Source organism: Silene latifolia, chromosome 6, assembly GCF_048544455.1.
Source record: "Silene latifolia isolate original U9 population chromosome 6, ASM4854445v1, whole genome shotgun sequence".
Taxonomy (NCBI): domain Eukaryota; kingdom Viridiplantae; phylum Streptophyta; class Magnoliopsida; order Caryophyllales; family Caryophyllaceae; genus Silene; species Silene latifolia.
The window spans coordinates 123,729,145-123,873,323 of record NC_133531.1 but is presented as its reverse complement, the minus strand read 5'-3'; the positions used below and the strand labels follow the sequence as shown (position 1 = coordinate 123,873,323).

General features: G+C 37.8%; 5 protein-coding genes across 8 annotated transcripts; 1 reads left to right on the top strand and 4 right to left on the bottom strand.

Annotated features, from left to right (window-relative positions):
- The first annotated feature begins 57,540 nt into the window (after positions 1 to 57,540).
- Positions 57,541 to 67,212, top strand: LOC141658952 (ent-kaurenoic acid oxidase-like). 3 transcript variants are annotated; one of them, XM_074465669.1, is made up of 9 exons: positions 57,541 to 57,805; positions 59,508 to 59,835; positions 60,140 to 60,289; positions 60,431 to 60,688; positions 61,471 to 61,554; positions 63,115 to 63,193; positions 64,334 to 64,440; positions 65,109 to 65,227; positions 66,759 to 67,212. In XM_074465669.1, exons 1-9 carry the CDS (start codon positions 57,567 to 57,569, stop codon positions 66,847 to 66,849), a joined length of 1,455 nt encoding a protein of 484 aa, XP_074321770.1. In that variant the 5' UTR covers positions 57,541 to 57,566; the 3' UTR covers positions 66,850 to 67,212. The 3 variants fall into 3 exon arrangements, with proteins under 3 accessions (XP_074321770.1, XP_074321771.1, XP_074321772.1); XM_074465670.1 differs by lacking the exon at positions 61,471 to 61,554; XM_074465671.1 differs by lacking the exons at positions 64,334 to 64,440; positions 65,109 to 65,227 and having other exon boundaries at positions 66,759 to 66,851.
- A 19,261-nt stretch (positions 67,213 to 86,473) lies between these two features.
- Positions 86,474 to 92,586, bottom strand: LOC141587209 (uncharacterized). Of its 2 annotated transcripts, XM_074408658.1 has the most exons (12): positions 92,306 to 92,586; positions 90,884 to 90,968; positions 90,033 to 90,084; positions 89,910 to 89,930; positions 89,769 to 89,822; positions 89,551 to 89,601; positions 88,917 to 88,979; positions 88,679 to 88,744; positions 88,519 to 88,557; positions 87,878 to 88,000; positions 87,707 to 87,799; positions 86,474 to 87,060 (listed from the first exon to the last, which is right to left on the bottom strand). In XM_074408658.1, the coding sequence occupies exons 1-12, from the start codon at positions 92,391 to 92,393 to the stop codon at positions 86,761 to 86,763; spliced, it is 1,035 nt and encodes a 344-aa protein (XP_074264759.1). In that variant the 5' UTR covers positions 92,394 to 92,586; the 3' UTR covers positions 86,474 to 86,760. The 2 variants fall into 2 exon arrangements, with proteins under 2 accessions (XP_074264759.1, XP_074264760.1); XM_074408659.1 differs by lacking the exon at positions 90,884 to 90,968 and having other exon boundaries at positions 92,306 to 92,425.
- Positions 92,587 to 105,926: 13,340 nt separating this feature from the next.
- On the bottom strand, positions 105,927 to 109,402 carry LOC141658951 (oligopeptide transporter 1-like). The gene is made up of 6 exons (XM_074465668.1): positions 109,218 to 109,402; positions 108,308 to 108,750; positions 107,546 to 108,216; positions 107,160 to 107,427; positions 106,895 to 107,077; positions 105,927 to 106,794 (listed from the first exon to the last, which is right to left on the bottom strand). The coding sequence occupies exons 1-6, from the start codon at positions 109,288 to 109,290 to the stop codon at positions 106,177 to 106,179; spliced, it is 2,256 nt and encodes a 751-aa protein (XP_074321769.1). The 5' UTR covers positions 109,291 to 109,402; the 3' UTR covers positions 105,927 to 106,176.
- A 1,349-nt stretch (positions 109,403 to 110,751) lies between these two features.
- LOC141588602 (uncharacterized) lies at positions 110,752 to 111,934 on the bottom strand. The gene is made up of 4 exons (XM_074410035.1): positions 111,706 to 111,934; positions 111,280 to 111,593; positions 111,120 to 111,192; positions 110,752 to 111,017 (listed from the first exon to the last, which is right to left on the bottom strand). Exons 1-4 carry the CDS (start codon positions 111,932 to 111,934, stop codon positions 110,752 to 110,754), a joined length of 882 nt encoding a protein of 293 aa, XP_074266136.1.
- A 722-nt stretch (positions 111,935 to 112,656) lies between these two features.
- Positions 112,657 to 114,093, bottom strand: LOC141587208 (ethylene-responsive transcription factor ERF105-like). Its single transcript, XM_074408657.1, has one exon. The coding sequence runs from the start codon at positions 113,921 to 113,923 to the stop codon at positions 112,922 to 112,924; it is 1,002 nt and encodes a 333-aa protein (XP_074264758.1). The 5' UTR covers positions 113,924 to 114,093; the 3' UTR covers positions 112,657 to 112,921.
- Positions 114,094 to 144,179: the final 30,086 nt, after the last annotated feature.

The window sequence follows — 144,179 nt, the reverse complement described above, 5'->3', positions numbered from 1 at the left end:
TTTACGTGTGAAATAGTTTTTAAATCACACTAACCCGTATCGGAATCGTACAAAATTTTCTGTTGATAGCCTCCCACATGGACTGACAAACGTAAAAGGCGCATTATTTGTCGTCTGGTGCTTTAGGAAACTATTATATAAATCACACACAGATTAGCTGAATTAGATAATTAACCTCTCGCAAAAACATAAATTAAATTATACGAGTAATTATTAAGAATACACTTACTAATGGCGTGATAAAATTGGGAACAGCGTTGCTTTCATATTTCCCAAGTGGACATAATCTATTTTTTTCTTCAAAAACACTAATTCATAAATATACACACATGCCATTATTAATTGCATATATATGGCTCAAGTCATACAATAACAAATGACATTATTGAAGGTTGTAAACTTACTCAGTTATCATCCTTACACAACTGTCAGAGGGTTTGCCTTCGCGAGAGTCAATCTAGTACACTGTTTTTGTTTCTACTTGGATTGCCAGTAACACCCAATGCTTCTTATTTAATTTGGGACATTGAACTGTTAGTTCATTTACACGCATTTAAGCATGTTAATAATAAATTTATAGAACCATGATTCATTACAATAATCACGTACTATACATACATATTCTCATGGTGTAACACCCCAAGTTATTGAGAGTAAGGTTGTCCCACATCGGGGAATTGAGGAGTTTGTGATATGTTTATAAGGGATTCCACCCACCACTTAGTAACAACGCTTTGTGCTTTTGGGCTTAAGTGAGGACAAGTAATGGGCCCAAAGGTACGTATCCCATCTTATTGGGTTGTGTTACGACCGTGGTGGGTCGGGTTGTTATAAATGGTATCAGAGCGACCCTGCGACCGTGTGGCGAGCCCGTGGTCGGGAGTACCCGAGTCACACACCTAGCGGAGGAGGATTCTGGGCTTGGTTGCGGTCAAGTTGGAGGCACAACGAGGACGTTGTGTTCTTTAAGTGGGGGAGATTGTAACACCCCAAGTTATTGAGTGTAAGGTTGTCCCACATCGGGGAATTGAGGAGGTTGTGATATGTTTATAAGGGATTCCACCCACCACTTAGTAACAAGGCCTTGTGCTTTTGGGCTTAAGTGAGGACAAGTAATGGGCCCAAAGGTACGTATCCCATCTTATTGGGTTGTGTTACGACCGTGGTGGGTCGGGTTGTTATACATGGTAGGGGGCAAGCCATAGTTTTTTGGTCGACATCAACCGACGAGCGATACTATTGATGTGTTCTTCGTATAAATTCTGTGCACAGAGAACGCCTTAGGACTCAAGAATCCGTAGGCGTGAATTGGGACCTTCCACTCAGCGAACTGATTATTGAGGTACGTATTACGCCACATGGAACGAAGAATGTTATTGTAATTGATAATTTAAACAAAAATCATTATTCTAAAATGGAAATGACTAAATAGCTTTATTAATAAAACTTACTTCATCCAAATCAAAATGTGAACAACATCTAAATTGTCAAGGTCGACAAATTCCATCAGTTGTTTTCGGTCCAAAGATCGGCTATATCGATTTAACGCCCATAATTTCCTCTTCAATGTTAATCATGACTACATCCCCTCTAGGTGACTTTTTCTGACCAGGTTGTGCAAAGCCTTCAAATGATTTTCATCTTTTTCATTTTTTTCTTATATTCACACGATTCATAATAAGAATCATAAGCAGGCTTGACTGCAACAACTTCCGTTGACGTAGTAGTAATTTCTTTAGCTGCCGCCATGGCTTTCCTTAACTTCTGCAAATGTAAAGATTAAAGTACTTAAGATGTGTTAATATTCGTACCCTAATATATTTAAAGAACAAGTAATAATTAACGTCTGCGTATAGGTACCTCGGGTATGATAACATTGATGAGGTTGTTAGGCCATTGCACATAAGAGCTTAGTGCTTCTTTCAAATAAGTGTTCTCCTCATTAGGAAATGGTACTTTTACTTCCCCATACTCGTCTTTATATAATTGGGACACTTCCACTTTCCTGCAATTGTGATGAAGGGGTATAGCATGAACCTTAACTTGTTGAAGTCGGTCGTAAGCGAACACGTATCCCCTGGCAATAGCAACTTTCTATTTTTCCTGTAAATAGAACAGACGACAAGCCACCTTGCAATCGCCCTTCACAACAGCTTTAATCAATTAGTACACATACATTCACTACCTTTAATAAATTTCATAAGAAAAAAATGTGTACTGAGATGAATAATTATACATTAGCAGCTAATATCTTTTTCGGTGTAGAGAAGAACGTCTCATCATCAACTACCTCAATCTCATCCTGTATCACGGCCTTCCTGGCTTCCTCTTCCTCTTCAACTGCTTGATATCGATCCTCGGCTTCCACCTCAGTCTCCTTTGCCATTTCCTTCTCCCTTGCCATGTCCTCCCCGGCTTCCTTCTGTACATTAACACTTGTACATATAACACGAACTGATTTTCCAAATCATATAACACATTGTATATATATATAAGACATAAATATTATTACCTCTTTTTCCTCCTCCTCCTCCTCCTCCTCCTCCTCCTTCTCTGCTTCCTTTATGACTTCTTGAACCATATCCAACTCTTTTTCTGATGGCTTTTCCCCAGTTTCCAACATTCTCACCATCAACCTGGCTATTTTCTGTAGCTGTGTAGTAGAAATTAATGTCAGCATATATAGTTATAAATTAGGTTGGTTCAAATACAGTATTTATAGATTACCTTCTTGGAATCATCACCACTTCGAGTTGTTTTCCCAAAATACTTAGTGATACCAACATGAGTCGATACCCCTCTCACACGACCTGGATGCTCTGCTTTGCCGATTGCCCTAGCAAGAATGTTATCACGTCCTTCAGGCATCCATTTTCCTTCCTGTACCTCCTTCTCACAGTTCCTCTATATACACATAAAATCATTAAGCAACTCACAATTATATAACTCCGACCACCAGTGGTGGAGTGACATATTTATTCAAACTTACAATTTTCTCTTTGATGTCCTTATCATATTTAATTTCCGTCTTTTCATTCTTAGGAGTGTGACCTTCCACCCAAGCGTCGTGACGACTGAATTTTCCAAGCTTTGCCTACAACTCATTCATCACATTGATATCCTCTCAAAATATGTATGATTATTATGAACATATATAACATTCATCACCTAATAGTCTCATACTATAAGAATTATGTACTTAAAAGTGTCTTCTTAATCAATCTATAACCACCCTGGGAGCCGTAAAAGACGGTCTTTTTCTTTGAAATGTTCGCCTTGTTTCTCTCACTCATAGCCTTCATCAAATAAATTGTATCAAGAAACGTAAGCATGACCAAACACTAAACTAAGTATACTTCTTTACTTATTATTATTAAGTTATCTTAAACTTGTCAGATTGTCTATAAGCGATATAGCTATCCCTATGGTCTTGACTGACATACGGATACTTCTTTGTTGGTGGTTTCTTGTTCATCTCCCCGATTTCCTTGGTAAACAAGTGGTTCTTGTCAATCTTTAACTTCCAAGAACTGAGGGCTTCCCCTGTCTTTTTTTTAGATACTTATCATACTTTTCGGAGACAACCTAAGCAAACTGCATATATGATGAGCATAATTGGTACAAGTGTTTCGGCTAATACACATATCAAGTAGTAACTTAATTTCAGCTAAAACATTTATTGTTGCATATACATACCTTTATTCTGTTTATTAGCGTGGTGTTCTGTATTATACTCAGTTCACTGATACGCGTCGTACCGAGAGGCACATACTGTCTTACACAACAAGCAATCCAACTCGCAAAATACCCGGCATTCTTACCATATGGCAGCCCCGTATCTTTATCCCACTATAAATGATAGGTATCTTTGAATTTATTGCTTCTAGGGAAACCCTGTGTCGCATCTGACCCGCAGTGTATTGCAAATTATTCTCATCACCTGAGTCGTCGCCTGACGAATTTCCATCGTTTCTTTTCCGCTTTTCGACCATATCTAGAGCAGAAATTAATAAACAAATAATAACAATGCATACTTATAATAACAAACAAATCTCTAGAGAGGAGGGTTTACTACTTCTTTAAAGAGGAGAATCTGGATTGATCTAGCGGCGCAATGGCGGCGCAATGGCGATGATGACGATGACTGCGATGGCGATGGGGTAGGCTGGTGGTTGTGGGGAAGCTCAATGTTTGAGGATATTATGTGGGGGAGGGGAAGCTCAGAGTATATATGTGAATAATACAACACTTGCAAGACCTTATTTATTGGAAAGTAACAAACACGGTATAATAAAAACCGTTGTATTTTGTTTCCAAACAGACAACGGTTTTGTTTGAAACCGTAATTGATTAGTACTATCTACAACGGGTTAGAAATAATCGTTGTCTGTAATATTTTCATTTTGTTTGATTTTCCCGCCAAGAAATAATGCATCATTTTTATATACATAACAACGGCCTGAACCGTTATAATTGTATACGTCTTGAACAACGGTTTGGGTATAACCGTTTTATTTTTTATTTCATTGTGTTTTATTTTATCGCCAAGAAATAAAGCATCATTTGGTATATGCCAGCTAATTACAATATGCTTCTCAGAAAATCTTGCTTATTTCCATTAATTTAAAGGATTACAAGTTTACACATAAAGAGTAAAAACTACCACCATACATAATAAACTAGGTAAATAACAATTAGAAGAAGAAATTTGACGATTAACTTAAGCCATGCCTCATTATTTTTGAGTTCTACGATATCCATGGTTAACTTCTTGCATTCTTCTTTTGCCTTCAATATTTCACTGTCATTTCCCCGCTTCGATTCTTCAAGTTGATTTAGTATACTTCTCACTTGAGTAATCTCGATATCCATGGTCTTTTTCTCATTCTCTAACCTGTTAATAACCTTCCTCTGCCACTCAGTCATTGGTTCATCAACCCACTTGAAGTAATTGCATCCACGCATTTTAGTCTCGGGATTATAGAATTTGCAAGTAAGAAACTTTCTTCCCGGATTTTGCAAAGTCCAAGAAGTCCGCAATGCTGCCGGAACTAAGCAATTACATGTCCCTGTTGAAATAGAGGAAGAAGAAGAGCTACCACTTGATATAATTTGAGCAATAAGAGAGAGAGAGAGAGAGAGAGAGAGAGAGAGAGAGAGAGAGAGAAGGTTATTTAAAATATGTTATTCAGTAACTGCATAATTTAACACGGTTCTTATAAGAACCGTTGTAATTATATTATTAATATCTTCCCATTTCCATTTATTTTTAGAGGTGTTTATATTCTAACACGGTTCTTATACACTACCGTTGTCATTATATTATATGTTATTGTTTCATTCATTTGTCTGTTCGCAAGTTATTTAAAATCTATGTTAATAAGCATTTGCATGAAATAAAGAGTAGAACTATATATTAAAATGGGCATATTATACAATGGCGAAAAAAAAAACCGTACCACAAGGGAAAAAAAAGGAAATACAATTAAAAATAAAAAACCACAAAAACAAACAGCTAACTAATTAGTAAATTAATTAAACACCCTAACAGGAGTTTGACTAGGAGGTGAGTACTGAGGTAAATTTGATTATAAATCAGGCTTACTACATCGGCATCAAGACGGTGATCAAAATGAGGCACTTCTTCGTCTTCCCATGATTTCGGTACATTAATAAACCTGTACAATATAAACCTTCTCATCAGATGAGCGTCCTCAGCGCTGGCAACCCATAAGTAAGGCCTATCGTGTACATAACGATCCTTAGGGTCGTCGCCATAAAAGTCACTTTTGCCCCTTTGATGGTCACGTGATACATACCTTGCAACGAGTTGTTTTGCTTGGCGAAAATCGTCAAGACCATCCCCTCAAAACACGATCAGAGCATATCCAAGAAACCCAGGACCAGAAATCCAAGCCGGGTGGATTGCCTTAACATTTGAAAACCCATTCTCAATAAGGATGTCCCTCAATGGGTTAAGAGACTTAGAAGCTGCCTTCCCAGCAGCATCGCGTATGACTGGGAGATTGTGAATTTTGCACGTAATCAGGTTGATATAGTGGGTTACCGATTGCTAAGGAGGTGCGACTGTGGATGATGAAGACGACGACATTCTTTTATTTATCATATGTATCTATATATATATTATTCAAAAAGTGAAGTAGAAAGGTTAGTAATAATAAAGTGATTCTTATTGTTACTGCAAATGTGATGCTATTTATAGTATAATTGTGACACTCTCATACTCCAAGTGCCTCACCAGGACCACTTAAGGTATGGAAACGTCACCATCTCGGTTACCCGAGGCAATGATAATCATAAGACAATAAAGAAACACACTTTAAAAGTAAATACGGTTTAAGGGATTACATGTACAAACCAAAACTGTTAAACTGAAATACAAAGTGCTCCAAAAAAATGTCTACTAGCCAAAACTGTCACAACTATAAAACATCGTCTGACACAGCGGAAGCCTCTTCTAACAGCCACGTGACGACTCATCCCAGCTATCCCATATGCGTCACATCATACCTGCTCAATAACTGCTCACCACCCCCGAATGGATCACCACAGTTTTTAAAACATTAAACGGGGTCAGTACTAATTACACAACACAAAGCCACAACGAAACAAGTACACAACAGCTCAACAACACAACAATCCTCCAAACTCAATAATCAATCTCCACACAATTGACTACACATTAAAAGTGTGTAGTCCTTCCAGAGTACCCATCGCAACAGATACTCCACACCGCCAGTGGGGGACCGCAACCGTTCCCACCTAAGCCCCGCTCATCTCCATCGAGCGATAAACCCATGTTCATTAATGTGCACATCCCCTCCTGTGGCGGGTTCAACAGAGGGCGAATCAAGGGCGTGAAGCCACTTCCGCAAGTTACTCCACTCAGCCAGGGACGCACCCCAAAGATCAAAGACAGATAAACAGTAATCACAACACAAAACCAACAACCGTCTGAATCAATCAATAATACGAAATCACAACCGTCTGAATCAATCAACAATCACTAACTACAGCACAATCACCACACATTATGTAATTAATACTTAGTAGGGAAACCCTACCTGGAACAGCAATCACCAAGATCATCACAATCAGCTAATCAACATCGTCCTTCATTGAAATTACTTCCTATCAAGCATACAATCATACAATCATACAATCATACAATCACAATCTAACATCAACAATACTCCTCAAAACCCCCAAATCACCCAATTAGGGTTTAACCAACTTTAACAAAATAGTATAAAAATTATATGTAAAGCTTACCCTTGACACAAATATCACAACGGTGTAAAGAACGATAAAATCCGACACCTCTAGCTCCGGGATTTGCTAATAATGCGGCGAGAATGATTCAACGTAACTCCCAATTTTCTCTTGAAGGTTTTTAGGTTGTAAAAGTGTTTTGAGAAAAGTGACGAAAGCCTTATATATCATTCCCGCATTATTAAAAAAACCCGTCAAATATCACCCGTAAAACCACTTACTCGATCGAGTGCCCCCTACTCGATCGAGTACCCAACTTACTCATTTGAGTACCTACAGGCAGACTAATGTTTTCCGTCAAAAACTACTTACTCGACAGAATAAGCCCCACTCGATAGAGTACCCAAAGACTCATAAAACCGTAGTATTACAGTCTTCCCTCCTTGAAAAGAACTTCGTCCCCGGAGTTCAACCCATACCCAAAACAAACATACTAACTCGGCCAAGACACAACAACGCAACTAAGAACTCAAAACGAAACCCCAACCTATAGAACGTCAGCTCTTAACATCAACCCCACCAACTATGTCTACTTCCACAACAGGACTCACTATATCGTATCCACCACATTATAGCCTCTCTCGACACTAACTCCATACACTACCAACTATCATCTACAAACGCCGCTAGCTCCGTTTCACTAACATATTATCCACTAGAAAAATCCAATATCAGGACGCTCATAAACATCAAACGGAATGTTACATTCTACCACCCTTAAAAGGAACTTCTTCCTCGAAGTTTACTCACACTCATAACAGCATCATCCAACTGTCAACACTATCGAACTCATAACCATCATCATCCAACTGTCAACACTATCGAAATATTCTCACACTCCTAAACATCACACTACCACAAGCACGGCCATGGCCTTTTAACAAAATCAACCACAATACAAATCTGTCCTTTATTCTCCACTAAGACTCAAACTTCCAATTCTACTATAACATCTACAACCATCAAACTCTCTTTGCCGCATCCTACTCCTCTTAAGATAAATGTTACGTCCTCGTAACTCACTAATACTATATCCTTAGCTATATCTTCTCATTATCTTCATCACCACCACACGTCAAAGACCTCAACACCTATAACCATTCCTATTTCTAAGGCTCTCTTACTTAAACAGTTCTGACACCTCAATTCATTCTGCACTTCATCTAACCAATACCACAAAATCCTTATCATAACCAACACTCCAACTCTTCCACATTACCGCAACACGACATACCTCTCTATATAAACTATATAAAAACACCTATCGCCAAAAGCATAACTCACGATCCACACTTGTTACGTACACTCACACTAGATCCTCAAGTTCTTTTCTTTCATTACCGCAAAACTCATACATAACTTTACATGAAACTAATTCCCAACTCCCTACACTCACTGTCTCAACAAAAGATTATGAATCACCTGTAGCTTTCAGATCAGTACAACACATGTTCCACAAATCGCTTACCATGACTATGTCTATCGATGCCTCATCTTAAAACAAGATCAAAATTACTGTAATAACCACTCACAACTGTTTCCCATCAACAGAATATCGTTATACCAAGCCGGCCATAGAAACATACACAACTCCCTTCCATATCATATTCTACCCTCACACCCCAGGCTAAAACGGGTAAGAAACATCAATAAACAAAACAACCGTCTATCTGTCCAAACTGAAACTCACATGAAACAGCAACAGACAAAACAACAATTATGTATAACAGGTATACACTTTCGAAACTCGAATCGTAATCATCCCGCCTACTCCACCACAACCGGTGACGGCATCGCAACACCGCCACCAACAACCGCACCGCAGCGCGAAAATACCCGCATCACAACACGAAATACCATGCCCAGATCACCACCCGAGGCACAACAACCACATCGATAAACATCACCACTTATACTATTCTCATGCACACTGCCTCGGGACAACTTCCTGGACAAGAAAACTTACTCAAAACCATTTTACTAGATCACAACACAACATATTGTATGGAATAAACAGATAAGAACCTCATGAATACCATCCATACCTTTTCACGAAATAAACATATATCATGAATACACATACAAGTATAACTAGCCATGCCAGATCATTCAAATTATTACCTTTTTAAACATCATTCCACTAGGTTACCGTATCCAACATATATTACAGAACATTCAGATAACAGCTTTATAACTATCACACCATACCACTTCTCGTGAGGTCAGAACCCCACATAAACAATTATATACATATTAGACCCGTAATGACATCCAACCAGTCAATCCTGATCACGTAAGTTACCATCTGATAAAGGTTACCTCTCGCCCGAGCTTAACTCGTATGCCCCTCATACACATTCTTCCATTCGCATAACCAGCACCTTCTACCATATATAACCATACCATTACTACCCAACTACTAGCAACCGCCTCCTATAGCCACATCTTATACTTCTTCACAACCATACCTATCAATCTGGTCTTTACAAAATCAACCTCTTTATAATGGCTATCTTTCCTGCTCAACATCGCCCTTAACCACTAGTGACAACACCTCAACACCACCATTGTTCGGACATCAAGCCTCCTACACTCATCTCTAAACATCACGGTTTCTTTCCTATCTTTGGTTAACATCCCAAATAACGAACATCAAATCCATCAACCAAAATTACCTCAACATTATTCCCAATACTATCCTTAATTCTATCAGCATCTAACTCTCCACCAAAAATCTCGTATCGTGCAAATACTCCACCAACTTCATACTCCCTTAATTCCTTGAAACTCATGATTAATCATGTTGTCCTGAAACTTCTGTATAACCATTAACTCACTTACTCTTGATAATATCATATATCTAGACGATTCCTTACTTTTATATCACATAACTCCGGTGAACCTTTTTCTCAGCTTACTTTTATCCTTCTTTTCTCTTTGTACTCAACAATACCATTTAATAGCTCAACTCCGTATTACTTCTACCCAACCCTTTAGTGCTCCAATTACCTTCTTATCGCTCCAAAACCCAAATCCCATTATTTCATATCGATATCATCTCACTCTTTCTTACCATGGATCTTCTCTTATTATGCTATCACTCACACTTGTCACTAATCTATCCATAAAATCAACGTTCACTGTTCTAACAATTGCATCTCCCTTGTACATCTCTAGAAATCAAAATTCATTTCATACCGTTAATTACCCAAGGAAATCACACAGTAGTTTCATCTATTAATAAACCAAATCTCCCAAACTCACTCACTGCCTACAAATCCACCTCACGACATGTCTCCATCTAAGTTCAATATAGACCACTCTTCTCCATCCCTCTACAACGACCTTTTATTACATATATTCTTAACCAACACAATCTAACCATCTCCCTCCATAATTCTTACACATCTCAAGTTGCTACTATCCACATCCTTTCTTTCACCCTTTTATTCTCACGTTCCTTACACTTACATCACTCCTTGCTCATATACACTTGCCTTTACATCACTCAAATTCGCAAATATATCACTCACCACGTCTCACAAAACTTGCACCATGCCTCAATCAGCTCATCAACGTTCCCTTCCTTTTTCCACTATCCATCACAACCACATATAACTCATGTCCTCCCACCGAACTTCTACCCACCATGAGGTGCCACTCACCACCATAAGATTTGGTAACTTACGCATCAAGACCAATATACATGTAAAACAATGCATAAAGAAGCAAAATAACACCTTTGAATTAAACATAATATGCAACGAAGTCAAAAGATAATCATATGACCCAAAACAGGGGTCACTAGATCGAGTACAGGCAGCTCAATCGAGTAAGTTACTTACGCGATCGAGTAGGTAAAGGTCAGAGGCACGTAAAAAAAAATTATCAGGGCTACTCGATCGAGTAAGGTTTACTCGATCGAGTAACAAGAGGTGAACTCGATCGAGTGACGGCCACTCGATCGAGTACCTTACGCATTTCTCAGCACTGTCCAATTTTTTTTAAAACGGTCATATCTCACTCGTTTCTTGGTCGTTTTGGGCGTGTGACCTATCGTTAGAATCGTAAAGGAACAAGCTATCACCTCCAATTAGAATCACATTAAAATCATATATACATCTCAAGTTATAACAGTTTAAAGACAACCTAGCTATAATCGGAAAAACACAACTACTTGATTTCTACTTCCAAACAACTTAAACGACAACAAGGTAAACAAAAACAAGTCCATACTCATAAAACCAGTATTCCTAATCACATGTTACTACCTTCAAAAGCCAGGCAACAACATTCATCATGCACATAGATTATTTAACTTGTCAATCATGATTTACCCAGATGCTTTTATTCTATAACTTTACGTACAACAAAACATAATCATACGTTACAAATCCTATTTTCATGTTACTAATGCAACAATATTATAAATCCACTTCGTCACCTAAACATATTCATAATCACAAAATTCATATTCTCATGCAATTGTCACTCCATCCTTTCCAATCAATTAATCCATTTCAACCACATTCTTCATACAACATATACATATGAACAATAGTGGACAAGTATATAAGCTTATTATACAACTTTACGCGAACAAAATATACGTATACGACACAACATTCCTATTCACATGTTACTATTATGCCACATTATAAATCATACATCCTGCAACATCGTTATTTATCACATATTCTCATATATGAACTACTCCCCTTTTTGCACCACATCATTCATCATTCTCATATACCTTTCCAACAATTCCAAACAACATTGTAAACCAACTATCATGCAACATGCCTATTCACAACACTTTATCATTTACCACATTCCTCATTCCACCACAATCATTTTGCAACATTTCTATACAACACATCATTCAACATACGCAGTAGAACATTAGCAAACACATAGCGGTCCCATGACACCTCATAGTGACCGGTTCAAAATTGTAGGGCGAGTTCGCGACTTTAGGACGTCTCCCAAGTCTTTGTATTAGCTCCTACAACTTCTACCCGGGTTCATTTTAGTTTGACTCCCTATGTCCATTAGGTTCATTGGTTATAGGTTTCAAGATCGTCGCTCTGATACCACTTTGTGACACCCCCACACTCCAAGTGCCTTATCAGGACCACTTAAGGTATGGAAACGTCACCATCTTGGTTACCCGAGGCAATGATAATCATAAGACAATAAAGAAACATACTTTAAAAGTAAATACGGTTTAAGTGATTACATGTCCAAACCAAAATTGTTAAACTGAAATACAAAGTGCTGCAAAAAAATGTCTACTAGCCAAAACTGTCACAACTATAAAACATCGTCTGACACAGCGGAAGACTCTTCTAACAGCCACGTGACGACTCATCCCAGCTATCCCATATGCGTCACATCATACCTGCTCAATAACTGCTCACCACCCCCGAATGGATCACCACAGTTTTTAAAACATTAAACGGGGTCAGTACTAATTACACAACACAAAGCCACAACGAAACAAGTACACAACAACTCAACAACATAACAATCCTCCAAACTCAATAATCAATCTCCACACAACTGATTACACACTAAAAGTGTGTAGTCCTGCCAGAGTACTCATCGCAACCGATACTCCACACCGCCAGTGGGGGGACCGCAGCCGTTCCCACTTAAGCCCCGCTCATCTCCATCGAGCGATAAACCCATGTTCATTAATGTGCACATCCCCTCCTGTGGAGGGTTCCACAGAGGGTGAATCAAGAACGTGAAGCCACTCCCGCAAGTGACTCCACTCAGCCAGGGACGCACCCCAAAGATCACAGAGAGTTAAACAGTAATCACAACACAAAACCAACAACCGTCTGAATCAATCAATAATACGAAATCACAACCGTCTGAATCAATCAACAATCACTAACTACAGCACAATAACCACACATTATGTAATTAATACTGAGTAGGGAAACCCTACCTGGAACAACAATCACCAAGATCGTCACAATTAGCTAATCAACATCGTCCTTCACTGAAATTACTTCCTATCAAGCATACAATCACAATCTAACATCAACAATACTCCCCAAAACCCCCAAATCACCCAATTAAGGTTTAACCAACTTTAACAAAACAGTATAAAAATCATATGTAAAGCTTACCCTTGACACAAAGATCACAACGGTGTAAAGAACGATGAAATTCGACACCTCTAGCTCCGGGATTTGCTAATAATGCGGCGAGGATGATTCAACGTAAATCCCAATCTTCTCTTGAAGGTTTTTAGGTTGTAAAAGTATTTTGAGAAAAGTGACGAAAGCCTTATATACCATTCCCGCATTATTAACAAAACCCGTTAAATATCACTCGTAAAACCACTTACTTGATCGAGTAAGGCACTTACTCGAACTAGTGCCCCCTACTCGATCGAGTACCCAACTTACTCGATCGATGGGTACTCGATTGAGAACCCTACAGGCAGACTATTGTTTTGCGTCAAAAACTACTTACTCGACAGAGTAAGCCCCACTCGATAGAGTACCCAAAGACTCACAAAACCGTAGTATTACAATAATAAAGCTATAATTAATTAGATTAATTTCATCCATACGTTACATTCAAACTTGTATTAATTGTGCATGCATACATGAGGTGAATAATGGTCAAACAACCAATAATAATAGGGCATGCATTGGTAAAACCACAAACTTTCAAGTTTTCACAGTGGATCTGTATTTACAACGGTTATAAGAAAAACCGTTGTTTATTGGTGTGTAATATGAAAACGGATTTACAATAACCGTTGTTGATATATGAAATATGATAACGGCTTAACAAAGAACCGTTATCATTTTGTGTTATACATACGGTCAAACAATCAATACTGCAACTTTGAATCAGAAAAAGTAAAAAATTACAGGGCATGCATTATTAGTCAAATCACAAACACTAGAAAATCACAGATAATTAAACAATTTTTTTTAAAACGGGTTCTGTCCAACCGTTGTTGATATATGTAATATGATAACGGCTTAACAAAGAACCGTTATCATTTTGTGTTATACATATGGTCAAACACGCAATAATGCAACTTTGAATCAGAAAAAGTAAAAATTACAAGGCATGCATTAGGCAAATCAATACCGTTGTGTTTTTAGTCATTGTACAACGGTTTTTTATAACCGTTTTGTTGTTACTAATTGGACAACGGTTTTTTGATAACCGTTGTTTTTTTAATAATTGGACAACGGTTTTTTTATAACCGTTGTTTTTTTAGTAATTGGACAATGGTTTTTTGATAACCGTTGTAAGCTAATATGTTTAACACGGTAGAGTTGACCGATTCTTATTTAACTTATACCATTTTCACTTTCCAATTCTTAACTTGTTAAGTTTCCAATTCTTATCTTATTATTATACCGGTTCCAATTCTTACTATCTTGTTATACCATTTCCACTACAACCCAAACTATTATAAATAGAATTATAATTTTCACAATCTTAACTTGTACCGTTTGCACTTTTCAATTCTTAACTTATTAAGTCCTACATTAATTTTCCACATCGATTATGTCGTGAAGTTCATCAACTTATAGTGGTTCATATTATTCATCCGCTGATGATCTTGCAGGACCCCCAAGTATATTTATGTACGCTAAACCCTTTACATGCATCATTCACAATCTCCCGTATACAGAGGACGGGCATAGAAAGACTATACTCTCGTATAGCCTTGACTGGTTAATAGGTTTGATTCGGATAGCCGCATTGAATTTGGTTCAAACTATCTACCCGGACAATGATGCACATGATGGCTTCGGGCGGTGCGCCCTCATCGAGTTTGGCGGGGGTGAGGAGCGGGAATGCTTTCGTCAGGCTCGCAAAATTGAGCGGGCATTCTATAACAATGACTCTTCGAGACTCTGGTTTGATCACGATGATCAGCGGGTAGGCCCATATTTATGGATTGCGAATGAATCTGACAGTCTCCTACTACTTATGATTCTGCACCGCCAAGGTCGCATTGCCGAGCAGGGGACAGTCCCAATGCAATGGGAAAACGACTGTGTGGATTGGGCTAAAGGTGAAAGAGACATATATGGTGATATTGTCTCTGAATTCTAGAGGATGGGGTAACAAAAAACATACTCCCTCCATTCAACTCCACACTACACATTTGCTTTTTAACGTTTGTCAACGCTTGTTTTACGCGATTTTTTTCGTTAACTTGATATTTTAATGTACTCCGAAAACCTAAGTCATTATAATAAAAGTTTGATATTTTTCTGGTGATATTGTCTCTGAATTCCAGAGAATGGGGTAACAAAAAACGTAACAAAAAACATAAATAATTAAAATTTAATTCAAACCACCACCATAATCCAAATACATTAGAATCTGATGAAGTATTAGGATACTCATCATGAATTTCGGTATAGAGAAAGTCGTAGATGGACCCTTCATCATCACCGGGAAGAGCAACTGGAATGGCCTTTTTCTCCCATGACATAGGCGCGGTGGCAAGAATGTGATGCTTCCTGTAATGTTTCAGTAGATGATGATCACGATGGGTCGCAACCCATAGATAAGGGCCTTGTTATTTATCATCCGAATAGAAGTCCTCTTTCCCCGCATCTTCCCCCGCAAATCTAGCCCCTAATTTTCTTGCCTGGCGAAAACTATCATGGCAGTTGGCTTCGTCAAACACGATAAAAGCGAAGCCTACAAAACCTTGCTTGTTTGTAGACACAGGGTACACTTTTTTAACCGCGATGAAACCGGAGTCATGAAACATTTGCGTCAACCACCAAAAATTAGGGTTTAAACCCTTTTCATTCACACTATAATGAACCGGGAGATTATGGAGAATGCAAGTAAAAGGCTGTGCGTAACGAGAATGTGATTGTAGCTCCGATACAGCAACCAAATTTTTTTTAGAGAGAAATTAAAGAATAAATGCTTGACAATTTAGAATTTGACCTAAAACATTATGAAGACATATTTATAAAATTATTATTTTGGTCAAACTGAATATTATTGGTCAAATTGAATATTTATTAAAGTTCTGATAAAGTTTTGAATGCAGTAGTCAAACTGAAAAATCTAATCAAATACTGACAACGGTTGAATTAAAAAACCGTTATTTCATAATAGAAAATAATAACGGTTACGAAAAATCCGTAGCTATAACATAGCAACGGGTAACAAAAACCGTTGCTGGTGTAAATTTAGTAACGGTTTTCGAAATACCGATATCTTAAACTGGTAACGGTTTTCTAACAACTGTTGATAAGAGTGATTTTATAACGAGTTTTTGGAAACTGTTAAACGTTTTTTACAACGGTTTGTTAAGCAGCCGTTGTCAAATTATAATAACAACGGTTTTCGAGGGAAACCGTTATTCCTATTAGCGCGGTTTAAGTTTCCACCAATATTTGGAAAACGGTAATCTAAGTGTCGTTATTAAATGCATTAAACCGTTGTGATACGCTCCTTATTGATTGCCAGATTTGGCGTAGTGGCATGCTGCAGCTTTTAGAAAATAGAGAGAGGATACGCCGTCTAGTTTTCTAGCGGCTTTACTATATCAGTACAAAAACGTTGCAAACACACATTACACCAACTTGAAAGTGATACATATATAAGCCGCTAAGGAGCTCAGCGGCTTCAGCTAAAAACTGGAAAAAAAAAAATCAATGACATGGATCCATTCACTCCAAAAAGTTTAAAATCAGCCCTAAAAATTTAATTAATTTGCTAAATAACCCTATTTAGCCAAAAAGTTTTGATATTTGACCCAAGCTTAAGACGAATACCTCTGTATTAAGCAAGACTAGCTGATCAACATATCATCGATTTCTCTTTTCCTCCATCTTCAATCTTGTGCCTCCGTGTACCTATGTTGTTTAGTTCGACACGTCAAATTTTGATTAGCTCACGCAAGTACGATAAAGGACTCTGTTGGACCTTTAGTCCTAATTAGTTGTTTTGATAATGACAGTAATGATTTGTATGTGGACTTAATATTATAAACATATGCATGTAATTGTGTGCTTAAGTCTTAATATAGAAAGGAACAATTACAATGACGCAAGCTTGAAGTTTGGACCAAGGAGGTACAACTTCAAATACACTTGATCGTTGTATTCAAGCAAGATCAAGATCAAAAATCAACCACGAGACTCAAGATGAGAGACTTGTGAAGAGACGATTTGTTTACTGAAAATCTACTGAAGATTAGATAGTATAGGTTGTCATCTGGTAATGGTTTTACTTTGTTTGATTTAAAGGTTAGTGAAGTTATGACCTCTTAGCCATAACTTTATTTCTAGACAAAAATGATGCGTTAATTTTTGGAAAATATATTTTTAATGTTTTATAAGAATAAGAGAGTATTTATATAATTGGAATTATTTAATTAGAATTTAAGTTGAATAAACTATTGGTTTGTAACACGATATTTATGTCGTCATGCAACCTAGGGTTTCAACTAAATTCTATCCCGATTTGTTGTGGGTTATGGAGGCCGAATGGACCGAAACCCTAGGGGCCGAAACCCTAGAGGCCGAATTCTCCACACCCTTGCCTCCTACTTGTTCATTAAGTCATTTAGGGTTTTGCTCCTTCCAGAATATTCTAAAACCCTAATTCCCTACAACTATAAATACCTCTCTTCATTCAACATTTATTTGTGACACACATCTACACTTTCAAGAGAAAAATATTTAAGCAAAAATTATTTGAGCTTTAATTTTTATTTTACAAATTGCTTATACAAAAGTTGCGCATCATATTTGTCAATCACTCAAAGAGAAATCGTTATAGGATACTAAGTACACAAAGATATTATACTCACTCGCATAACGTGAGATTAGTATTTATCGTTGTACTTTTCTTATTAATGTAAGAGCAATCTAGAGTATTTAGCGATACTCAATCTGAGTTATAATTATAGTGTTGATTATACGAGTGGATTGATAATTTTTGTAATCCGTAGAAAGGTACTAAAAATTATTAATCGAGAATAGTGGATGTAGGTTTCGACTTGTGAAACTGAACCACTTCAAAAATCCTGTGTGTCTCTCTTTCTCTCTTTCTTTATTTTTGTTATTTCGATTTTGCGCTTATTAGTAAATTAATTAGTTGATTTTAATCAATAAAATCAAATAATTAATTTTACATCATATATTTCGAAAAAGTGGGCATTGTTTTTAATACTCAATTCATCCCCCACCCCTTCTTTCGTATTCGATCAATAGACTCCTCAATTGATATCAGAGCCTCGTGCTCTTGATAGCCTAACAGCTAGAGTCTGATCTTCTTTTTTAGTCTATTTATCATTTTTCTGCTGCAGTTATTTTTTATCAAATGGATTCCAAACACCTTAAGTGTCCTATATTCAATGGGAAGAACTATGGTTTATGGAAGAATATGATGACCTATTTCATTAAGGGTAACGATTGGGAGTGCTGGTTGATTATCAAGAATGGTCCGAATAAGATCTTACTTGCAACCACTAATGGCACTACCGTCGAAAAGAAGGAAGAGGACTATATTGAGGCGGATTATAAAAAGGTTGAGAAGAATTCAAAAGCAATAAGCTTATTGCAAAACGGTATGATTGCAACTGAATTCGATCGTTTCTCAACCAGTTCATCTGCCAAGGAAATATGGGATGGTCTAGAATTAGCCTATGAGGGAACCACTGTTGTCAAAAAGCAACGTATGGCATTACTAATGCGAAAATACGAGTTATTTGCCGTGGAACAAAACGAGTCAGTTGACAGCATGTCCTCTCACTTTTCTAGTATCATTAATGAGCTAAAGAATTTAGGAAGAACATTCGACTCCGAGGAAATTGCTAGAAAAATTCTTAGAAGTATGTCTCGCAGATGGAGACATAAAGTGTCTGTCATAGAGGAATGTAAGGACCTAACTTTGTTATCCTATCAGGAGCTACTCGGAACCTTAATGGCTCACGAGATTACTCTGAATCAGGATGAGGAGGAAGCTGGTACAAGCAAGAAGATGGCCTTACAAGCTGAGTCTAGCAAGATTAATGATTCTTCAGATATTGAAGATGAAACTGCGTTGCTTGTTAAACGTCTTAGGAAAAGGTCTTTCTTTCAAAATCAAAATAAGACAAATAACAAATCAAAGGGAACTCCCAAGAAAACTGTTAAGTCAAAAGGGTCTTTCTCTAAACCTGGATGCTGCAAGGTTACTTTTGGAGACAACAAGAAGGGTAGGATTATTGGAGTAGGAAAAATTGGAATTTCAACCTCCCATTCAATCGATAACGTATATCTGGTAAGTGGTCTTAAACATAACTTACTTAGTATTTCTCAATTATGTGACAAAGGTAACAAAGTTGTTTTTCATGCCGATGCTTGTCGTATCATAATTGAAGGTACTAGTAATGTTTTACTTGAGGGTCATTGTAGGAGGAATGTGTATATGATTGACTTAAATGTTGTCAATACAAATTCCTTCTCGTGTATGAAAGCAACCTCAGATGATTCCAGCTTGTGGCACAAGAGGTTTGCACACATTAGTCCAACTATTTTAAAGAAACTTAAGTCTATGGATTTAGTTGAAGGCTTGCCCTCAATTAAATTCGAGCAAGAGAAAATGTGTGATTCATGTACCCGTTGCAAACATGTTAGATCCTCATTTAAACCTAAAACAGTAGTTAGCACTAAACGATCACTTGAGTTGGTACACATGGATTTATGTGGACCTATGAAAGTTAGAAGCCGTGGTGGATCAAAGTATATATTTGTTCTAGTCGACGATTACTCAAGGTATGTCTGGCCAATCTTTCTTTCCTCTAAAGATAAAACTTTCGATGAATTTGTGGCATTAATGAAGCTTGCCCAAAATAAATATGATAAAAAGCTTATTTCGATTCGAATGGATCACGGCACGAAATTTGATAATCAATTGTTTATAGAATTTTGTAGGGAAAATGGTGTAGGACATAACTTCTCCGCACCACGAACCCCACAACAAAATGGTGTCGTGGAACGTATGAATCGAACCCTAGAGGATATGGCCCGTACTATGTTGTTGTGTAGTGGCCTCCCTAGAAGTTTTTGGGCAGAAGCTATTAGTACCGCATGCTCTGTGCATAATAGAGCTATGATCCGACCTATTTTGAAAAAGACTCCCTATGAACTTTTAAGAGGGAGAAAACCCAATATATCACATCTCCGTTGCTTCGGGAGCAAATGCTTTGTTCACAATAATGGAAAACACAATTTAGGAAAATTTGACCCCCGAAGTGACGAAGCTGTTTTTCTGGGATATTCGGATCATAGTAAAGCTTACAAAGTGTTCAATAAAAGAACCTTGCGTATAGAAGAAAGTGTTCATATTCGCTTTGACGAAGATAATGTGTTTGATAAAGTTGAACAGGAAGAAGAGGATCCAGATGAGCCCGATTTCTTTTTAGCAAGAAATGATCCTTTAAATGAAGATGAAGATATTCAAGGTATCAATGATGAACTAGATAACTCTGCAAACGATCCTAAAGGAAGTGATGAGTCCATAGTTAATGATACTATTGACCCTTCCTTAAATAAGGAAAAAGATCTTGAAGTTATACCTAATGATGTTGTAACTTTCGATCCAAATCATGATATTTCTAATGAAGTTAGTGATACTTCGGAAGAAAATCCCGAGTCCAACTCAGGGGGAACAAGTCATGATTCTTCGTCTGCAGATGATGCTAGTCCATTAAATGATAATGAGCCTAGAGTTTTCAAAAAGTGGAAACATCAAAGCTCCCACCCTTTGGACAAAATCCTAGGGGATCTAGAACAAGGCATTAAAACTAGAAGGTCCTTGAATAATTTCTGCTCGTTCTTTTCTTTTATATCAACCATTGAACCTACCAATATCAAAGAAGCTCTTGCTGAACCTGATTGGATAACTGCTATGCAAGATGAGCTTCAACAATTCGAACGCAATAAGGTATGGCACTTAGTGCCACGACCTAATGATCGAACTGTTATTGGTACAAGATGGGTGTTCAGAAATAAACTGGACGATGCAGGACTTATTACAAGAAACAAGGCACGACTAGTTGTCCAAGGCTACAATCAATAAGAAGGGATCGATTATGACGAGACCTTTGCACCCGTAGCAAGACTTGAGGCTATTCGTCTCATTATTGCCTTTGCTGCCCATAAAGGAATGAAATTATTCCAAATGGACGTTAAGACTGCATTTCTTAATGGCTATTTGGAAGAAGAAGTCTATGTAGAACAACCTCCCGGATTTTTAGATAGTAAGTTTCAAAACCACGTTTATAAATTAGACAAAGCATTATATGGTTTGAAACAAGCTCCAAGGGCATGGTATGACAGATTATCCAAGTTTTTATTACAAAATAATTTTATAAAAGGATCTGTCGATAAAACCTTGTTCCTAAAATCCGAGGGTTCTAATTTACTTGTTGTGCAAATTTATGTAGACGATATTATATTCGGTTCTACTAATGAAAAATTGTTCAAGTATTTTTCAGATCTAATGATTTCTGATTTTGAAATGAGCATGATGGGAGAATTGAAGTACTTTCTAGGTTTACAAATTCAACAAACAAAGGATGGTATAAAGATTCACCAACAGAAATATATCAAGGAACTTGTAGATACCCGTATCCGTCGATATTGGAATTTACAGAGAACCCGACAAACACCCGATGATGATAGGACACATGTATTCTTTAGTTGTCATTGTCATTATTTGGAGCTCGTTTACGAGGTAGAATGGGCGTCGTCGATGAAGTATTTTATTAATTTAAATGATATTTAAATTATGGTTTTTTAGGTAAATTCAATTTATTTTATTTTATTTTGAATTTATTTTCCCAAGTTTATTTTATTGAAAATAAAATAAATAATTGATTTGAAAAATCATTTTATGAGTATATTTGATTTGAAAAGTCATTTATTTTAATGGGTTAATTGATTTGAAAAATCGATTTGAAAATCGAAAAGAACTCGTTTTGAACACTTGTTTTTGAGCTCGATTTTAGCTCGGTTTTTGAGCCCGTTTTCTTTACGAATTGGCACGAATCTCGAGTACACTAACCAACCCAAGCCTCTACCCATCCACCCTTGTTCGAACCCCCTAACCACGGCCCAAATTCTCGTCCAAAACAGGCCCCAAACAGCCCGCACTAAACCGAGCAGCCCCCTGTTTTGGCAGCTCAATCCCGAGCCCAAAACCCGCTCCAAACACTACCAAGACCCGCACCCATTAACCCTAACCCATACCCTAGTATCCTACCCATATTATCCTAGCTTAATCACCAAGAAAACTTCCCTCAAACCCTCACAAAAGCTGCTGGACAGCAGCCATACGGGATGAAGCCCGATTGCCCCTCCCTCTCTTTTAACCTATTTTAACTCCTTATAAATACCACCCCTTCACCATACATTCATTCCTCTAAGTTCTCCATACATCCTACCTTCACTCACAAGCTTTAAACCTCAGAAACGAACCCTAATTGCCTCTCAAAAACCTTCCACAAAACCGACATCCAAACTGAAACAGTTTGTGTGTCCTCTTCGAAAAACAATTCGTTCCTCCTTCAAACCTCCATCAAAACTCGAGTTTCTTGTTCCTAATTAACCATATAACATCCATCTACATATTAGACAAAGATTTACGAGCCAAATTGCCCTTGAGAGTACACGAAATCCCTCGAAAAACAGTGTTATACACTCTTTTTGCGATTTGTTCTGTCTGTCCAGTTCTGTTTGTGCTCGTTTTTCGTGCCCAATAACTCAAAACGAGCAGGGGTTGCTTTAAGATCTCTGTTCTCCTCTCTTTCTAGTTTTCAAAACATCTTTTAAATCGAATTTTCATCGTGAAACGAGGGAGAAATCGCTGTTTGAAAGTTGCTGTCCAGATTCGATAAAAACGCGTGTTTGCTTTGTTTCTTCGTCGACGACGGCCTCTCGAGATAAAATCTACCATCGATTACGACCCAAGACGGTGTCAACGATACATGTAGGTTGAGGGTGCATCAAATCCTCCTCTTTCTCCTTTTTTATTCCGTTTTTATGTTTGTTCTTCTTATAGTTTGTTTTGTTTGTTTATCGCTTTTTATTTATCGTTTAAATTAACTATGAAACTAGTTTAGTCCGAGTATGAGTTAAAGTACCACCATGAACACCCGCGTTGACTTGAGATGGGAAAGAAACCGCTACATCTGTCGGTCGTACACCCCGTCTCATTTACATATCCTCGTGTTCAAGGTAGGGCATTAATAAAACAAATTCTAACTTCGTTCTTCGCTTTTGACCTCTCTTCTGTTTCGTGTGATTCGACCTACCCCTGGACCATTTACATGTTAGTATGACCTCTGATTGTTAACATATAACTCATTTAGATGACATTAGATCGATTTGATAACCTAATTAGACACATTAGGGTACATCGACATAGCTTTAAAAACCGATTAACAATTCTGTAACTTAATTGAATTCATCTTCCCTTTCACTAATTTTCTCGCTAGCATGGAAGTGCGTGCTTAACACCTTTCCATTTGCACTCGTTGACGATTTAGAATTGTACCTAACCTAGTTCGTATTTATTTAATTCAATTTGTAATTAATTAACCTTTAATTTGTTTTATTTATTTCTAATTTTTTAAAAGTCGTTTTAATTATCTTTTATGGTTCAAAATCTGTAAATTTAATTTAATGAATTTTTTCGTAATTTATTTTACTGATTTCGTAATTAAAACATAGTTAACTTTGCTTTTCTCCAAAAACCGTGCCTTGCACGGGTCTGTCTGACTTCTGATCCGTGCACTGCACGGGTCTGCCAGTTTTAGTTTCTTTTCTTCTTTTGTTTCTTTAATTGTTTACTAATCCTATTTTAATAAATATGGATTGGTAAATAATTTTAATAAGTTGGGTTCAATTTAATTAATAAGTTGTACCTAATTTATTTCAAGCCTTTGTACTTATTTGTTTTAATTTAATTAGTTTAATTCTAATCTAATTTGTTTATTAACTAATAATTCGGCTAATATCTTTAATTAGTCTAACTTAGCTTTAGCTTTTTTGTTTACATTTGTTTCGTTTATTAAGACTTAATAGTTTAAGTTGTATTTTGTTAGTTTGTATTGTAATCTGAGTCAAAGTAATTACGATAGTTGTTGTAATTAGATTGAGTTGTAATTTATTTCTCGTTGTGTCGGCATGAAATGCCTGGGTTGTAATAGGATAGATCCCAATGGCTCCCCCATTCCTCCTAAGCCGTGTTTGCGCATCTTTTATTTCAAATCAAGCAACATGCTAAAACAACTTTGACAAAGTTAGTATTCATGCATTAAACGACATAGAAATTGTTGTCACATGTTAGGGTTTTAAAACGATTTTTGCATATCATATATCGTAGTAGCTATGACCTTGTTTGAAATCCATACTTGACTTAGTAGAGGCCGTTATTATTGAACGGGCGGGGTTGGGTGTCCTTATGGGCTTCCCAAAGACGTACCCTCACCCCTTACTCAAGATCTATGGTTTGTGGATCCGTCTAAATACCATTGGATTACGAGAGTCATTCAAATCGAGTGATATAGGGTACAAGTCTTTATCTTTAATCACTCGTAGTCGATTGGCTTTATGCTTTTCGATGAAAGGTGTAAAGTTGACTTGAACGGTTCCAAGTTCCCAAAAAACTTGGTGGCGACTCTAATATGTCTTAATTCGATTCGAAAGAACCTCGAGTCGATTATGCCTAGTGTGGATCCCGCGGACGCAGTTCCCGAGGGCCTTGTCCACAGTTTGGCGACTCCGCTGGGGAAAAGAGGACTAGTTACACTTTGTTTCTAGGGTCTTTTCCTCCGAGGTGAAACTTGAAAAGAAAGTGTTGGAAAGTAAAACATTACTCATAGTGCTACGATTCATGCATAAACCCTTAAGGACTTCCCGGGCCGTCCCAGCGTTTCTTTGTGATGCGTGGGGGGCGACGTCCCACTATGCTAGGAAGCTGCACATTGCTCGCTTCCACTTCACCTCGCGTGGTTCTTGATGGTGGGGACGATCTTCTAGGTACTCTACCTTAAGACACCTTGCTCTATAAGACCGCAAAAGGATGGAGGGTATAGACCTTCTTGTAGAAGACTTGCCGAGACTTAGAGATGTCTAGGAGCATACATCCTTGTAACATGAGAATGACAATGTGCAAATTGTTTTCCCGAGTCTTTTCGAAATTTCCCATGTCCTTTTCAAAACCGAACTTTTGAACAACTTACTTTCAAAATAGCATGGTTTTAAAAACGCGGAATGCTGCCCAAATAGGACTAGAATTTTCGGCCCAAAATGAGCTTTTATAGCCGGCATGCTGCCCATTTCAAATCTCATTTTCGAATCAATCTTTCGTTTTTCAAAATCAATCCAAAGTGCCTCTCGAACCTCAACCAAGCATGAAATGCATCGAGTCGTGTCCGGGTCATGGCCGTGTTAGGCCGGGTGTGTTTCGTTCTAAGAGTCTAGAACATGACCCTGTTGGGTCACCCAAGCTCACCTCTTGGGCTTTGAGTCATGTCGGTCGACCATTTGGTCTAGGATAGTCCACAGACACGTCCAAGCTAGGCCCTTTAGGACGTTTCACCCGAACCTATGGGCTATGTTAGTCCAATCACGGGTTTGGCCACACCGAGTCCGGTTTATAACCGATTTATGACAGTTTGAGTCATGTCGTTTTGTCGAGTCTAAAATGAACCAAGGTCTAGATCCAACCGTGAGTCGAACCTCTGGTTAGTCAATCTCAAGTCGAGTCTTTGTTTGAGTCAAGTTGGGGTCGTGTCCTTAAGTGTGCAGGGGCTCTTACTTTAAATATTGACTCAGTACGGTGTTTTCTTGTAGAAAGGCCGCCAAAAACCCAACGTCAAGCAATGGAAGATGCTGTTAACAAGCTCACTGAGGCCGTGAACCTCATGATGACCAGAATGGATGCAATCGAATCTAAGCTGGGTGAAGATTCCTCTTCATCTACCCCACCTCGATCGATCCGGAGAAACGGTTCAAATTCATTGAAGACCGTCTGAAGCTCTCCCAGGGGAAGAACATCCACTACGAAAATGCTAGGGCCTATGCCCCAGTTCAGGATAAGTTGCCTACAAACATGGTACTCACTGATATCCCAAAGTTTAAGGGCACAGAAGATCCAGTCCACCATGTTAAGGCCTATAAGGGGTACTTAGCACTGAAGGGAGTACCTACTGACATGCTCTCTGAAATTTTCGCTCAATCTCTGGGTGAACACCCGAAGGCGTGGTTCTATAATCTGGACCTTAAGAACTTCCCTACTTTCGAAGATATTACGGTGGAATTCTGTAAGCACTATGCTGATAATGTCAAGATTCAAACCAACATAAGAACATTGGAGGTGATGACACAGAAAGAAAAAGAAGGCTTTACTGAATTCCTTGCAAGATGGCGCGCTGAAAGCGTGAAACTAGCTAAGAAGCCTGATGAAGTGGAAATGGTAGATAAGTTCGTGAAGAATTTACGGCCTGTTTACCGTAATGCTCTGAAATACCAGAATTTTGGTTCTTTCAAAGAATTGATAAGAATCGGGATAAAGGTAGAAGATGACGTCATAAGGGCAGAGGCTGAAAAGCCGAAAGGGTATCAAGGGGCCTCATCGTCTAAGGCCAAGGCCCCAACAACGACCCATTTAGATGAAGGCATCAATCTCTTAGAAGGGCAATCGAAGAAGCCGCAGCGCCAAACACCTAGGGCATTCACCGATATCGGATGCACTTATACATACGCTCTCCAAAGGCTCATAGCCCAAGGAAAGCTGAAGCCTATTGGTCCAACTCCGGACCCTCCCGCTGATCAACAAGGTAAATGGTATAAACCAAATGCCTACTGTGCCTTTCATCAAGGGAAAGGCCATGATACTGAAAGGTGCTATCGACTGAAGCACGAAATCCAAGACATGATTGAGAATGGAACACTCCCGATCCCAACTGTTAAACCCAATAACATCACCAATCCATTTGGCGATCACGCCAACTTTGTTTCTGTCGAAGACAATGTCGATTATTCCCATCTTATCCGCCCATGTCACTTGAAAGGGGTGTTTATCGGGAAGATATTTGTGGATTTCTTTGAATTCTTGCCAAACCCGAAGAATGAAATTCAAGTCGGGAGTCTTGCTCTAGAATGTACTCCTCTCGTTAACAAAGTTAATAAAAGACAATTCGATTCACCAACCTTCATCATTGGCGTAGATCCTCAGAGGACTACCTCGGGATGGAGGCAAACCATCACAAGGATCAAGGACAAGAGCCGAGCATCTAAGTTGACAACTGAACAAGGGAAAGCTCAAAACTAGATTTGAAAATTATGAGTCGGGATCTGTTTTCTTATCTTAATCGAGTCGAGTCTAGGACTTTCTTTTCTTGAAGTTGAGTCGTTTGTTCCACGATGACCTAGGGTGTGTCCTAGGAATCGTTCCTTTGAGTCTGTTAAGCAATTGCCTTTCCAATAAAAAGTTGCAGTTTGTTTCCAGATATGTCTTGTTTTCAATCCTCAATCATTCTGAAAGCATGATAAAATGCACAACACACTCAAAGGAATCCCTGGGGTAGAAGTATGTCCTGTTTCAAAATATAAGGTACACTAGGATCCCGTGCTTGATTCCTTTACCTGTTCCATGTCTGGTGGTAGAAAACCTCCATCTGAACCAATGTTTGTGACAAGCTTTTAGATGATTCTATGACAAACCCGGACTAGCTCCTTGTTTCCCCTGTCGATGATGGAAGGCAAGCCTTTTCCCCAACAAAATCATCCCATCTCGAAGAGAGAAGATATCAACCCGTTCTAACAAGGAATTGTTAGTTCCTACCCAAATTAGTTGGCGAAACCCAGTTTTCAAGGTGTATCCATTTATGACTAAGAGAATGAATAGAAGATCATTTTCAAAGAGAGAAAAAAGATGAAAAAGAATGAAAAGATGAGAAAAAGAGAAAAATTGGAAAAATGAAAAAAAATGAAAAAAAGAAAAAGAAAAATGATGAAAAAAAAAAAGATGAAAGAAAAAAAAGATGTTGAAGTTATTGCGGAATGCTTTTTTGGTTGAATGTCGAAGTTACGGAAGCCAGAATTCAAGTCAAGTACCCGTAGTTGAAGTTCAATGGGCGAAGCCCAAAAGCGCAAGTAGTAACCTCTTTACCCTCTAAGTCCTTCCTGAGACAGTTACAAGGGATAGTCGGGAATTTTGAGAATCATTCCGCTTGTGTTGTTACACCCAGCCTTTAGGGTCCAGACATGGAAATTTGAACCCACGTCATTTTTCAACCCATTTGCACTTGTGGTTCATCAAACCCGAGACACCCATTCCAACCACATCAACAGCCATAGCCCTTGGCCTTAGCACCACAAAACAAACCTTCAGAATGATGGTTAACCATTCCAACTTTTTATTACCAAGCTCCACATCCCAAAAGATCCAAGCCTTTTGTACCAACCCTAGACACGGGATACAACGGTACCTTACAGGCTAGAATGGGATACGACATGATACCTTAGGTGAAACCTTTGAGTGTGTACACACAATAAAAATGCCATGTTTATGCACCTTGATCGAACTACGTCGGATTTGATTTCGCTCCACGCGAATACGTAGGCAGTCCTTCAGAATAAGGGATTCAATCCACTCATCAACCAAGTTGTCATCTTGTCGGTTTCTTACGGGTCCTAACCAAGTCCAAATGAAGCCACCTTTGTTTGAGTCGGTCTTAGCACTCGATGTAGGCTAGGATGAGGATATAGGTTCAGATGAATAGTATCGAGTCTCAGAATGAGCTTTATCTAATGGTTTAGGCAAAGATGCTGAGTCACATAGATGTGGGTTTGTGTTGGGAACAGAAAATATGAAAAACCCGCTGAAAAGAAAGAAGGCGTGGAAGAAAAATAGTAAAAGCCCGCTGAAAAGAAAGAAGGCGGTGGCAAGAAATGATGAAACTCGCTGAAAAGAAAGGAGGCGAGGAGAAGAGTGACAGAATGTTCCCAACAAAAGTCATGTGTGATGTCTAAGTGTTCTCATAAAATCAATCTGTGTTTAGTGTCTGGGCGAAGCCAACGTTGTTGCTCCGTGAGTTTAATCCACCTTGTCAATGCCAAGTGATCTTGATTCCCATGTGCCCTCGGGAGCACGCCCATGCCATACGATGTCTCCATCCTAAGTCCGACGACCTTGTGATTCCCATTTGCTATCTTTTGGCGCCAGAATGGCCAATTTACATTTCTACCCCCAACAAGTCAATAATTGAATTAAAACCCGTGCACACTTGCGGTTTTATTTTCCTTTTTGTTTTTCGGTAGCGGGCTACGCCCACGTTGTTTACGGGTCATACGGAGTGTCTCAGTCGTATTTCATGCTCACCCATCAAGGTTCGATTTCAAAAAATTTCAAAATTTCAAAAACTTTTTGCGAATTATGGGATAGATGATCCAAGTAGTGGTACATTTCAAGTCAAGTTTCAAATCTCAAAGTTCAAAATCAAATTTTGGGTCGACGACCCAACACCCAAATGATTCGTTTCAAATTCAAATTTCGGGTCGATGGCCCAACATCATAAATGATGTCAAAATCAAAAATTCGGGTCGTTGGCCCAATTATTCAAAATTTTCAACTTGTTCAAATTTCGGGTCGATGACCCAGTCATTCAAATTTAATTTTAGGTCGACGACCCAGCATTCCAACACTTCAACTTCAAACCTCGGGTCGATGGGCCAATATTCCAAGTGATTCAAAATTCGGGTCGATCGCCCAATTATTCAAGATTTTCAACGTGTTCAATTTTCGGGTCGATGACCCAATCTTTCAGATAATCCAATTTCAAGATCGATGATCCAAATGTGCTTATTTGATGATTATTGCTTGTACGTTTTGTGTTTCAAATATAGCAGGATATGCTTCAACTGGGGGCTCTAAAGTCTTCGACTTTAAAGCCATTGCAAACTAGGGGCTCTGAAGCTGTTGGCTTCAGAGACCATTACCAAGATGTAAAGGATGATATCCACCAAGAATTCAATTCAATACAAGAGTATGAAATGGAAGAATTCCGTAGCTGAAAGCAAATGATGAGAGTGGCGGCAACCTCCTCGGAAAGCCCCATCCCATTCGGACAAGCGCCAGCAGATGATAAATTTTGGGCAAATGTCAACAGATGATGAATTTTGGACAAACGCCAGCAGATGATAAACTTTGGGCAAGTGTCAGCAGTGGCCGAACTACGACGCGGGTTTGATTCCGTCAGAAACGGATACGTAGGCGCCTAAGGATAAGGCTCAACCCACCATTTATGCAATTTATGGGTCGATGACCAACGATGATATTTCGACGCAACAGAAGCAAGAGTCAATCTCCAACGAAGTTTCGGTATGGTCTCTTCTTATGGTCAAGGCGAGCTTATGTACGCAAGTCTAATGGACTATAAACGACCCGAAGAATCCTCAGGTCGAAAGGGACCTGGGGTATACTTTGACTTTCGCCTTGTCCAAGCCTCAGTCAAAGTGGGGGCTTTGTAGATACCCGTATCCGTCGATATTGGAATTTACAGAGAACCCGACAAACACCCGATGATGATAGGACACATGTATTCTTTAGTTGTCATTGTCATTATTTGGAGCTCGTTTACGAGGTAGAATGGGCGTCGTCGATGAAGTATTTTATTAATTTAAATGATATTTAAATTATGGTTTTTTAGGTAAATTCAATTTATTTTATTTTATTTTGAATTTATTTTCCCAAGTTTATTTTATTGAAAATAAAATAAATAATTGATTTGAAAAATCATTTTATGAGTATATTTGATTTGAAAAGTCATTTATTTTAATGGGTTAATTGATTTGAAAAATCGATTTGAAAATCGAAAAGAACTCGTTTTGAACACTTGTTTTTGAGCTCGATTTTAGCTCGGTTTTTGAGCCCGTTTTCTTTACGAATTGGCACGAATCTCGAGTACACTAACCAACCCAAGCCTCTACCCATCCACCCTTGTTCGAACCCCCTAACCACGGCCCAAATTCTCGTCCAAAACAGGCCCCAAACAGCCCGCACTAAACCGAGCAGCCCCCTGTTTTGGCAGCTCAATCCCGAGCCCAAAACCCGCTCCAAACACTACCAAGACCCGCACCCATTAACCCTAACCCATACCCTAGTATCCTACCCATATTATCCTAGCTTAATCACCAAGAAAACTTCCCTCAAACCCTCACAAAAGCTGCTGGACAGCAGCCATACGGGATGAAGCCCGATTGCCCCTCCCTCTCTTTTAACCTATTTTAACTCCTTATAAATACCACCCCTTCACCATACATTCATTCCTCTAAGTTCTCCATACATCCTACCTTCACTCACAAGCTTTAAACCTCAGAAACGAACCCTAATTGCCTCTCAAAAACCTTCCACAAAACCGACATCCAAACTGAAACAGTTTGTGTGTCCTCTTCGAAAAACAATTCGTTCCTCCTTCAAACCTCCATCAAAACTCGAGTTTCTTGTTCCTAATTAACCATATAACATCCATCTACATATTAGACAAAGATTTACGAGCCAAATTGCCCTTGAGAGTACACGAAATCCCTCGAAAAACAGAGTGTTATACACTCTGTTTTCGCGGTTTGTTCCTGTCTGTCCAGTTCTGTTTGTGCTCGTTTTTCGTGCCCAATAACTCAAAACGAGCAGGGGTTGCTTTAAGATCTCTGTTCTCCTCTCTTTCTAGTTTTCAAAACATCTTTTAAATCGAATTTTCATCGTGAAACGAGGGAGAAATCGCTGTTTGAAAGTTGCTGTCCAGATTCGATAAAAACGCGTGTTTGCTTTGTTTCTTCGTCGACGACGGCCTCTCGAGATAAAATCTACCATCGATTACGACCCAAGACGGTGTCAACGATACATGTAGGTTGAGGGTGCATCAAATCCTCCTCTTTCTCCTTTTTTATTCCGTTTTTATGTTTGTTCTTCTTATAGTTTGTTTTGTTTGTTTATCGCTTTTTATTTATCGTTTAAATTAACTATGAAACTAGTTTAGTCCGAGTATGAGTTAAAGTACCACCATGAACACCCGCGTTGACTTGAGATGGGAAAGAAACCGCTACATCAGTCGGTCGTACACCCCCGTCTCATTTACATATCCTCGTGTTCAAGGTAGGGCATTAATAAAACAAATTCTAACTTCGTTCTTCGCTTTTGACCTCTCTTACTTTTCGTGTGATTCGACCTACCCCTGGACCATTTACATGTTAGTATGACCTCTGATTGTTAACATATAACTCATTTAGATGACATTAGATCGATTTGATAACCTAATTAGACACATTAGGGTACATCGACATAGCTTTAAAAACCGATTAACAATTTCAGAACTTAATTGAATTCATCTTCCCTTTCACTAATTTTCTCGCTAGCATGGAAGTGCGTGCTTAACACCTTTCCATTTGCACTCGTTGACGATTTAGAATTGTGCCTAACCTAGTTCGTATTTATTTAATTCAATTTGTAATTAATTAACCTTTAATTTGTTTTATTTATTTCTAATTTTTTAAAAGTCGTTTTAATTATCTTTTATGGTTCAAAATCTGTAAATTTAATTTAATGAATTTTTTCGTAATTTATTTTACTGATTTCGTAATTAAAACATAGTTAACTTTGCTTTTCTCCAAAAACCGTGCCTTGCACGGGTCTGTCTGACTTCTGATCCGTGCACTGCACGGGTCTGCCAGTTTTAGTTTCTTTTCTTCTTTTGTTTCTTTAATTGTTTACTAATCCTATTTTAATAAATATGGATTGGTAAATAATTTTAATAAGTTGGGTTCAATTTAATTAATAAGTTGTACCTAATTTATTTCAAGCCTTTGTACTTATTTGTTTTAATTTAATTAGTTTAATTCTAATCTAATTTGTTTATTAACTAATAATTCGGCTAACATCTTTAATTAGTCTAACTTAGCTTTAGCTTTTTTGTTTACATTTGTTTCGTTTATTAAGACTTAATAGTTTAAGTTGTATTTTGTTAGTTTGTATTGTAATCTGAGTCAAAGTAATTACGATAGTTGTTGTAATTAGATTGAGTTGTAATTTATTTCTCGTTGTGTCGGCATGAAATGCCTGGGTTGTAATAGGATAGATCCCAATGGCTCCCCCATTCCTCCTAAGCCGTGTTTGCGCATCTTTTATTTCAAATCAAGCAACATGCTAAAACAACTTTGACAAAGTTAGTATTCATGCATTAAACGACATAGAAATTGTTGTCACATGTTAGGGTTTTAAAACGATTTTTGCATATCATATATCGTAGTAGCTATGACCTTGTTTGAAATCCATACTTGACTTAGTAGAGGCCGTTATTGACGGGCGGGGTTGGGTGTCCTTATGGGCTTCCCAGCACGTACCCTCACCCCTTACTCAAGATCTATGGTTTGTGGATCCGTCTAAATACCATTGGATTACGAGAGTCATTCAAATCGAGTGATATAGGGTACAAGTCTTTATCTTTAATCACTCGTAGTCGATTGGCTTTATGCTTTTCGATGAAAGGTGTAAAGTTGACTTGAACGGTTCCAAGTTCCCAAAAAACTTGGTGGCGACTCTAATATGTCTTAATTCGATTCGAAAGAACCTCGAGTCGATTATGCCTAGTGTGGATCCCGCGGACGCAGTTCCCGAGGGCCTTGTCCACAGAACTAATTCGAAAATTCAGTATGGAAAATGCAAAATCTTACGATACACCTATGATACCTGATAAGAAGATAACTATAGATGAACATGGTAAATGTGTCGATAAGACTACATATCGAGGTATGATTGGTTCACTTTTATATTTAACTGTAAGTTGTACTGATATAATGTATAGTGTATGTGTCTGTGCGCGATATCAATCATGTCCTAAAGAGTCACATATGATTGCAACTAAACGTATCTTGAGATATTTAATTGGTACATCAAATTTGTACTTATGGTATCCACTTGAGTGTAATTTCGATCTAGTAGGGTATTCTGATGCAGATTATGCAGGATGCTCTTTAGATAGGAAAAGCACTTCTGGGTATGCAACGTTTGTTGGACCTTGTATCATCACATGGGGATCAAAGAAACAAAATTCATTGCAATGTCTCTCATTTGGCCGAATATGTATCTGATGGACTGGTATGTTCTCAATTACTTTGGTTAAAGCAACAACTATGTAATTATGGTATAAATGTAGGTCGTATGCCTATTATGTGTGACAATACGAGTGCTATAGTAATTTCTAAGAGCCCTGCTCAGCACTCGAGGACCAAACATATAGATATTAGACACCATTTTCTACGAGATCATGTAGAGAAGGGCAACATTTCACTTGAATTTTGTAGTACCGAAAGGCAATGGGCTGATATCTTGACTAAGCCGTTAGCTAGAAAATGCTTTGAGTTATTGAGACTAGAGATTGGTTTAATTAGCCATAATTAAATCCGTCATAATTATGTTTGGGAACCTGAATGACTGGCTAGGAAGATGAGATTGTACGATTGTATCCGTATATTTTTGTTGCAAGTTTAATTATGTTAAATAATGTTTATTTTACGTGTTATATCTTGCTTATGTGTATGGTAATATTTAATATTCTGTATAATCACATATTCTTACAAAAATTCGACAAAATCTACAATAAAATGCCTAAATATAATAATGATATTTCTATCTTATTATATTCCTACACAAATCTTTATCCTTGTCATATTCTTGTAACCACCTCTTCACAATCCTACCTAAACACCAACACAAAAGATTCTTTCCTTATCTCACAACAAATAGGATTCTTTTCTTATTCTTATCATATAAAAAAAAAGAATATAATACCAAAAAAAAATTGTGCCCAAAAAAAAGGGAAAGTGCGAAAAAAAAGTGCAAAAAAAAAGGAAAAGTTGCTGGAAAAAAAGGAAGGCACCGAAAAAAAAAATTTCCCTTATAGAAATTGGTATTATTTTCTTTCCTTAGAATTCTATGGTTACCAAAATACAAACAAAAGGAGAAAAAGGAGAAAAAGGAGGAAAAAGCAATGTGAGTCTTGAGATGTTGGATTCTAAGCTAGAAACTAATTTTACTTCTATTCTTGGAAGGATTAATGAGCAAGACAAGAAATTATGTGAGTTGTTTGATCTTATTACAAAGGAAAAGAGAGTTGATACTAGTGGACCAAGTAGTATTAGCCCGGCTCGTCTAAACACCGTGTTGTCACGGTTTGACACGAAAGTCGACAATGCTCTTAAGGCCGCCGTGCGAACACACTCCGAGTCTACTCTTATGAGGGAAGGTTTGGATAGTTTGGTTAAGTTTGGTGATGAGCTATTACAATCTGGAAAGGAGATGAGGTCTGAGATGCATACGATATATGAAGCAGTTAAAGCTATGACTTTGAGGATTGGTAACTTCGATACTCGATTGACTGCTCAAGCTGCACTCCTAGACCATTGCCACGCGCGACTCGAGGACTTGGAATTTCGGACCCGTCCTAGGTCACGACCACCGAGCCCCCACTACCCGTGAACATCTCGCCCTAGCCCATCCAAATTTCCAAATTTAGCCTTATCTTTTTAATTCCTTTGCTCACAATAAAAGTCCATTCTTATGGATATTAGCTTTTTCTATTCCGCAATTTATTCCTTGTGTGATTGCAGGTTTATAATATTATTATGCTAATTAAGAACTAGATTGCGTTTAATATAATATGTTTTTCATGATTAATTCTTGTCTCATAATATATTATTCTAGTTGTTTTATGTTTGTTCTCGTCTTTTCAATGATGCCAAGAGGGGGAATTGTTTTTATGATTTGCGACCATCTCAAGTTAATTCTCTCAAGGCGTTCTATAGCTATTATAACTTTGAAAAGATTATTAGTTTCTGCGCTCAACTGTTCTATAATTTGGGAAGTATTATGTTGAGGGGGAACTAGACTTAGACACAAATCATAGGAGACTTGTCATCATCAAAAAGGGGGAATTTGTTGGACTTAATATTATAAACATATGCGTGTAATTGTGTGCTTAAGTCTTAATATAGAAAGGAACAAGTACAATGACGCAAGCTTGAAGTTTGGACCAAGGAGGTACAACTTCAAATACACTTGATCGTTGTATTCAAGCAAAATCAAGATCAAAAATCAACCACGAGACACAAGATGAGCGACTTGTGAAGAGACGATTCGTTTACTGAAGATCTACTGAAGATTAGATAGTATAGGTCGTCATCCGGTAATGGTTTTACTTTGTTTGATTTAAAGGTTAGTGAAGTTATGACCTCTTAGCCATAACTTCATTGCTAGACAAAAATGATGCGTTAATTTTTGGAAAATATATTTTTAATGTTTTATAAGAATAAAAGAGTATTTATATAATTGGAATTATTTAATTAGAATCTAAGTTGAATAAACTATTGGTTTGTAACACGATATTTATGTCGTCATGCAACCTAGGGTTTCAACTAAATTCTATCTCGATTTGTTGTGGGCTATGGAGGCCGAATGGACCGAAACCCTAGGGGCCAAAACCCTAGAGGCCGAATTCTCCACACCCTTGCCTCCTACTTGTTCGTCAAGTCAATTAGAGTTTTGCTCCTTCCAGAATATTCTAAAACCCTAATTCCCTACAACTATAATTTAAATACCTCTCTTCATTCAACATTTATTTGTGACACACATCTAGACTTTCAAGAGAAAAATATTTAAACAAAACCTATTTGAGCTTTAATTCTTATTTTACAAATTGCTTATACAAAAGTTGCGCATCATATTTGTCAATCACTCAAAGAGAAATCGTTATAGGATACTAAGTACACAAAGATATTATACTCACTCGCATAACGTGAGATTAGTATTTATCGTTGTACTTTTCTTATTAACGTAAGAGCAATCTAGAGTATTTAGCGATATTCAATCTGAGTTATAATCATAGTGTTGATTATACGAGTGGATTGATAATTTTTGTAATCCGTAGAAAGGTACTAAAACTTATTAATCGAGAATAGTGGACGTAGGTTTCGACTTGTGAAATTGAACCACTTCAAAAATCCTGTGTGTCTCTCTTTCTCTCTTTCTTTATTTTTGTTATTTTGATTTTGCGCTTATTAGTAAATTAATTAGTTGATTTTAATCAATAAAATCAAATAATTAATTTTACATCTGTGGACAGCGGGGGTGCCCACGGGGGCGCTTGGGAGGAAAGAGGAACAAGCGTTTGCATTTTTGTTGGAGTCGCCACCAATTTTTATGGGAAATTGGAACCGTTCGAATACCTCGTGTCATGTATAGACACAAAGTAAAGACATGAACACTAAGCAATCGTTACCCTTAGCATTCTATGTCTAGAATGACTCTCGTGGATGCCAATGAACACGGGTGCTCACGGAGATCTGGAGTAAGGGGTGAGGGTACGTATTAGGAAGCTCTTTTGATCGAACACCTAATCCCGCCCGCCTCGATAGCGGCCTCTACTAATGATTAGGGAAAATCGTCTATACTCGATATATTGTCGATTATATGCATGCAATGCAAGATCCAAGTTTTAATCCTAACATGTGAGAATTAACTAAGTCGGTTGACAATTAGTTTAACATACAATTGGGTCGAAGTAGGATTTAATGTTCAATTACATGTGAAAACATACAAATGATACAAGAAATATGATAAATACAATGAAAGAAAATTACAATAGTTACAACGGAATAGGCGATTTATGTCAAAAATACCTTTAAAACGGATAATTTGAGAAAACGAATAAAGGAATAAATTAACGAACACATCAGAAGGTGATAATACGAATAATAGTTAATTATACGTAAGCTAAATAACTAAGTCAAGGCAAAAACGGAGTTCAGGGACAGAATTCAACCCGGAACAGGCGCAGCAGAGCTGAATTCTTGATGTGAAGCCGGAATTGCGTGTTGTTAATACTCGTTGGTAAATTCAATGATTAATTAAATTATTTACTCGGATGAAAGTGGTTAATAGGTTATTGACATGTGATTGATGGGTCATAAAACAATAAAACACGGACGACACGGGATATAAACGAATTAATTACAAGAACAAACGATTGATTAGTGACATGGGTGAATGAAATAAACTAAACAAGATGAATTAATGACAAATTAATGACGAACACGACGATAGACAGATGAGAATATATCAAAGGTCGAATTCCAGAAACTCAATATGAACAAATTGAATTTCTACAACCCGGATTGAATTTAATGACGAAAACCCGCAAATATGAGATTATTAGGGATTTAAGTCGGATTTATGACGAATTAAACATATTAAAGATGATAATTAATATACATGTGAGGTTATTATGCTATTGTATCAAAGAATTGACGAAAACAAACGAAAACAAAACAAATAAACGAATTACAGAGGACGGAGGAAGAAGAAAAGAAGCAGGAACTGCGGCAGCCTCACGAAGAGGCGCAGCAGGTACTGCGCTCCTTCGAAGAGGCGCGGCGATTCTTTGCGTCTTTTCTCGACGTCGTATATCTGGAAATCCGTAAAAAGAGGTTTTAAACAAGGCTTTAGAAATCGGTTTTAATTGGTATTTTCGACATAAACCTTACATTAGTGATACAAAAAAGTAAATACAATAATAAAAGAGAGAATTTACACCCTCAGACTTACATGTTGACGAAACGAGAAGGACTAAGATATCGATTAGTGATGCTCGACGCGAATGTAACGAAAGTGCCCTCGTAAGAGGAAAACGATTAGATTAATTAAGTTGATTATGGTGGAGTTGGTCAAATTGGTCGGTCATGCAAACGAGGCTGGTACTCAGAAGGATCCGAGCTTACGTGGTCGAATGTTCAAGCACGTAGACGCCAAAAAGTAAGAACAAAGGTCTAGAATGCAAAGGGAGAAGAGAAGGGCGGACACTCGCATGAGAAATATGAGGAGCGAAGGCTCCTATTTATACTAATCACGTGAAGGAATTAGGGTTTCGGAGACTCTTTGGAAGCGAATCTCGGAAAGATATGAAAAAGATACGAGAATTACGCAGAAAAGGACCTGGGAAGAGGCGCATCAGCCACTGCGTCTCTTGGAAGAGGCGCAGCACCTGCTGCGTCTGTTCCTAAGTGGTTTCCTCCTGCGGAAGAAAGATTTTCGTGTTTAAGTTATGGTAGGACGGAATAATTTGGTTTTCCTTAATACCTTATGTGAATATTACGGGAAATTGTTTACCAAAGGATGAAAATTATGAAATATGGAATAGAAATATCCGGAACATTCAAGAACATTCTGACTCAGGATTTAACGGTTATCAGAAAATGATGACGGTTTTAGGCCCGGACTCCAAATGTACTCTAATTACTGTCAAAACGACCGTATCGGCACGTAGATGACAACTAAGAGGTAGACATTAATATTTGAGCAATCACTTGACGATAATCTTACGAATTGTCACAAATCGTTCCGCGTACCAAACATGCGGCCCAATCATCACCGGGTGGTTTGCGAGAGGTGCAGAAATGATGTATCTATAGAGCCCCCACTTTGAATGAGGCTTGGACAAGGCGAAAGTCAAAGTATAGCCATCAGGTCAATCGAAGATTACAACCTGACGACTATGGCGACGCGAGGCGGCTCAAGGGGTCTGAGCCAAGGACCTGTCGTCGGGAACATTTTAGAGTCTGTCGACTATCGTGGAGGGTCGTTTAAAGTCCATTAGACTACGTAAGGAAGCTCGCCAGCCATAAGAAGAGACCATACCTGAGACTTCTTCTCGAAATGCTTCCGGAGGTACATGGGAGCTAAGGAGCGAAGATCAAGCGTAAGGACTAAATAAGGTGAGTAGCAGGACACAGACGGGAACTGCTGAAAGAAGACTGCTTGGGTAGTCTTCGAGAAATAATCGCGAATAGGAGGACACAGGCGGGAACTGCTGAGGAGAAGACTGCTTGGGTAGTCTTCGAGAAGCATTATAAGTAGCAGCACACAGGCGGGAACTGCTGAGGAGAAATCTGCTTAGGTAGATGTTAATCTTCATGTCTTGAGAGGGACAGTATGTCCGCTTACTCTCGCCGGGGACATGATTGGGAATTAATCTCCATGTCGTGAGAGGGAAAGTGTATTCGCTTACTCTCGTTGGGGAGCATAATAAAGGTGTGTCGAATTCTGTGAAGAAATAAATGCACGTTGCGACAAGCAAAGGTCTTGAAAGAGATAAATAATATGCAGCAGTCTGCTGCTGGCTTGAGAAAATGCGGGTCAGAATGAATGAAAATCGTCAAACGGACCAAAAGGATAAAATAGCATCGGGGAAGAGGCGCACCAAAGATGGGCCCACAAATAACGAACTCATAACGAATTTTTGAAAATCCGTATGGAGGGAACACAAGGAAGAGGCGCAGCAAGAGCTGCGTCTCTTGGAAGAGGCGCAGCGCCTGCTGCGTCTATTCCCCAAAGTGTTTTTTTCTGCGTAAAAACGCGATAATCAGGAGGCTTATGTTCATTTGTTCGAAACACAATTTCACATATTCTCTCTCAAATCTTCACCATTTCCGCCAAGGTTTGCTTCAAAATCTTGCATTAATCATGACTAATCGAGGTATGTGTCTCATTCTTGCATTAATCTTCCGTATTTGCTCAATTTTGAGTCGAAAAAATTAGGGTTTATGACCCATTTGATCGAAAATTTGGGGCTTTTCCCCCAAATGCATTTGCCTTGTGAAATTGACATTAGAAATGGATAATTGGTAATATTAGGAACATAACCATGTATTTGTCTCGGATTTTCGTCGAGTTTTGAGCCTTTGAATGAAATTTGAGACGGTTTCACAGCTAAACCTTAAATCGCTTCGAAAATAGCTTTAGGATTGCCCATTTGCGATGAAACTTGATATTTGGGATCCTTGGATGATGGGTAAACTTTTCTACCATCTCGGAATTTTGGTTTGTGACAGCTTTTTCAGGACACTTTTCTAGGGCATAACCACTGTTATAGCGAAATGCTGCCGAAATTTCGACTTGAGCCCGGAACTAGGCTTCGAATTAGGCTTGACTTTACCCAAATTACCACATGAGTGATCGGGTTGGTGAGAATATGGCCAAAGATGGCGAGAAAAGAGCGATTTCAGGGCTTCCGAAGGCTCGAAAATCCCCTAACGAAGGCTTGTCGTCACGTGACGCGGCCTAAATTTGTTTTAATGTTGCAGGTGATGTGGCTTCTACTTCTGGGAGGACTCCCATGGAGATAGACGTTGCTACTGTCGAGGAGGCTTTAGAGCAGGCCTTCACCGCCGCGGTGATGGCTGCTGGGGACGAGGTCCATGAGGAGGAAGCTGTTGAGGAGGAGGAGGCCCCGAGACGGGCCAACGTTGGACGAGGAGGTCGTTAGCTGAGAGGAGCTCCTGCGTGGGCTGAGACTTGGGAGAGTAGGCATCTGCTGTGGGCTGCATAGGGTCACCTGTCCTACGGGACGGTAAAGAGCTTGGTAAATAGGAATTCACTACTCATTACTCATCCTCGTTCATTCATTTGCTCATATCTCTTTCAATTTTCATTCAAAACTAAAGATAGCTTTTGTTTCAAATCACAATAGGAGGCCGGGAACATCAGGTCGTTCTCGGGCTACATGACAGCGATGGAGCACTATGAGCGGCTGTCGGCGGAGGAGCGGGCAATGATTGAGCGTGGAGCGTTCGGTCCTTTGGTGCAGGCCTGGAGGGATATCGCGAAGAGGAAGCTGCGGGCTAACCTTAGCCTGGTCCGTGCTTTCTTGGACCGATTTTGGGATACGACTTCCACGTTTCACATGCCTTTTGGTGAGGTGGGAGTCACTTTGGAGGATTACGGCATGATTTCTGGTATGCCGTGCGGGACCGAGGAGGTGGAGTGGCCGGAGACTGCCATGAGGGTGGACTCGGCCGAGGCGAGGAGATTGATCGGCTGGAACCTGTCGCCGAAGGCCGTCATAGTGCCGGGCTTGGTGCCCAGTTCCTACGTTCGAGACTACTTTGCGGGAAAGATCCCGGTGCTGGTGACGATTGACGGGAGGGAGACGGCTCCTCCTCCCTGTACAGCTGAGCAGAGGGCTCGTTTGTGGCTCTGGTGATTTCTGTCTTCGATTTACCTCGGAGACAAGGGTGAGAGGCTGTCGACGAAGCTTCTTCCCTTCCTTTCTTGACCTGAGCTTCCTAGGGCGTTGGGACTGGGTCACTGCTGGCTTTTTGCGGTCCTCATCCGCTTCATGAGGGCCATGGTTCGTCCGGAGTTGATGGAGAAGGGGACTTCTCCTGGCGCTGTCGGACCTGGACTACTGCTGGAGGTATGAACCTTCCTTTAGACCAAAGTTAATTCCTTTCTTTATCAAATCCTGAAAGATCATTATTGATTATCTTGCTTTATAGGCGTGGGTGTACTCCTACTTCCCGAGCCTCGCGCCCAAGAGGACGGAGCCGCTGGAGAAGGCCTATCCCGTGGTAAGGGATTGGGTGATGTGCAGGACGAAGAGAAAGCGTTCTTCTCACGGTGTCTACCGGCGGGATGTGAACGCTCTTCAGCTAGACAGTGTAAGTATCTTGCTTATATTCATTTGCTTCTATATTGCTTTTAAATTGATCATAAGAATGATTCCTTTGTTTATCTTATCACAGTGGGTGCCCAGGCCTTGGGCGGAGTACTCTGGAGCGCCTCCTTTTGTGGCTGAGATCCTTCGACCTAGGAGCTCGAGTCGGCTGCTGTTGAGGACGTCGATGGGTCCGGTGTGGTACTTGGGCGAGCGCTTGGCTCGTCAGTGCTCTCGGGATGTGTTGACGGTTCCCATCGATCCTCCTAGGATGATGTTCAGGGACCCTTCTGAGGCAGAGAGGGAGGCGGACTTGGCTGCGCTAGTGGCGACGCCCTCCTTCTTCCTGGCGAGGACTACTCGGCGTTCCTCTACGGGAGGTTGGCGTACTGGTCGGTAGTGGTGAGCATCTTTTACTCTTCCTCTTGATTTGATTTCCTTTTGAGAATTATGATGAAAGATCACCAATTAACGAGAAATATTTGGTTTTGCAGGAGGTTGAGGCGGCGGGCATCGAGCCCCCAGAGTACCCTGAGACCCTCGAGTACACTGACGCAACCGGGAGGACGACGATCTCCGAGCTGCGTGACTTTGACGTAGCTGTGACGGATGCTGGCCTGGACGACTGGCAGCATCTGATTCGGAGGGTAAATCCTCTAACTTTGCATAACTTTTTGTATAAGAACACTTTTGATTGAGTTTATTCAATTATTGAGACTTCTTTTTGAAAATGCAGGTTGCGCCGTCTCGGTTCGTGGCGTTGTGGAGGGTGGCCAACCGGCTGCGAGCTACTGCCGTCGAGGCACTTGTCGGCGGTCGAGGCCGTCAGGTATGAACCTTGTGCTTGTTTCATTTTTGAATTTTGATTTCCCAACTTTTCTTGAAACGATTGACATGAGCCATTTTGTTTTTTACAGGGGGACCGCGAGCTGGAACGAGAGTTAACCCAGTCTCGGGAGGAGACAGCTCGCTTGTTGAGGGAGCTCGAGGTTCGGGACGCCGAGATTGCCGCTCTTGCGGCAAGAGTTGCAGAGCTAGAGGGCGACCAGCAGTAGTTTTGTGTAGCTTTTTTGTTTGCTTGTTGGCTGTATTTTGCACAGTTGTACATTTGGACCTTCATTTGGAACATTCTAGACTTTGTTTGGGGCTCGACCCCCAGTTTGTTGTACATTTCCCTTTTTTGTGTATATAAGATGGCCTGAGTGCCTTTGCTGTTGGGTTGTGTTGCTTGTACCTGCAGGTTAGCTTTGAACAGGTTTGGTGGATGACGTTTACGCCGTCATGCCGCCGAAATTTATATAGAAAATTACGCAAAACATACATTTATATATACATATGGCCTTAATTAGCGCAACACGAGTGACTCAAAAGAATGCAAAAAATGCAAAAAATCTGCCGGAAAATGACCGGACGGTAGGGAGGGTTACCCCCTAAAAAAAGAAAAAAAATAGAAATCTATAAGTTAGAGGTGAGATGATGAAATAAATGAAATTAAATCGAAATGAGATTTATTTCCTAAAATGAATTAATAAAATGAAAACCGAAATTATTAAAAATGAAAATTATTTCCTAAAATGAAAACGGAAATTATTAAAAATGAAAATGAAAATGTGCAAGTGCGGTAAAATGGCGAAAGTGTCGGTGTCGCCTCGAAATACGTGCTCGTGGAATTAGGAAACCTGAAACATGGTAATCTACGCGTATTTACCAAAATAACAACCCGTAGGAATAGGAAATTATTCGTCATGGAATTAGGAAAGATCCAACGCGGAAAATCACAGAAGTGAAGCTGAGGAAGAGGCGCAGCATGAGCTGCGTCCCTTTGAAGATGCGCAGCAGGTGCTGCGCCTGTTCCCAAGTTGCTCTATTCTGGCAGATTTTTGGAAACAGAAATTAGTATAAATAGAAACGTCGATGGAGCTTTTATTCACACAATTCTTCCGTCTTTGCTTCGTCTAATTACATAAAATTCTCAAAATAACCTTTTTATCATGAATACTTTGGAGATTCGTTTGAAGGAATGGACCAACGAATTTTCGAACATGGAGAAACATGATATGGGTGCTTATAATTTTGGGTCTTTGTTGAGTTTAAAACTCATCAAGATTGTTAAACCGTTCTTGGATGCTTGTCTTGACTATTGGGACCCGAATTACCATGTTTTTGCGTTCCCTGGAGGTGATATTTGCCCATTTCCCGAAGAAATTGCTGCTATTGGTGGGTGGGATCCCGAACACTTGCCTGCCATTCCTTCTACTTCGCAAGGGTACAAGAGCAAATTTAGAGACTTGCTTGGGTTGACTAGACTCGAGGTGGACCGTCTAGTGACTTCGAAGGGAGTGCGAATGTTGGACTTCATAGATCGATTCATTAACAGGGCCAACCCCACCGTTTCTCATGTTGCTAGGCGGAGGGCATTTGGCTTTTGCTTGTTACATGTGTATGTTTTCCAAGGGCATGTTGATGAAGACTTGAGAGGTGATCCCCGTCTTCTGGGCCTTGTTGAGCAAATGGAGTTGCGCAGGAGCCCAGCTTGTTTATGCTTAGGAGAGATTCTTTTGGGCTTGGATAATAGGAAAGCCAACCGTGACCTACCGTATTTGGGAAGTCCCGTCATTCTTCAGGTAAAAGACACATTTTTTCTTTTTTCTTTTTTCCTTTTTGTTTCGTTTTTTTTTTTTTTTTTGTTTTTTTTTTGTTTCGTTTTTTTTTTGTTTTTCGCTTTTTTTTTTGATGTCTAATACCCGCTTTTGGTAGGTTTGTCTTATGGAACGGCTCCGATGGATCGAGCCCCCAGTTCATGTTCCTTCCTATCATGCTCGTTCAATTGCGATGAGGACTAGGCTTTACATGGTGGATTTCACCCGAGTCTGCAATTATTGGGAGAACAAACTGAAGAGCGATGATGGTCCCTTGATTAGGTGGATTGTTCCGTGGTGGCACCTCAAATCACACCGGAGTGTCTTCTTTGGATCCTACTCGATCCAGTGCGCATTCATGGATTGGAGTTTATGGTGTGCATCTTCCCGGAAAGGCTGATGAGACAAGTTGGGACGAAACAGACGATCCCGAAGCTTGATACCGTCCCGTAGACTGCTATGGCTCTTACTACAGAGAGCTGAAGGGAGTGGGCCATTAAATGGGCTCAATGAAATGTATGGTTCTTGAACTCTTCTGCAAATGCCTTGTGGGTGTCGAATTCTTATCTGCGATGGAGAAAGGCTACTACTCCGGAAGAGCGCGAGAGATTGAGGAAGCGCGAGCCCGTTGACTACAAGGTGCGCGAGGTAGAGAAAGAGAAAGAGAAGCATCTGACAGAAGGAGAAGAAGAAGCCGGGCTTCGAGTTATTCATCCTTCGAAGAAACCGAAGATCTCTCCTGTCGTGGAAATGATGATTGGCAAGAATGGAAAGTCTAGGCCTCGAGAAAGACCTTTGGTGATTAGGTCTGAAGTGGCACAAGAGCGTCCGGCTCGAGGTCGTGACAAGAAATATGACAAGAATGACAAGGGCAAGGGAAAAATGGAAGAATAGACTGAGTCTTTATTTATTATTTGATTATTATTATTATTTATTGTTGTAATAAAAAATGTAGGATTTTTAGAATCCTAGCCTCTTCTATTTTTATTATGTAGCGTACTATTATTATTAGAATGAATGAAATAAAAAGGTTAAATGGTTATGAAACCGTTGTGATTTTCTATTTATTATTCTTGTCGAATTCCAAATGCAATGCAAATGTCCTTCTATTTACATTTTAAAATATAATGGGTTGTATCCTGTGAAGGATTGCCTACGTATTCACTTAAAAAAATGAAATCAAACCCTTGCGCGTAGTTCGAGTAAATGTAAAAGAATAATTGTTCTAAGCAAGAGCTTGTAATGAACTTAGAAAATAAGCATGAGCTTTTTGCTTACTCTGGAGGTGCAAATTTAGTTTATTTGATGATACGAGGATGACAAATTTGTCAAAATACAAGAGTACAGTGACATTAGCTTATTTCAGCTTGGCCAGGGGCCGTTTATTTAGTGTCACAAGAACGACACGTGGGGTTACGCGAGGCGCGTTTTTGTCCTTATCCTAGGCATAGTACCATTTTAGTTGGTCAAGGTTTGTTGGGTTTGAAAACTCATTCCCATCTAGGTCAGTGATTCTAACTGCACCCCCTGGGAGTATGGATTTGACTAGAAATGGTCCGGCCCAATTAGGTTTGAATTTTCCCCGTGGGTCAACAGGTAAAAGAGCTCTAACCGATTTGAGTACTAAGTCTCCTTCCTTGATGTTCCTTGGCCTAACCCTTTTGTTGAATGCTCGTTTGATACGTGCTTGATATGTTTGGACATTATGCAAGGAGCGTAGCCTACGTTCATCCAGGAGGATGAGTTCTTCATATCTATCCCTCTTCCAATCGGCTTCCGGGATTTGACTTTCGAGTAAAATACGCAAGGATGGTATCTCTAGCTCGACTGGTTGTACAGCTTCCATGCCGTAAGTCAAATAGAAAGGAGTAGCCCCAGTGGGCGTCCTAACAGATGTACGATACCCCCACAACGCAAAGGGTATCTTGCTTGGCCAATCTCTATAGTTGTCAATCATTTTCTTGAGAATCGTGACAACATTCTTGTTTGCTGCCTCTATGGCGCCGTTAGTCTGTGGTCTATAGGGCGAAGAGTGGTGATGTCTAATCTTGTATTTGGCTAGCAATTGCTCGGTCTCAGCCTGGAAATGTGATCCATTATCACTAATGATCTCATGTGGGCAACCGTATCGACAGATGATGTTGTTTTGTATGAACTTTGCCACATTTTTAGCCGTGAGACTGGTGTAGGAAGCCGCTTCTACCCATTTGGTGAAATAGTCAATTGCCACTAGGATGAAACAGTGGCATCCTGTTCCGGCTGGGGTTATCTTCCCGATTATGTCAATTCCCCATGCAGAAAATGGCCAGGGAGACGTCATTGTATAGAGCAATGAAAGAGGGACATGTTGTACATTCCCGAAGATTTGGCAATTATGGCAATGTCTTACATATTTGATGCAATCGGATTCCATTGTAGTCCAATAATATCCCAAACGTGTGATTTTTTTTGCCATCATGGGCCCACTCATGTGAGGACCGCATTCTCCGTCGTGGACTTCTTCCATCACCTTTCGTGCCTGTGAATGATCGAGGCAGTGTAGGATTACACCAAGAGGTGTCCTTTTGTATAACTCTCCTTGCATGAGAACATATTGGGAAGCTAGTAGGCGTATAGCACGTTGTCCCCTCTTATCCATATCGGGTGGATAGGTACCATTGAGCTTAAAATTCAGGATTGCTTGGAACCAGGGTTCATGTGCGATCTCCTCTTCATCGGTGATTTGGTGGACATAAGCCGGCTCTGACCATCGTTCGATGCACAAAGGCATTTCCACCATGTGATCTGGCATATTAATCAAAGATGAAAGTTTCGCAAGAGCGTCTGCGAATTGATTTTCCTCCCGAGGTAGGTGTAGGTATGTCACGTGATCAAAGAATTGGGCAACTTGGTCTATTCTGGCTTGATAAGGTGTGAGGCTTTCGCTTCGAATTTTCCAAGATCTTGTAACTTGGTTGATGATCAAGGATGAATCTCCATGTACTCGGAGGTTTTTAATGCCTAAGCTTACTGCCGCTTGTAGTCCAATTAGACAAGCTTCGTATTCTGCAGCATTGTTTGTCACCTCGAAGTCGAGTTTGACAGCAATTGGTGTATGCTCGCCTTCAGGAGAAATGAGCAACACTCCTATTCCAAATCCTCTTAAGTTTGATGCTCCATCAAAGTAAAGGTCCCAGGAATCTACATCAGTTTGGAGTATATCCTCGTCTGGAAATGACCAAGTGTCTATTGTTTGTGCGTCATTGATGGGATTTTCTGCGAAGAATTCGGCGACGGCGCGACCTTTTATAACTTTCAGCGGCACGTATTTGAGGTCAAATTCTGAGAGCATCAGAGTCCATCTTGCTAGGCGTCCGTTGAGGACTGGTTTCTTGAAGAGGTATTTGAATGGATCCATTTTGGAGTATATTTTGACGGAGTAGCTAAGCATGTAATGGCGTAGCTTCTTCGTTGTCCACACAAGAGCGAGGCATGTCTTTTCGAGTTGTGAGTATTTGCACTCGTATTCCAATAACTTCTTACTAAGGTAGTAGATAGCTCTTTCTTCATTTCCTACAGTTTGAGCCAGCATGGCACCCATGGTCGTGTTTGCGATTCTTGTGAGATATAAACCAAGAGGTTGATCTCGTTGTGGTGGCATGAGCACTGGTGGTTTAGCCAATATCTCTTTGATTCGGTCAAATGCCTTTTGACAATCATCATCCCACATGGTGTGGTCCGTTTTCTTGAGTTTCTTGAAGATAGGCTCACAAATCATTGTAAGTTTCGATATGAATCGACTTATATACTGCACTTTTCCCAGGAATCCTCTGACTTCTTTTTCTGTTTGAGGTTGTGGCATTTCGATCAGGGCTTTGATCTTTGAAGGGTCTATTTCTATAGCTCGTTGGCTAACGACATATCCTAGGAGTTTGCCAGATGTCACTCCGAATGTGCATTTCTGAGGATTGAGTCTCATGTTGTACTTTCGTAGCCTTGTGAAAAATTTGCGAAGGTTCGCAATATGCCCCTCTCTATCCTTGGACTTGACAATCTACGTATACCTCAACTTCTTTGTGCATCATGTCATGTAAGAGTGTAGTTGCGGTGCATTGATATGTAGCTCCGGCGTTGATCAATCCAAATGGCATGACCGTATAGCAATAGGTTCTCCATTGAGTGACGAAGGCGGTCTTATGCATGTCTTCTATGGCCATCTTGATTTGGTTATAACCCGCATATCCATCCATGAAGGATAGTAACGCGTGGTCTGCAGTATTGTCCACCAATATGTCGATGTGAGGTAGAGGGAAGTCATCCTTAGGGCTTGCTTTGTTTAAGTCCCTAAAATCAACACAAACACGGATTCTCCCATCCTTTTTGGGTACAGGTACTATGTTGGCTACCCAGTCAGAATACTCGGAAACTTTGATGAACCCGGCTTTGAATTGCTTGTCAACTTCTTCCTTAATCTTTAGAGCCCATTCTGTCCTCATTCGTCGAAGCTTCATTTCTGAGTTTGAAACCTGGCTTAATCGGAATCCTATGTTCAGCGATATCCATGTCGATCCCTGGCATGTCTTTGTAGGACCAAGAGAAAACGTCTTTGAATTCATTTAGGAGGTCTATGAAATTGGCCCTTTCGGTAGAGCTCAAGGTAGTCCTTATCCTAAGTTCTTGGGGTTCTAGTTCGGTTTCTACATTGATGGGTTCGGTGTCCTCTATTACTGGTCCCCCTTCCCCTTCCTGCAGTATTTCTTTGGCTATGTAGGGAGGTATTTCGATCGAGTCTGGGTCTTGGTCATCCTCAGTATCATTGTAAACAGAATTGCACTCAAGATAACACAAAGAGTAAGCAGAACCTGATTCATTCATATTAAAATTTGAGTAGAGTTGAAACAAAGAAGCCAACTGATCCATGGTCAGTGGCGGCAAAGGGACAGTGGTTGGGACATTTCCCGAACTACTGTGACTACTCGAGGCTAATCTAGGAGAAACAAAGGGAGTGGGGATGACGACAGGAGGAGACTCTCTAATGACTTCTCTAGACTCCGACTCTGACTCCGACTCCAACTCGAACTCATCGTCTTCTGGTTCTCCTTTGAACATCTCTCCTTCTCCAATGGTGAGCTTGAAGAGTCTTCCTTGATTGTTTGTCCATTTGATTGATTTTCTCCATCCTTTCTGTTGACTTGTGCTTGTTTCTGCAGTCCCAAGCGTGGCAATGATCTCATCTATGATGCTTTCGGCGCTTTTGATTAAGGGAAGATCTTGGAGATAGACATCTTCCTCGCTATCTGCCCATATCCCATTGATCACTAGAACTCCAAGAGGATTCTGAGTGTTGTTGGGTTTACCTCCCAGCGGTATTGGCAATCGACCATCTTCAATCATGTCTTGAAGCACATTTTTCAACTTGTAGCATTTTTCTGTGTCGTGCCCCTTGCCCCTATGGTATTCACAGTACGAGTTCTCGTCCCAGAATTTGGATTTCCTTTCGGGTTCGGGAGCAGGCCCAATGGGTTGGAGTTTACCTTGCTTCATTAACCTTTTTAGGGCGTTGGAGTAAGTGTCCCCAAGATTTGTATATTTCCTTGGTGGGGTAGTTTTCTTGGATGGCTCGAGAAGGTTAACTTCATCTGTCTTGCTAGTGGAGCCGTATGAACGACTTGTTGAACCTTGATATCCTCGACCTACCGTTTTGGACAAGAGTCCTTTACGAATGTCATCTTCAATCCTTGTCCCTAGTACGGTTAAGTCCTTGAAAGTTTTGATATTTTGGTATCTCAAATGATTGGCATAGATGGGTTTGAGATTGTCCACGAACTTCTCCACAAGGGTAGCCTCATCCGGGCGTTCAACTAGTTGGGTACTAGTCTTCCTCCACCTACTTAGGAAGTCGGTGAATCCTTCTTTGTCATTTTGGGTAAGAACCTCTAGAGTGCGCATGTTAACTTGGATTTCGGCATTATCCGCATATTGTTTAGAGAACTCGATTGCGGCATCTTCCCAAGTAGCGACCTTCTTGTGATCTAAGGAGTAGAACCATTTCTTCGGAATGGTGTCAAGAGATGAAGGAAAGATCCTTAAGAATATCTCGGGTTTGATGCCTTTGATAGACATATAATCCTTGAAGGCACGGATGTGGTTCAAAGGGTTCTCGTGCCCCTTGAATTTAGGGATATCCATCATATTGAAGTTGGTTGGCAATTTGGAATTGACGGCCTCATACTTGCGGTTATTCTCTCTATAAATGTCATCCCCCTTAAGGTACATCAATTGCTCCTCTAAGTATTGGAGTCTTTTCTCAGCTACAGTCATCCCCATGAGAGGATTTTCATCCCTGGATTCATTCTCGGAGTCACCTATTACCTCACTTTCGTGGGGAGGTAACCTTCCCTCTACGGCATAGATCCGGCACTCGATGGTCTCAAGGCGGTCATAGACTTGGTCTTGGGTAACTTGCATTTGGGCTAGCGCGGCTAGGATTCGATCATTACCATCTTGAAGTTGGTGGAGGTTTGTTTCACTGGGTCCAGGAATCTTGAAAACTGGATAAGAGATCGAGGACGAATCAAAACGCGATCGACCATTCTAACGCACTTGCTAAAAGAAGAAATGTTTTGACTCGTGAAGTGGGTGTGTGCCACTTGTGTTGAGTGAGCTTTGAAGAAAGACAAGGTTTTTGAAAATGTGTGTCCTAGTCAACTATAGTGTAGTTGTAGGAGTGGACTCAAAGTGAGGTTTTGAAATGGGCTCGTGACCCGAATTTTGACTCGACAAACGGACAGAGTTTTGACTTGGTTTTGCGCTAATTGAAAGCCTATTTCGAAATTTGGATTAAGGGGTTTTGATTTTTGCAAAATCGTCATGGTTTCGTTTAGAAATGGTGATCACGTAAGGTACAAACATTTATACAAGCATTATAACGGGATGCTGAGTGCATTTAAAAGGGTTTTGGTTTAAGGGGTGGGTTGCCATACTGAACAATCAAACCCGAAGTCTGTGGAGAGGCTCGTACCAAACAAGAGTAAGGTCGATTCCTAGTCCATTTCCTCAAGTAGTGAAGGTCCTTGATACTAACAAGAGTAAGCATCATGGTATGGATGACGTCAATCGCTATCCATCCTTAGGCCCAAATAAGAATTAGGACCGTTTAGACGGGACGATTGGTCGAATGGGTTGGGTTGGGCCTAGGAAGGCCGAATAAAACGATCTAGGAAGACCGAGTTATGAAAACCGACAATTGTCTTGTAAAAACTATTCCCTAACCTTGTTCAAGTTTCACCTTTGCTACACGTAAGTGTATTATCCCCAGCGGAGTCGCCAAACTGTGGACAGCGGGGGTGCCCACGGGGGCGCTTGGGAGGAAAGAGGAACAAGCGTTTGCATTTTTGTTGGAGTCGCCACCAATTTTTATGGGAAATTGGAACCGTTCGAATACCTCGTGTCATGTCTAGACACAAAGTAAAGACATGAACACTAAGCAATCGTTACCCTTAGCATTCTATGTCTAGAATGACTCTCGTGGATGCCAATGAACACGGGTTCTCACGGAGATATGGAGTAAGGGGTGAGGGTACGTATTAGGAAGCTCTTTTGATCTAACACCTAATCCCGCCCGCCTCGATAGCGGCCTCTACTAATGATTAGGGAAAATCGTCTATACTCGATATATTGTCGATTATATGCATGCAATGCAACATCCAAGTTTTAATCCTAACATGTGAGAATTAACTAAGTCGGTTGACAATTAGTTTAACATACAATTGGGTCGAAGTAGGATTTAATGTTCAATACATGTGAAAACATACAAATGATACAAGAAATATGATAAATACAATGAAAGAAAATTACAATAGTTACAACGGAATAGGCGATTTATGTCGAAAATACCTTTAAAACGGATAATTTGAGAAAACGAATAAAGGAATAAATTAACGAACACATCAGAAGGTGATAATACGAATAATAGTTAATTATACGTAAGCTAAATAACTAAGTCAAGGCAAAAACGGAGTTTAGGGACAGAATTCAACCCGGAGCAGGCGCAGCAGTTGCTGCGTCTGTTCCTGACCTGAATTCTTGCTGTGAAGCCGGAATTGCGTGTTGTTAATACTCGTTGGTAAATTCAATGATTAATTAAATTATTTACTCGGATGAAAGTGGTTAATAGGTTATTTACATGTGATTGATGGGTCATAAAACAATAAAACACGGACGACACGGGATACAAACGAATTAATTACAAGAACAAACGATTGATTAGTGACATGGGTGAATGAAATAAACTAAACAAGATGAACTAATGACAAATTAATGACGAACACGACGATAGACAGATGAGAATATATCAAAGGTCGAATTCCAGAAACTCAATATGAACAAATTGAATTTCTACAACCCGGATTGAATTTAATGACGAAAATCCGCAAATATGAGATTATTAGGGATTTAAGTCGGATTTATGACGAATTAAACATATTAAAGATGATAATTAATATACATGTGAGGTTATTATGCTATTGTATCAAAGAATTGACGAAAACAAACGAAAACAAAACAAATAAACGAATTACAGAGGACGGAGGAAGAAGAAAAAGAAGCGAGAATCTGCGGCCTCACGAAGAGGCGCAGCAGGTACTGCGCTCCTTCGAAGAGGCGCAGCAACTGCTGCGTCTTTTCTCGACGTCTGTATACTGGAAATCCGTAAAAAGAGGTTTTAAACAAGGCTTTAGAAATCGGTTTTAATTGGTATTTTCGACATAAACCTTACATTAGTGATACAAAAAAGTAAATACAATAATAAAAGAGAGAATTTACACCCTCAGACTTACATGTTGACGAAACGAGAAGGACTAAGATATCGATTAGTGATGCTCGACGCGAATGTAACGAAAGTGCCCTCGTAAGAGGAAAACGATTAGATTAATTAAGTTGATTATGGTGGAGTTGGTCAAATTGGTCGGTCATGCAAACGAGGCTGGTACTCAGAAGGATCCGAGCTTACGTGGTCGAATATTCAAGCACGTAGACGCCAAAAAGTAAGAACAAAGGTCTAGAATGCAAAGGGAGAAGAGAAGGGCGGACACTCGCGTGAGAAATATGAGGAGCGAAGGCTCCTATTTATACAAATCACGTGAAGGAATTAGGGTTTCGGAGACTCTTTGGAAGCGAATCTCGGAAAGATATGAAAAAGATACGAGAATTACGCAGAAAAGGACCTGGGAAGAGGCGCATCAGCCACTGCGTCTCTTGGAAGAGGCGCGACACTGCCGCGCGTCTGTTCCCAAGTGGTTTCCTCCTGCGGAAGAAAGATTTCCGTGTTTAAGTTATGGTAGGACGGAATAATTTGGTTTTCCTTAATACCTTATGTGAATATTACGGGAAATTGTTTACCAAAGGATGAAAATTATGAAATATGGAATAGAAATATCCGGAACATTCCAGAACATTCTGACTCGGGATTTAACGGTTATCAGAAAATGAAGACGGTTTTAGGCCCGGACTCCAAATGTACTCTAATTATCACAAAACGACCGTATCGGCACGTAGATGACAACTAAGAGGTAGACATTAATATTTGAGCAATCACTTGACGATAATCTTACGAATTGTCACAAATCGTTCCGCGTACCAAACATGCGGCCCAATCATCACCGGGTGATTTGCGAGAGGTGCAAAAATGAGGTATCTACATCATATATTTCGAAAAAATAGGCATCGTTTTTAATACTCAATTGCCCCCCGTCTCCACCCTCCCCCCACACAATGATCCACATTCAACACCCATTTAATATAAGCACATGCATAGCAGCGCGACTATTGAAATGACAAACTACGAACTACTCGTATTATTATTGAAGAAATAAGAGTACACTTACTATTCAGACATGCAAACGTTTTAAATGTTGCGTACCAATTCTCTATTCCATTTTCATGCGTCATGTTGTATTTTTATCACCTTTCCTTTTGACAATCATCCTTCATCATCAATTAAAAGATTAAGCAAATTATGTTAAACCGAATAATGCGTAAGAAATTGGACACGATAGTGGGCCAAAGGATCCACTATCGTTAAGTATATATTCCTTCCAATTTTTTTTACATCTTTCCATTTCCTTTTTTGGAGACAAAGTTAGAAAATTTTGACCATGAGTAAGTCTTACTTAAAACGGGTCGGATTTTAAGACGGGTCGTTGTGTGAGAGGAAATGGGTAGAGGGGACAAAGGTGGGACCCCCATGTGCCTCTCCACTCACCCTAAATGGGTATTTTGTGAGGGAATATGGTATCCGTCTTATTAATAAGACGGATACCTTGGTCTGAAATAAGAATTGGGGTTTGACCATAAATAGGCGGAGAAATAGTAAACATTAATATGTAAAACTAAAATATTTAATTTTAACGTCAAAATTCTTCCACAGAAATATTATTTCCGACCAAGAAATACATATGTGTGTCGTAAAGAGCGATCAAAATGGTGTCTTGAAAACCGTGAAAAGCAAATGAGAAGATAAGAAAAGATGGAAGGGAGTAATGGAGTATATGAATTGAATTTAACTTGTCCTTATGAAGATGATAGAGAGTGTACCTCACTTATGTAGGGCTAAGAAGTTTCGATCTTATACTCAATTTGCTATAAATGTAGTTCATTATTTGATAAAGTGATCTATATTTTCCTAGATGAATGTATGTGACTCGCTTTAGGGATTCTAGTCATTTTCGCAAATCCTATCATACCATGAAGTACAAAAAACGTGCTTTTATGTAATTTTTAGGCAAAAAATGACCTACATACGGAGGATAATGACTTTTTGAACGTAGGATCTAAACCTAATGTCCTTTGTATTTCACAGGATGAGGCAAGTGCCTCTCTTTACGGGTTAAAGTGGCTAAGTTGGTTGGACTTGGAGGTGCTCGGCCACCTCGCCATTTTTTGTGAGGTTTTCAATTTAAAAAATGTTGAATAAAAAGCGTTAAAATTTATTTTTGATCCAATTTATAACCCTAACCCTTCTATGACTCGTATAACACTACATGCATTTAACCCGACCCGTTTATTACCCAACCCATTAAACAAGTTTAGTAATTAGTAGTGGTCATTTTCACAAATCCCTATTGCAACCTGATTGCCATAGTTCCCATTAATCACAAAAAAACGTGCGTTTATATAGTTTTTAGAATTTTTTGATTAATTGACTTTATTTAACAAATTAATTGGGGATTTAGGGTCCCTTTTAAACTATTTTCTCTCAATGTCCACGTCATACTTTCATTTTTTTTCCCCAATTTTTATAGAAAGACGCAAAGTTTGTTAGCGGCTCACTTACTTCTCCATCTCTCTTAAAGTTGCAGCCTATTCTAGAAATTAACAACAAATGAAACCGCTAAGTTTGTTAATGGCTTAACTATTTCTCCATCTTTTTTGAAGTTGCAGCATATTCTAGACAAGAACGACATAAGTCGTTAAGTTCTTCACCGCCTTACCTATTTCTCTATTTTTCATAAATTTACGAAATTGATCATCTGAAAAATGACAAGGAGATAAGCCGCTAAGGACACTGACAGTTTTCTATAAAAACTGGGGAAAATAAAATAAAAGTGATGACGGGACCTATTGGGGCAAAATAGTTTGAAACAGACCCTAAATCCCCAATTAATTTGCTATATAACGCCAATTACCCAAAAAAATTCGACTCCCTCCGTGCTGGTCATTTATTGTCCTTTGGTTTTGGCACAAAGACCAAGGAAAGAAGAGAGGAACAATTACTAAATGACATATGGATGAAATTGAGTGTGAATGACCAATTTGTTCATCAAAATGTAATTCTAAAATAGAAAGGACAACAATTCACTGAGACACTCCAAAATGAAAAATGACAATAAATGACCGGGACAGAGGGAGTAGTTTTTAGGGCAGGAACCAACATGACCACTAGGTTCTAGGTTTCCTACGTCACTGCATGTGTATCAATGTGCCTATAAATACAGTCTTTACAAACTTTCATGAGAAGGCATATTAAGAACAGTTAGCAACAAATAATAATAATAATAATAATAATAATAATAATAATAAAAAATAATAAAGTAATAAGTATGGAGATTAATATGGTGTACGTGATTCATTCCTTACTATGGCCATTAATAGCATGTCTATTTTGGTGGTGGAATGAGATATGGTATGCAACCCCCGTTAGGGCTAGGTGTAAGTCATTGAACGCTAAGTTACCACCAGGTCACTTAGGGATCCCTATTTTTGGGGAATACTTCACTTTTTTATGGTACTTTCATTTCCTCCGTCGTCCTGACCGTTACATCACCTCCAAAATGGATAAGTAAGTTGCTAAATACTATGGAGTAGTCCAGTAAAATATACCCCCTCTCATTCACTTGAATCACACTATTCAAATAAGATATTACTCACGTATATTCAATTAATGGTATAATCTCAGTAAATGAGTGAGTGTATACAATTTTTTTTTCTCCGAATATAGTGTACTACGTAATGAGTAATTAGAAATTACTCGGTATTCTTTACGGCATAAAATTTTTTAACACTTTCGAAAAATTTCGAAGAAATTTGTAGACAAAGGCTCCTTGTGTTTCTTAACTCTCATCCGTTGGTCTATTTGTTTTAAGATTAAACAGGTCAAATATACTTATTAGGGGGACAAGTGTTTAGTTAGCCCCTCACCATTTTTCTTCTTTTCAATCTATATATTTGACTCGTTTTAAGTTTAACACAAATATATATGTTCGTCTTAAATAAAAATCCGTGCTTTTTCATGAGAGTTATAACATATCTTGATTTTAACTTCTTCCCATGGGCGGCCCATACTTAGAGCAATTCGGCCCGCGGCACCGGGGCCCAACATGGTTGGGGCCTTATCTGGTACCCACGTCATTATATTAAATTTGATTGTTCATTAATATTAGTTGGGCTTCCTTTGGTATAGTGGTAGCTACTTACATAGCCTTTGCATGACGTCCACGGATCAATTTCCCTTGCTGTCGTTTTTACATCATCTTTTTTGTTGTTCTCACTTAATATCTTTCCTCTTCTTTATTACTTACTTTAAATTAAACATTTTGGTTTCATTCTTTCTTTTAATCTCTCTAATGCTTCTCATTTATAAATTCAAAAAAATCATCTGCATGAAGTTAATCAACCAATAATTGAGTGAGACGGTCTCATACTGCGAGATTCTCCTTATTATGTAAATTACAACTCATCTATAAAAATTGAATGAATATTTTTAAATAGAAATAGACCGCCTCAGGGTATAAGACCGTCTTGATCTATAAGTTATGTTAACAGTCTAACACCATTAATCAAATTTTTCCGTATACCTTATTTTTTAAAATTAATCTATGAAACAAATTATCTAAATGGAATAAGTGAAGAAATGGAGGGAATATATGTTTTACGAGAAATAGAACAATACAAGCTCCTTCAAAAAAAAAACAATACAAGCACGATTAAAATTTATGATTAAAATCAACACAATAACGTGCTTTTTTGTATTCATAGTATTCGAGATTTTGAATACTGCGCCTCCTCATATATTAAAGATCTCATATGTTCTTGTAAATATAAAAAAAAAATACGAGATATTCATCGAAAGGGCCTCCATCTAATATTTGGAACAAGGCCTCAACATTCCATTGGCCGCCCCTGCTTCTTCCTAGGAAATTTATGATAAAAATTACTCAATATGTCGAACAATAAGGTCATAAAGTCCTCTGTTAAGGAGGATAAATAAATGATATTCCCTCTGTCTCGGTCATTTGTTGTCATTTTTCATATTGGGGTGTCTCAGTCATTTGTACGTTGTACTTTCTATTTTAAGAATGAACTTCATAAGCAATTTGATCATTCACACTCAATTTGTTCCACTTGTCATTTAGTAATTGGCTAATTCCTCTTTCATTGGTTTTTGTGCCAAAAATCAAAGGACAACAATTGACCGAGACGAAAGGAGTATTTACGTACCCAATGTTTCGACGTATTTTGACATATAACTTTGAAAATTATAGGTACGGGAGGAATAATGTAGGGGCATACACAACATTCTTGTACGGATCTCCAGCCATAATAGCATGCTCACCATCACTTTGCAAAAAAATATTAACAGCAACAACGGGATTTAAACAAGGTTGGCCCTCAAGTGAAGTATTAGGACCTCATTCAGTAATAACTATTCATGGATCACGTCATCAACACATCAAGGGCCTCCTTGCAAGTGAGTTCAACCACCGTGATGCCCTTACTCGGGTTGCACTACAATTCCAGCCTTGTATCGTAGCTGCTCTAGAGTCATGGTTTCAAATGGGTCGAATAAATACCTTCTATCAAATAAAAAGGGTAAGTTAATAAGTATTGTTTCGTAAAACACTTCCATCTTCCCAAACAGTTCTTTATGAGGCACAAGAATCAATGATATGAGAAATGACTTGCTTAAAGAGATAATCCTAATTGGTACATGTGAAATATTGATAACTTATACATGCTTAACATGAAATCGTAAAGAAAATTTTGAGACACCCAATTCAAATAAGAAAAGCGTGAAGAGAACTGATCGGGACCTAATTATTAAATTATACTCTGTAATATATAAGATCATATGACAGTTTGAATTTGTCCTTGTACATGAAATAAAATTAAATAGGTAGCACTGGAGTTTATGGGAAGATACATGGGTGGTCTGGAATTAGGTCCCGAGATAAATGATCTTGAGAACTTATTCTCAACTGTGAATGAAGGGGTTAGAGCTCAGCCATGGAACTTCCCTGGAACGCCTTTCCGCCATGCCCTCCAGGTTTTTTTCATAAAGATTATAAAAAATTTGCGACATGATTAGGATTGAATGGAATAGTTATTACGAAAATAATATGGTTTATTTATGATTTCTTCTTTATTATTACATTAAAATCGATGGTCTTTCCTTTGTTAAATATAGTGTCGAAAGAAGCTTACTGAGAAACTGACAGTGGAATTGATGAAGAAGAAAAGAGAAGGTAAGAAAATGGGGGCAACAAGTGATATGATGGATAGGTTGATGCAAAGTAAGGATAAAGAAGGGAGACATTTAAGTAATGAGGAGGTGGTAGATAATGTTTTGAGCAACATTGCCATAAGTTATATTGGTATCGCTTATCCTGTTACTTGGTGCATGTACTTTCTGGCCAAGAATCCTCATGTTCTTCAAAAACTTCGGGTAATTTAAATCTTTACTGAATAATTGCTTATTATTTGCATTGGTATAAAATTTAACAATGCTTATTATTTGCATTAAAACAACACAAATGCTCGTATTAATTAGCTAGTTTATACTAGTATTATGTTAAAACACTTTCTAATTTACCAAAATCTCCGACTTTTCAAACCTGTTTTAATAACATTCTTAAGTTATGATATGGATGATTGCCTACAAGCGTCTTGAAATTTGTGTGTTATAATTACCAATTTTATACAAGAGTTAATGTACTGGTGAATTGATGTCAACGTTTCCAATTATATTTATATGTATAAATTCATTATGTGATTGAAAATACAATCAAACTTTAAAGAAATTTTCACTTACTATGTCGACTTGACATATATTAATTTTCCTCGACTACGGAGTAATCGGAAACTAGGAGTTTCATTGGTATGTCCACCAATCACGATTTAATTATGTACCATTATTCGGACGATAAAATGAAGATAAATATGGCTATAAATTACAAATAATCTTGAGTAATATCTTCATATGGTTGAGGTTATTGGGCTAAAATGAAATTCATATACAGTTTTTTTTCTAAGTTAATCTTTCATTTTGACCTTTTATATAAAAAGATTACTTTAACAAGAAAAGACAAAATGATGTTAAAAAAACAAAATGAGATTACGAAATTTACCACAAATTTTAGTATTTCTATGTTAACTAATTTGTTCAAATCCTAGACCAATCACATTATTTAACATATTATATTGATGATATCAAATATCGGAATATAGGAAGAGAATATGGAAATGGCTAGGGAGAAAAATGGTGTTGCCGTGACCTACGAAGATTTCCCGAAACTGAAATACACAAACAAGGTGCGGAATATACGAGTTATCCTTGCCCGTTTGCTAATTTTGTGATTGTTATAGCTATGTTTTTTTCTTAACGATATATCCAAATTATAATCTCATTCAAGTTATTAACAACACAGTTTGAATAGGAGACTTTTAAGTTAATCGAGAACATAGTTTAACATCTTAAATCAATTCATTCTTCGACTCTACGAGAATTTGTTATATACTTATATATAAAAAGCCGATCATATTTCCTACATTATTTTGGCAATAGATACATTTCGACTCATTTTCCATTATTGATTTTCGGGCCAAAAATAAAGTTAAATGAAGTTAAACAAATGTCCCCGTTAAGGGAGTACGTAGTTCATAGCTTACATAAATGAAAAACAAGTATTTAATGTCAAATTAAGAATTACGAAAGGGGAATCTACGCAGATTTCCAGTCACTTACTAATTAGATACGCGTAACGGGAAAGTAGCAAATAACCCTCAAAGATTTACTCATATGTGCAAATCAACCCCATAACTTTCAATATGTGCAAATAAGCCTCAAATGTTTCACATTTGGCGCAATTTACCTTCTTTTAATTTATTTATCTAATATTGAATGTAATACTCCCTTTCTTATTTAATTCCCATTTAATTTCTCTCATTTTTTGTAAGAAATTTGGTCAATGGACCAATCTAGATTCTAGCCTTACCACACTCCTTTACTCTTAAACCCAATTTTCTTTCTTCTTAGCCTCTCAGGCATGTTGCACTACTCCTGCTACGTTACCTCCTCCCACGTGAACCTCCACCACCACCTATGGCGTCTCTCTCTCTACAATTCACCACAGCGACACAACCCAGGTTCACTAACGCACCACCATGACCGCACTACGTCGATTCACCGCACATGCCATCTAGCACCATCGACACCATATTTGCCGAGGAAAGGGATTCGTGGATGGATTAAGAGGATTCATTGGTGAGGGATGATGTTATTCGCGTGGTTGGGATCATTTTCGACAAGAATGGGGGTGATGGTCAGCGAGGGTGGTCGGGGGTAGAGTATTGCAAACTTGCTTCGTTGAACTAAACTTAGGTTTGTGGTGGTCGGGATATGTGGTGAAGATCGATCTTGGCCTGGTTGTCGGAATAAGGCAGGTGGTGGTGTGCTGGTGTGGTTATAAGAAGAGGGTAATTTTGGGTTTTTACAAATTAACAATAATGTATGTGAAAGTATATTATTGACTAATTGTGTTAATTCAATTTTCATGTTTTAATATTACATATTTTTTATGAGCGAATTGAATTGCTCCAAAACATAATGTTATGTGGCTTATTTGCACATATTGTAAGTCATGGGTGATTTGCACATATGAGTAAACTTTTGGGGGTTTTGCTATTTTCCCGATACGCGTAATTAGTTCTATCATTTTAGGAAATATAAATTTATAAAAAATTTATATACATATGTTCTGTATTAACCAAACAACCTATCATTTAATGTAATTTATGTGAATTAAATATTTTTGTTAATATAAGATAACGTACACAATGCATTATATGCAATCATAATGCAACAATTTGCAGGTTGTGGAAGAAACTATTAGAATGGCTAGCATTTCTGGCTTTATATTCAAGAAAGCTACTGAAGACATAAAATTTGAAGGTGCGTCCACAATCTTTAACTAATACATGCCAACGTGTCACACTTCAACCACATATATGAAAATATAATAGATAGATTCTGATTAAAGCGGCTCACTATTCAAGCTCAGCTTATATGGTACAACTAACTCGAACCTAAAAATATTAAATATTTTTAAGTTTCAATTTTCCGTATAGGGTCACTTTTTACATCATGCAATACTTGGCAAAATTGTAGTTCACAAACTATTGTTCCCTTTGTTAATCTTGTTCATTAATTTAGGTTTTTTTCTCATAAAACTTAACTAAAGTCATTGAAAGAACTTTTCAAATAACCTAAGTGATTCGCATGCACCCTGAATACTTTAAGTGTGAACTCATATTACTTTGGAGTTAAGACAATCCTAAATCCTTACAACCTCTTATGGAGCAAGACATTTATTTGTCTTTTTATGAGAAACTTACTTTTAAAACCTTCAACCTTGATATACCGTCAATTCAGCATCTTTATCATTATCATTATCATCATCATCATCATCATCATCATCATCATCATCATCATCATCATCATAGTACTTAAGATGGCCCCTCCAATCCAACAACAATGCTAATTTTATGCCAAAAAGTAATATTTTGATGAGTTTGAAAATGAATAATAATTTAAAATAGTTACGTGAAAGAAAACTGATGATATTGAAGAGAAAAGAAATGGAGAGAAAGGATCTGAACTCACTCAACATATATGATCAATGTTCTCTGAATTTGCTTGTAGAAGAATTTTTCGCTCCAAAACTGTATTGAAATAATATTTTTTATTAAAGGCAAACATATCATTTAAAAACAACGAATATATTAAAAACACGTGACTACGTGTACACATTAAGGCAGTCTTGACGTACGTAGTGGCGCAAAAAAAAAAAGAGAAAGTCCTGCACAGGATGAGGCTCAATACATCGTACCTAATTTACATCGTCTTGCTAAGCTATTTCGATTTCAGGTCATAATCATTTTTTATTTATCTTTGTTTAAAAATAAATTCTTATAGAATAAAAAAAAGATAAATAATTGACGAGGATAAAGCAAGTAATATATAAGATAATTTCATCAAAATAAAATAATGGTAATACTAGAGAAATGACTGGAAAAATTGATCTCTATATAGGTTATTTGATACCAAAAGGGTGGAATGTACTAGTGTGGCTAAGGTTCCTTCACATCGATCCATCAAATTTTGAGGATCCTTTGACTTTCAATCCAGACAGATGGGACGTATGTCACTCTTACTCCTCAAATATTTATATATATAACAGCTTTTACTACTTTAGTCTCACTATAGGGTTTGTTTATAAGTCTTTATATTTTCCATTACATAATAGTAAAATCGATAATAAACCTAATCATAAATTAAACAATTAGATGTAGTCTAAATGAGACATGAACAATTAAACTTATTGTCATAGTGATAGCATGTACTCATTTTCAAATTTTTTGATAAATTTATTTAATGCTTTGTTATACTCTCTTTTGTTATAATTATTCATCTATTTGTTCTATAAAAATTATTTATTATTTATATTTAAAGAATGTTTAATGACTAATTGACGTCCATTTGTATTTTGTTTCACCTGTTATTTTATAACAATAACAATAATTAGCCTTCTCTTTCTTTCTTAATTTTATGTCCAGTAAAGATAGATAAATGATTGAAACAATTAGAATATGTTATTGGTTTTAAGACAAATTTTTACTTTTAATTTTATATAAAAAAAATCGATGATATCAATATTGTCACTTTAATGTGACAATATTTACTTGTAAACTATGACTTTTAAAGATTAAAATTAATTTTCTCCAAAATCTACAGTGGTTGTATAAAAACAAAAACAAAATAAAGAGTATTATTTAATAGTAAAAATACTACTAATTGTACTTGGCAGTCTCTTCCAAAATATGGAACATATCTCCCTTTCGGAGGAGGAGCAAGAACTTGTCCCGGAAGTACGATGGCTCGTCTCATTACAGTTATTTTTCTCCACCACTTGGCTATTGGATATAGGTAACATTTTCCGCCCTTTTGACCAAGAAATAAAAAATAAATTTTAGTTTAGTTTTATCTAGTTTATAAAGTTATGCTGGTTCTTAATTATCTTTCGATAAATGTCATCTATATATGTTGCATAAGCTCTAATTTCAACACAAACACCAACAACTAAAATAAGAGATAATGATATGATAAAACTTATGATATCAAAACTTATTTATTCAGTAGGTCGATGATACCACCAGTTGTACGTATTACCACCAGTTGAAATACACGACTGGTGGTATGCTGTTTGAGATTTATAATAGAGTTTTTGAGATTAGTGTAAAGTTAATGAGCTTTATTGTAATGTTTTTGACGTCCTTTACATAAGTATTGAGCTTAAAAATTAATAAAGAAACTCAAAAACAATACATATAAGCTCAATACATATAACCTAAAAACTTTCATACACAAAAAAGATACACACAAACTCAATTAAATTTCCGATGGTTATACAATACTATTGTACACCTGGTGGTGTATTCCTAATTACCGGATTTATGAGGTTCGCCTCAAATTCAAGGACTAATTCCTTTCCTAAATTCAAATTATTTTAAATATCTCGTTCTCTTAACTAAATAAAAACAACAATGTAAGTTGTAAAATGATTGGGGCAACTAAACACTATAGTCGTACTAACTGATACAAGCAATAATACTTCAATTAATATGTTCTCTAACAATAGCAGCTTGGATAAAATTACGAACTCAATGATTGAGTAACAATTATACTAAATGAAAGGAGTGGCGATCGACTTGTTATAATTTTTTTTTTTTAAATACTTTGCAAAAACAAAATATCAGACTTATATGATGCTCATGAAAAGGGAATGTTAATAAGTAGTGTTGAAACTTATAAGGGAAAGTTTTATCACCTTATGATCCTATCCGACTTGAATTATCCAAACTTATCAGGAATCTTTATAAATCATGAAATAATTTTTTCATACCCTACTTAACTAATAAAAGGGAAAATACATATTATATGTATAAACTGAAAATGTATTTTGGTAAGAAAAATATACTCGTATAAGATTACAGAATTTCTTTTTGTTAAGACTTCTCCTATCTTGTATCACGTTCACGTTCACCATGTGACAATCTCACTATCACACATGTTCATTAGGCATGACCACAACAATACTAGCTACATACACCATTCTTTACATTAATTTTATATTTATGCTTAACCGTCGTCTAAAGATCAAAAGATAACTATTAAGGGAACCGCCAACCCACATTACCTCATAAAAAAAATGTTTGTTATCATCGAAACAATACCAAAACTGAAAACACATAATTACATTTTGTGTCATTTAGATCGTAATTATGTGAAATACAATAATCTTATTAGTTATAGAGTAGTTAACATTTAACAATATAGATATGTTCTTATTTTTTAACCTTTTTCAAATTTATTGGTTACACCTAGAATAACTTTTATTTGTTTTTACTTTTTTTTTTTTACAAATTGGGTTTTGATGTACTATTGTCAAAATAAACAGGTGGGAATTAGCAAATCCTGACATGCTAATAATATACCTTTCCCATCCTGTACCAGCCGACGGTGTTGAAGTTTCCTTTAGCAAGATATAATGCTGATAATAAGCACGGAGTATATCAATTATCTTTTTCTTATTATGTATTAATGACTTATGTATGTTTCCATATTTAATCCATGTTGCATGTATGTATATGGGCCTATGATGACATGTCATCAAGCTACTTCTTCACGATGCTCCTGAATTACCTACTGCATGGTAGATCTCTACTTCGCTGAGGCAGTATTATTTGGACTGAATTAGTTTGCTTTCGCCGAAACAATGTATTCTTTTTTACCATATATTTTACCCTTTCACTTGTGCTTCTAGTAGGTAAGGTTTAAAAATAAACTTTATATTATATGAAGATGATTGTAAACATTATGGAAAATATTCTACTATTTTGCATTCTTTTTAATTTCTCTCTTGTGAAATTTTTGTAGAAATTTTATGAAAATTTGTATGATGAAATTCCCAGGCTCTGTTCATGAGATCAAATTAAGAAATCAGTTTTTTTTTTTTGTACATATCGCTAAACCAATAACTATGTCAAACGTGCAATTCCCAAGTTCTAATCATGGGAATCATGTCAAAATTTTAATGATCCCATGCTAATCACATCATTTACTTTATGGTGTAAGCAAGATAAAAAATTACATTTTATTTTCCATTGTACAATCAATTTTTTTCAAACAAATTATCATTTTATTTCATTGAGAAATGAAATTACAGATTTTGCAAAAGTTAACACGCTAAAAGACTACAATCCAAACAATAGCCACCTATTTACAAATACTATCAACTATTTGTTCATACAAACAAGTATTAGAATACAATAGCATCCTAACTGACACTATGAATTTAATTCTTCTGACAATAGAAGCAGGATGTGTGATTCTTTGGTTGAATATCTTGACATTCCTTTCTACCCAAATCTGATGTACAGTTGCTGCCAAAGAGGTTTGAAACCAGGCTGCTTTCCGCTTTTTCCTGCTACCATTTGCATACTTTTATCATAATTCATAAATTAGGCTATATCCCTCCCTGCTTATACTCATCCATTGCAATATGTGAAGCCAAATTAACTTAGAGAATGGACAAGAAATAAATAAATGGTCATGTGACTCCTCATTGTGCTCCCATAAACTGCATTTGTAACACCTCCTTCTTACCCGGCCAAGGTACTCAGGGGATGTCACCATCTCGGTTTCCCGAGGCAGTGAATCGGAACTACAATTAAGCAACACTTTATACAAATAACATGTTTAGTGGATTACATGACTAATAAATGAATAACAAGTGTGAACTATACATCTAGCTATATAACTCGACTCCGAGTGTCCGTAGCTCGTCCCGTCTCCTGCAAGGTACCAAACTAAACCTGTACTCAAACTGCTCCCCATATGATCGAAAATATCATACGGATCAACATAAGCCACCCCGGAAATAGGTGACAATTACACACAACCAACACACGTCAATTTCAATAATACAAATACTTAAGACACGACACAAGTGTATGAAAATACAACAAATCAAAGGAATACAAAAGACATGACTATACAACCATCACAAAACCACAACCACCACACGGGTACCAGGGACACACCAGTGGTACCAACAACCCGGTGACGGCACCGCAGCACCACCCACCAAACAGCCGGACCGCAGTCCGTAAAACAAGTACTCGGGACACACCCGTGGTACCGAGCCCGGGCGCTAACCGGACCCCTGACAGGCGTCGTGACACCACACGACCCCTCCGTACTCAAGTCATTAACATGCACGTCCCTCTTGGAGTGGGAAGCTCCAAGAGGCGACTCAAGCGTACGACGATCTCCCAACCACCTTACGTCTCCTCAACAACCATATATCACCACCACAACTCCGCCACCACCTCCAACATTCATCACAAACACAGATATCACAAAATGCAATACACTATGCCAAGATGGTGCTTTCACATGTACAACGATTATCAAACATACTCCCTTCCCATACGAAATGAATGCCAATTATACATGTACCGATAATTATCTATCCTCATGTTATAATGCACTCCCATCAACAATGTGAGACTAACTATAATTACCCATTGTCATATATAATGCAATCCAACAATTACACAATCCCTTAGGACACAATTACACACTAGCAAGTTACAATGCAAATACAACAACCATATAAACTAAGAATAACAAGAATGACATATGAATATATGAACAACATTCATATTGTCAAAATCAAGTAGGAAATCCTACCTTTTAGCAATTCTCCAATTAGTACAAGCAAGCACACTAATCCTCCTCTAAAAAGCCACATCCTACAATTAATTAACTAACTTCTATCACAAATATGTTCCACAACAATAAAATATTTTTTCCTTAACTAAACCATTTAATTACCCCAAACCCTAATTAAATCCTCATAAGACAAAACCCCCAAAAATCTAGGGTTGCTAATAATGAATAAGAAAAGGAAAAGAGTGAATGACAACTCACAAAGGTAAAGAAATCAGAAAGATCAGATAAGATCTTGAACACCAAATCTTTAAAGGCAAGAGGAAAATCACCAAGGATAAGGTTTGGAGGATTTTGAGGGATTTTTAGGGTGGTGGGGATAAAGTGAGAGGTGTTTAGGGTTGTAAAATGAAGGAAATCTGAAAAAGGAAGCTTATATACCAAGGCCCAACAATACAACATCTACATGCCGAAATCAGGCATGAGCTCGTAGACTCGGTCGAGTGCTCGGTGACACTCGGTCGAATGCACCGCACTCGGTCGAGCGCACCAGCCACTCGGTCATTCTACTTGGTCGAGTAGAATGCCACTCGGTCGAGTATGGGCCATACTCGGCCGACTGCACCACTAGAAAATCACGGGGTATTACAGCATCTACTGGCCAGTTGGAATGTAACACCCCATGAAATGTGAAGAAATTTGTCTCACATGAAAAGAATAAGAAGTTCATGAGAAGTTTATAATAGATTCCACCCACCACTTAGTAACAAGGCCTTCTTCTTTTGGGCTTAAGTGAGGACAAATAATGGGTCCATAGGAAGCACCCCAACATATTGATGTTGTGTTACGATGGTGGCGGACGGGTCATTACATGGAATCCCCTGGCTTTTATATTATGAACAGTAGCCAGCTGCTGCTGTGTAGCCAACGACCGATGTGACAATTCTATAACTAGGAAAATTTTTGGAGCTAGAGAGCACTGATGTCCAAGGCCCTGCAGTGTTAGCATATCTGAGAAAACTATATGTGCAATATTCAACTGTTGTCTTTTAATCCAGTTGTTCAACAAGAATTTTGCTTGATGAATGTTACGAGTCTGAGCAGTAATGACGTCTCTAATGGTGAGAATACCTTTCAAGATAGAAGTATAATATTCCTTTGAATGAAGTTAATGACCTAATGTCATAAGTTTTGAGAACATAGGCCTTCAATAATTGTGCCCACATGCCTCCTGAATCACTATACATCTTCCACACCCATTTTAGAAGGAGAAAATGATTCTAAACCAGAAGATCTTTAAGATTAAATACACCAGATTCCCAAAGAAAACAGATTTAATGCCAACTTTTGAAGATCATCTTTTTACCTCTAGCTGGTATACTCTAAAAGAACTCCCTACACAATCTTGTAATCTTAGGAATGATTTCATGGGGTATTAAAATACTGGAGCACCAATAGTTTTCTAACCCAAATACTAGTGAATGAACAATTGAGCCCTGCCAGCATATGACAACAACTTAGATGACCAATGCTGAATAGAAGTTTGAATAATCTTTGTGAAGAGGCTGTTAAACATTCCATTACTAGTCTGGAAGTACTAAGGCGACCCTCAAATATAATGGGAAAGATCCTTGAGTAAAATCAGTAGCAAGAAGGATTTGTTGGGAAATATTAGACACATACAATGAGACAGAGTTTCCATAATACAATAACGCTAGAATATTCTAAGATATTGATATCCATATATTATTATATGTAATAATATTTCATAACAAGTTTAGAAAATTTAAGATCATATAGGGGGTGTTTGGTAAGGGGTAATAAGGAAAGGAAAAGGCAATGAAACCCCTCCTTTCCCTTTGTCAGTGTTTGTTTGTCACTTTTTTTCATTCCCTTTTCTCCATTGTTCAGAATGCAATTACCCCAAATCAGTCTAATTTGATTCCCCGCCCCCCAAGAGTTTCCAATACCCTTTCTGTACTCTCTTCATAAACCACCACTTAACTGCCCACACCACCCATCAACAACTACCATGGACCCTAATGACCACTTATCACGTCAGGAGCACCACCGGCATTCTCATCGGCGCCATCGCCCACCACCACCTTTACCGACGATTTTTCTGTGTGCAATAATCCTACCCTCATTGAACTGTACTCACCACCAGACCGTTGAAATCTCTCACCCACATAACCTAAACATCACTCCCACCCATGAAATACCTCCCACCCCCTCCCCCCCACCCACCCACCCACGAAACCACCTTTTTCCACCCTCTAAAACACTAGATCTGGTGTTTTGGAGGGTGGAAAAAGGTGGTTTCGTGGGTGGGAGTGATGTTTAGGGTATGTTCTAAAACACCAGATCTGGTGTTTTTGGAGGATGGGAAAGGTGGGGTGGTTTTTGATGAGTGGGAATGGTGGTTGAATGAGATTTCAATTATATTGGCATCGGGATCGTCGGGACTGTGGGGTTGTCGACGGCAAGGCGAGGTTATTTCCGGTAAGGTGAGTTTTTTCGAACGACATGGAATATTGACTGGTAAGAAGAGGTAAGTAGTGGTTGAAAGTGGTGGTGTTTGTGGACAATGGTGGCGGGTTGTTTTTTTTAGACAAATGTGTACTAGTTTTATATATATAATAAAGTTCGAGTACAAACAAAGCCGCTACAAAACAAACCGAGGGCCAGAAAAGACCCCTAAACTACTAGAAACGCAACTAACATAACTACTATTATAAACCAATGGTGGCGGGTTGTTGATGGTAATTGATTCCCTTTCCATTAGATTATCTAAATAAACATATAAGAAAAATGGGGTAATTCCATTCATTTCCCCTCGTTTTCCTTTCCCGATCCCATCCATTTCCCTTGCTCGAACCAAACGCCCTCTATGTTCAATTTTGATCCTATAAGCTCAGTTCCGTTCAGATTTTATAATTTCATAAAAGTTCAGTTCGGAAAAGCTAAAATTCAATAATTATATGTTCGGGAACCTATAATTGGAATTGAATTCTGTAATTGAGATATTTCAAATGTTTAGGAACCACTAGAATTTGGAATTGAAATTGGACTCAGTTCCTACTCAATTTCAACCTAGTTAAAATTTGGGTCTTTCAAATATTTTTATAGTAGTCATTTTTATTTTGTGATGCAAATTTTATCGCAATATTTTTATTTATGATATTTTTCCCTATCGTGAATATTTTTCGTGTCAGTATTTATTCTTTTCAAATAATAAAAATCAAAGACCTCAACCCATATCCATCTCGCCCAAGTCCAATTCCAATTCCATGGGTTTCCTAAACGAATTTTTGGATTTGGATTTGGAATTGAATTCAAAAAATTTTTATTTTCACAATTGAAATCATGAAAATGAAATCAATTCCGCATTTTTCAACACTACCTAAGTTCATTTAAAAAAAAAAAAACTTTAGAAAAATTAATTTCCAAAAAACAAGAGGTCTAAATACCACCTCCTTCATTCAAAATCAAACACACATTTATTTTTTGACGTTGTTCATAAATAAAGAAAATCTTCAAATCCTCTTCTCTTTCATCCCGGCAGACCAACCCTGTCCCTACACCCACACCCTCTTTCACCCCGGCATCGACGCTTATCTAAAAAAAAACCCTCGCAGAAGTCGCGCTCCACCCTTTGCTTCCACTCCCTCTCCCCCTTTACTCCCTGCATCCCTCCCCCTGTATTGCTTCCTCCTTCACAACTTCAGCTCATTTTACACGTCCTCCACTCTTCTAATATTGTCTCTCTTTGGTTGTTTCTAATCATTAGAAACTATATACATGAAAAATTACAAAATTATTTCAATGAACGTATTAGAAATGGCTTCTCACCTCAATTTCGCATGTGAAAACCTTATTACAAAGAAGGGTGAGAGTCTTTCATCAAGTTTTTGAGAGAGTATATTCTTCAATAACCTTTTAAGTGTTTTTCTTAACCATTTGTATTATTAACTAGTTTTAAAACCCGTGAAATTCACGGGAATTTTAAGTTTTCCTTTTATGTAATGTTGTAGATAAATAATACTCCATAGGTTGGTTCACAGTACACCTTTTCGTTCCTGTTAACATGGTTGGTAGCTTTCGAAGCGCTAGTTTATATTTTACGTTAAGGATATGTTTTTTTTGTTTGATTGATGTAACTTAAATAAAATAAAATAGTTCCAACAATAGCATAACTTCCGATAAATAATACGTTGAGTATATGTACGTTAAGAATTCACAAATTCTTTGTAAAGCGGTCTTACACAAGAATTTGTGTAAAATATTATTTTGGTAACTATTTTTTAGTTTTATAATAACTTTTTTTTGTCATTTTACTATAATATTAATGTAAAACCGCCTTACAAAAGACTAATCGATAAAAATTAGCGTAATTAACCTCTCATTGAAAAAATAACCTATTGAAAAAATAACCAAAACTAAGAACTGATTACTCAACTATCTAACTACATTGGTGTAATATTTTTAACCTCACAGGTGGGACATCTTTTGAAAAACCTTTATTTTTGGAGATTTTAGCAACCAAATTACATTGTTGCTCATAATTTTCGCAACTTTAGCCGCTTGAAAGTAGAAAAACATGTCAAGTCAAGCAAAATAACAAATAAAGGAAACATCCATCATAAGGATTAATACACAACTAATCAGATTTCTCGAAAAACCGCCGTGAGGAGAGAGAAACCCCAAAATAAACCCCTAAAATAACCCATTTTTCCTTTCTCGCCGGCGACTTCTCCGATCGCCTCTTTAGGTCGCCGGCGAGGCTTCCCTGCCCACTTAATTTCTCCATCTCACCCTATTTTTGCTCAACTGTCAGCATTTGCGTCGATTTTAATCGATTTTGATCGGCTTTCTTTCTCGTCGAGGTTTGATCCTTCCTTTTGCATGTGGTTGTTTCGGTTTCTTACGGGCTGTTGTTGGGTCATTCTTGTCTTTTCTTTCGCAGATCATCTTGTTGAGGTATTTTGTTGTGGGTGTTGGTTTCTCTTTGAATAATTCTAGCTGGTTTATCGTCTGTGCATAGGGGTTCTTGTTTTTTCGTGGTTTTATTAGTTTTTTAAGTTTTGGAGTTGTTGGGTATTTTGTTGGGTTATTTAATGAGAATACCCCAAACTATTGGGGTGCTTCTCAAAATACTATAAACTATAATTTAACTACCAATATAACCAACTATTATACTCTTTAGCTTTTAATAGAATTGACCCTTTATTAACCTATAATAACAGGTAAAAATGTCATACATTTCCCATTATAGAGGATCTTCATCTCCTTCCTCTTCTCTATGGTATAAACCCAGAAACATCCACTTCAAATTACCTGTCTAAAACCCAACAAATTTTACGAAAATCCCCATTTCACCTTACTTCTCCTCCTCCATTAACCCTTGTCACCCACGAGACAGCCACCACTACTCCACTCCTCCACTGCGGCACCACCCTCACACCATAACTACCACATCTGTATCTACAGCGACGTCGCCAATCCGCCATAGCTGAAACACGTCATACATACCAACCATTGTCATTCATTACCCATTAAGACACATCTTCTTAACAACAACACCAACTCCGATCCGCCGCCTGCAACATTGTTAACTTCCTCACCATTATTGTCGTCAGCGAGAGAGGTTAGTAGATAGGGGAGACTCGGAGAAGGCCACAACTAGACCCCCTTTCAGTCCCACAACCATAGTAGTTGCGCAAAATCATCACATTTTTTTTATCCTTTCCCCCAAATCAACAACATATGAAACCCAGATTGATAATTAGGGTCAATTCACAGATTTAATCAGGGTTATTTTATGAGAAATCTGAAATTTTTATAAAAACTGGGTTGTTGATTATAAACATTTAATTGAGTTTTGAACTGAAATAGGGATATCACAAAGGGAGAAGATATTTTGTTGATGGGTTGGTGATTACTCCTATAAAGGTTTGATATAAATCAATGTGTTGTCGGAACTTGGAATTACAATGGAGACGGGGACAATGGAAATCAATGAAGGAGGGAAGTGGGTATGATGGTGATGATTGGATTTTCGAGAAGGTGGAGCGGCGAGATGGGACGGTGGCGAGATGAGGTGGGGCTGTTTGTTGGTGATGGACTGATGGAGGTGTACGGTGGTTTGAGTATTGCTGAAGTTGATGAAATATAGATGACATTACAATTGAAAAGAAAAAGGAGATGTTAGGAGGGTTTAAAACATTTTTACCGGCTTAGCAAGTAACCGGTCTAGCTATTCTAATATTAGAGAATTAGTATGAAAGTTGGGTATATTCGCAGTTAAAATAAAGTGTAGAGTATTTTAAGAAGCATGTCAATAGTTTGTAGTATTGTCATTAAATAACCCTATTTTGTTAACTCCTCTTCAGTTTTGAAGCAATGTCTTTCTCAACTGGTCTTAATAATTTTCTGGAAAAGTTTGCTTGTGCTCATGTGAATGATGGGTTTATGGAGGGTGATGGGGAACGGACGTTTTATGAATCTTCAGGGGTCACCTGTATTCGAGGTAAAGGACCTTAAAGACAAGGGGAATACTCTATTTAGGCAAAATCTTTTTAATAGGGCTGCAGCTTGTTACGATGAAACTTGCAAGCTTCTTGGTTTGAGTATCGGAGTTATTGAGGGTGGTGATGTCCAATCTGTTTCTGGCCTTGCTACTTCTCTTAATTCTAATCTTGCTGCTTGTGCACTGAAACTTGAGGAGTACCAAGCTGCAGTAGACTTGTGCTCCATGATTTTGGATTCTTTCCCCCGAAATGTTAAGGCTCTTTTTCGTAGGGCAATTGCTTTTATGAAGTTGAAAAGATTTTCTGAAGCTCAATTAGATTTGCTTGAGGCTTTGGTGGTTGAACCAAGAAACAAGGATGTTTTAAGGGAATTAGATGTGGTAAAAGGTCACCTTCTCATAAAGGAGAATGGTAAAAGAATTTTGGAGTGTGTTAATGTGGTTGATGTGGATACGCTCAATAAGAAGCATGTTCAAGTTTCTGATTCTTGTCTGGATGCTAAGATTTTCGAGAGTGTGAGCGTAGAAGTGGCAAATGATTGTAGCAATTGTGGTGTGGTTTCTGGTACTACAGAAAAGGATAATTGCAGTGTGAATATGGAGGTGCTGGATGATGTTAGTGTCTGTGGCGCGGATTTAGGCCCCGGTTTAAAGAAAGAGCAGGTTTCTATTAAGCCAATTGTGGAGTTCTCTAAAAAGGGTGGAGGAAACTCACTTATAAGGATGCCTAGACAATCTTACCAAAAGCTCCTCGAAGGAAAAGAGTTGAGTTTTTATCAGAAAAGGAATTTGTCGGTCATAATGATTCGGGTCCTTAATGTTGAGACTACGGGAGCCACTACAAAAGAGATCTGAAAAAAGACAAAGAAGAGAAGGAGGAGTTGTAATACTACGGATTTTATAGGCTGGTACTCGACCGAGTATGGCCTACTCGGTCGAGTAGTGTGTATCGTGTAGTATGTTTGGCTACTGCCGAGGAACACTCGGCCGAGTATAATGAATACTCGACCGAGTAGAGGATACTCGGCCGAGTATAATGAATACTTGACCGAGTAGAAGATACTCGGCCGAGTATACTCTATACTCGACCGAGTATCCGGTCTGGCGAGTAATATTTCAGCGGTTTGATTCGGAAGTAATTAGAGCGTTATATATTTTGTTAAACAGTTTCTAAACACAAATTATAAAACCCAAATACTCCTGCGACACTCTAATCACTCCGAATCTCTCCTCTCTGTGTGTGTGGAAATCATATCAATCACTTTCAATCCTTTAATTCTTTGTCGGTAAGCCTCTAATTTCGTAAGTTCCATTAATTTGTCTTTTAGGGTTTTGCCCTAATTTGTGATTTGAGGAAAAGGGGTTTTGGCATGTGGTAATTGGAATTATATGATTGTTGTTGTAGGTGACGATGTGGTGTTTGTTATGTATTTGTATGGTTGATTGCAGCGTAAGCGGATTGCGAAAAGGTAGGGTTTCCCTACTCAGTCTCTGTTTGTTGATTTAAGATGTGGTTGCATTGTAATTGTTGTTATCTGCTGATCATTGGAGTGTCGGTGTTGTGATGGTGGATGTGATGTTGTGGTGCCATGATGATTGTGATTGTGATTGTGATTGCGTTGTGATGGTTGGGGTGAAGTCACTTGCGGGAGTGGCTTCACGCCCTAGTTCGCCCTCCGTGGAACCCGTCACGGGAGGGGATGTGCACATTAAGGGACAGGGTTATCGCTCGTTGATGAGCAGGATTTAGATGGAGATTGGCTGCGGTCCCCCACTGGCGGCGAGGATTACCCGTTGCGATGGGTAATCTGGCAGGGCTACACACTTCGGTGTGTAGTCGGTTACTGTGTGAGATCAGGAGACCGGGGATGGAGGATGATCAGCTGGTTGCTTCTTGTACCTGTCTTACTTTGATTATGCAGTAACTGACCCCGTGTTGTTGTTTTGTAAAACCTGCGGTGATCCATTCGGGGATGGTGAGCAGATTATAACAGGTAATGCAGATGTTTAGCTATGGGACAGTCATGGGGAGTCATCACTCGAGTCTAGCTTCCACCGTCAAGAGACTTAGCTTGCATTCTTTGTAGTTGTTAGACCCTTCACAGTTATACTTTGGTTTGGTTTTGGAATCATGTAATCACTAACTCTTTATACTTTAATAAAGGTTGTTTGGAATTGGTAACTTTGATATACTAACCTCGGGAAACCGAGATGGTAATAGTCTTTCATGTTAGGGTAGTCCTTGGTAAGGTACCTTGGTATGAGGGGGTGTTACAAAGTGGTATCAGAGCCGAAGATTCTGGCACCTAAAACTAATCAATCCAATGAACTTAGGGAGTCTAAATAAAATGAACCCGGGGAGAGTTGTTTGGAGCTACCGCAAAGACTTGGGAGACGTCCCGAAGTCGCATTAAGGCCCTTACGATCTCAAGCCGGTCACATGGGGGGAAACTGTTGTATGTTTGAGTCATGTATGTTTGATACCTATAACGTGAATCTTGTGAAGTTGTTGGAAGAATGGTTAAAGTGTTGGAACGTGGTAATATATGAAGGATGAATTGTGAATTTGTATACGATAGATCTTGAGCATGATATATGTCGAGCATGTTACTTGTTTAGTACATGGCTTTCAAAATAGTAGTGGTTCATGTGTATATGATCATGATGATGTTAATGTTTGGTCTGTTGGTAGTAGCATGTGATTAAGGGCATGCGTCTATATATATGAATGTCGTGTTTAATTTTCATGTGGGTATAATAAAGTTCACTTATGTACTGGTTTTTAGAAGTATCGAGTTGTTAATGTTTGCTTTATTCATGTTCAAGTTGTTTTGTTTAGAAAATTTGATTTGTATGAAGATCGATTACAGAAGGGTTGTCTTACAACTGTCATAAGTTGAGTTATAGAAATGATATTGCTGTAATTCCAATTGGATGTGATAGCTTGTCTTCTTACGATTCTAACGATAGGTCACATGCCCAGATTGACCAAGTAACAAGTGAGATATAACTGTTTTACAAAACCTGGACGGTGCTGAGAACTGCGCCGATACTCGACCGAGTAGTCCCTACTCGGCCGAGTATCTTTTATACTCGACCGAGTATTCCATATTCGGCCGAGCAATCTCTCTGTGATAATTCTGTTTAGCTTCTGGAGTCGTTAACTCGGCCGAGTAGTCTCATTACTCGACCGAGTACTCTGTACTCGGCCTAGTATGCCACATACTCGACCGAGTACCTCAGTGGGCGACCATTTTGAGTCGGTGGCTATGTTCTTACATTTTTTTTGAGTCGTGGGGTATGTGCACACGTATGCTTTGAGTCTTAACGCATTCTTTTATATATGTGACGGTCTTGATACGTAAGTTACCAAATGCTATGATAGGGAGAATGCCAGCTTATGAGGGATATGTGTTGGATAAGGAAAACATGTGTTAATGTGGTTGTGAGAGAGTGTGGAAAAAGGAAAGGGAAGAATGATGAGCTAATCGAGGTAAAGAGCATGTTTTGTGAGATATGGTGAGTGATATAGTCGTGTGTTGAGTAATATAAAAGTAAGTATATATGGGCAAGGATGATGTAAGTGTAAAGAAAACGTGAGAATGAAAGATTGAGATGAGGGATATGAATAATGACATAGTGGTATGTGTAAGGATTTATGGAGAGATACGGTTAGGATTTAGTTGGCTAAGGATGTATATGATAAAAGGTCGCTATAGATAGGGAAACGAATGGTGTATAGTGAGACCGAGTTATGCCGCGATGGGTAGATAGTGGTCGAGTTTGGGAATTTGGAATATCTAGAGGTGAGCATAGTATGTAATTCCTTGGGAAATTATCGGTATGAGGTAAATTTTTGGTTTTCTAGAGATACGAAAGGGAGATACGACTAATTGAAGAGTAACCATTAGTGTGTAGACTTGATGGTGACAAGGGTGAGAGAGAAGCAAGATGAGAGAGGATAAATGATAAGTAAGAATGATAAGATATTGATATGAATTAATGGAATTAGGGTTGTGGAGATACGAGAAAATAAACAAATTACTAAAGAGTTAGGTAGAAAGAGGAAGGAGATGAATTATTACTTGGTATTACTGCGTGAAAAGGGGGAAAGAGGGATGGAAGTAAGTAGGAAATTACGGAAATGTACGATAGCCTAATTAGAGGGTGTGAGTTAATGGTTATATAGGAGTACAGGACGACGAGTTAGCCGTGAGTTTCGAGGTATTAAGGGAATAAGAAGCTTGTAGAGTGTTTGCACGATCTGAGATTTTGGTGGAGAGTTAGGTGACGGTATGATAAAGGATAGAATTGGGAATAATGTTGAGGAAAATTTTGTTGATGGATATGATGCTCGTTATGTGGGATGACAACCAAAAGAGGAAATAAACTGTTGTATAAAGAAGTGATAGTGAGAGAGCGGTCATATGAAAGGGTGTTGGTGCCGTATTGTTGTCACTAGAAAGTTAGTTGTCCTAATGGGGTTGATTTTGTGGAGATTGATCAGTATGTATGGTTGTGAGGGAGTATAAGAGGTGGATATATGAGGTGTTCGCTAGAAGTTGGGTACTGATGATTTGGCTACGTCCGCCGGGTGGTGATAATTGTGTGTATGAGAGGATATGTTATGAAGGGCACCTGAGTTAAGTCCGGATGAGAGGTATTCATTATCAAGTGGTAACTTACGTGATCAGGATTGGCTAGTTAGATTCGATTATGGGTCCATGAGGTGTGTAAAACTTTGTGTGAGGTCCTGGCCTCACGAGTAATGGTGTGGCGTGATAGATACGAGTTGTTATATATGTGTGCCGCGTCATATGTTATACTTATATGTGTATGTATGATATCTGTAAGTAATGGTGTGAGGTTCCGGCCTCAAGAGTCATGGTATGGATAATATTCATAAGGTTGGTATTTGTGATCCCGTCTAATATGCTGCGTCGTGATCTGGTAGAGCAATTTTAAGAAAGTCTTGTGGTCAAGGAAGTTGTGCTGAGTCAGTGTTATGAGATTGTAAAAGTTGTGATGGCTATCGATGTGGTTGTTGTGTACTATGCACGGTAATTCATGTTGTGATACGAGTATTTTGGTGTTGTCATAGATTGTTGTTTGTTTACTGCTATCTCTTGTCAGTGTCGGTCGGGGCATATAGACCATTGTGTTGTTTCCCGATGTTTCTTGCCAGTGTCGGTATGGGTATGGCCCTATTGGTTTTTATAGAGTATGATATGAAAGAGAGTTGGGTATGGTTCTGTTGTTGTCATGGTAAAGTAATATTCTGTTAATGGGACACAGTTGTGAGAGGTTGTTGGAGTACTTTTAATCTTGTGTTAGATGAGGCATTGGTGGATATAGTTGTGGAAAGAAATAGTGGAACATGTGTGGTATTGAACTTGAAACTACAAGTGGTTTAGCACCTTTTCTTGGGACCGTGAGTACGGAGTTTTAGGACTTAGTATCATGTCAAGTCAAGGGTGAGTTTTGTGGTAATAGAAGACATGAACTTGAAAAGCTAATGGGAGTATGTGTAACACTTGAGGATTGTGAGATAAGATTGTGGAGATGAGTGTATATGTATATAGAAGTATGTCGTTTTGTGGTAATGTAGAAGAGATGGAGTAGTGGTTATACTGAGGATTTTATGATATATGTTATGGGAGTACAGAATAATTGGAGGCACGAGAACTGTTAGAGAAAGAGAGTCCTGGATATAGGAATGGTTGTAGGTGTTGAGGTTATAGTGGGTTATCGTTGTCATGCGGTAGTAATGAGGATTATGGGAGGTATAGCAAAGGACCTAGTACTAGTGAGTTACGAGGACGTAACATTTATCTTAAGAGGAGTAGGATGCGACAAGAGAGTTTGATGGTTGTACATGTTATGGTACAATTGGAAGTTTGAGTGTTGGTGTAGAGTAAAGAATGGATTCATGTTGTGGTTGATTTTATTACAGTTAATGGCAGTACATGTAAAAGTATGATGTTTACGAGTGTGAGTAAACTTCGAGGACGAAGTTCGTTTTAAGGGTGGTAGAATGTAACATTCCGTCTTGATGGTTGATCTTGTCTAGTGGATTGTCTTGGTAATTGAGTTGCTAGTGAGTGTTATAGAAGTGAGACAGAGTTGGCAATATTATATTGTGGTTATTCGGTAATATTATGGAGTCAGTATTAGGAGGCTATGTTGTAGTGAGATGTTACCGTGAGCCGTGTTGTGGAAGTAAGCGTGGTTGGTAGACTTAGTGTTAGGTGTCCAGGTTTTCTAGGTTGGGTTGGAACTTCGGGGACGAAGTTCATTTTAAGGGGGGAAGACTGTAATACTACGGATTTTATAGGCTGGTACTCGACCGAGTATGGCCTACTCGGTCGAGTAGTGTGTGCCGTGTAGTCTGTTTGGCTACTGCCGAGGAATACTCGGCCGAGTATAATGAATACTCGACCAAGTAGAGGATACTCGAGTATACTCGACCGAGTATCCGGTCTGACGAGTAATATTTCAGCGGTTTGATTCGGAAGTAATTAGAGCGTTATATATTTTGTTAAACAGTTTCTAAACACAAATTACAAAACCCAAATAATCGTGCAACGCTCTAATCACTCCGAATATATCCTCTCTGTGTGTGTGGAAATCATAGCAATCACTTTCAATCCTTTAATTCTTTGTCGGTAAGCCTCTAATTTCGTAAGTTCCATAAATTTATCTTTTAGGTTTTTGCCGTAATTTGTGATTTGGGGAAAAGGGGTTTTGGCATGTGGTAATTGGAATTATATGATTGTTGTTGTAGGTGACGATGTGGTGTTTGTTATGCATTTGTATGGTTGATTGCAGCGTAAGCGGATTGCGAAAAGGTAGGGTTTCCCTACTTAGTCTCTATTTGTTGATTTAAGATGTGGTTGCATTGTAATTGTTGTTATCTGCTGATCATCGTAGTGTCGGTGTTGTGATGGTGGATGTGATGTTGTGGTGCGTTGATGATTGTGATTGTGATTGTGATTGTGTTGTGATGGTTGTGGTGGAGTCACTTGCGGGAGTAGCTTCACGCCCTAGTTCGCTCTCCGTGGAACCCGTCACGGGAGGGGATATGCACATTAAGGGACAGGGTTATCGCTCGTTGATGAGCGGGATTTAGGGGGGGATTGGCTGCGGTCCCCCACTGGCGGCGAGGATTACCTGTTGCGATGGGTAATCTGGCAGAGCTACACACTTCGGTGTGTAGTCGGTTACTGTGTGAGATCAGGAGACCGGGGATGAAGGATGATCAGCTGGTTGCTTCTTGTACCTGTCTTACTTTGATTATGCAGTACTGACCCTGTGTTGTTGTTTTGTAAAACCTGCGGTGATCCATTCGGGGATGGTGAGCAGATTATGACAGGTAATACAGATGTTTAGCTATGGGACAGTCATGGGGAGTCATCACTCGAGTCTAGCTTCCGCCGTCAAGAGACTTAGCTTGCATTCTTTGTAGTTGTTAGACCCTTCACAGTTATACTTTGGTTTGGTTTTGGAATCATGTAATCACTAACTCTTTATACTTTAATAAAGGTTGTTTGGAATTGGTAACTTTGATATACTAACCTCGGGAAACCGAGATGGTAACAGTCTTTCATGCTAGGGTAGTCCTTGGTAAAGTACCTTGGTATGAGGGGGTGTTACAGGAGTTCTAGAAGGGGGATTTCCAAGACCTTGATAGAAGATGCGCCTTCTCTAGACATCACCAACGTTAAACCCCTTGCTCCAAGTTTGATTGTATCCTCCTTAGGCGACAACTTCACCCCTCTGGGTACCCATATCAGCCATGCCTCCTTTAGTAACTCTACTAAGGATTCTAATTTGGCTTTCTCTTCCTTGATTGATAATACCACCTTTATTTGCCCTAAACCTTAGTTTGGTTCTAATGACCATCAACCTTCCGTTGTTTCAACTTCTACTGATGACCATCAGCCTTCCGTATCTTCGACTTCTTCCGTGAAGTGTAAATTTTCTTTTTCGGTTGAAGGTTTTTAGTGCGGCCCTAGTACGCCTTTGTTTCGCAGGTACCCTCTGATTCATCAAGTAAAAGAGAAAAAGAAAAAGGAGAATTATCACTCCAAAGAAGGATTATAGCAAAGGAGATGAATCTCCAAGGCACAATTTATCCACTTGCTCTACAAGTAGATACCCTTCCCAAAAATTTCTACGTCCTCGTGGCGTAAGGGTGTCTTATTGCAGGTACTTCTCTGATGCGGAGCTAATAAGGAAAAGGAACGAAACGTTTGCACAATTGGCCAAATCTAATCGTCCCCTCAAGAAGCCTACTTTACTTATCACCCCTATCCCTAGTTTAGTTTCTTATGCTAATGATGTAATAATCCCTAGTTTAGTTTCTTATGCTAATGATGTAATAATGAAATCCGACTCCGAGAATCGGGTTTGTATAGTGTAGGATACCTTTCTTTACTGCTGAAAAAAAAATCATAAGGATTAATCCATAGTTCACAAAAAGAAAAGACGTAGATCTGTAACAACTAAGAATTGGCGACAAATACCTGGTTTATTAGTTTAGGAAGATTTTGGTTAAAAACTCACTTACAATTAGAAAAGAAATGATAAATGGAAAAGTTCAACCCATAAAATCTGGCTTCAGCAATTTGAAATAATAACATTACGGAGTACGTACTATTTAGCTAAACTACCACAATCTATCTAAAGGTTGGAAAGATTAATAACATACGTACCTTTATATTCACTTGGCATGGAAATGAAATTTGAGTTGATTAGTGTAGTTGAGCTAATTTGTGTTAATTAACCTCTATAATGGATATTAGTGTAACAAATAACTCGGGTAGTAGCTTGAAAGTCTGGTAAAACTGCTGGAATTAGTACGGCAGCAGGCTTAAGACTCCATTGAAGTTTGCAATTAATTTGGAATTAATGTGTTTTCAAGAACTTCATAATTGCATTAAAATGACGTTAAATCTCCACCTTTTTTCAACAAATGAGTTCTGTTTATATTCTATCCTTACTTCTCCTTATTGAGTATAGATTGTGACAAAATAATACATGATAGAAAAATCCTTTTTTTTATTTAGTAGATGTTTTCGTAATGTTAAGGCACTTTTTCGTAGGGCGGTTGCTTATATGAAATTGAAAAGGTTTTCGAAAGCTGAATTGGATTTGGTTCAGACCTTAATGGTTGAACCTAGTAATAAGGATGTCTTAAGGGAGTTAGAGGTGGTAAAAGGTCACCTTCTCATCAAGGATAATGGTAAAAGAGTTCTCGAGGTTGCTACTGAAGATTGCTTGGATGGGAACAACAAGAAGTCTGTTCATGTTCATGTTTCGGCATCGGCATCTGGTAAGGGTATAAAAGATAGTGAAAGTGTGGTTACGGAGGTGCTGAAAGAACAACGTGATGTGAGTATAAAGGATGTGAGTATTGATGATACTCTTGAGTGTGAATATGGAAGGAACAGAGGTTCAAAGTATTTGTGCTAATAAGTCGGTTCTTGAGTTCTCCAAAAAGGGAGGTGGTAGTTCCACTTTAAGGATCCCCGCAAATTCTTATGAAAAGTTGTTGGAAGGTAGAACGGTGAGCTATTACCGTAAAGGAGATCTGTCAACTTTAACAATTCGAATTCTTAAGGGTGCGATTACTAAGGAGAAAGACTCTATAAGAGAACGATGTAATGAAAAGAAGAAGAGATAGAAGAAGAAGAGGAGAGGTACTAAAAAGGGGAAATCTAATGTGATGGAGGCTATGGATGAAGACTTTACCCCTTCTGATGTTATCAATGTGGAACCTGATATTCCTAGCGTCATTTTGAGCTCGTCATGTACCGAGGACGTGACGTCTTGCGCATCTTCAATTTGTGACAATTTTCCTCCTCCTAGTACTCATTTCCCCAAAGGTAACACTGGGAGTATTGTTAATGATCCGAGCGACGTTGCCTTTTTGGTGAATACAACAACTTCTTCAATTTGCCCTCCAGCTCAGGATGATTATAATGACTATCAACCTTTCGTTTTTTCAGCTCGCCCTAAGAAGTGTAAGATTCCCTCGTTTGAGAAGCCTTCAGGCGCCTCTTTTACTCCTCTGTTTTGCAGGTACCCCTCTACTCATCATGTGCACGAGAAAAGGAGAATCGCCACTTCCAAGAAGAATCAAAGCCAAGGGGATGAACCTCCAAGACACAATTTATCTACTTTCTCAAAAAGTAGATCTCTCTCCCATAAATCTCTACGTCCTCGTGGCGTAAGTGTGTCTTGTTGGAGGTACTCCTCCGAAGCTCAGTTAATGAAGAAGAGGAAAGGATTATTCGCGCAATTGGCAAGCTCTGATCGTCCCGTTAAGAAACTTTCTTTGGCTGTCAACCCCATCTGTAGTTTACTTCCTTATATTAATAATGTACCGACCCCATCCCTTAGCTATGCACCTAGGTCGTTTAATAATATTGTTCATGACCTTGCATGTAAGGTTATGACTAGTTAGGGATACTTCTTTTTACCAAAAAAAAAAAAAAAAAAAAAAAAAAAAAAAAAAGATGTTTTCGTAAAGAATGTACCTATGTTATTGTCAACCGTGATTACACCTGGCAAAACTGGCCCGAATAACCCGACCAAATAGCCCGACAAGTACTCGACTTGACACCCGAACTCAAGACCACGCTTGACCCAAACTCGGATTGATCCAACCAAATATAACCCTAGTACAATGTTTACTGTGGCACACTAATTATTAACCATAATTACTGATAATTGTTGACCCAAAAATGATGTAAACCCGAAATGTCAGCCCGACAAGACTTGACTCGAACTTGACCATGCCTGAACTAACTGACCCAAACCCGACCCAATCGACAGTTAAACCTGTCACCATTTTTACAAGTAAGCCATTTTTGTATAGGTATTCATCTTATTACTTTTGGTATCACTTTTATCTCAAATTACAATTTATCCAATAAATTTATTGAAATGCCGTTTGTTGGAGATTTCTTCATATACTCCGTAGTTTTTAACATGTACCTAAAGGCTCGTGTTACATAAACTGTTAATTAAATATGCTAAATGTCTAAACTCACTAATGATGTATCACTTTTATTCCATTCAACAAAAGCATAGTTACATAAAACAAGGGATTTCAATAACCATGCATAAAACACAGCACAAGATTAATGATGAATGTGGTAATTACTCGATGGTCATTGTAAAGCACCATCAATCACTTATCTTCCCCGATCCCAACAAGTTCGCCGAAAAAATTGGTGATCGACAATGGCCAGTTGTACAAAGATGATCCCTTCATCCGCAATTCTAGAGGTTCTGAAATTTTACGGGTGGTTGGCGAAATTTTACTTGCATTGTAAATCCTTGAGACTCGGCTCTCTAAAAAGGGCACCATATGCTTTTTCATATCTTCATCTGAAATTCCAAGATGATTCCCGGCCACACTCACAAATTTCAGTCTCCCAGCATCGTCAAGGGTCTTTAGACCAATCCAATCTTCAATGTAAAGTTTTGTCTGCAATGTTCAAATGATTATCACGCAATCTGGTCTTCGCAAATTGTACTTGCAATAGAAGGGCTAATAGTCTTTCCGTTTACACTAATCCTAACGGATAGATCCGCCAAAACCAACCCGAGCCAGATAACCTTAATCAAAATAGACCAGCCAAACAAAACATGAACTTGGAAAGAAAACCCAAAGCATAAATCCGAATGGCCCAATCCGAAACCACCTATATCCAAAATCATCTAAAACGACCGCAAATGATTAGCTATATCCAGACGCATTGAGTTTACACTGATCCTAGTGAAGACTAGAGTTGGCAAATGTGACCTATCCGGATAATCCTAACCCAAGACTTGGGAGTAGACTCAAAATCTCCCAACCCGAACTATGTTAGACCTGAAATCGGCTCAACTTAAACTACTGGATAAAAAAAATGACCCAGCCCCATATGACTAAAATTTGAAATCACACTTTGGATTACATGCAATCATTCGAATCAAACCCATAAATCCATAACTATTGTCCTGAAAATGAGACGACCTGTACCCGAAATAACCCAAAAGCAACATTACTCTATAACAGCATACACAAAACAGGAACAACACTTAAAATGGCACAACTACAAGGCGGGAAAGAGAAAAGTAATACACCAGACCTCGTTTGGAAGTAGCAAGGGAGAGAAAGCACCATCTGGGTAATATCCAAACCATGAGGTTTCTTTAGGCACTAGAACTGTGTCGTGTTCAAACTGTGACAACAACGAGACAATTATGAACATGCTAAGCACGGAAATGTATTCAGGAAGTAAAAAAGTGATGTAACTTACCATTATCAATACCAAATTCTCTAAGCTGCTGAAACGCTTCTTGTAGGTCGAATTTCTCTCACCAGGAATTTCATTGTTGAGCTTTGGAAGAAACCTGCATTTATCCAAGTAACCATCCATATTCTGGGAAACAGAGCAACAAAGTTGTTTAGTTAACATGCTGATATATAACACAGCAGGTCAGCAGACAAAGATCTCCAATCTGAAAATGACTCTGGAAGAACATTAAGACTTGCAATCGCTTTGAAATTTGAAACCCGAGTTCATCATATTATTATTTACTTCCTTTATCTCCATCAGACCACCAATAATTTACGTTTACTTGTGGATAGTTTAAGTAAGCACGTCCATGTGGGCACGAGAGTTGAGTATATCACACAGAAAGTACCTTTAAACAGAAATGTAACCTATGGAGTGGACGAATAAAATGGAGCGTAAACTATTGGAGGGACAGAGGAGTATAATACTATATTCAATAGGTAGTAAGGAAGGCTGCAATGAATGTTATGTGTAAACTTGAGCAACCGACTCCAAGCGTGTATTCTTAAGTCCAAATCATAATTGCACAAGTGACAAGGATCCACAAGAAAAAACTGCAGAAGAAATGCATAGAGGTCGAAAAACAGTGGAACTGTACTCACATTGGGGATCTTAAGATAGCCACTAGGAGCCAAATGAGCCTGCAAAGACAAGGAGTTACAAGTTATGTTAAAAAGAGAGTCCAAAGATCAATAGCACTTGCGGAAAGTTATAATGGAACTCAACACAAATTCAACATTTCCCCAACTTAGTGATGATCACCTGAATGTAGTCAGAGTAGACCTCGGACTTGATGAGCGTATCTGCTAGTTTACAGAATATACCAGACTGCATAGACAGGAGTCCATAAATATCCATAATCAAACAGTAGAAGAAACAAAAAAACACATAAAATCCGACTGCATAGACAGGAGTCCATGCCGAAAGTACCCCAGGGAGGTCAATAATCAACATAATAGGAAAAAGAGAGAAAAAAACACCGAAATAAAGGGCCACTTACGCCACAAAGTGGAACTGAAGCAATACCAGCATGTGGTCCTCCCAATGAGATGAAATTCTTAACCTGTTTCAAGCATGGGCGGAGATACCTTAACAAAATAAGTACCTATAACAGTGGCAGGAGTACAGAAGCAAAACTCTTAACAATACAGTCCCTTCATCACATTTATATTGTTCCTATATGACTTTTGACGGTCAGACAACGTCTCACATTTTTATTTATAAAAAGTAGTAGCCAGTATAGTATTACGTCTAGGTCATTTCACTGTAAATGCGGCTAATAACAGCTCAATATGTGATTGGAGTGAGCTATACATCTTGACAACTTGATCACGTTTTGGTGTCGCGGTCAATTTTTAAATCCATGGTAGCTAGTATATATATTTATTGTGAGAAACTATTTGTTAAATTTGGAATCATTTGATCACCAAAGTAAAATCAGGGTAATTGCAGGTCCTCTCATCATCGTAAATTGTTCAAATCCGGGAAGAGTGTAGTCAATTTACGTGTTCTGAACAAAGTTTCTATATCACTTCGGACTCAAGAAGCAGATGATTATAAAACGTCAGATGGGAACATTTAAGTGATTTAATTAGCAATATATTTACAATCGTTCTTTTCCTTTCTTTTCTTACCAGCGGTCCTCCTTCGCAGAACTCGACCACTGCTCGTCCAATCAAATTTCCCTAGAAGGGTAATGAATAGGAAAGTTACAGGATGTGTGATACCGATTGGGAATGTTTCAATCTTATATGACGAACGCAGTAGGGTGACAACTAAAGATAATTAACATTAAATTAGAAAAAACGAATGAGCATGATATAACAGCAGTGCACAATGACTTAAGAGTTACCTGGGACAAACCAACAATGTTGTAACCCTGACTGAGTTCTTTCATGCCCTTCACCTATTAATTAATCAGGACATAGCTAGTCAGGTTGCCAATTAAGAACCAACAACACAGGTAAAAAGGCACTTTTAACATACTATTTACCTTGTCACATACAATCTGACTCTGCAAGAAGAAACGGATTTTTAGTTAGAACATGTTCGAGAAAAAGGAGCTATATCTGGATTTAAAGGAAATGCGTTGATGCTTTCAATTTCCTTTGTCTACCTGATCTTCAAGGGGCATAAACCAAGAATCCCAGACTCCATCACCAATTTCACTAAAGTTGATGACAAAGGATCAGATCAGAATTCAGAACACAAATCACTTTTGTGCAAATGGGAGGCAAGAACTATATGCCTCTCATGTTAATGTGATGGGAAGGATAATTAACGAAATAATATAGTCACGAACTTTGCTAAACTTTGCAGGTTTAGCAGGAAGCTTGAGAAGTTTAGCGTAGCTCATCACACGAGTGCCAAAGAATGCTACAAATCTAGGATCTCAATAGCAGCTATTACAGGAAAACAAATTAATTTAGCGCAAGCTATGTTCTTTCTACGATTCATTTATGACTTTGTGTCGCGTGTCCGACATTGTGAGACGACACTTCACTTAAACCTAAAAATATGCTTTGACAACATGCTGTGTACGGCATAGCCAAGTCAGAGAAACGTAAATAGCATGTCAAATTAGTTATTGATCCTCTTGGTGATGTGCGCCTCCAAGAGAAGATCCAACAGTAGAACTAATATAATCCACAAAAATTGTATGAGCCGAAATGCTAGACCTCGTTTAAGCACTAGATATTTTCTAATCATTATCACCCAGGAGCAGTAGCCAAAATCTCCGTTTCCCTGGTACTGGTAATAATGAAATACAATGGAAAAAATGTGCGCAATGCTTTAGCCCCCTTTCTTATTGTCTTCCCACTATCATATTTTAACTCTTACCAAAGCTTGAAATCAGTCTAAAAATGCAAGGAATTATATTACAGTTGCGCTTGCGCACTTGAATTTGCTTGTGAGTGGATAAGATTAGGTGGGTAGGGGAGAAAAGGAGAGGACGAGAGTACATACACACAATATCCATCCGACCCAGACCATTCACTTAAGTCCCTAGTAAACTGCTTCATACCACGATGTGTGCATTTATCCCCAATTCCTACATTAGATGAAACATCATCCAAAGTAAAGTGAGTTTGAAACTCCGATATTTTAACTAGATCACATATTCTTATTGAAAATAACTATGTCAAAGCAAGACCCTCTAAAACACATCAAGACATCTACACGACATTTAAGCTGTATACAAAAGCAAAACTCTAGCTTGGTGAATCATATAAAGACAAAGCAAAGAATACCACCAGAAGTTGCCTCCTTTCCCAACAACAAGATTATGACGCTTACCTTTTCACGAACCCTCTTCTCAGAATAGTAAATTCCAACACGCTACTCAGACGTACTATGAGTGACCCCTTCCGTAACCATTCTCCAATTAAGACGAAAGCAGGGAGAACTGAGAAGGACAAACGTAGCAGAGGGGTCTGGATTAGGGAAGATGAATTCATATGTGGGGTAATGGATGTAAAAACGCAAAGATACGATTTAGTGGCGGACTGGCAGTGGTCTGGCCGATAGAGGAAGGAAATAAAGAGAGGGTATTGACTATGTGTTACCTCTATATGGTTTTTATCTCCCTTTTACCACCACCAATACCCTCTTTCCGTTCTTTGTTTTGCCTTCCATTATCCTCTTAACAATTCCCCCGTAATAGAGACGATCCCTTAGTAATAACCTATGCTTTTTTCTCCAACTCACAGGTTACAGAGTTGACCAGGAAGTCGATAAACTGTCGAGAGCAGGACTCCATCCAAGTCCAACCAGGAAAATAGGACAAGAAGCAGGCAAAACACAATACTCAAACCAACTTCCTTCTGTTACCCCATCATTTGTCAAAACTCAAAACAATGTCAAGCCTAACCAATTAGCTCGCTTAATCTGATTCTCTACGTCCACTCTTACAGACAGCCATTACCTCAAAATAAAAGGCGAAAATGGCAACTTTTACAATTTCAAGCCCTTAGTACAAAGTACAAACCCGTAACACTTCACCAACTAGTCAACTACACTAGCAAGTAGCTAACACCCACCAATAAACCAGGTACCCTTATTTGTGTCTTCAATTATCTTCTAACATTGAACATACTCAAAATAGTATCTTGAACCCGCATCGAAAACACTTGCTAAGATTACTAACCAAAGTTAATAACTTCCAAGAATTCTAACCATTTTCTTTGAAAATTTCACACCAAGATACTCCCGCCGTTTTATTAAAATACTCGTTCACAATGAATATAAAAGGTAAACAAATAATTGGTATAGAGGCCTTACCAACCAGGGTCCTATTATAAGCAGCATAACACATGGACAGTGCATCAAAATATTACTAATAAATAAATAAATAAACATGAAAAGGTAAAAGGGGAGAAAGAGAGATACCGTGGAGTACAACGAAAGGAAGAGGGTGAGAAAAGGGAACAAAGATTAAGGCGAAGATTAAGGCGATTAATTGTTCAGCTGGCCTCATTCTTTCTCCCCTTCTCCAGTAACTGCTAATTCAATTCTTTTCCGCAAGCTAACTCTAGTTTATACGGAGTATATAGATGAACGGTTAGTCTTATGTGAGACGGTTTTATGTATTACCGATTTACCGGGGTAAAACGGATCTACAAACAAAAATATTGCTAGAAGAAGATGTGACAAGGAAACGGGTTTACGACAAGTAATATAAGGAAGTACCAAATTGGGTATAGGTAGGGGTGTTAATGAGACGAGACAGCTCGCGAGCAACTCGAGATAGGCTCGACAAAAGCTCGGTCAAAGCTCGGCTCGTGCGAGATCGGCTCGAGCTCGGACTCGGCTCGAGAGCTTAACGAGTCAAGACGAGCAAACACTGGCTCGGCTCGAAAAGCTCGTGAGCGGCTCGAACTTGTGTGATTATATAAGATATTGCTCATATTTTATAAAAATATTTTATCATGATTATATCTTTGTATCACGTATATCAAATGTCTCACAGATTTGTCAAATATTTTACATTTAACTTTCGAACCTTGTTATTAAAAATATCGGAAGAAAAAAATCAAAAAATTAACCATTATATATAGGCTTGATTTGAGCTCGAGTTTGGCTTGAGCTCGCATTAAAGCTCGCAAGCTTGATATCGAGCACATTTTCTACAAGCTCGGGTAAGCTCGAGATCGGCTCGAGATCGAGTTTTAGTTCTTGAGCACAAACCGAGCAAGGCCTGAAGGAAATGTAGATTCATATACATACTAACATACTCTTATATGTCAAAATTAATTTGTCATAAAATTAAACATGGATTTTATGCATGCAAACAATATAATAAAAGAGAAGAAATCATATCCTTACATTGAAATTTCGGTTCAAATGGGCACAAAAGAAATCTCCTTTTCTTTTGTTCTTGAGCTTTCCTTTAATGGAAGAACAAGATCCAAGTGTAGGATCTCTCTTTAGGAATAATACTCAAAGCTTAACTCTTAATCTAATTAATATTATTTGAGCTAGTATAATATTAATCTCATGAAAAATGAACCAAAAATTTGTTTGGTTTAGACTCCTAAAACCGGGTAGGAGATGTGGAGAGGAAGAGTATTATTTTTATCTCTCTAAAAATAATTTTACATGGTTGAATGAATAATAATAATCACCCACACATACATATGGTGAATAATAATTATTTTTAGTAAAAGAACTCTTGTTCTTTTCTATGTAGAACCGATTGGGAGGGAAGGAGAGCCCAATGCATGGGCTAATTTTTCTACCCAAGAAATGTAGGCTTGCATGGCTACACATAGGTAGATCATCATTGTGTTTTCTCTTATTAAAATAATTAACACAATTTTTCCACTAAAACCCTCTTAATATTTCGGTACTTATAAAATGGAAAGTCCATTTTATATTTTTGTCATTTGTCAATTTTGTCACATGTTACATGTTACATGACATGTAACAATGCAATGTATTTTTATCATATTAAAAATCAACGTATTAATAAAAATACGTCATATACAAAAATCGACTTAGTAATTCATAATTACTTATACCAAAATATTTTACCAATTTATAAATCACATTTATAATAATTCATTCAATTCCGATTGTTTCTTTAAACAACAATTTCATCCGAGTAATGAAACAATTCGATTACTCAGACCGTATCTCATTTAATCATATTTCAATTTGATACGTAAATTTTACTTCCAAAATCGTCCGTCAATTTTTCAAGTAATTTAATTAACTCGTAACATTATACGATTAATTAAATGATCAATTAAGAGTATTGCCCTATAGGTATGACCTAGGGGTCAATCGATCACCACCGTCACACGACAAGAATGTCAAACTCTAGTCACCAATCATTACCGATATATGTTGACCAAACTTGACAAAGAACAAAATTACTTCCCAATTGTATTCTTTAAAATGAGATTTAATAATGATATTTAAATCACATGATCGCACTATTGTTGAGGACACATTTCCTAACAATCTCCCACTTGTCCTCGACAAGTGTGTGTCACCAATTCTCTTGTCCTATTACTATCTCCCACTCAATGCAAGGTGTCTTTCGGTTCGTACTTGCAAGTGATCATATCGAGAGTGGTTTCCTCGATCTGGAGAATAACCGATTGACCGGACTTATCTATCATAGATACTTTCCGAGCGTGGCCACGCATTTCCAATTCATTACTCCTCGAGTGGCCCCGAGATATTGTTTTAACTCGACAAGGGGTGGACAATTCCTATCGCACTCATTCCCTTCGACTAGCCACAGCCATCATAACCCAAAATATGCCCATTTGACCCCATTTACGAAGGTCGTAGTAACACAAATCAAAGTTAATCTGAAACTGAGCCATCTTAGGTGAATAGTCTTTAGTCAAAAGAATCGACTCATTTGAATACTATAGCAGCTCTCGCCACGACCAGGCTATATAAATTTGCCAGAACTCTATAAGCGGTCATAAGGCCCGACAAGGTGTTCCTAACAATCTGCCTATGTGATCGACTAGTCATCTCACATGACTCTATGGCACTTGAACTTGCCATCAATCGCATCACAATCTAGTCACTTCGAGACGTCACCTCATACAAGTGACTATGGGCGAATACAATGTTAATCCGTGTTCACTTTAACGGGGTTCAATTGTCACTACAACCCGTTTGGATGTAACAAAGTATAATAAAAGAGTTTTAAAGTAAAAACCCGAACGACAAATGCGATTATCACATATGAATAGTCAATGCCTGATTACTATTTCATGTTCTATAATCTAATTTGATCTTGTACGTAGTTGTTCATTTCAATTCAATTGAAATGACATGACTCATCATGTTTAGCCTTTGAGAAGGCTTTGGTTAGTAGGTTTTATCAATTTCTTGTACCTTACTCAACCTTACTACATACTCGTTTTCCTTTGTAATGTATACATTTGCATCACAAAACTTTCTGAGTACGTGTCGAGATCCAATCAAGACATAGGCCCTTTTAGCCTAAGAATAGCTCCCACTGTTTTCACAGTGTGCGGGACTCTTCCTTCTTGCACATCCCATGATTGCAAGTGTACTCAATTTCCGTTATAAATATCTCTCATTGTTCTTTATTGCCTAGAACGATTCTAGAAAATCTACTTCTTAATTATCATAACCACAATGGTATCTTAACCATCCTAATGTGTTTTGATTATGGTTTTGTCGGAAACCATGCGCAACCTCAATTGTCAATTGTCACTTGTGTAACACCCTTACACAAAATTGCATCATAAACACTTTGCTTTACTTCCTTAATGCTTCTGCATGCACTTAAGGGTAATCTATATGGATTACTTGGCAAGGATTACTTAAATTCGATTTTGAAAACAATTCATCATACTCAAAGCATATGAAGTGTTATACATCATTACTCATTTAATTGATCCGGCAATGGGAAGCAAAATGGAATCAATCAAATATGTTCAAATTAATTGAACTAGTCATGAATCTTATCAACATAAGACTTCTTACTGACGCTAATATCACGTGGATTTATCTTCATAAATCTAGATATTAAAGATGTATTATATTACTCCAAAAGTCTTAAATCATTCTCAATGATCAATATGTCATCCACATATCGGACTAATTAAAATTTCCGTAACTCCCACTAATACTTCATGTATAAACACAACTTCTCGACTTATCGAGAACTGTTTTTATCACATGATAAAAATATTGATTCTAACTCATTGATGTCCTACTTAAGACCCTCTCTTAAGTTTCACATTATCTTAGGATTGCAAGAATCTACAAAACTCATGACATGTATTGAATACATTCCTTCTTTTGAAGAAGTGGGTTTTAGATTCACTTGCTACGTATTTTATAACAATGAAAACATAATCCCTAAGAAGATCCAAATAGACTTAAGAATTTCAGTTGGTGCAAAACCCTTTGCAACCAATCTTGCTTTGAAATCTCTCTTTATTAGTGCAAAACCCTTTGTCACTAATCAAGCCCTTTTGTTTCGGATTTTCATGGCTCTAAGCCTTGTATTGAGTTGTGACTTAAACATTAATATGTAAGTCATATGTTCATTACTTTCTAGAAGCAATCAACTTGAATCAAACAATTTCTTTTGTAAGTTATAAGCTCTTTACTTTCTTCAAAGTAGCATGAATTCATCATTTTTAACAAGTGACGAATTTTAACCTCCTAGGTTTTGAAGAAACAACGTCTTACACAAAACGTCTCATGTAGCCAAGAAAGACCAGTTTCTTGCTACATAACATTCTTTGTGGCTCTTGAATAATTTCTCCCACTCTGTCTTTTAAAATAAACTTGTATTTTAGAAAGACAGCTTCACGAGCCACAAACCCGTCGTACTCGTGATAATTGAAAGGGAAAAATGAGTATTTGTTTCTTGTGAAAACTTACAAACATGGTACTTTTACCATTTCATATCTCATATGATTCGATTTAGTGGAAAAATAATTTAGACAAAAATGATAAAATCCCCAAAAGGATCAAGTAACTCAAAGTAACTTGATTGAAATCCAAACCATATCGAATAGCGTTTGATTTCTTATCTAATCACACATTATTCCATAATGCGTGCTAAGAGAGATTAACTTGTGATACTATATCACATTTCCTTTGGCTTATATCAAAATCTTCACTTTGATAATCCCATCACGACTAAATCGTGATTCCTTGAACTCTTTGAAGTTCTTCAAAGATTTCTCCTTTTACCTTATTAAGTGAACATATTAGCGTCAACTTAAATCGTTGGTAAAAGAAAATGATTAACCTATTTTGGATCGATGATATACAACCTCGATCTCCTTTTCAACCAAAAGGCACGAGACATCTTGCTTTGAATACAAGATACGCATATACCATTAACAATCTAATGGTTTCAAGAGTACTCGATAACTCTTTGCGTTCATCATTCCAAAATTTAAGGTTTAATCTTGGGTTACCAATTTGAATCTTGCATCATCTACATGATATGTCATTCTAGTTTGGTTTAGAATATAATCACCTTGATAATGGGCTAGCCATTCATCAAATCGTGGTGAATAGGGTCACAAAAGTGAAAACCTCTTTTGTATCTTAACAAGTTTATATTCTTATTTAGAGTTTATGCACTTAATAGTCACAATTAAGTACCACTTTAAATCCAAAAACTAGATTGAGTACACAATTACTCTATCTCTCGACTTCATTGTTGCTAGTCGTCATATTCTAATCATCCTATGTATCAAACATAATGATGAAAACCACCACCGGTTTCTAATATTGACGAAGTAATACTAGCAAAAATTATGTTTAATTAAATAAACATTTTTAAAGAAGAAGGTCCCATTAGATGTCCCACAACTAACGTGTTGATTCTTCAATAATTTGGGGTAGTTTCCTTTCTCGTGTCCAACATTTAAGACAATGGAAACTATGTCGGTCGGGATTGATAGGTTTAGCATCGTCATTCTCAACAACTTTACCTTTAACATTACATTGTATCAATTCCTTTTACTTCTTGAACCTCGTCCTCATCTTAACAGTTTAAGAGAATGCTCCCACTTATTTCAATGAGTCTTTGCTTTGAGAAGCAAAATTGAATTCACGAAGATCACTCTTCATTTGTTCGTTTTAGTCTTAAAACTTTCATTGAAGTGGTTGCGTTATTTTGGTCAATTACGAATTCTGAAAATCTAATCACCAAAATAATTTATCGCTTCAAGGTACTTAATTCAATTAAGTATATGAATAACAATCCATTGCAAGTAGATGTGTTAGTCAAAAATCAAAACCCTTTTGATAATGAATAACTTTAATCTATACTCTTTACACGAGATCCTTAGCAATGGTTCATTTGAGGTTTTTAGAAGCAATTTCAAATTTGTCTTTAGTTACGATGTTTTAATGGAGATTTGTATCAAAATCGAAATGATATCGTATATGAATTGTGGTAAAGAAATAGAACAATATAAAAACGGAATAGTGGAAAACTTAACATTTATCGTTTTATTAATACTTGAAAAACAAGTATAGCATTTACTTAGTGACCTCTACCCAACTATGATAAATGATTCCAAGATCCAAATTCATATTAACTTGGGCACGGGGTAGCCGATGAAACCCTTATCAATATAACTCGGTGGATTAACTCTTTAATCGATTCTACTTTTAGAACTCTCGGTCGATAAAATTACTCTAATATTTATCTATAGCCCAAAACACATCAACAAGGGCACGGGGTAGCCGATGAAACCCTTATCAATTACTTTTGTTGAGTTCAATCCAAATTTCGAATAAATGTGTCCATTATCCAAACCCACATTAACTTAGGCACGGGGTAGCCGATGAAACCCTCATCAACATGAATTCGGTGGATTAACATTTATCACCCACTTCCCCTACGTAACAAGGTTTGTACCCGGGGTAGCCGAGTGCACTCCCTCGCGAAATAGGTTTTCATGGTTTCTACTATTTGGTAAGGCTATGTCTCAATTAGTTGTTTTAGCGAGAGGTCATGTCAATTTATTATCTATCACGTTTTAAGTGAACTAAAGCGGTGAACTACGATAATTCGAATTGACACGGTCGATAAACTCGATAAAATAACAATGCATGTTTAGTTATGGCGATTTAGCGATGCATGTGACATAAAATAAAATGCAAGCATAAAAGTAAATAAATCCTAATATGGCCTTCCTAAAATAGAAAAACTATTAATCTATTACATATTCGGAAACCAACTCCATTGGTCCCTTGAACTTCGGTTGTGACACGCATCTCGAGGTAACACCGTCTTTATGTATCGCCATTCTTGAAGAAATCCGTCTTTAGGAATTCCGGAATGAATAAAATTACATAATAAATTACATAATTTCCTATTATACATTTGTAACTAAAATAAAATAAATCTATTAAATTACAAAACGGTGATACGAGATCACAATAAAAATTACAACCGAATCGATATTCCCATACATTTCGGGAAATACCAATTAAAATCTAAGGCCATACTAAGTAAAATTACATAATTCAAAATTACATAAATTAAAATTATGACAATCATAAAGAAAAATGCAGCATTATAATATGTATGAACATGCTCAATTTTAATGCTAAATCGCCTTTAATTAGCCAATATCGTATATTACTCGGTTTTTACGGATTTGCGTGATTTCAACATTTTATAATCACAAAAATACATAAACTCATATTTATGCATAAGTTAATTACCCTAACCTCTTAGGACTCAAAATATAGTCTCCACTAGTAATTTGACCATAATTAACTTTTATTTACAAAATTGTTCATAATTGGACCAAAAATTACAAAAATAAGCTATTATACTTCAAATAAATCACAAAATTTCAAATAAATTCAAAATTTGAAATTTAAATTCATGAACATTCTGGAAAAATTCCATGACACTCATAATGTTCAAAATCTTAGGTTAAAAATTTCGAAATTTTTCCGGAAAAACAATGTTGCGGTTTATCAATTTATAATAAAATAATCATAAAAACATGGAAAAATTATTTTCTCTAACTTTTCAATTTTAGATCTGAAAAAGATAATAAAAAGCAACATTAGACGTTTTTCCTAAGTCATAGATTATGTTTTATTAATTTTCCATTAATAATGTCACTATTTATTCTATTTTTCTTCAAAAATTCATAAATCATGCAAAAAAACTTCTTTATAGCCAATTATTTTACACACATCTTGTAAAATTGCATGTGACAACATATTAATTTTCTATGACCAGATTCGAAATTTAACTCATATTAACCTATTTTTCTCTTAAATCCGAATTTAATAATGAAAAATTCATTTTTCGAGCATAACAAGTCCAAAAATTATGAAAATTTACAGGTTATCTCAAAATAATATATGTAACAACATATCCAAAAACCAAGTAAAAATTCGAAGTATAGATATTTTTAGACCAAAAATGACATTTTTACTCATAAAATCACATTTAAATGCCATTATTGTAAATTATGAACAATAAAAATCCGAAAAATTAACCAAAATATCCTAAAACACTTTAGGACCAGAAATATTAACATGCATGTAATAATTTCGTGATATATCATAATAACACAAATTTTACAAGTTTTATTTGTTATTCATATAACTTGGAAAAACTTTTAACCAATTTGCATGCAAACAACCGTGGCTCTGATACCAATTGAAGGAAATGTAGATTCATATACATACTAACATACTCTTATATGTCAAAATTAATTTGTCATAAAATTAAACATGGATTTTATGCATGCAAACAATATAATAAAAGAGAAGAAATCATATCCTTACATTGAAATTTCGGTTCAAATGGGCACAAAAGAAATCTCCTTTTCTTTTGTTCTTGAGCTTTCCTTTAATGGAAGAACAAGATCCAAGTGTAGGATCTCTCCTTAGGAATAATACCCAAAGCTTAACTCTTAATCTAATTAATATTATTTGAGCTAGTATAATATTAATCTCATGAAAAATGAACCAAAAATTTGTTTGGTTTAGACTCCTAAAACCGGGTAGGAGATGTGGAGAGGAAGAGTATTATTTTTATCTCTCTAAAAATAATTTTACATGGTTGAATGAATAATAATAATCACCCACACACACATATGGTGAATAATAATTATTTTTAGTAAAAGAACTCTTGTTCTTTTCTATGTAGAACCGATTGGGAGGGAAGGAGAGCCCAATGCATGGGCTAATTTTTCTACCCAAGAAATGTAGGCTTGCATGGCTACACATAGGTAGATCATCATTGTGTTTTCTCTTATTAAAATAATTAACACAATTTTTCCACTAAAACCCTCTTAATATTTCGGTACTTATAAAATGGAAAGTCCATTTTATATTTTTGTCATTTGTCAATTTTGTCACATGTTACATGTTACATGACATGTAACAATGCAATGTATTTTTATCATATTAAAAATCAACGTATTAATAAAAATACGTCATATACAAAAATCGACTTAGTAATTCATAATTACTTATACCAAAATATTTTACCAATTTATAAATCACATTTATAATAATTCATTCAATTCCGATTGTTTCTTTAAACAACAATTTCATCCGAGTAATGAAACAATTCGATTACTCAGACCGTATCTCATTTAATCATATTTCAATTTGATACGTAAATTTTACTTCCAAAATCGTCCGTCAATTTTTCAAGTAATTTAATTAACTCGTAACATTATACGATTAATTAAATGATCAATTAAGAGTATTGCCCTATAGGTATGACCTGGGGGTCAATCGATCACCACCGTCACACGACAGTAATGTCAAACTCTAGTCAGCCAATCATTACCGATATATGTTGACCAGTTGACAGTAACAAAATTACTTCCCAATTGTATTCTTTAAAATGAGATTTAATAATGATATTTAAATCACATGATCGCACTATTGTTGAGGACACATTTCCCAACAAGGCCAAGCTCGGGCTCGGCTCGACTCGTTAGCACCCCTAGGTATAGGCATATAGACATGGATTAGAATCATTAGATCGTAAATAGAGACCTAGATAGCACAGACACTTCTCTTAATTGTCTCGTGTCCGATATCATATCGGACACCAACACTCGTTGGAAACACGCTTTAATGTGTCGAATGCCAATACAGCCGTGTCTAACTTTTTTTCATTTATGGGTAGGTGCCCGACGAGTGAATGATGTTATTCAGACGAGAAATGAGTTGTCAAAAGAGATTGATTAGAAGATGGGTTTGGGTGGGAAATGAAAATGAGTTATAGTAAGGCCCAGTTTTACCACACTTGTTTAAATTTAATATCAAATACATTTATAAAAAAAATTCGAACGTTTATAACTATAAAATATACATTTTATTAAATTTAAATAATGTGTCCCGTGTCCTAAGTTTCGTGGGATATCGTGTCAGGTGTCTGTGTCGTGTCCACGTCTGTGTTCGTTTTGGTGCTACCAAGATAGGGACCATTGAAACGGAAATAAGAAGGTAAGAAAGTTGAGACTATCCAACTCGCCCTCGGATTTAAGCTTATTTCTCACTTTAGTGATTTAAATTTTTTTTTTGGCAACAGTAAAAGTAGTAATTTACATCGTATATATCCGGCTCTCAGAGTCAGATTTTATTATTACATTATATTCGAATAAGAAATTAAACTAAAGATAGGGGTGATAATGAAAGTAGGCTTTTTGAGGGGACAATCGGAGCTGGATCAAATAGGCAAATATTTCTTTTCTCTTCTTTATCAACCGAGTTTCGGAGGAATACCTACAACAAGACACATGCACTTACGCCATAAAGACGTAGAAATTTATGGGTGAAAGATCTACTTGTAGAGAAAATAAATAAATTATGTCTTGGAGATTCGTCCCCTTGGCTAAAATTCTTCTTGGTAGTGAGTATTCTCCTTTTGTGTTTTTCAAAGCGCTTAAGTGGGTATCTGGAATTCTGCAAAGTATAGACATACTAGGGGCACACGATAATTTGTCAAATGAGAAAGAGTACATCTTACACTTCTTTGGACAAGCTAAAAATAAGAAAGGCGGGAATCATATAGAACTTGAGTGCAAACTGAAGTGGTGTCATCATTCACAGAAGAGATTGGCAAACTAGAATCATGAGAAACGACCCTGCTTTTTACTTGTATGACTTGAGTACCAAAAGAAGTGAAGTTGCCACACATGGAGGCGTACCCGAGCTTGCATCAGGAACAAGAGGCTTAACATTGTTGCTATCTAAAGGAGACAAGTCGTCGTTCATTACAATCATCGCCCTAGACTAACTCTTTCTAGGACATTTGAGAGTATTAAGAGATGATTACAATAGAGAAATTAAGGAAGAACAATAGAGAAATTAAGGAAAGATTAAGATATGATTAATATTGAGAATTGTATTACAACTAAATTAAGACTAATTTGAGAGTATTAAGAGATGATTACAACTAGATTAAGGATGGATTAAGAGAGTATTAGAATTGGATGCTAATTTAGGTAGTACAACCTAAGAAAAGTTGAGGAAATGCTACTTCCGAAAGAAATGAGCGGATCCTCTAGCTAGTCCCGTGTTGATCTGCTCGTCCCGTGCTGAGGCACGGGTTATTCTGACTTGTGATCCGCTCGGATCCTAGGGAAGACGCTCGGATCCAGCTGCTGCAAGACGCCCCGATCATGGTGCTCAGAGACGCCCGGATCGTGCCCAATCCGCTCGAATTCTTGGACAGACTACTTTTCTTCTTTTGCTCCTTAACAATCCTCAAGGATCATGTCGGGGATGCAAGCTAAGGATCTTTTCATCATTGCTCGTTTCACTTTATTATCTACTTAGGCCTCTAGTGTTGGTCTTCTCTTTGATGCTTGGTCATTAGGTGCGATCCATTTAGCTCCATTTCGCCTCATAAATGCAAGGTTAGTCATCCTCTTCTACCAAGGACACATAACATCAAAGAATATGCAAAATGGGAAGCTAAAGATAAGAAATGACCCAAATAAGTGCTATAAAGCATAGGAACGAGGTTAATTCGGGGACTAAATGTGCTCAAATATGAGTCACATCAATAATTTGTGTGACGTTTAGATTAGGATTATCAGAGGGATGAAGATAAAGGGGTGATGTTATGGGAATTGTCTTTGGACCATTCCCTTTCGATTTTCCATCATCACCAACCATGATGAAATCGTTATTTTTGCTTTGGATCTTCGTTTTGAGGAAATTTTGTGTGTTTGGATCGTTTACTTGCTCACGATACCATGTGAAATTCTATTAAACAAGGAGTCGATTGAAGGGTTAATTCTCATTAATCATATTCTACCATACATCCATCCATATATACGTACAAAGTGCACAATACAATCTTAACCTTTCCTAAACTAGTGCCTACAAATATGGTAAATGAATAATCTACTTCCCTAATGTCGAGATTACATAAACGAAATAATATCATTGATATTATACATATATTCTATAGATATGATTCTAATAAGAAGTGAGAATGAAAGAAACAAAGGTTGGAAATGGGTGTTGAAAGCTACGCCAAGTAAATAATTTAGAGAGGAAATTTTGTAGAATGATTATGTCTAACTTGTAGGTAATAGGAATCTAATAAAGAGTGAGTGGTAGAAATGATTAAGGCTAGTCTTTAGGCTATTAATTTAGGTAAAGTAGTCACATGCCTATTAGGGTAGGCCTTGGGCTCCAAGAAAAAATCAAGTTGTCAACTTGACATGTGCCTAGGTGATGAGGTAAATGATAAATCAAGGTGAAAAGAGGAATAACGAGTATGGGTCTTGTTCGCGGATTTCTGCGACAACCTTTCGTATTGCGGGCATAATTTCCTCTAGAGAACTCCGATTAAGGTGATTTTGATGGCGTTGGAAAGGTAAGAGAGAGGGATACAACTTTCATTTTATGATCGAGAGCCAAATCTATCTTTAAAATACCTTAAAATTAGCATCAACGACGAAATAGTTATTCGTTGGTATAAGGAGTGTAAGTTTAAGATGGTATTTGGATATTATTGTCGAAAATAATATATTTTAAAGGATAAAAACTTTATTGTGGATCATTCTTATTATTTAAAATTGGAATTTAATTATATAGGATGACTTGAAAATTACGAGGTGTTACATAATCGACATCTAATTGCTCAAAAAACATCAACAATTTCTGAGACCTGCAGTTGTAATTGTTAAGAGCCAAAACAACTCCACCAAAAAACGGAGTCACGGTGTAATTAGTGGCATAAGACTCGGCCTTAATCACAGGAGCAACAATCCACACACACACAAACAGGTGCACTGACTGTAGACACAAGTCCAAAATGTTAAAAGCGGGCCAAGACCCACACCTGTCCGCTCTACCCGAGCGCAAGCCTGAGCCGAGCTGGCGCAAGTGTGTGTGACCCAAACCTTCAGATCCCAGGCCATGACTCACAACAAAAACCCTATGGTCCAATTAATAACTGAATAAAGTACACAAGTCAATATAAACATGAGAAAAGGGGACTTGCCCACCGATGTGGGACAAGTGAGAATCAAAATTGTTGGTTTATTGGCTTTTCACAGTCATCTTTTCCAACAGGAGGTGTATGGTGGTGGACTGGTGGTTGGACTTGGTGGTGGTGTGCGTGGTGTGCTGTACATCAGTTTTGGTCTTTTTTTTCCTTTTTTCTTTCTTTGGATGTAGTACATTGGAGGGGAAAACGAGAGGGGTAGATTGGTCACAAACGTCAAGCGTACTACAATGAGTAAAATACGTACTGCGAAAATCAACATCCACTGTTTTTTCTCATTGACTTTATTTCATTCATGAGATGTTTTTTTTACTCCAGTTTATGTCGGAATCGAAATTGCTTTTGATTGTTAAGAGTGTAAATAAAATATATGTAAGAAATTTTGCATTCAATTTCAGTTTAATTTTCTTTCATATTTCAGTTCAGTTTAGAAAATTTCAATCTAATAGAAATGGCCAAAAAGTAATCGAGAGAGCGGGGAAGGAGTACTGTTAAAGACGTTATAGCAAACGAAGACGGGGAGAAGTAAATGTCGTTTGAACTTAACAACCGTATGTATATACAAGAAGTTTGACATTTAGCTACGGAGTACAACTATGAGCCTATGAATCTATGATGCATGTCAATGCACAACAATGGAGTGTAAAATTACAAGAATAAACATGACATCATAAAACCATTAAGAAATCGCGAAATAACTGAAAATAAAGCTAGAAATGAGATATCGTTATCATGTGGTATTGAGTTTCTGCACCACTATACGTATTTTCCGCTAAGAAATGGTAGGGCAGCCTTTAACTATAACAGTAGGATCGGCAGGGCACTTAGCCAAAGGACAGTAATCATCTCCCATTCCCCACCAATTAGGCCCAAAGATGTTATTCCCTTGTAGAATATAGAGCAACACCCCCATGAAGGCAACTCCGGCGTCTAGACCAGCCGACAAGATGTAGTTGTACCGGGCCCACCACCCTTTGTACCGCGAGTAGACATAGTAGTTGAAAAAGAGGCCGACCATGCACCATGTTAGGTAATTTATGGACCTAGCCGGGGGCATCATTGACGTGGACGAGAGAATAATAGGCATGTTTATAAGCTTGATCCATTTCTTTTCAGGGTACTTACGGGTCAAGAACCAGACCGGGAACGGAGCTAGTAAGCCGATTAAGAAGAACCAGTTTAGACCTGGATAGATACCTTGTTTTGTGAACATTCTGGCTGGACCAAGAACTCCCCATATAATTGAAGCATTGAAGAACACATTGTCACCGGGACACGTCCAAGGGCTACCCTTGGGTAGACTCTCCGGATTGCACACATTCTCAATTGTCGTTAGAAGCCACCAGGATGTCGCAAAATTCACTTGAGACGACACTATCGTGCCCACCAGCTACATTCATGGATTAATTAGACGACAAAAGTCATGGGACAGAGGAACCTAACTGCATGGACACAGAATGTATGTGTAATTAAAGTCGATTGTTTCTTACCTGTGCAATGAACATGGCTTTAGGAGCGATTTTCATGTAATGTCCGAGCTTCAAATCTCGAATAAGAAAGAGAGCTTGACTCATGCTGATATAACCATAGGTTTTGAAAGACACATTAGCCAGAGGCCTTCCCGGATATAGATATCCGATAATCAGCTCAGTTATAACATTTAGCCCTATTTCCTGCACAATAGTACATACATTGTTCAAGCCCTCACTGATTAGTTAGTTAAACAAAGCGAGGCGATAATTGATGAGTCTGTACCTGATTTGTAGTGGCCATGATGATGCCGATAGGTAATGTAAAAGAGGCTGCAATAACACAAGCCATTATCAACCCCCACCATGGAAGTTGAAGTTGCCCATTAAAGCCCTCACAAGCTAGCAATGCGAGACCGAATGTGATAAGCAAGAGAACATAATACCACCACTGAGGAACTTGCTCGTAATTCTTTTTCATTATTCGCAAATGCACATCCGAATATCCATCATTTAGCTTAGCCCTTGCTTTCCCCCATAAATGCAATATTGACCTGAAAAACCGCCAAATGTAAATGATTGAAAACGTTCACATATGTATTCGTAGGAAGGAAAATGAGATAGCGCTACCAGGTGTGATCGATAAGATGGAATTGGTGTTGACTAACTTACTTTCCATGGAAGAGAGCGACATGGGAGATGGTAGCAGTTAAAGATGCAAAGCTCAAGCCATAAGAGAAAGCGAAAAAGACACTCAAATAGAGCTTGCTATAGTTACTGTAGGCCTTATCATCAAAGGTGAACGTCTTGGCATCCAAAATACGTGTAATATTGTAGGCTTGGCCAGACTGATCGAATGTCTTGGAGGAGATAAACGGAAACTTCTTAGCCTCATAAATGTTGGAATAATACGACAGTGGAGTGACCACATACACAATTAGGAAAAACCCGACCATAACATTCAAAATAGCAGAAGCAGGAGTCGGTAGAGGGCTGTTAAGAAAGCTAACGACCACATTCCAGTCAAAGGACAATGCGCCAACGCCAAGCCCATGAATCCCTGACCCAATTTGTTGCATCGTCCGAGACTTTTTGAATACCCAGCAAAGTATTGAGAGACAGCCAATTGAAGGGAAAAGATAGCCAGGGATAACATAATATGCAAAACTTGTTAAAACTGTTATCAGAAAGAATTGTTGTTTCGTTATGCTTCCTCTTTGTCTCTTATCCTTTTCGTGGAGCGTCCTGAAAAGAGAGACTTGAACAAGATTTGCGGGCCACCACATATACGGGGAGTCGACAAGGTACTTTCTAAACAGACCAGCCCATCCATAGCCAAGCAGCTAAAGTAGTAAACATACACATATGAGATTAACGACTAATTATATCGAATGAGAGAGACAGACAATTAATCGAAGGAATAGTTTTACTTACTTGAGTAGTTTGAGCAAGGAACATGGCAGCAAACATATTGATACTCCTCTTGTACAAAGCTTTAACAATGACAATAATATGACTAGCATAAACACCGCCACCAGAACTTGCAAAAACAGTGATCAACACGTGTTCTTTCAAGTTAAAAGGCCCAGGATTTAGGGAAAAATGAAGGTTAGTAAAGGGAAGGGTAAAGGTTTTGGTAGGTAGTGTTGCTGCCATTAGTCTACCAGCAGGTAAAACAGCAATTTGAGCTACTAAGGAAGAAACAAAGATGGGGTTTTCGCGAAATCCAAAGTATTTGTTAACGAAAGAGAGGATGATACATGATGAAAGACCAAGCACCCATGTCCGAAATGTTAGTGCTGGAAGTGTTGGGTCATCTGTTATTGGCACTGTTAACCTTACTTCTTCTATTGGACTGTCATTTATTTCCTCTTCTCCTGCAAGTAACCAGCCAATTGTAAAAACGGTAATGATAGATCGAAATTTACAAGATGGGTAAATCAGTTGCTAATTGCGCGCATAACTAAGGCCATAACCGTAAATCTTAACTAAATACGGAGTAACTCATTTTATTTCCTCTTTTGACCCCCTTCGCTTTGCCAGTATTATTGACGACACATGATTATTAGGTATAAAAAGAATATATCCATCTCTCATTCATTACTTTTCTTTAACAATGTCCTTTTACATACCAAATATCAACTTATAAATTTATGTAAAATTCTGATTAAAGTCTAAAAAAATGTCATTCACCATTCATTAGGATAATTCGCTAAATGAAATGCCTTGTCGAAAATACAAAAAAAAAAAAATTATACATTCCATTAACTAATCGATAAATTAAGAAACAAAATGAAATAGAACAGCAACGACAATCTATAAAGTAGAAAGGGTAAAAATGTACCAGCAATACTTAAATCAGAGTGTGTTTTTTCTCGAGATTGAGCCATATTATTATCGTCTTCTAAGCTCACCATTCGTCTCTATAATCTTATTAATTAATCTGTAATTTATGCACAAAGGGTTTTTAGAATTTGTAGGCTTAGGTACTAGTAACAAATAAGATTTGGAACGTACAGGATGTCTGTATTTGCCAGAAATAATAGACAGACATATAAACGTATCCACCCCATATTAACGCAAATATTCATCACAGTCAAACTTATGTATCCAGTAAAATCTCCCATAATTCTGTTTTTTTCTTAATCTGGGATGTTGTTTACCATTTACGGAGGACATCTGTTATTTGAATCTTTCTGCTACAATCTTTCTGTAATAAGCTTTATACACTATTTTTAGTGTGATACATTAGCTTACCAACTATATTTCGTTTTAAGAGTGTAAATGGCCAATCGGGGACTCATGCGTAACAAAACAAAAAAAAAGTGTAAATGGCCAATGAGACACAACTTGGTGGAATTCTATGGTTTAAACTTTAGATAATGTTAGTTCACACAATCAAATCATATACAAGTTGGTAGGGTAGATTGATCATGTGAAATTTAGTTCTCAATTTTAAATTTTCAATGGTTTTTGAGGATGGAACTGGAGTCCGCGGGTTTAGCCTGTTCGGGTCAGCCTGAAATATGTACCATTTCTTGAAAAAATAATAGTGCGTAATTGGGTGTAAATATTTTTTTGGTGAACTGTGAAATTATATTAATAAAATTTAGACATTACATTGTGTATCACCATACAAATTCCTTTGTGCCTCAAACAAATACCATCAGACAATCTAAAAATAACGAGAACTCAATCTTACGTTGTACTCAAGCTATGTAGTCTAACTGATACGAGTACGGACACGGCCCAAAAGGAGCTATTATACGGTCCTTTGCAAGCTGCTACACGGTCCATCATTACAAATATGTTTATCTTATTTACTAGCTAATAATATGTTTAATTTATTTACCTAAAATCTAGTTGTGTAGTCAATAAGCTCATAAGTGTTAGACCTTTCATTTTTATTGTTTTTATGGTTGTAATTAGTGAAGGATTGATGGCAACCCTTCACTAGGCTAGGAATTTCGGTGTTGGCTGCTATATAAGGCCATGAATTTGCTTAATAAGAATCATCCAGAAAAACATGAAAGATTAAGAAAAGAAAAACACTTGTGTTTTTGTTATTTTTTGAGTATGTAGTTTACATGCCAAAAATCGTTAGAGTTTGACGCGATCAAGCTTTAACCCGAGTAATATTCAATAGGTCTTGAGTATTCTCACCCATTACTCGTGTTATAGGTCTAGTACCGAGTAAATATCCCATTGACTTGAATTCTATCCATGAATTCAAGGCAAATATCCCTTTTATTTTATTTTTCTGTTATTCCGCTTCCGCATTTCGCGTCACTAACATTAGCCTGCACCTCAGCTAGGAGCCTACAAGGACGAGGAATTTGGAAATCAATCCTGCATTTGTTTCTTGCAATCCAAATCTGTTAAATCATAGCAGCCATGGCAGCCATAATCATCTGCTTCTTCATGAGTGAACGACAGCGCCATTGAACAACCCATTCCAACACCCCCACCAGTGGCATGTTAATATTCAACCAGTCCCTGAATAAAATCCAGCACTGAACACTAAACGGGCAACCATACAACAGATGATGATGGTCTTCCTGATGAACCAGACACATATCACAGACTGCATCATTGATAATGCCAAATTTGAGCAGCCTGTCCTTAGTCATAAGTCTCCACTGAACTGCCAACCAAACTATAAATGAGTGCTTTGGTATATTCATTCTATTCTAGACAAGAGGACACCAAGTAGCCTTTTGTTGATTCCCTTGCAGCCAAGCATAACCATCAGAAACTGAATAATGACCCTGATTAGCCCAGGTACCATTATTAAACCCAGCTTTCATTTGTTCCTTTACCTGACAGATTTTACGTCAAGTCCAACTAGAATTACTAGTTGGTTGATACTCCAGCCAATCCTGATTTTTAATGTAGACATGACTAACCCATTTAATCCAAAGATGGTCAGCCTTGTTCACTAACCACCAGACATATTTTCCAATCAAAGCTACATTCCACAATCTGCAGTCACAGATACCCAAACCACCATACTTTTTAGCTTTGCAAACTTTCTCCCAGGACACAGGAGGGGATTTTATATACTGGTCACCACCACTCCATAAGTAGTTCCTGCATATTCTCTCAATTCTGTCAATCACAGTCAGAGGGAATGATAAAAATTCGAGCCCAAAAGGAATGGAGTTGAGACAATACCAGTACAAGCCTACCAGCATAACTGAGTTTTCTTGCACCCCAGTTCCTGATACGCAACACAATCTTTTCAACTAGCCTAGAACAATCCCCAATGGCCATTCTTTTGTGAGAAATAGGGATTCCTAAATATCTAAATGGGAATTGCCCCTCTTTGAAACCAGATAGATTGAGAATTTCATTGCTAATCTGCATACCCAAGCCATTGAAATAAATATCAGACTTCTCACGATTCATCTCAAGGCCAGAAGCCACTGAGAAGGTAGCAAATGCCCTTAGCAAAACAGTAATGGAGGATTTATCACCTCTGCAAAACATTAAAAGATCGTCTGCAAAGCAAAGGTGAGTAAGCTTAAGTGCTCTGCAAAGGGGGTGATAGTTGAACACCATACTATCAGTGACCTTAGCTAACACCCTACTGAATTGGGTGTAAATGTTGACAATAATGTATATTAGAATAAAATAAGAAATTAGATTAAAAACTTTTTAACTTAAAAATTTTATCCCCAAATGAGCTATTGAATAGAATAGTGACAAAATTGAATGATTAAAATGGGTAGGAGTTAGAGAATCTCAACTTTTAACTATATTGAAATTGAAAAGGAATTGAGTTCCAATTAAATTCCGAATTTCTAAGTTTTTACCTCTACAGATGATGTCTCAACTTTCAACTATGCGATCAAAATCAATAACAAACTCCCACAAACAAATACAACATCAGATTATTTTAGATTCATGTCATACCTGATCATCCAAGCCATGTGGTGTTTAAGATATATGCTTATAGTCAAATTATGTTTGGATTAAATCAATTTGGATGAATCCATTCCAAATCTGTTATCCGATTGCAAGTTGCTACTTGGTAGGACGAGTACGAACAAACATTAGTACAATGACACAAGCAAGTCTTGCTACTTGATTGGATTGTCATAATCGTCGTCCTCATCTTGCTGCCCTCATTTATTAATTTGTTATACTTGTATCATCAACTTGCATAGTACTACAATCAAACATCTTAACCACTTCCTTTCAACTTGCACATAGTTGTTAAATCATTCAATTACTTCACTATTCATTATTTTCTTAAACTCAATAATAATGCAAAACAACTATGAAATCTAAACCAACATTTTAGATTAATTAATTAAACAAATTAACAAAGTGGTAGAATACATCATTAAACGGCCGCATATACTCTATTTACATACAGCACACTCTCATTCTCTCGTACAAATTACAAATTAAAAGAAACAAAAACTACTACGATAGTACCAAGTGGTATCTTTTTTTTGGTATTTTTTCTTAATAATTAATTAACCGCAAAAAGAAATAAATTAAATTTAACAACGAAATAATTAAACTTGTTTTAATTATTCCTTAGTTAACGGCTAACTGTGAGTACCCAAAAGCTGGATGTGGAGATAACGGAGACAAAGGTGGAACGCTAAATATTCCGTCTTTCATATCCTTATCAAAATCCCAAAACGCCGTCCAACTTGACGGCGTTAATGCCGTCATCGTCTCTTCACCACCTCCAAACGTCATCATTTTACTGTTATCCTCCTCAACTTTCACCTTTTTACTACTCTCAACCACCGCTTCGTTGGTTTTTCTCTTCCTCTCCACCGCACTTTCGCCGCCGTCTACGGCGGTTGTTACTGCAGCTGCGTTAGCAGCTTCCTGAACAAGCTTGCCGACCTCAAGAGGGAAATTAAGTATCGCTTTTGAACCACGGAGTCGAAAAGCGGCCCGATCATACGCTCGGGCAGCTTCAATCGCGGTATCGTAAGTCCCTAGCCAAACCCTAGATCCTTTCCGGTTCGGGTCACGGATCTCCGCCGCGTACTTACCCCACGGCCGTCTCCTCACACCTCTGTAGTGCCTCCTCTCCTCCTCCTTCGCCTCAGCCTCGACTCGCTGAGTCGACTCGGTAGCGAGTTGCGGCTGAGGTTGAGTCAACTCGACAACCTCATACTTGTTCGCCGATTTCGGCACGGCGATCTTCATCGACGGCCTCCGCTCCTTAAACTTGGCCGGTTTCTTGACGACTTCCGGCTTGGGCTCAAAGGCAAAGTCTAGATCAAAATTAAAGTCAAAGTCAAAGTCAACGCCGGAGAATTCCTCCATTTTGACGGAGGAAATGGAGTTTTGTTTCTCGATTAAGTAAGAACCGGAGCTTTCAAACGAGGTAGTTGTTGATATGTTACTCGATTCGGAAACATCGAAAAAATCAGTACAAATTGTGTTGTTACTATTATTATTATTTGGATTAAAATTGAACATGTTGTTATAGGAATTAGAAACTCCAATAGGCGAGAGTTCATTAAAGAGGTGGTGTTTGATAAACTCGAGAGCATTAGCTTGATCATTTGACGCCATTGTTACACCTTGAAATATAATGAATATTTAATTTAATAATAAAATATTAAAAAGGATGATTTAATTTGAATTGAGTTGATTAGATTTGATGAGGATGAGAGAAGTAAAGATAGAGTGGAAAAAGAGGAGTGGAAAAAGTGGTATATATAGAGGGAGGGGAAGGGAAGGAGGGAGATGAGCTTCGTGAATTAAGACAGGACTCAGGAAGGAAGGATCGTAGAGGCTGACTTTATAATTGAGGTGGGGTGAGATTAGATCTGAGCCGTTGATGTGTCGTTTGAATAATCCTAGATTGCGGCGGCTTAAGGAAATCTGACCGTTGGATGAGGGTTTTGTCACTTTGTGATGGCAGTTATTTTTTTGGGTCATCCTATGGTATGATATGGTATGGTTTGGATTTAAGCTAGGGGTGAGGTACACATCCGATTCACCATTCCTTCTGCGTTCTGCCACTTGCTTGTAAGCCCCTATTTTAAAAATGGTAAATTTTACTTAAGACGATTGATGAAGTTACGTTTGGTGGTTTTTGTGATTTTAATTTGGATCTCATCTACACTGACACGTTGTTATATGGACCTATGGCTTCCTTTATACGGAAAAAAAAAAATACAAATAGTTTTCGGCTGTGTTAGGTAAAACTAGATGAAAATGTAGCTAAACAATGAGAAGGTAATTGAAAATGAGAAGTTTTTAACTTATAAGCTAACCGGTCATTTTTCCTCCTTGGGGTTGGCCCTCATGAGGTGTGAGCAGTTGTGCACACTCGATACCTATGACTAAATTTTTACATGGTTGGAAAAGGCTCGTTACTACAAAACATGATAGACATCAGACTTTTTTTTACTAATAAGACATTAAACTTTCACCCGATGTTAATATCTATTATAAGAACAATGGACATCAGACTTGATGTCTATTTGATTAAGAGACATTATACTTTTACAAATCCGATGTTTATTTGAAAAGAAACCCAATATCTATATTTCGAATAGACATTAGAGTTTTTTAAAGTCTGATGTCTATTTGGAACATAGACATCAGTTTTTATAAACATTTGATGTCTATGATTTTATTTTATTTTAAGAAACAAATATTACGTTGTTATATTGTTGTGAGACATTAGGCCTACCCATGGTCACAAATGCAAGATGATTCGATAATCCACAACAATTATCTTTATACAAATCAACTAATTACTCAAAGTCAATTAACCAAAAGATTTAACATATATTATGCGCAAATTTATATAGACAATTAACCTTCTATACATTGATTTTCTAACCGGAGATCAAAATAAAAATGAAAAATCAAAGAAAGTGGAAAGTTAAGAACGGAAAAGAAAGAATTGGTTTTGCCTTAAAAGTCTTTTTTGAAAGTTTGATTATTGATATCTATTATGAGCATGCTTTAGTTACGTATGTATTTGTATTGACTTTTTGTGTTTCCCATGTTGTCCAGCAAAAATCTTTTAGTTATAGGCATGTGAATTTAGGCCTAGCAAATGGGTCATTCAGATCGGATTCGGGTCAGATCACTTGTAATACCTCGTAGTTTCTAAGGCTTTACTCGACCGAGTGACATTTGGGAATTTCTGAAAGTTTATGAAATAAGGTCACTCGACCGAGTGGAGCTTCACTCGATCGAGTGGACCGAGCACTTGACCGAGTGCCATGTCGCTTTCTATTATTTCACACGAGAAATGGTAGGTGGCCTTATTATCTTTAACCATCTTTTTTCAGATTTTTTGACCATATTTCACTCCCTACCTTATCCCCTTACTCTCTAAAACCTCCCAAAACACTACCACCTTATCCACAAAGATCTAACACACATCTTTGAAGATTCACTTCCCAAATCCTTGTTCTTGCCACTTGTTTATATTTTGGTAAGATTATCTCATTTTCTTTTTGTCTTTTAATTAGTAAATCCTAATTCGATTAGTATGTGGCCTTAATAAATTAATTAGGGTTATGACTAATTAAATGGGGTAATTAGAGGTTAATTAATATTATTATTGTTGTAGTAATAGTTAGCCATGAATAATGTAGGAGGGAGACTTCATTGAGGAACACTTCTAGCCTCTTAGCTTGAAGTTTGTTAAAGATTAGCAAGAGGTAGGGTATCCTTACTTAGCTTTGATGATATGGATGTTTATTTGTGCATTGTTTGGCATTAGTAACATAATATATGCATTATAACATGGGTAGTGGTAATTAAGTTGTGATGATATGTTGTTGTTTGATAATCTTCATACATGTGGGGGATTGGGTAAGTATGGTTGGTCTCACATTGTTGGATAAAATGCATTATAACATGTACATGAAGCATTTGTGCAAAAGGGTAAGTTACTGATGAATTGAGCATTATTATCATATCATAACATAATTTGTATTGTTTGAGAAGTGTACTACTTGTTTGTGATTGTCAATCTATGTGGTGTTGTTTGGTGGAGGACATGTCTGTGATTGGCTATGATTAGGAGACCGTCTTACGCTTGAGTCGCCTCTTGGAGCTTCTCACTCCAAAAGGAATGTGCACATTAAGGGCTTTAGTGTAATACTACGGTTTTATCTGTCTTAAGGTACTCTATCGAGTGGGGCTTACTCTGTCGAGTAAGTAACTTTTTGCGCAAAACAGTGGTCTGGCTGTAGGGTACTCGATCGAGTAAGTTGGGGACTCGATCGAGTAAGGGGCACTCGATCGAGTAAGTGAGTTTACGGGCTGAGTTTTGACGGATTTTGTTAATGATGCGAGATTAATATAAATGGGTTTGTTATTATTTTTTAAACACTTTTTAACATCATAAACTTTTCAAGTGACGATTAGAAGTTATGTATCTTGCTTTTCTCGCATCATTGGCAAATACCTAAGCTACGTTCGTCGGATCATCTTGTTCTTTATATCGTTGCGATCGTCGTATCGAGGGTAAGTTCCTTGTATAATTTATGTTGGATTTCGTTGAGTTTCTTTAAAATCCTAAGTAGGTGATTTGAGGGTTTTGGGTGGTTTGTATGTATGTGGTAGTAATTGTATGTATGTATGTTATAGGAGGAGGTTTCGTAGAGGAAAGATTCTGATTAGCTGCTAAGACCGTCTGTGGTGTTTGCATTTTAGGTAGGGTTTCCCTACTCAGTATTAATTACATAGCATTGTTGGTGTTGATGTTATTGTCGTTGTTGTTGATTGATTCTTTTATCGTATTGGCATCGGTTTTCGATAAGTGTTGTTTGTATAAGATGATTGATTGATAACTGTCTGTGATCTTCGGGGTGCGTCCCTGGCTGAGTGGAGTCACTTGCGGGAGTGGCTTCACGCCCTTGATTCGCCTTCTGTGGAACCCGACACAGAAGGGATGTGCACATTAATGAACATGAGTTTATCGCTCGATGGAGATGAGCGGGGCTTAGGTGGGAACTGATGCGGTCCCCCACTGGCGGTGAGGAGTACTTGTTGCGATGGGTACTCTGACAGGGCTACACACTTTAGTGTGTAGTCAGATATGTAGAGATAGGGTGGAGTTGTGGAGATTGAGATTGTGTGTTTGAGTTGCTTACATTGTGGTTTCTTATCAGCTGTTTTTTTAGGTAATTATTACTGACCGCGTTTAAATGTTTTAAAAATTGTGGTAATCCATTCGGGAGTGATGAGCAGTTAATGAGCAGGTATGAGACGATGCACATGGGATAGCTGGGATGAGTCATCACGTTGCAGTTTTAGAAGTGTTCCGCTGTGTCGAATACTTTTGTAGTTGTTTAAGTAGTTGACAGTTTTGAGGACCTTGTATTTCCTTTATCAGTTTTTGGAGTTGGAATTGTATCACTTAAACTTTATTCTTATTTAATTATGTTTCGTTATTGTCATTTGATTATCATTTTCTCGGGTAACCAAGATGGTGACGTTCTCATACCTTAAGTGGTCCTGGTATGACACTTGGAGTATGGGGGTGTCACGTTTAGTTTGGAGGGACTCGTGTGGTCGAGACACGACGTCTGGTGGGGGATCCGAGTCGCTCTTGGCCCGGTACCACGGACGTGTTCCGAGTACCTATTTGTGAGGTGTGGTGTCGTGGGCGTGTTTCTGACATTGGTGTCATGGATGTGGAGCCATGAAGTATTGTGTATTGTTGTCATTGGCATTCATTTACATGATCATATAATCCCTCATAGTAGCATGACATAGATGAACATTTGTATTATTGAAGTTAACCATGTTTTAAAATGTCCATGGTGAATCATGTGATGTTTTCCGCTCATATGGGGAGCAGTGATTTAACAGGTTTACAATATTTCATATTTACATATGCGCTTGAGAGGCTTGGGAGCGGCCTTACTTTCCACCATTCCTTGTTGTCTAGTTTTTGACTCTTTATAAACTCCACTTTTATTTCGAATGGGTTGTATTACAGGGGATTGTTATTTGAATCCCACAACTTGTAACCTAACTATTTAACTAGAACTTATCTATCTTAAATCGTTGTCATAAATTACTCTTTACTCGTTTGTTCGCACCATAAACTTTGGAAACCAAGCCATGTGACACTCTCATGGATTGGGATGGCCTAGATGAAGGGTCTCGACTTATGAGGGTGTTACATCACTTCGGATCGAGTCATTTTTGGGTCAACAACTTATCGGGTCACTTTCGGGTCGGGTCATTTTGGGTTAGGTAAATCTGGGTCATTTGGGTCATTTCAAGTCATGATCTTAATTAAGAAATTTTGGGTCAATCAGATCATTTCGGCTCACTCAAGTCGGGTCACTCTGGACCGGTTCATTTTCAGGTCAGGCCTATGGGGTCATAAATTTTGGGTTATTTTTGGGTCTCGAGTTGGCTCATTCAGATCGGTTCAGTTCTGTCAGGTCTACATGTGATGATCCTTTTTTTTATAAGATGTAAGTATTATATCAAAAGAAAAACGTAACCATACAATGAAGCGAGTTAGAATGTCAGGAACGACAATCCAGCCCATCTCCACAACACAAACCAACTGAGCCCAAACAACAGGCCCAATTGTGACGGAAACAACAACAAAACAAACATCATACGTCCACAACAAAAACGGATCAAAAAATCAACTTTTGTTGTCCCAAACCCTAGAAACCCATCACTCCTTCTTCCTCCTTCTCCCGTAACCTCAATCAGATGTTCATAAGCATCTCTCTAGCTAGCCCCTCAAGCCGCAAAGCATCGCTCCTAACCAAATCTCCCTTGCCCAGACCTCGAAATCTCAGTTTTAGCTCATCCACAATAACTTGAGCTGTGTGGTTTGGTCGAATAATAACAAGTACGTGTCTGCTCCTGTTTCTCTGGTGCCAAATATGGTAGAGACAAGAATTGATTGCAGCATCAAGACACCCTAATTGTATGGGGTTAATTATTCTTGTAAGCCGCCATTTGATCCAATTGGATTCAGGCCAAGGATCCCCAACCCACCTTCCGATGGCAGTTATGATGATTTTGCTATAAGGACAAGCAAAGAATAAGTGTCCCAAAGTTTTATCAGATTCTCCGCATATGCAGCAGGTAATGTCATCAATTATCCCCAATTTAAAAACGTTTTTCCTTTGTATTCATGTTTCCATGGGGAAAACCCAAGCTATAAAGCTATGCTTCGGTACAGTCCATTTATTCCACACAAGGTTATGCCACTGTACATCACATTCCCTATTTCGAAGAAATTTATTGTAACGCCCCCATACACCAAGTGCCTTATCAGAACCACCTAATGCATGAGAATGCTACCATCTCGGTTATCCGAGGCAATGTATATCAAATTGACCATAAAAGAACATACTTTAGATAAATAAGTTTAAGTGATTACATAACAAAACCAACTATAAAGTACAATACAACTATTCCAAACCAAAACCAACTAAATTAAATAAAATGTCATGACACAACAGCGGAAGACTACTATCAGACTCGTGGTCACTCCATCCCCAGCTAATCCCGCGCGCATCCATAGTATACCTGCTAGACAACTGCTCACCACCTCCGAATGGATCACCACGGTTTTTAAAACATTTAAACGGGGTCAGTTACTGCATAAACAATATAAAATAAACAACAATAGATACACAATCACAATATCCAACACCGTCACATCACCAATCATCTAACTACACACTAAATTGTGTAGTCCTGCCAGAATATCCATCGCAACAGATATTCCTCACCGCCAGTGGGAGACCGCGGCCGTTCCCACCTAAGCCCCACTTATCTCCATCGAGCGAATAACCCATGTTCCTTCATGTGCACATCCCCTTTGTGGCGGGTTCCACAAAGGGCGAATCAAGGGCGTGAAGCCACTCCCGCAAGTGACTCCACTCGGCTGAGGGTGCACCTCGAGAACTACATACAATTAATAACAACCAATCAAAATATCAATTCAAAACAATGCCAATACCAATTACGATATAATCATCATGCCAACCAACTAAACAACCATCTTATAATCATTTATACAATAACTGAGTAGGGAAATCCTACCTGGAAAAGCAACCACCAAGATCGTCACAATCAGCTAATCAAAATCGTTCTTCAATGAAATCACCTTCTATCAACATACAATCATACAATCACCATCTAATAAACACAATACTCCCAAAACTCCCAATTTACCCAATTAGGGTTTCAACCAAAATCAACGAAACAACATAAAAATGATATTAGGATCTTACACACAACGCTACGGACTCAACGGCTTAAAGAACACTAAATTCCGACGACTCAAGCCTTGTGATTTGATAGCAATGCAAAGAAGAAGAAGTAACGTAACTTGTTTTTGTCTCTTATGAATTTAGATTAGGGTAAAAGTGAAAAGAAACTGGCGACTTATGTTTTTATATCATTCTCGCATTGCTAACAAAACCCGACAAAAATAACCCGTAAGACCGACTTACTCGATCGAGTAAGTCACTTACTCGATCGAGTAAGTCACTTACTCGATCGAGTACCCCCTACTAGATCGAGTGCCACACATACTCGATCGATTACCCATCAGACAGACTACTGTTTTGTATAAAAACATACTTACTCGACAAGCCCCACTCGATAGAGTACCCATAGACATATAAAACCGTAGTATTACATTTATAGCCTTTACTTACAGTGTACCCCATATGTGCTTGGCTCGTCCATAGATGATGTTGATACACCTGTTGTAGTTCTAGTTTGACCTGACATATCTTCCACCAGTACCAAGAGGAGTTGGCATTGGGGAGTAGTCTTGCCAGTTAGCACCTTTCAAGTAAATGTGTCCAACCCATTTGACCCACAGCAGATCAGGTTTTGCAGCAATCCACCAAACTAGTTTCCCAACTGCTGCCTTGTTCCATATGTAATACCACGGTTTTATGACTCTCTGGATACTCTATCGAGTGGGCCTTACTCTGTCGAGTAAGTGTGTTTTGCGTTTTAAAATAGTTTTTGACCTGTTGGGTACTCGATCGTGTAGCCTTGGTACTCGATCGAGTAAGCGGCACTCGATCGAGTACGTTAGTTACTCGATCGAGTAAGTGTGTTTTACGGGGTTGTTTTGACGGGTTTTGCTAATAACGCGAGTGTGATATAAAAGGTTTACGTCAGTTTATTTCATCATTTTTAACCTTTCTAAACCTTTCACAAGAAAAAGGAGTTACGTAGTTCTCTCTCGTCGCGTTGTTGGCAAATCCCCAAGGCTAGGAGTGTCGGATCATCTTGTTCTTTGCATCATAGTGTTCCTTGCGTCAAGGGTAAGATCTACATACCAATTTTATAGTATTTAGTTAACTTTGTTTAAACCCTAATTTTGAGAATTGGGGATTTGTGTTAGTTTTGTGATTGTTAGTAATTATGTGATTATATGTTAGGAGGAGGATTCGTAAAAGAGGAATTTTGATACAGCTGTTGAGACCGTCTGATTGTGTTGATTTCCAGGTAGGGTCTCCCTACTCAGTATTAGTCCCATAATGCATTGTTGGTGTTGTGTGATTGTTGAATATTATCGTATTCGTATTGTGACGGTTGTTGGTTTTGATTGCTGTTTAATGGTTGTGATTGTTTGTCTCTGGTTCTCGAGATGTGTTCTCGGCTGAGTGGAGTCACTTGCGGGAGTGGCTTCACGCCCTAGTTTCGCCCTCCGTGGAACCCGCCACGGGAGGGGATGTGCACATTAATGAGACAGGGTTATCGCTCGGTATGATGAGCGGGGCTTAGGTGGGAACGGCTGCGGTCCCCCACCGGTGGCTGGTCCAAAGGGGACGATCGGTGACGGAGATTGATTGGAGTGGGTGTGATTGTGTGTGTGACCGTTTGAGCCGTGTTGTTTGTTGTGTTGTTGGATTATATAAATTGTGTGATTAATCTCGACCCGTTTATTGTTTTAAAAACGTGGTGATCCATTCGAGGGTGGTGAGCGATTATTGAGCGGTATGATATGACGCGTATGGGATAGGCCGGGATGAGTCATCACGTGGCGATTAGAAGTCTTCCCGTGTCGACGATATTTTATAGCTTTGATAGTTTTAGCAGTAGACCGTCTGAGAATCTTGTACTTCAATTTAACAGTTTTGGTTTTGATCATGTAATCACTTTAAACTTATACTATTTAAATGTTGTTTCGTTATTGTCTTATGATTATCATTGCCTCGGGAAACCGAGATGGTAGCACTTCCATGCCTTGAGTGGTTCTGGTAAGGCACTTGGAGTATGGGGGTGTTACAAAATGGTATCAGAGCGACGATCCTGAAACCTGTAACCAATGAACCTAATGAACATAGGGAGTCAAAATAAAATGAACCCTGGGTAGAAGTTGTAGGAGCTAATGCAAAGACTTGGGAGACGTCCTAAAATCGCGAACTCGCCCTACAATTTTGAACCGGTCACCATGGGATATGAGTCGGGATCGCTATGTGTTTATTTTGTGAATTGTGTACCAATATAGTGATGTGTGGCATGAATTGGTGTGATTTTGTATGTTGTTGGTTGAAAACATGTTGAATGATAGTTGGTTTACAATGTTGGTTGGAATTGTTAGAAAAGTGTATGAGAATGATGAGTAATGTGGTGGAAAAAGGAAGTAGTTCATATGTGATATGATTATACATAATTTTATTTTTGTAATTTTATATCATGATTTCTTATACTTGTCTACTGTTGTATCATATGCGCTTGTTAGATAAAGAATGTGATTGAACTAGATGAATTGATTGGAAAAGATGAAGTGGCAATTACATGAGAATATGAATTCCTTGATTATGAACATGTTTATGTGATGAAGTGGATTTGTAATATTGTTGTGTTAGTAACATGGAAATAGGATTTGTAATGTATGGGTATGTTTTGTATTACGAAAAGTTATAAAATTTAAAGCCTGCGGTTAGTACATGATTAATAAGTTAAATAATATATGTGCATGATGGATGTTGTTGCTTGAATTTTGAAAATATTAACATGTGATTGGGACTACTGGTTTTATGAGTATTGGGTTGTTTTGTTTACCTTGTTGTCGTTTAAGTTGTTTGGGAGTAAAATCAAGTAGTTGTGTTTTTTTCGATTATAAAGAGGTTGTCTTTAAACTGTTATAACTTGAGATGTATAAATTATTTTAATGTGATTCTAATTGGAGGTGATAGATTGTTCTTTTACGATTCTAACGATAGGTCACACGCCCAAAACGACCAAGAAATGAGTGAGTTATGACTGTTTTACGAAAATTGGACAATGCTGAGAATTGCGTAGGGTACTCGATCGAGTAGCCTTGGTACTCGATCGAGTAGGTGGCACTCGATCGAGTACGTTAGTTACTCGATCGAGTAGCCCTGGTGATTTGTTTTACGTGCTTTTGACCTTCACCTACTCGATCGAGTAAGTCCCTTACTCGATCGAGTGGCCAGTACTCGATCTAGTGACCCATGATTCGGGTCATATGCTTATCTTTTGAATTCGTTGCATATTAAGTTTAATTCAAAGTTGTTATTTTGCTTCTTTATGCATTGTTTTACATGTATGTTGGTCCTGATACGTAAGTTACTCAATCTTATGGGGTGGTGAGTGGCACCTTATGGTGAGTATGAGTTTGGTGGGAGGAGATGAGCTATATGTGGTTGTGATGAGATGTGGAAAAAGAAAAAAAAACATTGACGAGCTGATTGAGGCATGGATCAAGTTTTGCGAGACGTGGTGAGTGATATAGTTACGAATTTAAGTGATGTAAAGGCAAGTGGATGTGATTAAGGAGTGATATAAGTGTAAGGAATGTGAGGATAGAGGGGTTGACAGGAATGATGTGGATAGTAGCAACTTGAGATGTGTAAGAATTATGGAGGGAGATGGTTAGATTGTGTTGGTTAAGAATATCTGTAATGAAAGGTCGTTGTAGAGGGAAGGAGAATGGTGGTCTATAGTGAGCTGAGATGGAGACATGCCGCGGGGTGGATTTGTAGACAGTGAGTGAGTTTGGGAGATTTGGTTTATTAAGAGGTGAAACTAATGTGTGATTTCCTTGGGCAATTAACGGTATGAAATGAAATTGTTTGAACAGTGAACGTTGATTTTATGGATAGGTTAGTGGCAAGTGTGAGTGATAGCATAATAAGAGAAGATTCATGGTAAGAAAGAGTGAGATGATATCGATATGAAATAATGAGATTTGAGTTTTGGAGCGATGAGAAGGTAATTGGAGCACTAAAAGGTTAGATAGAAGTAATAAGGAGTTGAGATATTAAATGGAATTATTGAGTATAAAGAGAAAAGAAGGATAAAAGTAAGCTGAGAAAAATGTTCACCAGAGTTATGTGATATAAACGTAAGGAATCATCGAGATGTATGATACTACCAAGAGTAAGTGAGTTAATGGTCATACAGAAGTTTCAGGACAACATGATTAATCATGAGTTTCGAGGAATTAAGGGAGTAAGAGGTTGATTTAGTATCTGCACTCTATGAGATTTTGGTGGAGAGTTAGATGACGATACAGTTCGGGATAGTATTGAGAAGAATGTTGAGGTAATTTTGTTGATGGATTTGATGTTCGTTATTTGGGATGTTAACCAAAGATAGGAAAGAAAACGTGATGTTTAGAGATGAGTGTAAGAGGTTTGATGTCCGGACACTGGTAGTGTTATGGTTTGTGACTAGTGGTTAAGGGTGATGGTATATTAGAAAGGTAGCAATTCTAAAGAGGTTGATTTTGTAGGGACTAGATTGATAAGTATGGTTATGAAAGAGTATAAGATGTGGTTATATGAGGCGGTTGTTAGTAGTTGAGTATTAATGGTGTGGCTACATTTGGCAGAGGGTGATGGATATGCGAATGGGAGAATACGTTATGAGGTGTATACGAGTTAAGCTCGGGTGAGAGGTAACTTTTATCAGGTGGTAACTTACGTGATCAGGATTGACTGGTTGGATGTGATTACGGGTCTGTGATATATATAAATGTTTGTGTGAGGTTTTGACCTCACAAGACGTGGTGTGGTGTGATTATCATAAAGTTGTTATTTGAATGTTCTGTAATGCAAGTTGGGTACGCTAATCTAATTGAATGATATTAAAAAAGGTAATAATTTGATTGATCTGGCATGTATAGTTAAAATGGTATGTGTATTGATGATACATGCATGTTTATTCCGTAAAATGGTAAGGATGATGTTCATGAGATTCTTGTCAGTTCTTTCCGCATAATATGTTGTGTTATAATCTAATAAAACGGTTTTGAGTGAGTTTTCTTGTTCGAAATGTCATATTGAGTCAGTGGTTATGGGAATTATATGTGATTGGGATGTTTATCGATGTGGTTGTGTGCCTCGAGTGGTGATCCGGGCATGGTACTTCATGTTGTGATGCGAGTATTTTCGCACTGCGGTGCGGCTGTTGGTGACGATGTTGTGATGCCGTCACCGGTTATGGTGGAGTAGGCGAGATGATTATGATACGAGTTCTCAAAAGTACATATCAGTTATACATAGTTGTTGTTTTGTTTGTTGTTGTTCCCTGTGAGTTTCAGTTTGGACACATAGATTGTTGTGTTGTTTGCTGCTGTTCCTTGTAAGTTTTGGTTGAACAGCAGATTTGTTTTGTTTGTTCTTGATGTTTCTTACCGTTTCAGTTTGAGAATGAGGGTAGAGTATGATATGAAAGAGAGTGTATTTGTTTCCGTGGTTGTCATGACATAGAGATATTCTGTTGATGGGACACAGTTGTCAGAAGTTGTTACAGTACATTTGATCTTGTTGTAGATGAGACATCGGTGCACATAGTCATGGCAAGTGATTCGTAGAACATGTGTGGTAATGATCTGAAAGCTGCAGGTGGTTCATAATCTTTCGTTGGGACAGTGAGGGTAGGGTGTTTGGATTTAGTGTCATGTTAAGTCATGTATGAGTTTTGCAGTGATGAAAGAAAAGAACTTGAGGATTTGGAATGAGTGTACGTCACAAGTGTGAATCGTGAGCTATGCTTTTGACGATAGGAGTTTATATAGTTTTTATAGAGAGGTATGTCGTGTTGCGATAATATGGAAGAGTTGGAGTATTGGTTATGCTAAGGGTTTTGTGGTATTGGTTAGATGGAGTGCAGAGTGATTTGAAGTATGAGAACTGTGTAAGTAAGAGAGCCTTGGAAATAGGAATGGTTATGGAAATGAGGTTATAGGCGGTTATCTTTGACATGTGGTGGTGATGAGGATAATGAGATGATATAGCTAAGGATTTAGTATTAGTGAGTTACGAGGACGTAACATTTGTCTTAAGAGGAGTAGGATGCGATAAAAGAGAGTTTCATGGTGGTGCATGTTGTAATATAATTGGAAGGAGAGTGTTAGCGTAGCGTAAAGGAGAGATTTGTTTTGTGGATGATACTTATAAAAGGGCCATGTCCGTGCTTGTAGAAGTGTGATGCTTAAGAGTGTGAGAATACTTCGATAGTGGTAAGGGTTGGATGATAATGTTTAGGAGTTCGAGAGTTTTGATAGTGGCATGATGATGTTTATGAGTGTAAGTAAATTTCGAGGACGAAGTTCCTTTTAAGGATGGTAGAATGTAACATTCCGTTTGATGTTATGAGTATCTTGATATTATATTATCTAGTGGATGATATTTTACGGAGCTAGCAGCGTTTGTGTTGGTAGTGTATGGAGTTAGGATCGAGAGAGATATAATGGAGTTGGTACGATATCGTGAGCGATGTGTGGAGGTAGGAATAGTTGGTGGAGTTGGTGTTAAGAGTTCATGGTTTCATGTTTTATAAGTTGGGATTCTGTTTTGAGTTCTTAGTTGGTTGTTATGTCTTGATCGAGTTAGTATGTTTGTTTTTGGGTATGAGTTGAACTTCGGGGACGAAATTCTTTTTAAGGAGGGAAGACTGTAATACCACGGTTTTATGAGTCTCTGGATACTCTATCGAGTGGGCCTTACTCTGTCGAGTAAGTATGTTTTGCGTTTTAAAATAGTTTCTGACCTGTTGGGTACTCGATCGAGTAGCCTTGGTACTCGATCGAGTAAGCGGCACTCGATCGAGTACGTTAGTTACTCGATCGAGTGTGTGTTTTACGGGGTTGTTTTGACGGGTTTTGCTAATAACGCGAGTGTGCTATAAAAGGTTTCCGTCAGTTTATTTCATCATTTTTAACCTTTCTAAACCTTTCAAAAGAAAAAGGAGTTACGTAGTTCTCTCTCGCCGCGTTGTTGGCAAATCCCCAAGACTAAGAGTGTCGGATCATCTTGTTCTTTGCATCATAGTGTTCCTTGCGTCAAGGGTAAGATCTACATACCAATTTTATAGTATTTAGTTAACTTTGTTTAAACCCTAGTTTTGGGAGTTGGGGATTTGTGTTAGTTTTGTGATTGTTAGTAATTATGTGATTATATGTTAGGAGGAGGATTCGTAAAAGAGGAATTTTGATACAGCTGTTGAGACCGTCTGATTGTGTTGCTTTCCAGGTAGGGTTTCCCTACTCAGTATTAGTCCCATAATGCATTGTTGGTGTTGTGTGATTGTTGAATATTATCGTATTCGTATTGTGACGGTTGTTGGTTTTGATTGCTGTTTAATGGTTGTGATTGTTTGTCTCTGGTTCTCGAGATGCGTTCTCGGCTGAGTGGAGTCACTTGCGGGAGTGGCTTCACGCCCTAGTTTCGCCCTCCGTGGAATCCGCCACGGGAGGGGATGTGCACATTAATGGGACAGGGTTATCGCTCGGTATAATGAGCGGGGCTTAGGTGGGAACGGCTGCGGTCCCCCACTGGCAGGGCTGGTCCAGTGCACAGTTGGTGACGGAGATTGATTGGAGTGGGTGTGATTGTGTGTGTGACCGTTTGAGCTGTGTTATTTGTTGTGTTGTTGGATTATATAAATTGTGTGATTAGTACTGACCCCGTTTATTGTTTTAAAAACTGTGGTGATCCATTCGGGGGTGGTGAGCAGTTATTGAGCAGGTATGATATGACGCGTATGGGATAGCTGGGATGAGTCATCACGTGACAGTTAGAAGTCTTCCGCTGTGTCCGACGATATTTTATAGCTTTGATAGTTTTAGCAGTAGACCGTCTGAGAATCTTGTACTTCAATTTAACAGTTTTGGTTTTGATCATGTAATCACTTTAAACTTATGCTATTTAAATGTTGTTTCGTTATTGTCTTATGATTATCATTGCCTCAGGAAACCGAGATGGTAGCACTTCCATGCCTTGAGTGGTCCTGGTAAGGCACTTGGAGTATGGGGGTGTTACACCATAGATCATCGTTTTTAAGCTCATGTGATGATCCTTACAATATTATTTATGGTTCTATGGGGAGTAGTGTAATTTTACTTTTGAACTCGATGGGGCAAATGGGAAGACGACGCACGCACGCAATATGTCGAGTTATTTAGAGATCACATTAATAAAGATTAGTAAGTTTGATTCCGCAATGATTTTGAAATTTGACTAGAACTTATGTTATCCTTAGTTATTTGGTTTTGAGATGATGTAAACACTTTAAAAATTATTCTGCTGCAATGACTAATTTATTTTAGAACCATTGTATGTTGTTGTTATCATTATTGTATTTGAAGTAACATCGTTAATACGCTCAGATTCTGATAAAAAGATTGTTCTATTGGAAGTAGGGATTTGGGGGGGTGTAATATTGATAGTGCGCACATTTTTTTCAAGCTCGGGTAACGTTCAGATCGACTCAAGTTCATTGAATTTTGGTTCATGAGCACAAACCCACCAAGGCCAAGCATGTGCTCGGCTCGTTTTCATCCTTACATGTAATAGTGAGAATATTATACGAATAAACTAACAAGATTATTAGCTTCTTAAATTAGCTGAATGTACATAATCACCTGCATCCCCCCTACTACTAAGAGAATAAAATTTCTCTTAGTTTTCCGTCCAAAAAGCATCTAGCTAAATAAGGTAATAAATAAATTTTTCTTTCATTACATTATTATCTTTTCAATTAATATATTCTTATAAATAAACTCTAATTTTTTAAATAAATTCATAATTATGATTTTTTCATTAAAATAAAATAAAATTGATATTAAATTATAAAGTATAAGTTGCTAAATTTTTCAGTTATGCAATAATTATTACTGTAGAGAATAACTTGATACATGCTTACTATTAGCTTCGTGTCAAAAAAATTCACTAAAAAAAATTCACAACTTAAAAAACAAAATTATTAGTTTACCATTTCAATTTTTTTGTTTCACATCAAAATACAATGGAGTGAACTGATAAATATTAATGAGGTGCAAATTTTTAAAGTATAAATTATCCTATATACTAAGAAAATACAACTTTTCTAAAGTTTTTCCTCCAAAGTGCTCAAACTTATATATGGAAACAAATTAGATTTTCATTTATTAAACTAATTTTCCATTTAAAATAATTTATACACAAACACTGTATCTCTTATTATTAACTTCGTGACGAAAAAAGATTTTTTAAAAACATTTGATGTAGTTCAAATATTTTCATAAAAAACACAATTAATGGAATTATTCAATTCTTTTGATTAATTTTAATATTAGTTATTTTTTATAAAAATTCGCGAGATATAAATCTAAAATCTATAACTAATACACTAAAAATTAAAAAGCCTATATTTACCGTGCATTTGCGCGGTATCTACACTAGTTGTATATTATCTGGTATTACCTTTTAAAAACATATGAGCACCTACATACAATGATATAGTTAAGGAACTTGCTTATAATTTTTTTTTGGTAAATTATCACGCCAGTTGCTTTTCATTTGAATAACAAAAAATAACCCACTTATAAGCAACCCACGTACTCACATCTATTATCTTAACGAAAACTAACTTGCTTACAAACATCATCCACTCCAATGACTTTCTAAACACATTAACTAAGTTGCAAGCACAACAAAAATTATTTGGACTTGATAACATTTTACTCCCTACAATAGCGCAAATGGTAGATGAGATACACCCACCATGTTAATTGTTGAGTAAATGTAGTGGTACCATATCATGTGAATCGATTAATTATCGATCAATTCTTTACATTAGGAATCTATCATTTAGTTTTGTTTAATCGGTTTCTAGAAGGATTGATGATCTGAACATTAAGAATATATATACTTTATTGCAATATGAATACAATTTATATAGTGTATTTGACCTATCAAAACTTAAGATGGATAATATCATTTTAAGGAAGACTTACTGATAATGTATATGGTAGATGAGATACACCCTAGACCTGTCAAACGGGTCGGGTGGGTCGGGTCTCGGGTCAGTTCATACGGGTCGGGTCAAACGGGTCATATGTCGGGTTAGAGTCAGAATACGGGTTAAGAAGTAATTTTTAACGTCTTTTTTAAACCGTTTTTTTAATTTAAAAAATATTTTTTTTAAAATTAAAACATATTTAAAACTATTATTTTAATTATATTCAACATTTACATCAATTATATTGACATAATTATTAAAATAAAGTTTTTTAATAATTATTTTATTATTAAATATTATAAAAGTTATATAAAATTGACTCTTTAGTTGAATTTGCAATTTTAAGTAATAAAAAAAATAATTTTTTAACTATATTTTCAAATATAATATATAAATATTAATATTTTTGATAAAATTTATGATTTTCTTTTGATCCAACGGGTCGACCCGTTCTGGTCGGGTCTCGACCCTAAAATAATAGGTCATTTCGAGTTCGGGTCAAACGGATCGCGAGTTAGAAAACGGATCGGACGGGTCGGATTTTCGGATCGGGTCGAGTTTTGACAGATCTAAACACCCACACCATGTAACCATGTTGATTGTTGTTGAGTAAATGTAGTGGTACCATATCATGTGAATCGACTATCGATCGATTCTTTACGTTTGGGTATCTATGGTTTACTTTTGTTTAATCAGTTTCTAGAAGGATTGATGATTTCAAGACATCACGAGGGCTCGGTCGGTCAAGGGTCAATGAATTGCGACAATTAACTCAATATAATACCCTCTACGAAACGGTCAATCCCATCTATCCCTAATTATTTTTCTGACCTGAAATTCGAGCTCCGATTATTAATAACTTCATCCGTCTCGATTATTTGTTTACCTTTAATTATAGAATGAGAAGAAAGTCAATTATTAGATAACAAGTAAATCAAATTGAATGTGTAAAATTAAATTTCTATTATAGACAATCCTAAAATTAAAGGTAAACAATTGAATGACACTCCGAAATAGAATAAATAAACAAATGACCGGGACAGAAAGTATATATTAATTAAAAGAATCTATAATAGTGAAGACAAAATAATTCCATGTTGAATAAATAAGTACTTGTAAATACTTAAATGTATTCGTACAAATAATATCATATAAAATAATTGAAGGAAGTAATAGAAATGACAAAATAATTACAGGTTGAATAAATAAATATAATACTTAATTGTTATTCATACAAATAATTTCATATAAAATAATTGAAGAGAATTAGTCTTCTATCTGTACTAATAATTTTATTTTATGTGGTAATGTGGAATGATTAAATGAGAAATAGATTAGTGTTTAGCATTTTCACCCTTCTAGAATACATATGTAGGCATGTAGCATTCAGACTTAAAGAAAAAAAAAAAAATTCTTAGTAGTTTTAAGTTGAACTAATGAGATTCTTCAGTATAAAACTTATTGTTATTTTAATTAACTTATCAACCTAGTTCGTGTCAATGCATCGATTGTAGTAAAGAGCGATCTCACATGCACGACACTTAAAATCGAAACTTAGGCTATGTTAGGCAAAACTATCCGAAAAGGTAGCTGAAATCTGAAAAGGTAACTGAAAACTGAAAAGCTAACTGAAACCTGAAAAGATAACTGATAAGGTAGCTGAAAATTAAGAGTTGATAAGGTAACTGATTATATAAAAATGTGTTTGACAAACTAGCTGAAAATGTAGCTGATTTTGGTAAAATGACGTAACAGGATATGAAAATTATTTAATATTATAGAATAAAGAGGTAGAAAATGGAAAATAAGTCATTTCAGATACCTGATTTCTCAAATGCTATCTGAGGTAACATTTCATTTTAGGTAACTTATTTGACCAAATAAGCTACTTGCCAAACACTTGCAAAAAAATCAGGTAGCTGAAATTTTGGTCAAATAAGCTACTTTGATCAAATAAACTACCTGAAATGTCGTGCCAAACGGAGCCTTGGCTTATTATTCATTCGATAATAAACAAATAGGTCGACCACAAATATGAGATCTTCTTAATTATTACTTCGTATATATATAATAAATAAGTAAATAACCATTATCTCTTTTTAATTAGTGTAAAGTATCTTTTAGGATAGTTGAGAAAAAAATTGTTACAAAACTAAAAACACGCCAGTTTTAATTTCTTATCATCACATATTAATGTCAAATGGATCTTACTATGACTATCCTTTGGCTTATATGGATCATTTTTAAGTTAATGTAATCTGTCTTACATAATATTTGTATGAAACCGGCTTACAAAAACCTACTGTCTTTAGTAGCCCTGATAAGACAAAGAAACTAACTATAATACAAAATCTTATTAGCATATCTTCAAGTTAGTAGAAAGTCATATATTGAAGAACAGACGTAAGGACATAATGCAAATTAGTTTATAATATATAAAGTAAAAAGGTACGTGCCCGGTGCATGAATGGAGTTTTAGAGAAGTTACAATAATCAACAATTTGACATTAATTTAATCACAAGAATCTTTTTTCATCTTACTTTTATTTAATTAAGTTGTTAGTGTAGACCATAATGATCGTGACAAATAGTCATAGACAGCAAGATATAATAATAAAAAGATCACAATCATCGTTATCATTATTCTTATTACGGTTTTTCTAACGTGTACTCTAATAATACATAATTAAAAAAACATTTATGAACATATTCTTAAGATTTTATCATGAAAAATTGATAAATATACGCATTATCACCACTTTTAGTGAAAAAATCATAACTGTATTGTCTTATGTGGCTTTTTATTACATCTTATAAGGTACATATTAGAAAATCCGTTATTAATATATTATATTATGGGGTACTATTAGTAGTTTGAATATTGAGGTCGACTCAGATATCCAACAAATTTAGTTTCTTGAGTCAGATGCTTTTACTTTGACGCCACTAATCCAATCCAATTACTTCGTATTTTAATTATTTAAAAATGATCCGTTGAAGATAGAGAATAGAGCATGTGTGTTTTAGTTGTATAGCTTAATTAGGGTCGAAGTTGAACATTTCAAAGGTCAAAAGTCCACAAACTCCTGATAGATGTCTTAATCTGCACCAAGTCTTAATATAGCTTGCACGAGTGTATTTTACTTTTAGATGTTATAATTATTATGGAACTACTAGTAATTGTTAGTCTTCAATCCTGAAATTAGAGAGGACTTTATTCACACAAAGATAGAGAAAATGAATTAAGAAAGGAATTAGGGGAAAGTGTTTAAAAAAAATATCCCTTGATATTCACATGAATTTGGTTTAAACCATGCAAGAGGACGATCATGGTAGCCGTAACACCCTCAATTTTTCAAGTAGGGCGACTACGATGGTCGATGGCAGTGGTCAACGAGATCAGTTGGTCACTCGCGATGATGATCGAGACAATGCTGAGAGGCAAATAGAGGGTAATGGGTATAGCTAGGGAAAGCAAGAGTTTTAAAACCTGTGTGAGAAATGAAAGTAGAGGGATTTTCCTTTGGGGTTTTATGTTGATCACATGCTGTTGTCATTGTAGTTTAACTAACCAGTTAGTCTTGCTGAAGACGGGTCGGAGCAAGTGACGGGTAATGACACTCACAAAACGAATAGGGGGGACAAGGTGGGTGCACCCCCATGTGCCTCCCTCTCTCCTCTATTTGGGTCATTTGTAAGAGGAAATGATATCCGTCACTCCAAAGTGGATACGTGCCGTCTTCAATGAGATTTTGTGTTAACTAAATGGTATTTTTCTCCTACCAATTTCTACCCCACATTATTTGCACTAGGATTATTATGGACTTAAATCAATAAAAGATTGCATAAATTTGAAATGGGGTGGGGTAGAGAAAAACAAAGATACGGAGTACTAAACTCATAAAAAGAAATTTATTTTCAGAGTACACTTTTTACCCATTATGACACTTTTTACACGATATTTCTCATTTGTATGCCCTTTGATAAAAATAAACCCTATAACATAATTCTCTCAATTTCGAATTGCATAACCTCTAAAACTAACAAAAAAATCTTCAATTATAAACAATAATTTGAAGGTAATACATGTTTTAAATTTGCTAATTACATACTCTAATGAATCAAATAAATGCTTTTTAAGAAATATTGTTGAATTAGAGGTTATTATTTATTAAAAAAATTACAAAACACTATCATTATAAGATTCGATTGGTTGTTGGTCGTGGTGAATACGCGGCTTCGTTAGGGGATGACAGGCGCAGGCGGCGCTAGGTAGGGCTATGTCGAAGGTGCTGGGTGAGGCTAGCGATGGCGCGACGAATGTACAAGTGGTTGTGTGTTCTCTTGTGGACAGAGCCGTCTCCGATATTTTGGGGGCCCTGCGCAAAGTTTAAAAAGTAGACCCCTAAAAATATTTTTATTACATCAAATATGACATAGATTTGTAAAAAGTTACTAAAAACCCGTTATAAACGCAATTTTAACAAGACAAGAAACCCTTGGTTTTTCATAACTAAAAACACTAATACACAAAAATAAATACAAGAAAGAATGTTGGTAAGATGGTTCTATCCTCACATTTATGGTGTATGGTACGAGGTTCGAATCCAACCAACTTCAACATTTCTTATATTCGTTTTGAGTTAAAAATAAATAAAACTTAAAACTTTTGAAATAGAGGATCAAACACAGGATCTTTGATACAAAAGCCAAGCATGCTACCACTACGACAACCCTCGCCTTGTGATATTATTTCGCGCTGTATAGTATACATACTATCAATAGACAAAATTTCAGATTAAGGAGCCCCTAAAAATCGGAGGTCATGTTCCGTTGAACGGGTTGAACACCCTTAAAGCCGGCCCTGCTTGTGGAGGGAGAGAGAAAGGTGATGCCGATGATGCTTCATCAGGGCCGACAATGGCCAGTGTTTCCGGCAGGGAGGCAAGTGGCGGAGGGGAAGGTGGAGGATGGGTGGGGTTGGTAGGGAAAGGGTGGTGGATTTGGTGGTGAAGGTGATGGACCGTTTTTTTCTCTTTTTTTTTTTCCTTTCTTTAGTGTAGTTACTGTAGTACACAATACATGTGGAGAAAATTAGGGGTGTTAATGAGAAGAGACAGCTCGTGAATAACTCGAGGTCGGCTCGGTCAAAGCTCGGCTCGTGCGAGCTCGGGATCGGCTCGAAAACTTAACGAGTCAAGCCGAGCAAAGGATGGCTCGACTCGAAAAGCTCGCGAGCGGCTCGAACATGTGTGATTACATAAGATATTGGTCATATTTTATAAAAATATTTTATCATGATTATATCTTTGTATCACAGGTATCAAATGTCTTGCTGATTTGCAAAACATTTTTACATATAACTTTCGAACCTTATTATTGAAAATATCGGAACAAAAAAATAGAAAAATAAACAAATTTATATAGGCTCGATTTGGGCTCGAGTTTGGCTCGAGCTTGTGTTAAAGCTCGCAAGCTTTATAACGAGCACATTTTTTTCAGGCTCGAGTAAGCTCGAGATCGGTTCGAGCTCGAGTTTTGGTTCTTGAGCACAAGCCGAGCAAGGCTAATCTCGGGCTCGGCTCGGCTCATGAACACCCCTAGGTAGAAAGGAAAAAGCGTACTGTATTGAGTAAAAACGTACTACTACGAAAATCTATACCCTAACAAAATAATCCCTCCTATTCTCTAACATCTTCCACATTTCCTAAAACGAAAAATTTACTAAGATTTTCCACTTTCCTTATTAGTCTATAATTTGTGATTCTTAGGACTTATGACCCCGCATTTTCTCTCTTACCCTCCATTTCCTCTATTTTCCACCACAAATCTCAATTATCTTAAAAACTACTCAAAAAGTAATGTGGAACATCATAGTGAATAGGAGGGAGTAGCGCATAAGAAAATATTTTTTTTAGTGAAAGTAGAATGGGTATTTTATAATGGATTTACCCAAAATGAAAAAAGGGATAGTTTGGGATTGGTGTGACACCCCCATATACTAAGGAGTTTTAACTAGACCTTCTCTAGCATATAAGGGCACCACCATCTCGGATGCCCGAGGAGGTAAATATAAAATATCGATACAAGAACAATTATATTATATTACAAGTGATTAACAAAACTACTGATATATATAAAAGATACAACTCAAAACCACTATGTGAACTACTTCTATCGTTACTCGTGAAAGACTCATCCCACCAAGCACCCAACTAACATCCAGATCACAACCTGCTAAGACTGACTGCTCACCATAAGGGATCACGGTAGACACAACAAAAACAAACAACAAGACAAAACCACACAAGGTCAGTAACTGAAGAAACACACCAACAACCACAGATACAACACAGGCACAACAGAACATACACACATCACATCTCCTCCAACCAATCACCGTCACCGACTGTCCACTGGACCAGCCCTGCCAGTAGGGGACCGCAACCGTTCCCACCTAAGCCTCGCTCACCAAACTGAGCGATAAACCCATGTCCATTAATGTGCACATCCCCTCCCGTGGCGGGTTCCACTGAGGGCGAACTACGGGCGTGAAGCCACTCTCGCAAGTGACTCCACTCAGCCGAGGACGCACCTCGAGAACCACAGACAAACAATCACCATCAGCTGTACCACAACAACGATAATCAAAACAGCGCAACACCAACCAATAATCACAATCAATCAACCGTACTGACACCACATCAAGCAAACCACATCAAAAGACACTCTAGACAACCAACAGTACTGAGTAGGCGAACCTACCTTTAGCACACCGCAGCGATTCCACTTCCAATCACAAGATACCAATCAACCAAGCGACACACCTATACAAACAGTACAACCATCGATCACTATCACTACAACCCTAACTGAAAATAACGATGACAATGATGATGACGATAACTTACCTATTCATAGCAAACCAGCATTAAGACCGCTACCCAACTCAAGCATCCTATCCCATGGTGTAGGAATCCTCAAGGACCTCAAGACAAGGACTATGGTAAAGGAGAAGGAAGAGTGACGGCATCTAGATTTAGTAAATGAGGTGCGGAAATGATTTGAGGTTTCACGAAATACTATTTACAATTCCCCACTGCAGACCCGTTATTCGATCGAGTAACTAACTTACTCGATCGAGTGACCCCTACTCGATCGAGTTCCCAAACTACTCAATCGAGTAGCCTCCACTAGATCGAGTAACACACAAGACAACGACCAGAGTCAACACTTGGAAGTTTCTCAAAGGCCAAGACGGACGTCTAAGGTCGGTCATCGTCAGTCAACGGGTCCCTAAAAAGACGAGTATTACAGTCTTCCCTTCTTAAAAAGAACTTCGTCCCCGAAGTTTGACTCATCCTCCCCCGCAACACCAGATAAAGGAATCAAGATCAACATCACCGTTTACTCGACACAGGTCAACATTATTATTTAAGAAATATCACCCCACTATGTATCCACAAGAATCAGACATCATCATCATCCACCTTAGCACACAATACACAACACGACTCTCAGCTGATCACCAACTTCCTTTTTGAATCATTGACCACATACTATCCACAAGAATGACTAACTCGACTATCACTTTCACCTACTACACAATATTATTCGAACGTACACCAACACAACTATCCTACTATACTTTTATCCATTACCTGACAACGATTACCATTTACAAAACACACAAAACAACGGTCCTACCACAGATTCACAACAATACATTATTCATTCCGCTCTATTACTTTAGCCACACAACACAATTCTACTAATAACAACTCCACTACTGCTAATAACATCCAATTCTTATTCCAACACAACAAATAATTACTGAAAATAGAGTATAACGACATGCTATTTTATTCAACAATTATAAACTCTTACTTAATTACACAATACCCATTACAAAATTATCCAAGCAAACATTCAACACACTTTAAATGTAATGGAGATACTATAAAATATCACGAAAATACTGTAAAATTGTTATAACTACGTCATTTTTGTTTTGCGACATTACTCTTCCCCTCTTAAAATGAACTTCGTCCTCGAAGTTCACCATCAAATAACTTTTCTGTCCCACAAACTGATACATATAATACCACTTTGACATTACTTATGCATAGCAAAGCAACCTTGTGACTCATGATGACAGAACATACTTTTCGACATTACACAACTTGACTCATATAAACGTAAAACTACCGAAAGCGTGTATCACCCCACAAGATATACCATTACCAACTAGCAGCCAAGGCATCTATTAAGATTTCATACGATCATAGGAATTATTTAACCAATTTATAATCATTGTACATTACACATCTAAGGCGGCTTGATATAGCATACAAAATTATATAAATGTCACCGCAAATTTGTACAACTTAACCAATATACATATTCCACTCATGACAACCACGATACTTCCTTGATATTCCCAAAACATGATTCACATGATGATGATGATGATGATGATATATATATATGCAATCATTATCAATTTGAACAACACCACGAACATTATGTTACCCGTAGTGATATGCTTTATCATTTTAACCGATACATATAACATTATAAATTGTATACATCGCACGACCACGCACAACAACATGACTATCGTTGAGCGTAAACAATGATATAAAATACACCCAACAAGAAATGATATAACAACATTGAAAAATATGATGAATCGATCAAGTTTTTAAACGAAAAGTAGCTGTAACAGTGCTACTCGATCGAGTTCGTAGGGCACTCGATCGAGCTGCACTTACTCGATCGAGTTCATCAGTTACTCGATCGAGTAGGCTGAGATTAGTATACTGCCCCAACGCCACCCCTGTAGTTACTCGATCGAGTAGCCACAAGTCGAAAATCCCCTCTAAAACGCCATGTTAAACTCAAAAAATCATATAAAACAAAAATAGTCTAAAAGTATCCAAAATACGGCCTTATGGCCAACATACACACCAAAGTCTAATAAAGTACCAAACAAAACAAGTACTATCAACTACAAATCCATGAAACGATATATAAAAAAAAGGAGTGTCATCACACCGCATCCTGATCATCCATCACCTCGTCACCACCATCGCCACCTGACACGCCTGTTCCAGCTGCGTCCTTACCTGCGACACCACCAAAACTCGTATCTGCTCCCATACGCCAAGGGGCCAGGCAACCGTAGGGATATGACTGGGGCTCTCCCCAAGTAGACCTCTCCACGCCGAAAGAGTTAAAAACTCCACTGTCGTCCCTAACGCCCTTCCACCACACGGGCTGAGCTGCTCCGATCCCGATGCCCTGCACGTACGCCATCTCGTGGAGGTTCCGGAGTGTCAAGGTCGCCGACACCCTCTCCGTGAGCTTGCTCACTCTCATCTCAGGGCTGTAGAAAGAAGGATAACCGGGAAACTGGTACTGTGGAGGTACATGCTGCTCTGGCTGAGTCTCAGCCACCCTCTCCCTCACTCATCGTAGTTCCCTCTCCACTCTAGGTTGGGCATCCTCAGGTCTCGCACGACCCCCCCTTCCTCGGCTCGGGCATCACCTCCAAGATATCTTGGTCAATAAGGTACACCTGTGACACCCTCATACTCCAAGTGCCTTACCAGGACCACTTAAGGTATGAGAACGTCACCATCTCGGTTACCCGAGGCAATGATAATCAAATGACAATGAACAAACATATTTAAATAGCAATATAGTTTAAAGTGATTACATGTTCAAAACCCAAACTGATAAAGGTGAAATACAATGTTCTCAAATCCAAAGGTACTAAACAACTAGTCCAAAACAGTGGAAGACTCTAAGACTGCATTTTGGTGACACTTCCCAGCTAACCCCAGCACATCGTCTCATACCTGCTCAATAACTGCTCACCATCCCCGAATGGATCACCACAGTTTTTAAAACAATTAACGGGGTCAGTACTAATTACATAAACAAAGCCACAATAAAACAAGTATGCAAACAGCTCACACAAATCCCAGTCTTCATCTCCAATCTCCACATAACTGACTACACACTAAAGTGTTTAGCCCAGCCAGAGTACCCATCGTAACAAGTACTCCACGCCGCCAGTGGGGGACCGCAGCCGTACCCACCAAATCCCCGCTCATCTCCATTGAGCGATAAACCAAAGTTCATTAATGTGCACATCCCTTATTTGACGGGTTCCACAGAAGGCAAATCAAGGACGTGAAGCCACTCCCGCAAGTGAGTCCACTCAGCCAGGGACGCGCCCCGAAGATCACAGACAGATACAACCAATCAACAATATGAAATCAACAACTATCTAGAATAACCAACAATATACTTAACCAATCGTCACAACAACAATCACCACACAATCATGTAACTAATACTGAGTAGGGAAACCCTACCTGAAAATGCAAACACCGACAAACGATCAATCAGCTAGGTCAGAATCTCTCCTCAACGAATCCTCCTCCTATACATACATACATACATACAATCACAACCACATTCACATAAACCACCAAAACCCCCAAATCACCCAATTAGGGTTTAACCAACTTTAACAAAATAGAATAAAAATTATATGTAAATCTTACCCTTGACACAAGGATCACAGCTATGTAATGAACAACGAAATCCGATACTCCTAGCTCCGGGATTTGCTAATAATGCGGCGAGGATGAATGAACGTAACTCTCAATCTTCTCTTGTGTGTTTTTAAGTTGAAAAAGTGTTTTAAGAAAAAGTGACGGAAGTCTTACATACCAATCCGCATTATTAACAAACCCGTCAAAAATCACCCGTCAACCGACTTACTCGATCGAGTAAGTCACTTACTCGGTCGAGTGACCCTTACTCGATCGAGTGCCAAGCTTACTCGATCGAGTACCCATCAGACAGACTACTGTTTTGCGTAAAAATATACTTACTCGATAGAGTAAGCCCCACTCGATAGAGAACCCCAAGACACATAAACCGTAGTATTACAGTCTTCCCTCCTTAAAAAGTACTTCGTCCCCGAAGTTCAAACCACAAACAAAACACAACCAAAACACAAACACACTAACACCATCCCGACACAACAACATAAACAAAACTCGACACAAAACTCCAAAACACACCTCCCAAACAAAACTCAACCCGACTCAAGACAACTACTAACTATACCAAAACCAACATAAAACATGCAAAAACTTTATGTGACCATCTCTTACCCTCCTAAAAGAAACAAGGTTACATCCCCGTAACCACACATACCTGATCAAACAGAGACAGGCACCACTCTTTCACAGCCTCTTCCGCCTCCCATGTAGCCTCCTCAACCTCATGGTTAGACCAAAGAACCTTAAGTAACACTGTCTCACCATGTCTAGTTTTCCTAACCTTTCGATCAAGAATCTGTTTAGGCATCTCAAGATAAGAGAAAGACTCATCCAGCCCGATGTTCTCTACCTATAACACATGTGATGGATCACTAACATACTTCCGCAGCTGAGATACATGAAACACATTATGAACCCTATCCAAGGCAGCTGGTAAAGCTAACCGATAAGCAACCTCATCCACACGATCTAAGATCTCATATGGTCCTATAAACTTCTGGCTCAGCTTACCTTTCTTACCAAATCTCATAACCCCACACATAAGAGACAATTTGAGAGCTCTTTTTCCACTTTCAAAAGAACCTTGTCCCCAACCTGAAACTCTATGTCGGCGATGTAGATCTGCATAACTCTTTTGTCGATCCTGGTCCGCTTTCATCCTTTGCCTAATCAGCTTAACCTATTCAACCATCTCCTGTACCATATGTGGTCCCAAAATAACTGCCTCAACACTATCATCCAATCAAATCGGACTCCTACATCTCCTCCCATATAAAGCCTCAAATGGTGCCATGCCAATACTGGTGTGATAGCTGTTGTTGTAAGAAAACTCAATCAAATCCAACCTCTGCTCCCAGCTACCACCAAAATACATAACACAAGCTCGCAACATGTCCTCTAAAGTCTTGATGGTCCTCTTCCTCTGGCCATCTGTCGCAGGATGAAATGCAGTACTCATCTTTAAGGTAGTCCCCATCATCTCTTGCAACTCTTTCCAAAATCGTGATATGAATCTCGCATCTCTATCGGACACTATATCCTTAGGCACTGGTCGGGACTATATTTTCGGTTACTTGTCGTTAGGAGCTACCTAGACCAAAATAATATATATAACTTCACAAACTACTCTACTATTAGTAAAGACGTAAGTAAAGGTCGGATCCCAAGGGACGGGTATTGATGTAGGATTTTCGATTGCAAATGGTCGTGTCTAAGGGTGTCACAATTTAGGTTTAGATAAGAGATCACTAAACTAAATAACAATGTAAATGAACATGCAAGATGATTAAAATGAGATGTAAACAATTTATTAAAAGCACTAGGGTGTCATGGGTTCATAGGAGATTCATGGGATTTGATCATATAAACATGTTTTCAACTAGATGCAAGCAATTATTGTTGTGATGGGATCGAGTTAGTGTATATCTTACAATCCCTAGGAAGGTTTGGGTCCTAGAGCCGAATCGATTAGATTGTACAACACCTACAATTCGACTTAATCCTCCCTATCCAACTATATGCATGGTTTAATGAGACTCGAGTTGGTTTATGTCTTACAAGTCTCATTGAAAAGGTAAGTGATGGGTAAAAAATGCAAGGATTCATAGGCTCACATTTCATCAAACATAACATGTGCATAAGTTGAAATCACAACAACCAAGCAAATTAATTATGAAAGCATATTAGATTAAGCATGAATCAATCCCCATGTTGGTTTTCCCTAATTCCCCATTAACCCTAGTTAAGATGACTACTCACTCATTATCAAGTTTAACATGCTAACAAGGTTGTCAATCATACTAGCAAGACAAAACATGATGAATAAATGAAGATGATTAACAATAACTAAAAAGAGATTAAGAGAATTATACCTAATGATGATTCCAAAATAATAAGCAAAGAATAATAGAAGTACTTGATGATTGATGGAAGGTTGTCAATCCTCCAAAATAAACCCCAAATAATCTTCAATTACCCAAAATAAATGATGAACAATAGAGAAATTAAGGAAATGAGATTTGTATTAATGCTTAATTAAGAGTTTATTACAAGATTAAGATGAGATTAAAGTTGGATTAGAATAACGTAAAAAGAGCATGATAATCTAATTAGTACAATGGGGTATTTATACTAAGGATTAGGTATATAACTTAGGGTTACTAAGAGCATAAATGATGATTAAGACTCTTAAGAAAAGTTAAGGAAGTGCCCTTCTCGAAGGAGATGCTCATCTCCGCTTTGTTAGTCTTCTTAGAATATGCTCATCCCGAGCGGCTTGAGGGAGGGATGGTTTGCACTGGAGAGGAATCCGAGCGGATTGGTGAAGGCAACGCTTGGATTGTTAGGGACCAGGACGAGCGTCTTGACCACGGGACGCTCGGATTGTGGCAGGCCAGGACGCTCGTCCCGTGCACTGGGACGCCCGGATCAGCAGCCAGTCACATCTTCTTCTTTTCTTTCTCCAACACTCCTCAAGCATCTTGTTAAAAATGCAAGGATATTCC

Coding starts and splice junctions, on each gene's coding strand:
- LOC141658951 (XM_074465668.1), bottom strand. CDS start 109,290: ATGGTGAGCTTAGAAGACGATAATAATATGGCTCAATCTCGAGAAAAA. Junction 107,428..107,545: donor GTCGCTCTCTTCCATGGAAA/GTAAGTTAGTCA, acceptor GCGGTTTTTCAG/GTCAATATTGCATTTATGGG. Junction 106,795..106,894: donor AAGCCATGTTCATTGCACAG/GTAAGAAACAAT, acceptor CCATGAATGTAG/CTGGTGGGCACGATAGTGTC.
- LOC141588602 (XM_074410035.1), bottom strand. CDS start 111,934: ATGGTGTTCAACTATCACCCCCTTTGCAGAGCACTTAAGCTTACTCAC. Junction 111,193..111,279: donor ACCATCTTTGGATTAAATGG/GTTAGTCATGTC, acceptor AAAATCTGTCAG/GTAAAGGAACAAATGAAAGC. Junction 111,018..111,119: donor TCATTATTCAGTTTCTGATG/GTTATGCTTGGC, acceptor TTTGGTTGGCAG/TTCAGTGGAGACTTATGACT.
- LOC141587208 (XM_074408657.1), bottom strand. CDS start 113,923: ATGGCGTCAAATGATCAAGCTAATGCTCTCGAGTTTATCAAACACCAC.
- LOC141587209 (XM_074408658.1), bottom strand. CDS start 92,393: ATGAGGCCAGCTGAACAATTAATCGCCTTAATCTTCGCCTTAATCTTT. Junction 90,085..90,883: donor GGGTCGGATGGATATTGTGT/GTATGTACTCTC, acceptor CATCAACTTTAG/TGAAATTGGTGATGGAGTCT. Junction 89,931..90,032: donor TTATGCCCCTTGAAGATCAG/GTAGACAAAGGA, acceptor TTCTTCTTGCAG/AGTCAGATTGTATGTGACAA.
- LOC141658952 (XM_074465669.1), top strand. CDS start 57,567: ATGGAGATTAATATGGTGTACGTGATTCATTCCTTACTATGGCCATTA. Junction 61,555..63,114: donor AACTGAAATACACAAACAAG/GTGCGGAATATA, acceptor AACAATTTGCAG/GTTGTGGAAGAAACTATTAG. Junction 65,228..66,758: donor CACTTGGCTATTGGATATAG/GTAACATTTTCC, acceptor CAAAATAAACAG/GTGGGAATTAGCAAATCCTG.